The sequence below is a fragment of the Haemaphysalis longicornis genome, unplaced genomic scaffold (genome assembly GCF_048455015.1).
Source record: "Haemaphysalis longicornis isolate Haplotype H1 unplaced genomic scaffold, Haemaphysalis longicornis Haplotype H1 scaffold_2, whole genome shotgun sequence".
NCBI lineage: Eukaryota > Metazoa > Arthropoda > Arachnida > Ixodida > Ixodidae > Haemaphysalis > Haemaphysalis longicornis.
The window spans coordinates 131,368,154-131,512,332 of NW_027526295.1; the positions used below are offsets into that span (position 1 = coordinate 131,368,154).

At 50.2% G+C, this 144,179-nt stretch overlaps 2 protein-coding genes across 4 annotated transcripts; one reads left to right on the plus strand and one right to left on the minus strand.

The window, feature by feature from the left end:
• The first annotated feature begins 1,322 nt into the window (after window positions 1–1,322).
• On the plus strand, window positions 1,323–20,516 carry Yl-1 (Vacuolar protein sorting-associated protein YL-1). 3 transcript variants are annotated; one of them, XM_077698285.1, is made up of 5 exons: window positions 1,323–1,477; window positions 2,270–2,410; window positions 5,306–5,509; window positions 11,787–12,025; window positions 19,472–20,516. In XM_077698285.1, the coding sequence occupies exons 2-5, from the start codon at window positions 2,300–2,302 to the stop codon at window positions 20,022–20,024; spliced, it is 1,107 nt and encodes a 368-aa protein (XP_077554411.1). In that variant the 5' UTR covers window positions 1,323–1,477; window positions 2,270–2,299; the 3' UTR covers window positions 20,025–20,516. The 3 variants fall into 3 exon arrangements, with proteins under 3 accessions (XP_077554411.1, XP_077554413.1, XP_077554412.1); XM_077698287.1 differs by having other exon boundaries at window positions 11,790–12,025; XM_077698286.1 differs by having other exon boundaries at window positions 1,345–1,576.
• An 8,969-nt stretch (window positions 20,517–29,485) lies between these two features.
• Khc (kinesin heavy chain) lies at window positions 29,486–113,452 on the minus strand. The gene is made up of 18 exons (XM_077698288.1): window positions 112,958–113,452; window positions 70,723–70,810; window positions 53,884–53,957; window positions 49,623–49,727; window positions 47,630–47,678; window positions 47,415–47,470; window positions 45,658–45,745; window positions 44,091–44,215; window positions 42,739–42,843; window positions 41,737–41,885; window positions 41,473–41,621; window positions 40,106–40,755; window positions 39,706–39,801; window positions 38,891–39,634; window positions 34,102–34,238; window positions 33,936–34,015; window positions 33,575–33,678; window positions 29,486–32,889 (listed from the first exon to the last, which is right to left on the minus strand). Exons 1-17 carry the CDS (start codon window positions 113,111–113,113, stop codon window positions 33,575–33,577), a joined length of 2,955 nt encoding a protein of 984 aa, XP_077554414.1. The 5' UTR covers window positions 113,114–113,452; the 3' UTR covers window positions 29,486–32,889.
• Between the last annotated feature and the right edge of the window lie 30,727 nt (window positions 113,453–144,179).

Consider the following 144,179-nt stretch of genomic DNA (forward strand, 5'->3'; position numbering starts at 1 on the left):
AAAAAATTATTGTATTGTGAGAGTTCAATCTAAGACGCCTAAGATTCAAGCCATTTCAAGCGTAAGCGAACAGTTCTGGGCAACAAACGTTTGTGTCATTTGCTTTGCGACAAATTCGCCAGATGTCGCTACTCGGCAGAGCCGGTAAGTCGGAATGCAGAAACCGCAGAGTGCAATCCTTTCGTTTTAGCGGCAAACGGCTACTCTTGCTTCATTTAACACGGTAAACGGTAAAGTGCGCTAAGGACACTAGGCAACAGGTTCATTCAGAACGCCGGTGCAGCAAACCACACTTTCCTGCGATCATGACTTGATGGGAAGCAATGAAATGAAACTCTTTGGCAGTTGTCGTTACGGGATGAGCATGCTCTTGCCGTTGTCGCGACCGCCGCAGAGAATTAGCTGCGACAGCGTTTGGGCTTGAACTGATTTATTCAGCCCGCGTGAGCGCACTTGAGCGTGCGCCTCGTGATCACGAGCAGTGCCCGGCGTCGTCCAAGCGCTGCGTGCGGAGCTCCTCCTTCGTCGTCGGCGCGGCGCTCCCTTGGCGCGCCGTTCGTTACCACCTCTGAAACAACGTCGAGGCTACGCTCGAAACACAGATGGTGCAAAGAATCCTTTCGGGTACAGCGTCCAAGACAGTAAATGCAAAGAAAACTGATGATACTCTAACACCAGACACGGAGCGCTGAGCGATCACGCTGGCTGCAAGCGTCGTTGCTCCTGCGCTCACTGTATCCTTCCGCCGAAAACGGAGGAGCGTCAAGCCCGGTTTGGCCCGGTGTGTAAGTGCTTTACACTCCGGTATAAAACAACTATGTGTGACTGTGTAAAAGCACCCACACACAAAAGATGTTTTTTGTAGCTTTCTGATGTTTTTACGCTCGTAAAAAATCGATTAAATCAAGAGCGCACAAACACGTCACGATTAGTTCAAGAAATAGCCGTTGCGCTCCGATACCATCGACCCCCCAAAAACCCCCCAAAAACCCCCCAAAAAACCCCAATGGCTTTGCGAGAAAATAAATGTAGATGAATTGATGGATCTTCAATTAATTGTATTATTTGCAGTTGGGCGCAGCGCGTGTTCCGTTCTGTTATTTTGATTGCGCAAGTTCGCCCAGCGGCATAACCTAAATTGTTACTCAGTGTTACTTTGAAACTTCCACAATTCTTTTTGTACTTCTCTTTGTAGTTTTAGCCGAAAATGAAACTGATAATGAGGCGGAGAAACCCTTATTGGCTTTGTTAGAAAAAGAAGCTACAACTTTGGCGGTGAACTACCTGCATTCTAGCCACATGCTAGCCACGCTGGGCAAAAAACAGCCAAAGAGCCAAAGCTAGCCGTCCGCTAAGCCGTTGCTAGCTGGCTGCGCCAAATTAGCGCAAAGAGCGTAAAGTACATGTTTCTCGATCACGTTCTATTTTGAAAAGTTGCTTGTTCCTGTGATTGTTCTGCTGACGGACTGTACACCAGGTAATAGTTGACACATCTCACGTAGCACGGGAATGTGCCAAGTAATCTAATTTATTAATTACCCGTCGTCATTTGTGGAAACCGCACAGAACTGTTGTGGTGAGTGTCAGCTTGTTGGTGCTCAGGTTGCGCACAAGGTTCTCGTAGTGTTCTCGTATTTTGCTTAGTTCGCGAAACAGGAATACGCATCATAATAATTTGATAAACAAGTAGAAAATTCTGCCGACTCCAACGGCGGTGCGCACGCGCTTCGCGGGGTTATGTAGCCCTTCTGTGATGTGTGAGCACATAATGGAAGTGCCTTATAACGCGCACCCGGTAGTGTAGCGCGTATACGGCTCAATAGGGAGTTTTAGTATAGCGTTTTAGCTGTAGCGTTAACGTTTTGCGGGCCGCAATCGCGAACGGATAGCGCCTCGTTATGTTACGGTTAGCGTGCCCGCTAACGCTATGGGCGCGCTAAAGTGGTGCTTTCCGTTATACTAAAACTCTCTAATGAGCCCCAGAGTTCTTTGACGGAAGCGGTCTCATTTTGAGGGCGGAGTAACAAGGTACCACATTCACATGTACTAATGGAAAAACGGTACCATTGGTTCGTTTTACACGCTGCCTGTGAGTTTGAAGAAGTTGGCGCTATAAAGGAAATACGTGTCTTCACGTCGAGCAAATTGCTTTCTGATATGCCGCATACCGCAAGGAAATCGACAAAAATCATTCCATACGTCGCAAGCCTCTTTATTTACAGGATGCCTTCTTTTCCTGGTGATTTTTTTTTTTTTCCTGCTGTTTCAGCCATCTGAACGAGCCCCTTGCGCTTGCAGCATGGCGGCCTCTAGGGAGCGTCGTGCTAATGCGGGCAACAAGCTAGCCCAACTCCTTAATGAAGAGGACGACGCCGATGATTTCTACAAAACCACCTACGGAGGCTTCAATGTAAGAACAGAATAGCCGCTGCGATGTAACTGCATCGATATGGCAACATCAGTTGATCAAAGATAAGCTACTAGTGCTATCCATTGCTAGCATATGAGTAATTGCATGTTTATATTGAGAAAGCTCAACAGAGTACACGTTCACTTGTTAATTTTGTAGTAATAAGGTAGTGCTCGTTGTAAAAAGACAAAAGTGGAAGTCTGGTCTGGTTGGTTTATGATTACTTAATAAACAATAAACGATTACTTAATAAACAAACCAGTAAAAAAAAAAGGCTAACAACCCCTCCCCTAAAGAGAACAGGGGTGTGCACAAGGCTTGTCACCAGTCTGTATAAACCAAACCAAAACTCAGAACCCCAAACCAACCCTTACCCAAACCCATCCTCAGTCAACCACAACCCAACCCTTGACCCAACCAACCAAAACCTCGCCTAACTCACTGGCTGAGCTTGACCAGATCTAAAAAAAAACATGCCCCCCTCCCCCCCTTACACAGACACACACCAGATAAAGAATCACCTCATCATATACAGATTCATATACTGCGGAAGATGATAGGTGTGACATTAAAGGACAAGAAGAGGCAGAGTGGGTCAGGGAACAAACGCGTGTTAAGGACATCTTTGTAAAAATTAAAAAAGAAGAAATGGACGTGGGCGGGGCATGTAATGCGAAGGCAAGATAACCGTTGGTCATTGAGGGTAACAGACTGGATCCCTAGAGAAGGCAAGCATGGCAGGGGGCGGCAGAAAGTTAGATGGGCAGATGAAATCAAGAAGTTTGCGGGGATAAATTGGTCGCGGTTAGCACAGGACCGGGGTAATTGGAGATTAATGGGAGAGGCCTTTGCCCTGCAGTGGGCGTAGATAGGCTGGTGATGATGATGATGATACAGATTCACTTCCGCTGGCGGATCTGCTGTCACACTATAGTTCTCGGCAACTTTCAAACCATCTGGTCATTTCGCAGCGTGCAGCATGGCCTAGCCCACGGCAACAATGCAGTGCAAGGATCACCTCCAATGCGTTGCATATGAATACCACGTCCAAATGGCACAGATGTTGGCTTTGTAATGTGAGGGACCCAGGTTCAATTTTGACTGCAGAAAGAGTTTTTTTCTTGAGGCGCGTAATTTTTAAAACACCATCACGAGCTTCCACGACCCTAGTCGGTCAATGCAAGCTTCACTTGGGAAACGCTGCACGAAGTTGGGAAACAAAGGCATAAAGACAGTCACTGCCCAGTGACTGTCTTCTTAGTGTAGCGTTTTTTCACTGGTTTGTTTATTAAGTGATTGCTGAATATTGTACTGCCTGTCGGCCCCACGCGGATTCACATGTGTAACAGTAGGTATCTGCAACCATTGCCATGAACTCAGTGTTGAAGCATGTGCCAGGAGCAGCCCTGTACCACTTAGGCTGCGTTCCAATCCGCGGACAGCTTGGTAGACAGCTTGTGAAGCAGTCTAACCAGATGTCTAAAGGGATAAAATTGGAACGGCGCCACGGTCCCAAACGCGACACCTATGCAAATGACAGCGTTATAGAAGACTTGTTGAGAAACGCAAGCCGCAAGTTTCGTAAATATTATCACCGTTATTATTACAAACATTACGTTATCTAAAAACTAAACAAAATTATCCTCACCACTAGTAAATTATACTGAATATTTTAATAAAAGAACAAGAGTGTTTGTTACAACATGAATACGCAAAAAGGTGGCGCTGGCATCACTTATCAGTTTAGACAGGAAGGTAGCCTGCATCGTTGCTGACTTTCATGCTGTCTCCTTGAAGCAGTCTTCGTTGACTGCTCCGTTCGAATGGACCTTTTTCTAGTAGCGATCTGCGCATGCGCGGGCTGCCGGTCCGCCATTTTTGGCAGGCACTTTGCGCAAAATAAACAAAAGGGCGCCCCTCAGTTTCCTGCTTAGGGAGCTTATTTAGTGACTCTAGGAGCGGCTATACTGTCTAGTGCAGCACGTTCTCTTTTTTTCTCTTTCAACACCTCGTGGTGGGTTCGTACGTGCACTTAAAAATGGCTTTCTGAGAAAAGGGACGAAGACGTTTGAGGCTGACCATTCTGCGAGTACATGGCTGCCAGTGAGGGGGTAACGAAAATTAAAAAAATAATAATAATAAAAAACAGAGAAAAGGGTCGCGTCGGAATGTGCACTGGTTACCATGACATTCGTGTGAAAGGTACGGGACCAGGATATTTTGTGCACTAGTTCTCCGAAAGCCAAATTTTCTTGGGGGCGTGCTTCAGTGCCATTTTTAGTTCGCCGTGGCGGCCGCTAGGAGGACCAGTACTGGAAAAAGGTTCATTGGAACAGGGCTTAACACGGCGGGCTGTCTGCGAAGACGGCGACAAAGCCGTCTAAAGAGTAAATTGGAATGCATCCTTAGAAGACATTTACAATTAATTAAACGGACAAGTTGTAACCTTGGTTTAAAGTTGATTTGCAAGCGAGTAGTTAGGCCAGTCAAGGTTGCTTGGTACCAGTCATATTGCAATGAAATATGGTTGCGTAGTCGCACATGTTGACGTGACGACCTGTCTTTCACCTGGTAATGTCAAGTGAACGCCAAGATGGTGCCTCAGTTAAAGGGGGTAAGCCCAAGTCCTGTTCTGAGCTCACGACTTGGGCACAAGTCATGCTGCTGTGCCCCGCGGACGCATACACAGAACTAAAACAGTTTCATTTTCTCACACTCTCTCCACTGAGAATCATTAAATGTGCTGGGTGTAATGATGGGAGACATGGGGATAGAGGTGTGATGGAACCTTCACTAACGCATCGCATTTAAGTCCATCCCAGCGTGGGTGTTGTCAGCCAGTCAGGTGCAGCTGAGCATCCCTGCGCTCGGCTTTACGTTCGCTGTGTTTCGCAGGAGGAGGAGGATGACAAGGAGTACGAGACGGAGAATGACGAGAGCGATGTTGTGGACTCGGACTTTGACATCGATGAGCGGGATGAACCCGTGTCTGACCCCGATGATGAAGAAGAGGGGGGCAAGCGCAAGCGGAGGGTGGTCACCAAGGCCTATGTGGAACCTCTGTCGGAGAAGAAGCGCAACAAGGCTGCCAAGAAGACGGTACGCTCGCTTGACTCGTTACTCTGCGTTCGAGGGAAAGAGAAAGGCAGCACAGTGTCGGTGGTTTTGTGCAAGAAGCTGGCTGCATTTCTAAATGGGGCATTGAAAAATTGGAAAACAAAGTTTTTTTTTTTTAATTGCTGGTACAGTGCTACAGTGCTACGTTTTAGGTTAGTTGTGTAATTCTTTACGTTTCATTGTTAGTTTGATATCCTTGCTCTCACCCTCTTGACATCTTTTTAGTGCTATGCAATATGTATACACGTCTGTGTTGTAGTTAGAATGTTTACCATGGCAATCGTTTCCTTTCTTTAAAGCATTTAAAAGCATAGCTCGCTTCATCTCACTCAAAGTCACTCAAGCCCAGCCCACCTGGCCCAGCTTCAGCCGGAAAAATTTGTGGCTGGGAGCATTCGTTGTGTTCAAGCGTAAAGGCTGTCACCCATGCCGGTGTGTGTCTGATGCTGTCTAGTTTCAGGGTAGTGCCTGTGTCTTCTGTTTAACAGTGACACTGCATCGATGTCTCACTCACAACCTGTGTTGTTATCCTCTATGTGAAGAAAAAAAAAAGAGAGAGAGAAAAAGGACAAGAGAATTGCCAGTTTAAATCTGTCACATATGGAAGTGGAGCTGACAACCCAAGTGTACAGAGAGACAGAGAGTAAATCTTTACTTTTCAAGCAGAGGCTAATCTCCTGTGAAAGGCATCCGTAGTCCAGGATACCTTGGCATCAACTACTGTCCTCGCTCGGGTCACCAACTTAAGCTGGGTATCCATGTCAGGGCTGGCCAGAGAAGACGCCATCCACTGCGTGAAGGTGGGTTTGGGAAGGGGGGACAAATCTGGAGCGTCTCTTGCTCCGTCCCCCAGCAACCCTGCTCCCCTCATACATTCCTGCGCACAGCAGTAGGTGGCACCAGTGGTTGGTGGCGCTGCACTGGCAATTGTTGCAGAATCATTTATTTCTGTCTAAAGGAAAAAATCATTTGTCCGTAAATGACAAAAAAAGAGAAGCTATGTAGACTGGATTTTTCAGTTCACACAGTTTTCCAACATAAAGTGCTTCTTTACTATCCGGACAGGTGTTTTTCAGTGGGGTACTGCTGAGCACAAGGGTGTGGGTTCGATTTTCGGCCGCGGCGGCCGCTGTTCTGGTGGAGGCGAAAAGCAAAAATGCCCATGTGTACAAGATTTCAGTGCACGGTAAAGATCCCCAGGCAGTCAGAATTAATCCGGAGCCCTCCACCACTACGACACGCCTCATTGCCTGCGTTGTGTCGGCACTTTAAGCCTCACAGTTAGTCAATGTTTTTCAGTAGGGAAGATAATCAGAACCGGCTGATGGTGTACACATTCAGTCATTCAGGTGCTACATTGGAACCCCGATGAGTGTCTCCGGTTTTATGACCCGCTTCTTACAACAAATCACCATGGTCCCGGCAAACTCCCCATAGAAACAATGCATTAAAAGCTCCGATTATACAACACCTGGGCGGTACATGTAGTCCACTTCGTACGATGAACACTGGCGAGGATAAACCAGCGTTTTTCCCGGCTTCTACACCGCTTCGCCGCCTCCCCCTCGCCTTCATTTCTTAAAGGTGTTGTGCCACCAAATTTGTTGCTTGTGCATTCTTTGTTGCAAACGTTTTATATTTCATTAGAAAGCATGATACATGCTCTCACATGCACATATTCTGAGTAAAAAATTTATTATCGCACGATTCATGTGAGCAGGATTCGGTTTCGGTTTCTGGGCGCCGATTCAAGCACTGACGTCACAGCGTTGCGCCATAGCCTCCTTTAGTAGGTTATATAGGAGGCTATGGTTGCGCGGACGCTCTGCCACGCGTGTCTACCATGCGGCGCTGCGGTACGTTGCGACTTTACTGCGGCGTCTGCTCCCCCACATACGTGTTTCACCACGGAAGTAAACACGCCGACTCGTCACGTCAAGCCGCGACAGCTCCGACACGGATTCTTTGTCTGCATCCTCGGATGCAGACAAATGAAAACCATGGACATGCAAACCATAAAAATGCTAAAAAGAACGCAAAAAAAAAAAAAAAAGTTACCCTCCCCGCGAATCGAACTCGCAACGTTCACCGGGCGGGCGCGACGCGCGAAACCACTGAGCCACCGAACAACCGGCTTGCCAATGCGATATAGCAGGTGTACTAGATGGAGGCCCATCATTGGAGTCGCACGTCGGTGTTTACTAGCTAGTTTACAGAATTCCTGACTTGTACACTCAAATTTCTTAAATAGCGCTTGCGCAGCAAGGTTTTGCGAAGCCCCCGCAACAGCTTATCGCCATCAACTCTGCTATTTTGCGAAAGCGCTCGCAAAAATAAGTGTGCCCGGCTGCGACTGCGATTTTGCACTAAAGGGATAGTGCTTGCCGTACTTTGGTTTTACGTTTTACGTTAAAAACCTTTGCCGATACTGATCTCTTATTACCCAAATTACCCTACGTAACTCTTCTTCTGCACGAAACTATTTTCTGCAGGCGAGCCGATCGCACACGCATTCCGGGGTAGCGGCGTCGCCGAAGAGCACGGCCGAAGCGTCGAACGCCAAAATACGGATCGCATTAGCGCTAGTGTTGAGTTGTATGGGCTTCATGGAACTTACTGAGTTTATTACCCTCCAGAAACTAACAAAATAGAGCCGCGTTCATTGCGGCACGAATGTTGTCGGGGCGCAGTTTTCGCTTCTCGGTCGATTGACGACGCGTCGTGCGACCAGTCAGGCGACCGGTTTTGTTGGCGTCTTCGGTCGGCGAGTCAGTCACACTACGGCGACTTTCCATCGGCCTACGTGTTTGTGTCGCCGTCGGCGTGGTGTGACAACGCGGTCGACGCGGTCTGGCAATTCGGCAGTTGGCCGATGTTTTAACGACTCGTCGGCTCATCGGCGTCGTGTCGTCGTCGCCGTCGTATCGGTATAGTGTGTCGATACGACCAAGCGACCAAACAAACTGTGGTAACTGGAGTTCACGTTCACGTCGCTCGAGTCGCTAGCGTTGTATGACGTCACAAACTTTGCTGCGCTGGCAATTCACTGACGTCATGGTTAGTGGCGCTAGCGATGGGTCCCGATTTCCAGAAGAGCATTTAGGTAATTTTTAGAAGCGAATTAAAATATATATTAAGCGCTTGCTGTACCCAGCACTTCGTGTTGAGGGTCGTTGCATGCAGAGGAAGCCTACAGCAGGCTTTTTACAGACTTAAAATTTGGTGGCACAACACCTTTAACGCCTGTTTGACGCTGATTGACAGGCAAAGTTCCGCAGGCGGGCCCAACCACTTGCTGAACAGGTTCAAGCTAGCGGGTGGGTACTGGCTTAAAGGGACACTGAAGTGAATTTGTCAAGCTCCCGTTCTTGCTTGCAGTGCGTAGACTGGCTCAAATTAGCACACTTTTCATCGTTTATTCGATTGACAAATCGGTAATTATTTTACAAAGCGCGAAAGAAGAAAAACTACCATGCGCGGTTTGCGGCGGCCGCACCAACTAAGGCTGTGACGTTAGGAGGAGGGGGCACCATGATTGGACGATACCCAAGGTTAGCAATCAAACAAGTTTCGGTTTTGGTTCTGTAAAACACAACCGATGGCACTGTTGGATGGGCATTCTCAATATTTCAATAATCATCGTACCGCGCTTCTGCCATGTTGTCGGCTGTAAACTGCTTGGACGGCTTGGAATCGTAACATTCACTAGCCGAGGCCTACGCAGTGCATGAACACCCTCCACGTCCCCGCAGACGCTCAAATGCCATGCGCTTTTCCCCCATATTTGGAGCTTGCCTCACTCATGCCTGTATCGTAAAAAGCGTGTTCGCACCAGGCCAAGGGTCTGTTGATTCTGGCCTGTGCCCACTGCCCGCAAGCAGTCGGTGCGTATGGCAACAGCACGCCAACGAGAACTCGCTAGCGCGCCAGTGCCAGCCAGCGCGTGTTCTGTGAACTAGTTCGTGGAGCAATGAACGTTGCGGCCCAAAAAAAAGGTGAACTCAATATAGAAAACATCGGCGGGAAACGAAAAAGTTGACTTATAAAAAAAAAAGTCACGTACCCGCGGGGATTCGAACTTGTGACTTGCAAAACACTTGCGATGACATACCTACCGCTCCAAACGACTCGGCCACGGGCGAGCGCTGTCGATGTTGGAAATATAAGGTATATAATGTATAACCAGTTTACACTTTTATTTAGTTTTAGCATTCCAAGCAGCTTAGGTGACTATTTGTTGTTTTGCGCTCGTGCAGTAAGCATCCCCCAAGTTTCCACAAAATCTCACGTTTAGCAATTGCATTTCTTAGACGGAAAAGCGTTCGCAGATGCGTAGTCGTGCTGCTGGCTGCTGTGCATGTTCGCCCAGCGCAAAAAAGTGCTTCCCGCACCCTAGTTTTACGCTGTACGGTAAAAATATCAGTTGATTTTATTTCCTTAGTACCTATATTGACTTCGCTGACTCTTCTCCCGCCTTCAAGAGGCCTTATATTTTCCTACTGGCGTACCAGTCAGCGAAGTGTCGCATGTGTGCTTGTGCAGCGCTTGTGTGAAGCGACCTTGACTTGGAGCTAGATACAGTGTACAAACTAACCAAGTAAGGAAAGGCACACTCTTCCATTCACAAACGTGTCCTGGCTTCGTTTCAACTGAGCGAACGAATTGCGACGACCCGTCGGCGGCCGGCGGACGAAACGCTGAGCCGACTGACTCTGTCTGAAGGCCGGGGAGCTGTGCAGTAGCGCAGCCAATTGCGAGCTCGGCTCCTCCCGACGTGACACGAAAACGCCACAGAAAATGGGCGAGCGTAAAGAGAGGAGGACAGCATTTTCGAATTAATTTTTCTACTAAATAAAATCGCGTAAACGCGCCCAGAGTGGTCGAAACATGGCCTGGGGACTCCGGACTACAATTTGCGCTAGTAATCCCGCAATGTTTACATATCACTTCAGTGTCCCTTTAATATTCGGGAGTTTTAGCATGGCTGGCGTGTGCTATGCTATGGTCGGTCGGTACCAGGGACAACCGGCCTGCCTCACCGAGCCCGCTCATTCCTTCTGGCCAGGGGTGGCCCTCCCGGCCGGGCCCGCACGCGCATGTACAGTCGGGTAGCGTAGTGTATCGTATGCTAGCTAAAACTCTTTATTTTGACGGTCCCACGTGGCAGCAGAACGCCAACGCACCAACGGCGAGAAGTGAAGTCCAGATGGCTGGCGGACTGCCAGTTCGAAGCTCCCACCGAGCTGACTAACGTGAAAACACATGCGCAGTACCCTGCGGTGATAACTGAACACCCGCTTTCGTTGCCTGCTGGATCCAAGTTTTTTCCTTTAACGACGCGCTCTCTCCCTGTGTTTGTTGTTTCAGCGTCCGCATGTCGTCACCGTGTCCTGGCCTCTACCACTCTTTCCACCTGTTCTCTGCTTATCAGGGCCTTTCAGTGCAGCACTGTCGCTTCGTTCCTCGCTTTCCTGCCTTTTTCCCATCGCCGCCTCATACCGTCGTTTTTTTTTTCACTTGGCCGTGGCATTTTCACACTCTCAATTTTTCCTCGCTCAATTCGCTCGGCAGCATCAAACTTCCCAGCTCATGTTGCATGCACGAGGTGCAGGGCTAGCGGGCTAGCACAGACAGCATGGAAAAAAGAGGAGCACAAAATAGTTTTCTTTTTTTTTTTTTAACTTGGGATTTTAGTTAGCAATTTACTGATTTCACAAGATGCTCTTAGCCCACCTGTTGGGTGAGACTATCTACTAGGGCGGCATTTACCCGTACCGCGATCATACGACACCCTGGTCATATGGTGCTGTTGCGTGGTCCCTTGAGAGTCGTATTATTGGGGTTCCACCGTATTTCGTTTTGACCTGTTCGTAGAGGTCATCGCTGTCTGTGGGTCCACAACACCAAGTCACAGAAAATGTTTCACTTGTTTAAAAGGTATAGCTGCAGCTCGGCACCACCGATCTAAAGGTCCGCTCTGTGCCTTTCCTGTGATTGATAATGACAACCTTTTCTTTAGATCTGCCGTGAAAAGCGCTCATTATAGCTAGTCATTTTTGGTACTGTCTACAGCACCTCATAAGTCATGTTGTGATTAAGGATTGCTTCAAGCAAATTGTGTATTTTTCTTTTTCAACTCCGTATTATTTTTATGTTGTGTGTGTCTGAAAGGGTACGGTGTTGTACGAGGTGCAAGAACTTGCCAGTTTTAGGGAAACCTGACTCCCCCTTGCTTTTCCTCATTGCTTGCCAATCGCAGCAGCAGAAGAAGGAAAAGCCCGCCAAGAAGAAGCGGCGGCGCAGCAGGAGCCCCACGGCCGCGGAAGAGGAGGAGGAGAAGAAGGAGCGGCGGGGAGGCTCTTCCCCTGCTGGGCCGGGCAGCGTGGCCCCGTACGTGGAGCGCAAGTCAGTCCGCCGGTCGACCCAGGCCAAGAGCCAGGAGACCGAGCGCAGGCGCCAGGAGCACGAAGAGCAGCGGCGCCAGCGACACCCGCGCAGGTGAGCCTGGTGCCCGACCAGAGTTGCTTAATCTAGACCCATTGTGAAAGTCCCCATTTGATGCATCAAAATCGCCATATGCATCAAATCCACATATGCATCAAAAACTGGTCCACGGTTGGCACCCCTGCATAAGACAAGTGTGGAGCAAGTTGTCTAGCCTGCCATCTGTTGAAAACATACTGAAGTAGTGCCCAAGTTCTCCCATCTGTTGGCTTAAGTCTTAAAAGAAATTGGGGCGGCTTCAGACTAGTGAGACAAAGCATTAACAAACAGTGAAGCTGGCTGCCCCACATAGCTTATTCTTGGTTCAGCTAAGTTTATGCGTGGTTATGCTTGGAGATTTGGTCAAGTTTTCTACGTGGTGTCATCGTTAGCCCCCCCCCCAAAGAGCAATGAACACTCGGTCATTAAAGTTTATACAGTCAAACCCCGCGATAACAAAATCCCACGAGTACAAATTCTCGCAGCGATGAAATGTTTTCGGATCCATCCGTACGTCCATAGCAAACGTTCATAGACTGCCATGTATTTCGTATTTTGCAGCAACGTAATGTTTTTGGGAAGTAATTCCGCTTTAACAAAATTGCTATAAGTCCGGCTGGCATTTTACCTACCCATGTGAGGCTAGCAGTTTCCAAAAAGTGCTCAAATGCATTTTTTTTTTTCAGATTCAAAGTGCGTAAACTTTTGCCACAGCATGCTTGCATGGGCGCCGTCATATTTGTTTACAGAAAATACCGTGCAGCAGGCGGCCGTGGAGGCAGCCTCGCAGCAACACCACCAGGGGGTGACACATCGTGACTCACGGCGCGGCTTTGGCTACACTAGCCTGCTACCGCTGAACTGCAGTGCACTAGTTCACTGTAGCTGAAAAGTGCACATGCGTTTGTTGTGTGTGCAGCGATCGGCACATTTGATCCGTGTAAGATGCCTCCGCCAGCCCAAAAGTGTAGTTTTTATCGCTACAAGATAAGGCAGCCATCATTGCCCAAGTCAGTGGCCCAAGCGGAGGAAGAAAGGGTAGTGCTGACGTGTTTGGAACTGCCTTGAGCCCTCTGTACCATTTTGAAAAGCAGAGACTCCACTCTTTATTGGCGCACGTGCGCAAAACAAAACAGTAACGGCTGTGGCCTTTCTGGACGTCAACAGAGCGGTGCTCACTGAGTTTTGTGAGCATCATTGGAACAATGAGGTGCCAGTGTCTGGTAAAGTTCGTCAACAGAAGAAGATGGACTTCACTTGCACGCTCGGACATACTCGGTGCCGAGGGCCAAGGAGAAAAATGTGCAGAGAAGGCGAACTCATGTCGTGAGGAGTTTTGGATGCGTTTTACACAATCTTAGGCAATTCATAGGCACACACACAACGACTCGCAATGAGCCACTTCTTGTAGTGTGAGAGTTGAGGTGTGAAGTTGCTGCAAGGTAAGGCTCGCAAAGTAATATATAACCAACTTCTAGAAGTAAATCTCGGTGTGTGGCCAATTTTTCGGTCATTTATATTTCATTCTCGTGGCAGCAATGTTCCCACAAAGGTGAATTTTTCGACTTTCTCCGGTGGTTTACTTATTCCAGGGTTTGACTGTACAATGTACACGGCCCCATTGGCTTTGTGGTGAAGCTCCAAGAGTAGTGGAGGGTGCAGCGTGACGAGCGTTTGCTCAAAATGTTTGAACTCGTTGGGTGGCCGTTGTTCAACCCGTGTGGTCTGGCATGTGGGACGCTAATTAAGAAGTTGAGCAACGTTGTCGCTTCCCGGTCTTCTGGCTTCTTTCATTTCGGCATTAATTCTTCTCTTTGCACCGTCAAAACTGCACTACTCGCTGCAACAAGCGATCAAGCGAGCCTCCCCACAATGCGTTTCCGAAGCCGCGCTTGTACCAGATGTATCGCGCCTCCCTGCGACGTGTTTCCAGAGCCGTGCTTGTAGCAGCTGTATCATGCCTCCAACAGGTAGCGATACGAGTCCCGCCCGAGCACAGCAGGACTCCTTCTTGCGTGCCATTGCTCGGCGAGGTTTTCCAGCACACGTTCACCAGCCCAACCACCAGCTTAAACAGTATAGCTGTTAAAGGAAACTAATTTGTAAAGAAAGCTTTATTTTACTAGGTTGTGCTGTTAAGTAAATGTGCAGTGAAGTTCAGTTTCTGTCCCCTAATCGCCGCGCCATTACACTTGCCCCTAGCTTCAACGAAGCAGGGGTGCTCGCACCTCCTATATTCTGAAGTGGAGTTCTGCAGCTGGTGTGTATTGAACAACTGTGGTGCCCGACGTGTGGTTAATACCTGTCACGGCGGCTCGGTGGCTAAGGCAAGGCACTGCGCTGCAGAGCCTAATGGCATGGGTTCGATTCTGGCCGTGGAGGCCGCTTTTCAGATAGAGGCAAAAAGCAGGAACCCAGATTTCGGCGCGCGTTCAAGATCCCCAGGGGATCAGAGTGAATCCAGAGTCCTCCACTACGGCCTGCCTTTTAGCCCAGGTGCAGCTCAGTGTGCTAAACCTCGCACTCAATCAATCAATTGAATGTGGAGGCCAGTCTTGAATAGAGTAGTGTCTGCGCACAGCTGGCTGTCACAAGTTTTTGCGCATACTGCAAAGCCAGAGTTGTGCCTCCCCAGTTCGTATCTTTGTTCATTCTTTGGTTGTTGGTGGGAGAGCAGCATCTGGTCTATCTGTAGCAGCGGCAGTGAAACCTTGAGGATAAATCTTGCGGGTCTGCGAAAGGTATTCGTATCATCCAAAAGTCGTATGAATCAACACAGACAAAAAAATTGAGCATTAAGAAAATTTTGTTTATTTATTTTCTTACTTTGCATGAAGAAATCCGCGATGTTTTTCTGCTTTTTCTCAACAGTCATATGAATCAACACAGACAAAAAAATTGAGCATTAAGAAAATTTTGTTTATTTATTTTCTTACTTTGCATGAAGAAATCCGCGATGTTTTTCTGCTTTTTCTCAACCTCCATGTGGCCGAGCAGTCCTTGTAGATCTTCACACTCGTCTCCTCACTCATGGCGCCCAAGCTCACGGCACACCGCAACACGTCAAGGGCACGCAGGGTTTTGCTCGTGGACGGTGCTTGTTCACCTCCGCCACAGTCCTCGCTGTCACTGTCAGACTGCTGCTCCAGCTCCTTCGTCTCGTCGGCGATGTCCTCGATTGTCCGGACACCGCAAGTGGCGGGATCGCCGTCGACGGGGATGAAATCGTGCGCCAACCATTGCATGTGGACCTGGTCCCACTCTTCAACAGCCAGTGGCTGTCCAGGCTCTGGACACGCCATCATAGTGGTGCTGAAAAACCCACACTTGCGGAAGCAGTTGGAGATTGCGTCGGCAGTAACCCGGTCCCACAACATGGCAAGAAAGTGTGCAGTGCGGACCAGTTGATCTGGAAGTCCTCATTCTTGTGACTGATTTTTACTGGAAACCGTCGCACCAGCATGCCTTTGAAGTGATGCTGTATGCTTCATGTTTTGGGTAAATCCAGCATCAAGTGGTTGCAAGTGGCTGGTGGTGTTGAGTGGTAAAAATACCACTCGCCAATCAGACAGAACAACTTTTTTCGGGTGAGCAGAGCACTGGTCGGTGAAGGGCAAAGTCTTTTTATTTTCACTCATCATCTTACTACCCAGCTGCATAAGAAATTCCCTGAAGATTTCGGCAGTCATCCACGCCTTTTTGTTTGACTTGTACAGGGAAGGCAAACTGTCTGCGTTTTTAAAGCAGCTTGGCTTTTGCGACCTCCCGACTTCTCCAACCTGCAGGCGTTACAGCAAAAGAGCACAGTTACTCTTTGCTTACTGTTTTGTCCACCTTGCCAAGCTTCACATCTGAAGCACATGCTTTTGCTTGGTTGCAAATTAAAAAAATCCCCGCCTCATTCGCATTAAATACGTCCCGTACTTCATACACCGATAGAAGCACCGGCAGCGTGTCGGCCGTCCAGTCGCTCACCATTGAGTTGTCCACCTTCTCTTCATTACGCACAGTTTCGTAAACAAGACCATGCTGCTGCTTGAAACGGTGAACCCACCTGCCGGAGGTCTAAAAGTTCTCAATTTCAAGTGAAAGGGTGACGTCGTGGGCATTTTCCCAGAGCACTTTTCCGTCGCCATTCACTCCAGCCGCAGTCACTTCCTTGAACCACGTCAGGAGGATGTCTTCAAGATTGACATGCTGGGCTGTCTTGGCCTGCTCAACATTCACACCAAAGCACTGCACGTTTTGCAAAATCACATCGCGTTGCCCAACAATGGTGCTCAACATCGGTGGCGGCAGGCGGCCAAGCTCTTTTTCCAAGTCGCTGCGCTTCCTCTTTGGTTCGCTGACGACTTTACTCGGGATCTCCAGCTTCTCCTTGAAGGAAAGGGCTTTTCTTTTACGTGACATAGCTGACAGCAGCCTGATTGATTTGGTTGGGAGAAGCCGGTTCACAGCAAAAACCTCACACACGCGTCTCACTCAGCAACCAAACATCGACCTTGCGCAGACGGCGGCAGCAGTGAGGAGCGGGTTGAAAGTCCCCACATACCCAAGGTGGGGATGTTAGACCGGTTAGACACCAGCAATTGAGTGACATCAAGTCGATAGCCAACTGCATCAAAAGTGCCTGCCTGCCCAAGGCCATCAAGGCGTTCTTCTCTCCGGAGCAACGTTGCCCAGAGCTCGGCAGCACGGCCGCTGTTAGGGTGCCTTGATGCCAGCGCCACGCATCGAGGCACCCTAGCCGCGGTAGACTTGGCGAGCCACGCGCGCTCGCACGACGACCTGGCTCTTCTCAAAGAAAGAGTGACGAAGCGGAGAAAGAGCCTGTACATCCATTCTCGGAGAAACGGTGTCAAAGAGGAGAGAGAGCCCGTATGTCACCATTGCTTGCTCGTTCGGCGGTCAGGGCAGCTCTAACGCATCAGGGACCTTGCCAGCTCGTTTGTATCATCCGCCAAGCCGCGGAGATCCGTTTGTAACAGCCAAAATTCAGCCCATCGCAAGCAATGCAATTTCGCCAGGACTTCTCAGAAATTCATATCATCCAGAATTGTATCCTCGAGATTCCATCGTTTTGAGGAATTCTTTCAAAATTTCAGTCACTTGAGAGTTCTCAGAGCACATGGCCGGTTCTCCAGGTTGAAGGGTTGAAAACTGGCATCTATTGTCACTTTGAGCAGACAATGAGAATTATACTGCCTTGCACAATAGTGTGGTGTTGCAGACAGAAAGAGCAGAAATCGGGGAATGATCTGAGTGGGTCAGTGAGCTTAAAGAAAGGGGGAAGGAGAAGGGTGAGAACATGGGGATACACACTGTTTGCACGTTTCCAAGCCCCGCCAGTAACTTTCAATCGATGCAGTTGTTTATTGCTACTCCAGTGTGCACCTGTGCTGGCTCAGCTCATGGCTAAGCTCCCTTTGAGCAACGCAACACAGACAGTCGCCTAATTATGTGAAATGGTGTAAAACTCCGTTAGGTGCTACGCCTTGAAGCCGAAGTTGCAGAGTTGTGTCACTCATGATTTTCATTTGATAGACCGACCTTGTAAGTGCATGCATGTTGTACTCTTGTGCTGTCATGTTTTTGATTGCACTACACGTATAGCGGTTCGTTTAAAAATCTTCGTCATTTTATCAAATATTTGCCACATACCATGTTCACTCGTGCCGCCTGCTATTGTACTTTTGCGGCAAACTGTAATGTGAGCAATGAGCATGTGTTCTTTCATAACTGCCGTGGGCAGTTTGGAAAGGAATAATTTTAAGTCGACTGCATTGAGCTGAAATCATGCACACAGCAATTTCTGCCTAGTAAGGCAGACAAGAAGCAAAGAGTGGGGTTTTGGGGGTGCGTGCACACTGGCCCCGCCACATTACCCTATACGTTTAATCATATCACTCTGCTGCAGTTGTGTCTGACTGGGCGTGAAAGTTTTCAGAGGGCAGCGCTAGGCTGTACAGTGGCGCTGTTTGCATTGCTGCTCGCAGCCATCAGTGGCTACCGAATCTGCCGCTGTTGGGTTCCAGGAAGGAAGTTATGAGCTTGAAAAATGTGCCTTGTTGCGCACTTTAAGGGAAACCATCGATGTCTTGCTCATGGGTGGCACAGTATAGGTGCTATTCGTTGAAAAGTTTAGCGGTCAATTTCTTCGCCCGGCAACACTGGAAACGGCCACAGACATAGCCGATGCGCCAAAGACACGGCGCGGCTTGGGCCACTGCGCCCGCACGCCGAAGAAAAAAAAACACCGGCAAGCGTCATCTGCTCCGTTCCAATCCGATTCTAAATGGTGGCGTCAACAGAGATGTTATCAATCGCACTCACATTGAACTCGAGGAAATACTGTGCGTTCGGTGAGGTAGAGTTTGCAACGTGAAACAGTCATGTGTTTCACAGTCATGCTTAGCATGGACAAGTACCATCATCCCGCAGAGCCCGATGTAACGATTGACGGCACACCACGGCCGGGCTAGAGCGGCGGCGCGCGCTGTGTTGATACAGCCTTCGCAGCATCTGAGGCGGCGGCGGCGGCGGCGAGAACAATGCAGCCCCGTCTCGACGTAAAGTTCCGCCACCAACACGCGCGTGCCGCTGCTCTAGCCCGCCCGTGGGCGCACTCACACGGTTGCATGGAGGAGAAAAGGGGTGCCTGATCTGCGGGCCGTGCGCACAACATCGCCTATCCGCGCCACTGAATACCGGCTATTGCCGGTCTATCACGTGACATTTTCTCGGGAACGTGTGCTTTGTGTTTAGCTTTGTCAGAACAGTCCTGAGCTAAGTGATGGCCATTACTTGGAACCAATCAAGGTAAATCCCAAATAAAAGAGCTGTCCCAGAAGCGGGGTTCCTTTTTAAAATAACTAAATTTCCCGGAGATTTATTCTCAGAATCTGCTGGCTGTAATCTGCAGGAACATTTTGTTGTCGGTTTATTTGTATTGTATCACGAAGGAAGCCATATATACAGGTAGTAGTGCGCTGCCAGCAAGCAGGATATTGATAATTATTCCTGATAGCATGCAACAAGGCATGTTTTTAAGTATGTAGCTCCCTCAAACTCAGCACCAGAAGATTCTATCGCCAGTGCATTGCCTAGCACTTCCCTTTGAAAACGGTCCCGCCCAGTTGCACAAGGCCAAAGAGTGATGACGAAACGTGTCAGATAGGGCAAAATGGCTCATTGCTTCCTGCGGGTGTCCGTAGGCAGTGCCATGATGCAATTTGGCCACCGCTGCGGCGCTCCGTTTACTTCTGCATGTACCCGTGCATCAGTTTCATCTGTGTGAACATCGTACATCACAAATGCAGCATCCTCTGACATAATCTGGGCACCTGCTCACGTGCTGTAGATTAGCACTGTGCCACTGACTCGGGCGTATGAATGTGTGTCTTTAAAAGGCCAGGGTAGCCGGTAAACAAGTTCTTAAGCCCCCTCCCCCCTTTTGTCCAGGTCTGGTGCGGAGTACTCGTGGCATCCGACGCAGGAGGAGCTCCTGGAGGAGGCCAAGCTGACGGAGCAGGAGAACCTGCGCTCGCTCGAGTCCTACCAGCGGCTGGAGCTGGAGAAGAAGAAGGCCAAGATCGTCAAGAGCACCCAGCGGGGGCCCTTCATCCGCTACCACTCCATCTCCATGCCCCTCATCGAGGAGGTCACGGACGGCGCTGCCCAGGCCCCCTCCCCGTCGGCCCGCTGCTCGCGCAACTTCATCACCTTCCCGGACGAGGCCACCGTGCGCGAGTACTTCCCGGGCGGCCGCCCCAAGCCGGCCAACCGCAGCGTGTGCCCCATCACACGGCTGCCCGCCCGCTACTTCGACCCCGTCACGCTCATCCCCTACGCCAACCTGCAGGCCTTCCGCGTGCTGCGCGAGGCCTACTACGCACAGCTCGAGCAGAAGGGCGACGTCCGGCAGCCCGAGGTGGCCGCCTGGGTCGAGTGGAGACGCCGCAACCGCGCACAGAGGGCCGCCCTGGCCAACAAGGCGGCCGCCGCGTCTTCGTGAACGACGCCCGAGCCCTGTCGTGATTCGCTCCATTGATTTCCAACAGCGGGGCTCTTGTGATTTTTTTCTCAGTTGTTGGTGGAACAGACATCCACAAACGTGCATTAGACAGAAGATTCCACACAAAAGAACAACCCACGCCCTGTTCGCTTCATTGATTTCTGACAGCGGGGCTCTTGCTGCTGCGTTTTGTTGGGTTGGTGTAATGGGATACTGTAGACATGCGTTGGACAGAAACTTCTACAGAGAACAACAAATTGTTCCTGCATTTGTGTGGAATGAAGTAGTGAGGTGGTTTTAAAAGCAGTGCTTGCCTTTGAGGACAGACGTAGACCATCAGGACCTGTTTTGAGGATGAGCTGTTGGCAGCATCATGTCTTGTACAGTGCTTCAGTGAACGTCATTTGTCATCGTCATGCTTGACACACCTGACTTTTGTTGTAATCTGAGTGAAAAAGGTTACATTAAACTTCTTCATCGCTGTGTCTTTTATCATGGTGCCTGAAAAGCTATAGCTTATATACACCTTCATTTACTTATAAATGCCTTTCCGTGCTTGCATTCAAGATGTTTCATGAGGCCAAACCTTAAAAAGGCAGTAAACTAGATTTGTTGACTTGTTACTTGCAGAAGCCCTTGTAATTCTTTGTATCGCTATGTGGTGCAACTTGACAGCCTTAGTTTTTTTATAAGGTCTTAACAATGAAATTAATATAGAACACCAAATAAATTGGAATTTTCCCACAGCAAACCACATGATAACCTGTTATTTATATACCCACTTAATTACTGTCTGCATTTTTTTACCAGTTTATATAAAATGTTAAATTTATTAGAGGTTTTTTTTTTTTTTTCAATACAACGTTTTAGAGCATTCTCAAGAACACCCTGTGTAGCAGTTTCTGCAGGACTCCACTTAATCAGAACAACTTTGTGCACTTTAGATAAAACAGGCCCAAGTTCAACAAACCGTACAGTTGAATGCACAATCCCAGAATAGTGTGTGCGAGTCCCCCGTCAGATTCGGATGCCACAGTGGCATGTAACATCAATGCAGCATTAGCTGTTGTAGAAGTGCACACTTCACGACCCAGTGGTGCGCTCCTCCGATGTTTTATAGTTTGTTTCAGTGTGGTGAAGTCTCCCTGCTGAAGGAATCCTTAAAGAATCGTAACCATTTTGTGTGCATGTTTTAATCACGGAAGCAATAAACACCCCAATGCGCGAAATTGTAGCATCAGCGTGACTAGGTGATAGTTCCTAAGATGGCCTACAGAACAGTGGGAGTAACAGCAAAGAAAGTGAACTGGGCGAGTTTGGGTCTGGAATTTCAAGCCGGTGCATATGGAATGCAAATGCAACACGTATCCTCTGCACCACAGCAGATCCTTGGTGCTAGGTACCTGAATGTGGACCTAGTGAGTCTGTTGCAGCTTCTGAATTGGAGAAATTTGTTACAGACATGTACTGAGCCCTGCAAAAAGTAATTTGCCTGTTGCAGAAGTGGCATGGTAATACTAGCATAATGTGGAGCTAGCAAAGGCAAGAAAGAAAATGACACAAGGGGAAAAAGCTCATGAGTATGGTAATGAGAAGACACAAGCTCGCCACTGGAGGCCTGGAGGAGAATTTTGAGAATGCTAGTTACAAAAGCAGTGAAGCACGTTTACATTGATAGCATACATGTGGGGCCAGCAAGGGCAATTGGCCAAGCCTCTCAGTTACAGTGAGAGGGGGAACAAAGTGACTGGATTGGAAAGGATAACAACGGTGGTAATGAAAGGACACAATCGCACCACTGGACACTTTTATGCTGTCCATGTTGTTTTCTAATTGTCCATGTTGCCTACTATTCTTCACTACAAACCTGCGCACGCATAAACCGGCAACCAGTCGTGTGCGTGCTTAGAAGTGACAGACGCCATCGAAAATATCTCCTGAAAGCCCTCTGAAGAAGTGATGGCGTTCCAAGTGGGCAATTGGCTGTTCATCTGGGAGGGATTCGCCTCTACTCCACGAACTGAGCTTGAGGCGGTAACGGCGGTGCCAGCAGCTTTCCGTTTTGCACCCATTCGCACTTGTGTTCGGGCCAACGCTTCGATCCGTGCTCTTCCTCCAAATGAACGGCATGCATGCGTCCCATAACGATTTAAAACCTGGAAGCCCTTGAGTTCTATTCTCACGTACAAACATGTGGCTGTCCGTTTTCCTTCCCCTTCGTATGCATCTTACTGTGTGTGTAAGATGTCTGTGTAACACAACAACCCACACCCGAACCACTCGATTGAGGAGCACAGCCAACTAACCGCATTGAGCCATGTAATTTCGACATCTAAATACCAGCACAGCCGGCATTTCATCGGTAGCAGCATGACGCCTAGCTGTGCGTGCACACCCCGTTTTTCTACCGCAAACCATGCACGCTGTTGCGACCGGGCGGGGGCACCCGATCCGAGCTCCGTAGCCTCCGACATACGAGTGGTAGCGTGTATGATGCGAGTGGCCAGCCGCTGTTGCAGCCGTGAAGAAGTCCAGAAGCCGTAGGCTAACGTAACTGTTTTTTTTCATAGCGAGAGGTGAGCCGAAGCCAAAGAACAATGCCCCGACGGGCGAGGTTACAAAACAGGACTCGAGCAGAGCGACAACATCGATTCGCTGCTCTAACAGGAATGAGTTACAACGCTTGGGCAGCTCTATTTATACCCAAAAGCGGTAACGGTCAAAACGCCAACAAGTGGGAACACGCACAAACGTCACAGACACACGCAACGCTCTTTCCAGTGTTCGTTAGTTGTCGGTAGTCTCCGCGCACGTTGAGTCCGAGAGAGGGGAGAGAGGAGGACTCCGTTGCGATCGACGGGGTCTCTGTGTCCTTGAAGAGCGTGGAGACGAGCCTCGCAGGGAGCCGCCGAAGTTTTGAAATGCGCTGAAAGCGAAGCGTCTGACGCGGCTTGTCGCAACTTGCCACCGACATGGTTGCGCCTGTTTTCGAAGGAGCACGCAGGGGCTCCGCCGCACAGCCGAGGAGTGATGCGGGACAGTACGGCGGCGCTGGCCGATTCGTAACAACGCATAAATCGGAGACCGGTGATGGCGTATACTTAGGCGTGAAAGACACTGGCGAAAATGTTACTCGGACGGCCTTCCAAGCTGAAAAAGGAATACGATCTCAAGCTGGCGTTCCAACTGGGAAAGTTTCTCTTCTACCGGGAGGGATTTGCAGCTACTTGGCGAAGTGAATTTGAGTGAAAACGGCGACGGCGGGTTTCAGTCGTTTTAGGGTGCAGCCGTTACCTGAACTTCGGGGGAGCGGCATCTGTTTATGTCCGCGTAACCGAGTGAGCAAACGCAGCAGCGACGAAGAGGAGCGGCTAGCGAAGGGTGGAATACGACACGTGCAGCTACGGCGTCATCTCTCTCACTGCCTTTCCCTCACACGTTTCATGTGTTGCCACCATGGAGGAAAGCCATGGTCGCAACCAAGGAGCACCCTCCCCCTGACACTGTTCCATTCTTGGCTAATCAAAACCACGTGACGTTTGCGCGGGAGGTTCAAACACTATATGCAACAACATGCTCGCTGATCCCTTGTGCGGGGCTAATCCAAACCACGTGACGTTTGCGCGGGACGTTCAAACACGATATGCAACAACATGCTCGTTGATCCCTTGTGTGGGGTTAATCCGAACCACGTGACATTTGCTCGGGAGGTACAAACACGATTTGCAACATGCTGGCCGGCGCCGTCGGCGCACTGCGAGGTAGCAGCAGAGTAGCGCACGCCGCCGTATGTTCGCTGATCACGCGGACACTTCCCGAAATGCAGCAGAAATGCGCCGTGACCGAGAAGACTGCAGATCGCACTGCGCACAAATTTCATATTGGGGAGTAGTAATCGTCAGTGCATTTTTTACGCCCATCCGTGCTTCTGTTTATTTTCAGCAATCATCTGATAACCGCATACTGCCGTTAGAGGGAGTAAACGTGTTTCTTGCGAAAAGCTTCAATGGGGAGGAGTCCTCAGTCCAAGACCCCTTGAGGTTTCCGAGCCTCAACAGCCCTCAACACCAGCAGGCGCAGGTCATTGAGGTCGGAGCTGGTCAGTGCTCTCTCCCAAAGCTCGTGAGAAGAAATGGATGGATTTTGCGAATGTAGTGGGGCGTCTGCGCAGCCCCTAGCTACCAGCTACCATATGAAAGAGCGTCCCGGGGGCTTTGCAGAAACGGCATAGCGGGGAATATACGGTGGGGTGCAATATATGGCATTTAGTGGGATGGGGAAAAGTATTCGTCTGGAGTGCACGGAGCTGCCGTTCCTCCTCTTTCGTTAGGTATGCGGTGCTGGGTAGGTGATACGTCCCAACTTATAGTGCTGTGTTATCTCGTGATACGTGATCAGCGGGGTTGGCCTCTCCTGCTCGCTTCCCGGGGCCCGGCGGGATAACTCTCGGGCCAACAGGTGGGCGGTTTTGTTACCCGGGACGGCAGAGTGGGCGGGTGCCCATATGATCATGATGGATATGTCTGGTGGACGCTGACAGAGGATTTGGTGGGTTGTCCGGTGAATTCGCCCGCGCGAGAAGTTACGGCATATGGTTGTTGCGAATCTGTGATGATTACGCTCGCTGTAGTTTGCGTTGTGGCGAGGGCGATGGCTGCTTCTTCCGCTTGTAAGGGGTCGTATCCGGGTAGGGTTAGGCTGCTGACGTGCTTATTGTGCTGGACAACCACCACGGCTGTCATACCGCCGTTAGCTGCCGACTGCGCAACTTGCCAAAGGGTCATCGGGGAGGCGAGGGGGAAAAAAGTTGTGAACGAGGTGTCAGTGGTGGTGAGGAGGAGCCCCAGAGCGGCACCGAGTAAATCGACACCGGAATTAGTTTGGAACGCCGACGTGGGGCAATATCACTTGTTCAGCTTAAAGGGCTTTCAGAGAGACATGTTCGATAGTGTCTTTCACTTCTGAGCACCCTCTCATGACCGCGGTTGCCGGTATGCGTTCATGGGTAGGGAGTGGAGGGAGGGGGGGGGGGGGGTGCACGCGCGCAGATAAAGGTTTCATGCATTTTCTGATGACGGGTCCGTTGTGTTGGCATGAGGTTTAAACTAGGCTGTCAAACAGCCCAATGCCACGGCCGCTCCATCTACCCCCTGGCCTGCCGAGTCGTCTTGAGAACAAAATATTAACTCCTGTGAAAGGAGAAGTTGACTCACTGCCACGGCGGGAGGTGGGGGCCGCCGCTGCTCGCACCGCCTCGTGCGAAGGTGGAATATTCTTTCTATGCTCTCGGCCACTTTTACCATGCTGTCGTCCGGTGAACATGCGTCCTCGATTTTTAAATGCAGAGCATTTCTTAGCCTCGCCTGTTCCTGCGTCGGACGGTGTCAACAGTTCCGCGTCCGCAGCAGGTGCGCCTCTCCTTCCCTCCTCTCTCTCAACAACAGCTGGCGCGCGCATGCGTCGTAGTCAGCCCGTTCGCTCCGTCGCGGTCTCGGCGTAACAGGTGCGTGATAGCAGCGCGGTGGAGCGTGGATGGGCGCGCGCTGCTTGCGCATGCGCGCTCTCCCCCCCCGTACTGCTCTCCCTCTACTGCGCGCGCTGCAAATATAGCGGCTAGCGGTCGCTCGTGTTTCAGTCACTGCGTTGCTCCTTCCTTCCTTGGTTGACGCTCGTGCCCACGTTTACTCGTGTCTGCTACTCCAGCATCACGGAAGAAGCGATGGAAGCAACACTGCCTTCAATCAGTACTGAGGCCCCAATGCTCTGCATTTACTCGTGTTCCCCTCGCGGGAAGGCGCGGGAATTTTTTAATGGGTAGCATTCTTCGCCAATCGAGTGCCCCCCCCCCCAGCCAGGACCGTGTAATGCCCTGCATTTCCACAATAATGCAGCTATTTCGGGAGTTCCACCTGTAATCGTTATATTAACGTAAATGGAGGTAGCTGGTCGCACAAAATTTTGAACAAACAAATTACGAAAAATAGCGAAAATGGTGTGAATGGAGACAATTGGTCGAACGAAATTTTGAAAAACTAAAAAACAGGAGCAATACAATTACGGAAACTGGCAAAACGTGTAAAGCCCTGCATTTCCACAATATTGCAGATTTCGGGAAAGTTCTAGTCATTGTAATAACGTAAATTGAGATAATTTTTTGGGCGAAATTTTGAAAAATAAAAAAATAAAAAGAACGAATAAAAATTTTGGAAAACAGCAAAACGTATAACGCATAACCTTTCCACAATAATGCAGATTTCGCTCCACTTCTAATCGTTATAATAGCGTAAACGGAGATAATTGGTCGTACAGGATTTAGAAAAACCAAAACATTTGACTGTAAAAACTCACACTTAAGACAAGCGGCGTAAGAATGTAGATAAATCTCTGAATTTTTGCAGAATTTTTTTTTGTGACTGCTGTTAGGTGTACCAGTCGGTGGATGAAGTACACTGCACGCAATGCCTAAAAATTGTTGCGTGCCGCTTTGTAAATCGAATGCCTTTTAACCCGGAACTGTGCTGTCATGAGCTGCCGTCGAAAGAAAACCTCCGGAATGCCTGGCGTGCGAACTGCTGCTCCGGAAAGCGTGCAAACTGCAGCTGAAAGGAAAAGCTTCGCGGAAAGGAGCGTACCAGATTGCGTTCATTCAGCCTTGACCAAGGCAGGCTGAGCTATCCCCGGCCTGAAATTGTCGGGTTGTGTAAACATTCGTTGAGGAAGCCCTCCAGTCTGCAGATCCGCCACTGTGGACAAAATATGCAAGCTACTTTCAAGTGCTGTACTTCCGCACCTCGCAAACTGTCCCCTGATGTGGTATTCCGCTTCCAGTGACGCGTACCACTGTGAAAAGTTGCGCGAGTTCTTCATCAAGAAGCTGCTGAGGCCACCGTTGGTCAACTGGGCTGGAGACCTCAACAGCTCGCGGAAAACGTACTACGAATGCCCCGGATTTCCCTTTCCCACAAAGTCCTCCGCTTGTGAACTTGGGGCGATGTAAATTTAAGCAACAACTAATGCGCACATGGAACTATCTACGTAGTATCGTTTCTGCCAATTGTCCGATTCATATTGTCCGTGGCAACCTGCAAGTCGCGAAAATAAAGTCGCAGCGACCCGAAAATTCAGGTATAAATAAGCTCAATCGAGGCTATCAAAAATTTTAACGATCATTACGCACTACAGAAAAATCTTGACGTAATTGGCAAATGGTGTGAAACGTGGCAAATGGTTCTAAATGCATTGAAATGTGAAACCATCTTGTTTAGTCGTAAGCATGACCCCTCCATTTTTCCATACCGTATAAATAACGAACTGCTCTCGCATGTTTCTACATACAAATATTTGGGCGTACACTTCACACAAAATCTTTCATGGTCCTCCCACATCACTAATATCTGCGCAGCAAATGCCTCGAGATCACTGGGACACCTACGCCGTAACCTACATTCCTCCCCTGCTAACGTTCGAAAACTAGCTTATGAAACTTTTGTTCGCCCTCAACTCGAATTTACCTCATCAATCTGGTACTGCCCCCAAAATTACTCAACCAACGTACCCCCACTAAAAATTACTTAACCAACATGATCGAGGCGGTTCAAAATAGGGCTTACTCACTTCAATTATTATCCACTCGCCACAATACTCCTCTTTTATGCCTCTGTCACAAATAAGTCAATAGCCCTAAAATGACCAGACTTCCAACTGAACGACCCTCCTACTTATTAACTAGACTACACAACCGGTTTCGTTTCTCACGCATGTACGGTAAAGCAAACTTTTTTTTTAACGCATCCGCATTGCCTCGAGCCATCACGTTGAGCAATGATCTTCCCCGATAACTTAGTAACGGACACTGACCCAGTTTCCTTCCGCAACAAATTACTCTTGCACTTCAGTTGATAATTTTAGGTTCACTGCTTCGTTCTTGTATGTATATGGCATTTATAGTGCTCTGCAAAAATTCTTTTGTAAACCCAATTTCCCACCTATTTGTGCTTTATTTTTGTTTGTTTAGACCTATCTGAATGAACTGTTCACACTTCCTGTAAGCGCTGTCATGACTTTCCATTTATTATAGTACCGCAATCTGTGCCAATGCAAGTTACACATGTTGTACACTTTCTTAACTGCTGTGTGCCATGAACTACATCTTTTGTGTTGTTCGGCGATGATGTATAATGCCAATTTATACATAGTTCTTGTTTCTATGTTACTCATGTTTCGCACTTACTTTTTGGCACCTTTCGCCCATTTACTTGTACATGTCTTTGTTAGCCCCCCTTACTCAATGCCCTAACCAAGGGCCTGTAAGGTACTTGTAAATAAATAAATAAGAGTCGTGCGTGGATGACACGCTCCACGAGTTTGCCCAGACATGATGTCGAGGAGATAGGGCGGAGGTGGTCCAATTCTAGGGGTTTATTAGGCTTCGGAATTGGGATTGTTTTGTCATGCTTCCACGATTTCGGTATAGTGCCCGTTCGCCAGCATTCGTTAATATATTGCGCGAGTGATGCGATTGACTTATCGTTTAGGTTGCGTAATGCTTTACATATTAGTTATTTGGTCTGGGCCAGGGGCTGAGTTGGATCTGAGTTTGGCTAATGCTGCTCTGACTTCAGCTCCTGTAATATCTCGGTCCAGCTCCAGATTGGCTAGTCCCGAGTAGGGTGGTAGTTGCGATTTCGGGGTGGGGGGGATGGTAGATGTCGCGTAGTGCATCTAGGAGTTCCGAATCCGATCCTTGGTACTTCTGTATTATATGTGTTAGGCGACAACTTTTTTCCAGCTTACTGGTACTGGGGTCAATTAAGTGCCTAAGCAGTTGCCACGTCTTCTTAAGGCATAGGTTGCCCGGCAGCTGGTTACATATCTGGTCCTACTGGCTTTGAGCAGGTTCCGCTGCGTGTTTTTTCGATTTCAATTAGCCATAGTTTGAGCTTACAGTTGAATTTATTCGTTCTCCAGCGTCTTTGGATGCTTTGGAAAGCTTCCCAGAGATGGGTAAGCCTGGAGTCCACTGCTAGACCTTTCGGTCACCAATCAAAATGTCAGCAACAAATAACGTGTGAAAATGCAAAGCTGAGCATGCAAGCTATAAAGTTTGAGCTCACAGAAGCAAAATGACGTCCCTCCACTACACGTACTATTCCTGTAACGAGCCGTTCAACAGTCTCAAACAAAACCTTTCAAAAGTTCTGCGTTCACGTTTAAGCTTTTTCACTTGCCTTTGTTATGGCCCCCACATTGAGAGAAGACGTGTCACTCGTGATAAGAAGGCTCATTGTACGACGAAATTCTTTCATCGCTGTGACTCACGACACTAATGAACACCTTCAGCAAGAATGACATTGTGGCAAAGAATGTGGAATGTGAAGGGATACCGCTTTGTGCAGCCAGACAGACACTGCAGAGTCACCAGCCGAGTAAACGTAGAAGCCAACACACAACACACACAAATCTACCACCAGGAAACAAAACTTTTATTAAGCCACATATAGTACGGTACATAATCCTTTTTCATAAATTATTTAAATGTTCGACCTCCCACGGACACATTGCATAAAAGAACTCTTTAAAAAAAAAAAAGAGGAAGGGTAAAAGGTGGTTTAGGTGCGGCCACAGTCCCACCTGCAAGAAAAATTACAAGCAACGCCCCCGCCCTTCCCAGATGCCTGCAAAAGCCCAGTAGTGTGTGTGTGTGTAGCATGCACTAATTGCACTAAACCCACAACGCAGCCGCGCAAACTGCCGATAAGTCTACACTGTTCTCCCGCAATGCGGTTCGTCGGGGTAAGGGAGGCTTGGGTAGACCTTCCTTTCTGCTGTCCTGCAAAACCGACTTTCCATGCGAGAACTCAAAATTCACACCGAGAAACAAAAACAAAAACTAAAAGTGAGTGTCCACCTTAGGACAGGTGCCCGCGAAGCAACCGAAGGGGCTTTTCAGGCAGCAGTTTTCAACCTCCATGACCAAGAACCAAAGCCTGCATATACACAGTCGTTTCGAGTCGCAATGCATTCGCTTGGAACAATAAAAAATAGTGCGGCTGTGCAACTATATCATAGCAGCCGCCTCAACACATTTGTATATAAATAACTGCTACGGGATACCAAAAATATGAAGGGGAGGTAAAACAAAAGCCAGGAGCGGACGTCACCACTATTGCAGTCGGTCATCTACAGCCATTTTTTCCATTCTCCAAGCTCCCCAGCGCTAAGCTCACCGAACGGCCAGCAATAAACAGCTAAGACGACCGAAGGGAAGGCAGACACCTCTTATCGACCAGAAAACAGCCGCGCGCGACACCGGAGAACCTAAAGCAATGTAATTCCTACATGTCGGGGGCCCTTGGGATGCAACCACCGCTACTTTTTGGTCCTGACAGCAACATAAAGCATGCGCTCAACAAAAAAGCACCGCAAAACAAACGAAAAAAAAGAAAAGAAGGTACGTGCTAGGAAACCTGAAAAGGGGCGTAGTTATCACACTGACGCTCTCATTCCCAGACACGGCATTCACACACACCCCAGATACGAGTTTTCACACACCAGAGTCAGCCTGTGTAAGTGTGCATGTGTGTGCGTGTGCACGCGTCCCCCACTCCACGTGCTGCGGGTCATTATGAAGGCACAACAAACCTCAAGGACGTCACCTGCAGCGCTGCTCCAAAAATATACGCGGCTCTCCCGTCTGGCTCCTCACCGCTCCCGCGAGGAGTGCAGAAAACGTGCCACTCGACGAATACCTGATGCTTGCGACTGAAGGAAGGACAAGAAGCAACACAGTCACAATACCAAGAGGGACTCGCAACAGCCTGGTGGAGGGATTTCTCGTAAAACACTAGTCGCACACGCCCAAGAGAAGCGCCTACGGAATTTTCAGCGAGGACGGGCAAACGCATCGAAGATGTCTAACGTGGGCAGGCCTATGTACGCAATTTGAGTTTCAATCAAACCGGCGCTTTACACCCCCGGAGCTAGTCCGTATTGGAGGGCTATGGATCAATTTAGACTACCAAAGGGTATCTGACGCTGAGGTTTCCATCGCAGACACAAGTCTTGCGATACTGGGCCAGCCCGGCTCAGTATGTGCAAAGGCGACATGTTGGAAAACAGGCAAGAACTGTGTTGATGTGGTATCTGCTGCTCTGAAGGACTGTATTGTATGTACACCTTCACAGGAAGAGGGAAAACCACAAAATGAGAAAAAGTTAGAGAGGCTACTCCATATGGAGCAGGCGGTTTGATCTCTTTTTAACGAGAGTGACGCACGCACTTGTTCGGTAGCATCTGCGAGCCGCAGATGACTGCCATTGTACCGCAACAGTGGGTGCGCCTCCCCCGAACAAAATCAAAACCTAGTAGGGTAAGAACAACTGCAAAGGAAGGAAAACGAACCAGAAAGTGTCGAAGAATGCGGGACAGGTAAAAGGCAATGGCTTTCCCCCACCCTTCCCCCAAGGCAAAGAGGGAGGCAGAGAGTGTGCTTCGAAGCAGACCAGATGCCACACTGACACAATTTGTGTAGTCACTTTGATGACCCTTTAAAAAGCAGCAGGAAATGCAGACCCCCTTGTCACACACCACAAGTACGTGCGGACCATTGTTGATTTGATTACACACCTGTATCACTCGCTACCAAGGGCTTCCCTGTGCAAGTGTAAAAACAAGGTAATTATATAAACCACTCAGGCGGGGGGAAAAAAAGAAAAAGAGAGGGGAGAGATCCCGCCCTTGGTGCACTCCTTCACAGTGCCCAACTCATGTGCACCCATGTGTATTCCACTTAGCACCTTCACCCACATGGCCCATGGCTCACGCCCACAGACGTACAAGGGATGAGCATGTTCAAACCAAACACTGAGCTTGTCGCCTGCACATGCTTGCACTGCAACCAGTAGGCCTACCGGTAGGCCACCACTGCCGCTGTGGTCACCCGGTACAGAAAAGTGATTTCTGAATATAAGTACAGCCAACCAAGTACAAGAGATGACGGCAGCAAAGAAAACAGGGCATAGCAATATACAAAGCGCCACAAGATTCATCTGGGCCATGCAAAGTGTGCACTAAACAAAAACGAACTTCATTCTTTTTTTTTTTTTGCCCAACTTCCTAATCTCGCTCCACCCACCTCTTTTTGTTTTTCTGTCCTTTTCTTTCTCTTTTAATTGCAAACTGTGAATTGCACAACACAAATTCACTGGACAGAGAGTACCGGCTTAGAAGAATGAGACCTCTAGCGAATGGTTCCCAAAGTGAATGGCTCCCTAACATGACACTCAAAAAACAGCACATCCAAACGCATTGAGAAGAAGCAGCCAGCAAACTAGGAACATGCAACTGAGCAAGTCAAAGTGGTGCAGCAAGGGGGCATGTCAACTATCACCAGCCCCACACAGTGAGTGCTTGGCAGCGGAGCAGAGAGAGAGAGAGTCTGGGGGAAGGGAGAGCAGGCCAGGAGTCAGCCTGGCTGCCCAATAGCGTGCCTCCTCACGCTGCCATCTTTGGAAAGAAACTGCACCCTGCTGCTGCGTAGTTCAAGGAAGATCACCCCCCCAGTGGACTGATACCCAAGGGCAAGTTGGGGCATGAAAGCGAGGAGGGGAGGGGGCAAAAATATGCAAACAATAAGGAGGGCAAGTGGCCAAGCCGTTGCGAAAGAGCACGCAGCGAGTTCTTTTTCCCGACGCACACCACAACGGAGGATAAGCAAGGCCCGGTGCTGGTCGTTGTTCACATCTTCCTCCTCTCAGCATCCTCCTCCTCCTCTCCTCTTCCGCCTCCTTGAGAGTGGTGGTGCTGGCAGCTGCAGTTGCGTGCACATTGCGCAGTGGTGTGTGTGTGTCGTGTGTGGTTTCGTGACCTGCAATAAAAGGACCCCCGGAGAATAAAGAAAGGGGAGGAAGGCAGAGATTGATTAGCACAATGCGAGAGAAAACTGTGCACACATGGTCACAGAAAGCAGCATTCATTATGGAATGCACAGGAACCAAAGGAGTAGGGAAAGTGGATGTTGAAGGGCAGTCAGCTTTAATGAGGAACACCAGCCCTGGCTTCGAGGCCAAAAAGATGCTGCAGTAGGTACTGCCATCATATGCCAGTGTCTCAGAGCTAAGATATGGCCGCCATTCATGGAAATATGCATGACGTACTCTATACACCACTCTGGCTACTTGGCATGCGGCTGCTATATTGAACCATGCGTAGCATCTGTCATCATGCGCCCGCAAAGGTGAAAGCGCCTTGTTTCAGCTGCACCCACTGCCAATGTTGGCACCACTGTACATCCAAAGAAATGCACATTAATTAAGAGCAGATGTACAGTTGTACACTTCCAAGAACCAGGACAGAAACAAGAGCAGAAATAATAGACGCTTTTCACGTTATCTGATGAAGAATGGAGATCGAGAGCCATCGCCCTTAATAAAAAGGCATTAAAAAGCCATTGGTACAGTTGAGACACGCTTCACTAAGACACAAACCCCACTTGCGTCTAACAAGTAACTCTCCCGTTCGGGATACATCGAGTTTTGCGCGTGCACACCCACCTAAGCCTTTTCCACAGCTGCATTTGGTGGTTGGTAGACCATGCCGCCTCCTCGGATGGCAGCTCCCACAGGGGCGTGGGGCTGGCCGGCTCGGATTGGCTTGGCTGCACACAAAGTGTCACAGGCGAGCTCAGTCAAGACACGGTGCCCCCCAGAAGAAACAGCGAGAGGGGCAAACTGATGGGGGCTCAAATTGCAACTGGGGGGTAGCAAAGGTGCAAATGTAAATTAAAATGTGATGCGTGTTTGACGACCTCCTCCCAGACAAGCGGATGAGGGATCAAGAGATGCTGAGCATCAATCGTGCAGTGCAGTGTTTACAGCCACTGTGCGTGGCACCAAACAGACGGGGCTAGCTCACCGATCTGGGCCATGTGGGTCCTCCTGGCAAGGTTCTTCTGCCTGACAGCCTCCTTGATGCGATCCACCTCATACTGGTAGCTGCAAGGACACGCGACAGAGGCTGTGAGAAACGGCAGGGACGACACGCACGCACAGAGGGGAGGAGAGGAGGGAGCGAGACTGACCGCTTTCTGTCGCGCATGGCACTCTCCTTCGCTTCTTTCAGAGCACTCTCCAGAGCCTTGACTCGCTCCATGGTTGCTCGCAAGCGCTTCTCCAGCTTAGGCAGTTCGCAGCGCAAGTCGGCATTGTCGCGGACCAGCTGTGCAGGGCACAGAGAAGGGAAAAAGGGAAAGGTCAGCATCAACTGCACAAGACACTGAGCTTTGGCTGCTGTCACTCTAGCAGTTACCGCAATGAAAGAACTGGTGCACTTTCATCGGCCGCAGGCAACACAAACCAATGACAAAGGCTTGTAAAACGTTTCTAAATTGAAGAGTGCGTAATGGGTGCCCAGCTGGGCATGCTTAGTGCGACCCCCTTTTAAGCTGTCCAGGCTCATTTGCAAACTTTTTTCCACAGAGTGCAGCAGCAGTGGCCAATGCTAAAGCAGCATCCCCAAGCTGCGCAGCAGAGTGTCTAAAATACTACCCTACAGCAGCAAAGTGTGGTTCTTCTGCTGGTGCTTTTAGGCTTAGTCAGACACACACACCAAACCTCACCTGAAATGCTAACCTGCCATTTTCAACACTGCATTCTCCTAGAAAAAAACATTGGCATACCGGTCAGTTATAATAGTGAATTGTGGCCACATTCCTCTGCAAGACTACTCTTGACACCAATGAAACACAATTTCCTAAAATTGTGTCCTTAATATACATCGGCGTTCTCACTCACAAGTACACTGATTTGTACTCAATCAAGGCATCTGAGAAGGGGGGGACTGTTTTGCTGCAAAAAATTTGCCCCCTTTGAGGCCCTAGACGTGTGCCTGAGGCCGAAAGGGAGAGAAGCTGTTACTCTGGTTCGACCAACTGAAAGAGCCACTGATAATTTCTCGGGAATTCATGATTACTTTGATGCTGTGCTCCACATTAAAGCCCAGGCTCAGCCTCCAGGAATGTTCCAGTGTTCTCGTAGCTGCGTGAATACACCAAATGTGCTTAGGAGAAGTTGTAGGGTGCTGCTGTATTTTTTCACAGACAATAGTTTGTGTGCCTTTTTTTTTTTTTTTTTTTTTGCGGTGTACGTAATGCTTGCGGTGTGCTGTAATTCTCTGCACAGCTCGTTGTTGCCCTCGACTGAAAATATGTGATATGGCTGCTTCCTTGCGGATACGGCTTGAAGTACTGGATGCTAAGTTTGTTCAGGCCCGCAGGCTCGAGAGATTTCTTTGAATCCTTTTTAGTCGCTAATCAAGGCGTTTGTTAATAAAGGTGTTTCTTAATTGATTTCCCTTTTTTTTTTTTGATGCGCGGACAAAATACAAACTTGATTTTGTGGGGTCTTTTGCTGCTCCTCTGAAAAGAATATATTAACAACATTTGAAACTCCGTGATGGCATGGGATTTACAGTCGAACACGGATATATCAAACACGGGTATATCGAATTATTGCCTATATCGAACTCATAAATTATCCCCTTGAAAATTCTCTGTAAAAGTATAGGAATTCGTACGTTTATATCGAACCGTATTTTTCCCGACATTGGGTATACCGAACGCCGCGCGAGCTGGAAGGTGCTCTTCGGCGGTTGCTGCGCCCCCGATTGAGGTTGAGGAGGATGTGGAGGAATGCGCGGGCATGGCGAAGACTGGATCGCGTAACTAATCCCCCTTACCGGAACGAATTTGTGCTTGCCCAGTCGGGCCCCGCTACCGGCCGCCGTAGCGTTAGCGGACGGAGCCCGGTATGCTAAATCTCTCAAGGAACACAAGCCCGAACACTCGGAAAATGTTACAGTGTGAGGCAGGGATGCCCCAACTGCGCACGTCTTTTTTTTTTTTTTTTTTTTTTTTTCGGTTGCGTACGTTCCTCGGCTTGCCGAAAAAGAGTTTTTTTTTTCTCTCTCTCTCTCTCTGGGTCTGTCTTCCCCCGATGTCGTCTCGGGAAAGGGAAGAGGGAACGAAGGCGCTGGCGGAACCCTCCTTCTTTTGCATTTTGCTGCTGTTGCTGCTGTTTGGCGAGTTGTCCCGCACCTTTCGGAGATCACTGTTTCTCTCGGAGATGACCATCGCGAGCGCTTTGTTGGAGTCCGTTCAGAGAGCCTTGGAATTGTTACCTTCAAAGTTATTGTGGTACGTGCGCGTTGTTCTTCTTTTCCTTGCGTGTTGTGCATGGTGTGCGAAGGCGCAGCGTACTGCTGGAATTTTCTAGTTGTGCAGCCTCGAGAAGATCGAGACCAGCGTCTTTAATTTCATTTCCTGGGCGAAGGAGCAGGCCAAGATCAGTGATTTTTTTTTTCACGGAAATAAAGCGTCCTGTTGCGTCGTGAGTGCGGAATTAGTTGTCATTCTTGAATGCGATGATCGGTAAATGCTCGTCCGCCATAGGTGAGGTCTCAGAGCCCAAATTTTTTATATCGAATTTTTCATATATCGAACTAATTCGCGATTCCCTTGGAGTTCGATATATCCGTGTTCGACTGTATTCACAGTTGTAGCCAACCCTGCTTGTATATGAGTGTGTATCGGCTGGTCCGAGGCCCCATTGCCCTTCAAAAAATTTTGCGGTGTGGAGGCGGCGTAGAGGCAAATTTTACTTACGATACTTACTAGTTCAACTTATGATATCTAAAATAATGCTTGATGTGCTTTTTACTCTAACAGTGCACATTTACAACTACAGTGTAGACCATTTATAACGTAACCGCTTATAGTGCGGGACCGGATATAACGCGGGTTTTCGTGACCACCGGTTTGCCTCCCATAGAACTCAATGCATAAGCATACCGCTTAAGATGCGGTTGGCCGAAGCAAAATACCGTTTATAGTGCGGTTTTTCGGCGGGTCTGCTCATCGACCGGCGCAGCTGGGGCATCGTTTTAGGGTAGCAAAAGAAAAAAAGATATGATGAAATCGGCCATCTGACGCATGCGTACCCCTTGCTCTCCTCTAACTTCGACACAGAAGCAAAAAATAGGCACCCTTTAGTTCGCGCTTACGTGATAACCCCAGCTGCCCTTGCTTGATGCACCTCGGAAGATAGCGACCGGCTCCCCGTCCGCGCGTGGCAAGTTGTTTCTATTAATCGTGAACCGCATGGCCCGTTTTCGCACACGAATTGTGCACGTCGGCGTTGCGCGTGCGTTTTTTTCATGCATCTACGATTCCGCGCTCGCGGTGGCTTCTTCGCGTGGCAGTGGGAGGAGCCTGACTACTTGCACCAATGGAAAGACGCGCACCTAATGGCGGGAGATTCGAGGCGCTCCGAGCCGGCTAGCCGCACCAGAGGTGTTTAGGCTAAAGTCCCTCGATCAGATGAAGAGACTTTAGTTTAGGCTTACCGCCGCGGTATTTTTCGATGGGCGCTTTCACAAGCAGCATGGATGGCAGTTTATATTCCACTTTGCGGTCACATTATCAGCTCTTTTCTTGCATGAGCATCTTCGCGGCCAGTGCCGACGCCATGTTGCCGCCTCTTACCGCGCCGCACACATTACGTCAGTTGTATCCGCGCCGGCGTCGCCGCGCCTGCGGCGTGCGCTGCACGTTTTCGCGAGAAATCGCTCCATGCGGTTCACGCTTTAGAACGTTGTGCAGATAAGCCACCGCTCTCCCCAAACAAGCGAGCCGCGCGAAGATTTCCACCACCAGTACGTTGCGCTGATAAGCAGCCGCCTTCGGCATCGTGAACGCAAGGTGGGGTAAAAAAAAAGTCCCGCTGGCCTTTCTTATCATGTCCTGCGGCATCTTCATAGACGCAAAAAACGCAGCCATGGTCTTTCAAAACACAAACACAACGGAAGTTAAAGCCGCACTCGCCGTTTGTAAGACCGCGCTTTTGCAATGTGTGAGACCCGGCAGCAGCGGCTGATGTTAAAAATAATACGAAATAAAGACCCTTCCTTCGTTTTTAGGCGCTGTGCGTTTGGGTGATAAAAAATTTAGGATGACTTGAGAGGTACGTGGCGATTTGGTTGAATTCGCGCACGTTTTGGTTATAGTGCGGTACCGCTTATAGTGCGGATTTTCGCGGCTCCCGCGACATACGTTATAAGCGGTCTACACTGTACATTAAAAATGCACTGCAATCACTCCAACCTTCCTTAGTAGCCCACAGTTGAGCGTAGTAAACGCACAAGCTGCAGTGCACTAGCGAGAACTTGCACTCACGTCTGTACTCCCTCATTGTACTCACTCGCGAGTTCGAGCACAAATATGTGTAGTGAGTACGCTGACCTATGCCTAGTTCAGCACGTGAATGCAAGTGGTTGATTGCGAGAACAATTAGTAGAAACACCTTTGAATATAAGTAAATGTGAGTACAGATTGAGTACGAGTACACGTGAGTACAGATGAGTACAGGTACAAGTACAAGCACACACGAAGGAGTACGAATCAGTATAGATTGGGTGCGAATACTCGTGAGGACTAATGAGTTTGCGTGCAGGTGAGTACAATTACAAACGAGTACGTGATTAGCGAGTACAACGTGAAGGAAAAAAATTGTGGCTGAGTTTGAGCGAGATCTTTTTGTTTTTCCAACCTATGGTTTAATTGTGGCCATGATTCCTTCATTGCTGAACTCAGCCTACATGCTCACAGAAGCAACTGTGACTTCACCAATGATGGTGAGGCACCTTGCAATGCCACCTCCCTCAATAATTTGAGATGCACAGATACTCTTACTCACATCTGAGAAGCCCATAAGACCTGAGACTGCATCTCGAGTGCGCGCACATGGCGCAAGCTGCTCCTACCTCATCGTCGAGACGGCGCGACGAAAGAGCAGCGAAAAGGCGAGGGCACCCACCTGCTTGTGGACCTTGGTGAGCTGGTCGAGGTTGTTCTCGAGGAAGGCGATCTTCTGCTTCTGGGCCAGGGAGCCGCCCCCGCCCCCATTGGGGTCCTCGGAGTCCTCGCCCTGGGAGGCCTTCTTGACACGGCTCTGGAGGTCCTGGACGAAGAGCTTGCGCAGATTGTGCAGCGTCTGCAGCTCCTTGGAGACGGTCTCCTCGAGGCCCTTGAGGTCCTGGCGGGCCTGCTCCCGGCGGGCGCTGAGGAACTGCAGCTCCTGCAGCCGCTGGCTCTTGTCCTGCTCCTCCTGCTTGAGCCTCTCGTACTCCTGCTGCAGCCGCTCCTGGGCCAGCGACAGCTTCTGGTTGGCGTCCCGCAGGGCGTCGATGTGCCCCTGCTTGTCGGCAATCTCGTCGCGCAGCGAGCTCAGCTGCTTCTGGTGCGCCTCGCGGTGCTTCTCGATCTGCTGCTCCAGGGCCTCCTTCATCTTCTCAGCCGAGTCTTTCTCCTTCTCCTTCTCGCGCGAGGCCATGATGTGCATCTCCTCGGCCGCCTTGAGCTTGGAGCACTCCTCGTTGAGCTCGTCCAGGGACTCCTCGAGCGAGCGCTTCTTGTTCTCGATGTCCCGCATGGACTCCTGCAGCGACTTCATCTTGGCCTCATACTGGCTGATGAGCAGCCGGCACTCGGCCAGGTCCTTCTCGTTGGACTCGATCTTCTTGTTGCAGTCCGACTGGAACGACTCCAGCTGGTGGCAGCGCTGTTGCAAAGAGGAGGAGACGACACCCGTTGGTAAACAACGACAGAAACTCTCGAGAAGGCAGCACTCACCTGAGCTAGCGCCTTGACCTCGGACTTCATCTTGCTGATGTATAACCGGGCCACCGTGAACTCCTCTTCGATCTTGCCGTTCACGTCGGTGCCCGGCTGCGAGGGCGGGTGGGAGAAAAAAGTTCATGCATAGCTTCCACACGGCGGAAGGTCAACGCGCCATCAAGATGACGGACGCTGTGTACCAATGCATGACAGCTGCAATGTTGGCACCAATACGCAGCAACACTAATCTTCAAAGTTTACTTGTTTACAGCAACTATTAGAGGACTACCAAGTAGCTAAAACAAATTTAGCACAGAAGCGATGAAAACAGTTTAAACGATAGCGAACCCCAGTGCTCCTGGTCAGGTGACAGCCGGAAAAAAGAAGGGCCGAAACGAAGGGGGCGAGAGCATACCTTGGCGTCGCCAGCGCCTCCGCCCAGCACGACGCCGATCTCGGCGAGGTCCTTGAGCAGCGAGGTGAGCATCTCGGTGGTGCGCTTCTTCTGGTGCACCGAGTGGTCCTTCATCTGCTGCAGCTCGTTGTGGGCCGAGTTGAGCTGGCAGGCCTTCTGGTTGAGCTCCTCGCTGAGGGCCTCGCACTCGCGGTTCTTGGCCTCCACTTCCTGCGACTTCTGGTCGTAGTTGACGGCCAGCTCCTCCAGGGCCTGTAGCACCTCCTTGACCTCCTCCTTGGCCGACTCGTTCTCCTGCTGGATGCGCAGCATCTCCTGCTGCTGCGCTGAGAAGTCCCGCCGCGTGGTGGCGATCAGCTCCTCCTGCTCCATCATCTGCTCCTTGAGCCGCTCCATCAGCTGGCTCTGCCGGTCGATCTCGTCGTCCTTCTCATCCAGCTGCGCGTACAGCCGCGTCCGCTCCTCGCCGGCCAGGGGGTCGCCCTTAGCCGCCGCCGCGTTGGCCGCTGCCTGCGTCGCCGCCGTGGGCGTGCTGCCGCCCACCGACAGCGTGCTGGCCGACAGGTTGCCTGCCGAGGCCGCGTCCGACAGGCTCATAGTGCTGCTCTCCAGCAGGTCCTTGAGCTGCTCCTCCGTTGGAACATTCTCCCCTGCAGCGGTGGTCAAGAGAGGTGTATAGGCGCTGCTTCAAGCAACTGGAACGAGTATTGCCACACCCACAAGACTGGCTCGTGGGCAAGGCAATACTGTCGTAGATTTGTTTTGACAGGGGGCAAAAATTATGGCCCCAGTGAGCCAATACCTAAGCATGCAACAAGTTCTCACAAGAAGATTTGATTTGGGTTTCCACACCCCTGTCTTTTGAACAACTCGTAATCGGTAGGGTGCAAAAGTGTCATTACACCAAACTACTGCACCTCAGCTGCTGATCACAACATATTCTTTACAGCCTTCTGAAACTACTTCACAAGATATTTTGCCATTCAGTGCCCCAAGTACTTTGTGATTCAACTACAAGGCATCAACACTGGCTCCATAACTATTTCCGATCGTCATTTTAGTTGTTCAATTGACTTTAGCTGCAATTTTATTCAAAACAACTGAGAAAATGAACAAAAATTTCCGAAAAGGTGCGCATTGTAACCCTCATGCATGTTACAGGCTGAGGGGGCTACAATGTCCACAAAATTTTGGGAGGAGCCGTAGCCCCTCCAAAGCCTGTTCTAAACTGCGTTCATAATGTTCGTGCATCCTTCACCTAATCCCCACACCCAAATTTAAGCTAGTTTAATGTACGCAACCAGGAGCCTTGGTGGACAGTGGTGCAACAAAGGTAACTGCCGCAACAACAGTGGCAGCGCACTTACCGTTGCGCCATCGGCTGAGCTCGAACTCTGCCCGGCTGAGCTGCCCCTTGAGCTTGGTCACCTTCTCCCGCTCCTTGTCGTAGCGCCGCTTCCACTCCTCCGCTGTCAGCTCCTCGTTCACTATCACCGTGTTCTTGATCGTCTTGGCCCTGCATTGTCGAGCACCACCTTCAATTACAACGGAAGCCTGTCACAGCTACAGTGAAAGCCCACAACAAAAGACACCCTCGGAAGCCTGCCTGCACAACGACAGATTGCACCCACCTCTTGCCAAACTCGAGGGTGGACTTGGTCTCGCACTCATTGAAAGATGCTGGCGAGCAGCAGATGATGATGGTTGTCCGAGAATTTCCTCCAAGACTCTCTTGCAGGATTCTCGTCAGCTTGCTGTCTCGGTACGGGATGTGCGACTTCTGCAGAGGGGGGGAGAGAAGTCAAAAGAATGCAACAGGGCCGGCCATTCTAGGCAGCATAACAGAAGTGACTCGGGCGCTTAGGAAGCCCATGTAATCTCAAATTACATAAATATGTGACGAACACCACTGTGGTCAGCGCTATAGCAAATGTGCTGCTGCATCACAATGGTGTGTTTTATGATGCCCTTGATAGATACTGCTAACAACTTGAAGAGACGGCTGTTCACGTTAAAAAAATTCTCAATACAGCTGGCAGGATATAAATGCGACCTATGCAAGACAGGAGCACCTAACTAGAAGCAAGAATTTCCACCATTTCCCGCACAGTTTCAAATTTCACATACTGAAATATCTGGGCGAGAAAGATGCTGACTGCTCGAAGTAGTTGGTGCGCAACAAAAGCTTCACTGGCAGCTTACAACGGTAGGCTCGTCAGCAATGTGCTCCTCGCTGGCAGTCTTAGCATTCCTTTCAAATGGCATAAAAATGCTTTGCACATATCAAACACTTCTTCCCCTAAATCAATCTAGCCCTTATCAAGTTTCCATGTGAACAAGTTTTCAAAAATTAGTTCTACTGACTGTAGGCAAGCATTGTGCCGTGCCTCTTTACTGTATGCCAGCGTACGTCAATTTCTCCGAAGCCCCACACATGCAGAGGAATTAATGCCTAACTGCAAAACATATAATTATGTCAATTCAACTGCCCTCCCCCATTGTGAAGTCCTGAAATTTCCCCCAATATATAAGTTTGGTCCGTAAGTTTTACACTACTTTTCTTTACATGAGAGAGCGAGAGAGAGAGAGAGCCTGCTTTTAATTTTTTTTCTGTCATTTCCCCACACACTTACGTTTCCATCTGCAAGCGCAGCGATCACATTGCCCAGTGCAGACAGGGACTTGTTAATATTCTTGGCTTCGTCCAGAACCATGCCCTCGGCACCAGTTTTGCTGACCTGCACGGAAGGGAGAAAGAGGCATCCAAACCTCAGCAAGGCACTCTAGTTTGCTGCAGGAAGCGGCTGGGGCACCAGCCCCTGCAATCCACGCTGCTAGTTACACAGGGCTGTTCATGGCCGCAGCCACACAGGCCCGGCTACAAACAACTGTGCATTTCAGAACTCGCACTTTAATGGGAATCCCGGAATGCTGTTGGAGAAGCTCCTGTAGTGAGACTTGCGAGAACTACTTTTATATTCACTTTCAGATTTTGCCGGCATAATATATGCTCAGGAACCCATGCAAGGAGGAGTTCATGCATCCCAGTTCTTGAAAAAGTGCCTTCATAACATTCGTCACAAAGTGCAGCACGCAAATGTTCTTTCACGTGCCAGCAACAAGACAGAGCACCACTGTATCAGCACGCCTCAGCGGGCACAACATACGGACCCTTTTGACGACCGCCCCACAGGTGGAAAGTTCCATTCCATGAACTGTTATAACACCTCATTCCACACAAATCAGCCCATCTGCACCTGCATGCGACTCAACTGCTGGGTCTCAATGCCAACCACATAACACTCTCTGCCAGGTCACTCGCTTTACAATAGGAGCAGTACAATCGCCCGAGGCATGCCACACTGTGGATAAGCGGCCAAAATAGGCGCCCCACTGGTGCTTAAACCGCGCTAAAATCCCACTGGTGCTAAACCTTGCGAAGGTTGGGCAAACCCTGTAAAACATTTTGTATAGTTTCTGTGAAGCGGCGCTGCCTGCCAGACACTACCCAGGCTGAGAGCACGCAGAAAGGCTAGCGAAAGGGGAAGGGCAGCAGAGCAATGAAAAGGTGGCTATATAGCCATTATTGGCTGACGCGACAGGTTATGTAACACAGGTGGTGTCAACTCCGCTGATTCAGGGCCAAGCAACGGACCTGCACTGAAGGATAAGGCCTCAGCAGTGGATGCAAAAGCACTAGCAGATACCTCGAATTCACAGCCCCAGATCTAGGTCTGGCCCTTTAAAACAGGTAGGGCGAAGTGGAGCCTCACGGAGAAGTTAACACAGAAGAGCCCAATTTGAATGCGAAGCTGTGCAGTCCAGTAACCACATTGGACAGATGTGTGCCCATGGTATTGCCGCAAAACAACACAGCGGCACTTGTTATCTGACCAGGAAACACAAAAAGGAATGAAACTGCACTGAACGTATTAAAGGGATCGGATGTCCGGACAAAGCGAACCGAATAGGGAGCCCTGCGTACCTTTTCACTGCCAGCCAGATCGACCAGGTAGAGCTTGCCGCTGAGCTTCTTCTGGTCGTCCAGGTTCTCCTGCTTGACGTTGATCAGGAACACACTGTGGCTCCTCGAACTGTGCTCGTTCATGTCTGCCAGGGAACAGCACCCCCACAACGGGGTAAGCAGGGGTTGTTTTCAGTGTTCCATGGCATCACCTTGCCAGCAGGTAAACACTGACACTTACGTCTAGTAAAAGGATGTGCAAGTGGTCAATGTAACTACCCCTGCATGGCAACGATAAAGTGAAAGAGTAAAAACAGCAATGCACCTTCCAATAACGCACTGATTTCTACCCTATGTGCGTTTTTGGTTAAGGGGATGCACCAGCAACTGGTGAATTTGTAGAAAATCTATCCGGAACCACAGTGGAGTGTACAACTTGAGAACTATGCACATTGCAGTTGACCATAGTGAAGGTACCTCTAGAATTGGTCCTTATTAGGAGTTTATTTTATTGAAAGTTTCACTTACTCAGGGGTCCTATTCTCAGCATTGAACAATTTAAAAGGCTATCACCTAGTTGTAGCCACATCTCAATTTCAGTAGTTTTTAACGGCACTGTACAGGCCACAGGTTGAATTAAACAGCCTCTGGAGCGGGGTATTCCTCCGTCTCTCCCCTATAAAAATACCAGGATGTCAAAGAACCGAATGGCACCGTTACACAGTTGAGCGGTTCAGTGACAGTTGTACTTATTCTGGACTCATATTTCAGGCTTTTCAATGTTTGCGCAAGCACATTTCCTCTGTTTACAGCATCACTGGATCTTCTGCTACGCACTGGATGCACTCTATTTTTAATTTTTATTTTTTAAAATGCATCTGTCATCTTGCACAACACTGCAGTCTAGCCCCTTCAAATCTGACCAGTTTCTTTTTTACTTCATTGCCAAAAGAATGCAATTTTCCATAGTAACAAGGCATATGCATCTGGCCCTCCTGAAACCACAATGCTTAACAAAAAAAAAAAAAAAAAAGAAACGTCAAGGTGTTTTTTGCAGAAACTTACTCCACCTTGGGGATTTCCCCTAAATCTGGTTGATTAACAGCTGTCTTTCACTTCGAGTTGCTGATAAATTCGCTCTCGCGCTACAAACGACTAGCCTCCTGGTTAGCTCAGTTGGTAGAGCGACTGCTCCGGTTAAACAGCGGTCCCGGGTTCGAATCCTGGACCAGGACGAATTTTTTTTCAACTGCGAAGTTTCTGAGAAAGCTGTATAGCTTCCCTTTGTAGCCATACGGCAGCATTCAGGTAGATGTCAAACTTTCCTTTTCAAAAAAAGCATCAACACACATTACAGCATATTACAACAAGGAACATTAACTCATGTTAGCTTGTTGCGTACGATGGGGGTTGCATGTAAACAGTACACAATGATTTAACAGGGGCAGACAAATATGATGCAAAGATGATTCTCCTGGCTATGCCTATTCCCACATTCGATGTTAAGTGCAGGCTGAAACAAAATAATGGACAATTTTCTACGACAGAGGCTGAGAGGATTTGCGATGTCAGGACATGTCGCACTCACTTGTAACGGCAATGTGTCGGTTTGCTTTGCCCTCGTCGATGACTTCCATCACCTCTTCGGGGCTGGTGACGAACCTCTCCGTGGCACCCTGGGAAGAGAGAGAGGGAACAACAAAAGTTTTTACAATTTCTTTAAAAACTTTGAAACAGGAGTGCCATCCAAGAGAACCAGTGGCACTCTGTCCAGGCATCAACAAGAAGGCTGGTTACTACGTGCTAGCAACAGCTGCGGAGGAGGCATTAGTTTCCGCCTGAATCTGGATCATTTCTCAACATAAAATACAGAAGCACACGGAAAAAAACTAGGTGCCTGTAAACCACACCCACCAACCTGAGCGAAACTGGCCACATTTAATGAAAGCAAATGTTGCAGTCTTCTGAACTGTGAGGGGTAAATTTCGAGGGTAGGCTCTAGACTTTTCCCAATGTAAACAAAAAAAATTTGGGAACAACTCTGAAGGTTCAATGAATCTTGCAAGTGACGACAGCAATGAAAACATTCACACTAGACATTTGGTACTAAGGGTAGTCACACGTTGAACCTAGCCTTACATTTATGACTTGTTGTGCAGGTGTTTGCAGTTATGTTAAAAGATTTGACGCAGAAAACAGCTTACGACATTTGTGTTCACTTCAGACGCCTTAGCAAATGCAATTTACAATAATTTTGCGACTTTTGCAGACCAATGAAGCACTGAAAGCACAAACACCTGTGTCTTTCAAATTTTTCCGTGTTTATCACTTCAGTTTATACAAATAAACTGAGGGCACCAAACTCGAAGTTTTGCTCTTTCTGTTCATAAGGCCAAAACATGTATGCAACAAGTTCTGTGTCACCAAGTGGTTGCACTTTTCTGTCTCAAGTTTTTACTGGCGGCAACACAGCTTTGTCTCATGGTTTTAGTGGTGCCAACAAAGCAAATGACAGGCTATACGTGCTGTTTGAAAAACACGAACACCCTGCCTAACTGCTCTTCAACTGCGCTAGAAAATTGCCACAAAAATTAATCGCAATTATGTCATCACATCATCACAAAAATCACATCATCACATGTCATCACAAAAATTAATTGCAATTATGTCCATTAATCTATTAACAATGCATAGGTCATGTTGCGAGTCTTTTTGGCCGGTGTTGTGCAAATTTCTTAACAGAGAAGTATGCACTCAAAAATGCCACATTTCTTGCACTATCCCCCTCATTGCTTTGCTGACATCAGCTGTGATGACACTATGAAAGCCCACGGGGGCTAAATTTAGCAGATGCGAGCAAACAAAAACGTGACATTAACCATGACATCTGCAAACACAAAATGCTTTGTTTGGGCTTGACAAAGCGTGAAAACTGCTAGCACAGCTGTGTGACATCATAAAGGCATCGCTGCTGAGGCCCCAAATGGCGCATGGTGTTTCCTCTTCTGTTGCCCATCAGCAATAAACAAAGGCTCCCAATTTTAGCTGAGCATTCAAATAATGAATTACAGACTGTGAAGATTACAGCCACAAGTAAGACTTCGTCTAATTCACTTCACAGTGACTTTATTTAGCTCAATAACTGCAATACCTGCTGACAACACTTTTATCCATTACGCAATACAAAATTTTTACGTGTGTAACAGATCACATATCCCCACCAATGTCCTTTCCTCCCTCGTACAAGCAGAATACACAGAATCCTGGCATCGAAGCCCTTGCACAGGTTCATGCAAACTGTAGATATCTCTACAGTCAAGGGAGATGAGTAGAAACAGAACCCACCTTGACGAAAGGAACTCTGTTCTTGTCCTCGTGTACAGACAAGTTTGTCTTTGTTACTGAAAAGGCGAGGAAAAGAAAAAAATAATTTGACCATGGTTTCAAGTGCTGCTTTCCTTGTGAACTACAATGTACTACTACAATGATCTCTGCAGCCGAGAATTAAAAAAAAAACAGTAAAAATGACGTAGAAATACGGCATATCTATGACTGCTCACCATCCAGGAGATCACGAATCTTGTCAAGGTAAATTTCAAAGTAAGACACCTGCAAAAGACGCACACAACGGCACGTTGTAAGGGTATGTTACTCAAAAGGCCAAAGTGAACCCCCTGAGGCGAGAATTCACCGGCTGCGGCATAAGCTGGCTATTCACTCCACAATCTCTCTTACCACACAAGAACTGCAAGCTGCAGGATCAAACAAAACAGAGCTGTAATCCTCAGCCGTTATGCCGAGCTTTTACCTTGGCAGGTCTTTGCAATGCAGGCACATGTGAAAATATACATCTAGACTATCTTGCAAGCGGGAATTAGAATTTACGTCTTGTTTTCAATAATAGTGCAAGGCTCTTCGGAGGATACAAACGCAGTGCATGCACGCGTCTACAAACTGGACTTTAACATCCATGTCACGTGGCAGCATAATGCCATCCAAGTCAAATGAGCATAAGCTCTGTACAGTTATCAAAGCAAAGCACAGTAACTACGGAGCTGTGTTTTCACTTCAATGAAGGCTTGTTTATTCCAGTATACTTACACTTGTGCCACACGTACCCGAAAAATGGCAGAAGTGTTTAAGTTCTTAAGACACCGAATGACATTATTTGGAAGGACCATGCTACATGTGAAAACACAAAGGCATTAAATGTCTTAGGCATGATGGTGATGATGACCAAAAAGTGAAATGCACTCCTATTTTAGAAGTTTTTCACATAGAGCAAAATGTCTTACAAGGGTTAAAAATGTTTTTCATGAAAAAAAAACGTTATGAGAAATAGTGTTTTCTAAAGAAATGGTGTGAGCTATTTCTAAATGCGGCTTCAGCAGCTGCCGCCACCTGCCAGCAGTACCCAAATCCTGAAAATTCAAAACAATGAGTAACACGATGTTTTGCCTTTTGCCGGCATTTTAGTGAACTTCATCTTCTTCAGAACTTCGCCACCAAAAGTGCACAAAAAAATCACCTCATTTCGAAGTTCAGCTACATTTCCGCATCACCACCCTGGTGCTGAGAGTTTTGTTGGCTTCATTTGGTGCTCATCATGTTCGACAGTAGACAGATTTAAAGCGTTCATGAAGGCAAATGAGTTGCGCGGAACTCCTCTACCAAAAATGACGTTAAAGTGAATGGCATTAGATTTTTGCGAGTAGCAGCAAATTAATGGCATTAAAGCTTAAGGCATTAAGCACTCAATGTCATTTTTCGTGTACGTGCGGAATGGGAACTAACGTTCAAAGGAAGCTCCTCTACGCAAAATAGCATTTAGCTAGGGCCTGGTGACCGAGCTATAAGTGCTGCTCTTTAAAAGATTGAATGCCCAATATAAAAGGGAAACAAAACACTAAGCAACTCGCCACCCTGACTTCCGAGCCCAGAATGAAAACAAAAAGCACGCGCAAAATTCCAGATCCATGGTAGATCACGTTTACACAGCTGAATTTGGATTGATGAAGCTTTGCAATGTCAGAGTTTTGCTACAGAGAATGATTTGTCATTAACTTGTCTTGAGGGAGAAGTTCACATAGATTGCCAATAAAATTCCATTCCAAGCAATCACCCCACAAAAGTAACAGAGGGAGATGCAATACTGGTTAACCAACCCTGTAGCACCGCAAGTAGAGACAAACATTTAAAAGTGTAAAAAAAAAAAAAAGAAAGAAAACGGAGAAGGACTTCTGGATGACTCGGATAAATTGCAGCACACCACACCTCTGTTAGTGCATTCCAACTAAGGTCGAGACAAATGCCCAATTTTTCACAAGGCATGCTGGTGCTATACTCAACACTGGCTGCAGTTGTGACTAGCACACAGTGTGCTAAATCACTTGGCAGTGACAGCCTACTACAGAAGCGTGAAGATTTTTTCAGCTTCAAACAATTTTGTGGTCAACACAGCTTGCATGTTGAAACAGAGTTGCAACCTGTCATTGCAGCTTAATGAGTGCTACGAGAGGAAGGAGAGAAAAAGGTTTGGGTAGCAGCACGCACCTTTATGTGGAACTCAATATTTTCATCCATTGAATAAATGTGATTAAAAATATCGTTAATGATCCGGGGTATGATGCCTTGACTGTAAGGGTCTCCCAGAACGCCCTGAAACATGACAAACAGACACCATGGTCACATCGGCTGTTCTAAAAACAAATCCCACCCAAAAAAGCATTCAGAGGGAAAAACAGGGGGATGAGTGAACAACAGTAAGCACCAAATGTGGAACACAGCATGCCCTCATAAATCATCTATGCGATGACACCACAAAAGCCTGGCTGTCTTCACGTTTTTGCATCTTTCAAGGATGGCTCAACATCAAAGAGTGAATTATAGGTCAAAGGAGGCTGCAATTTGTGCATGAAATCATTCGTAGGCACCGTCAACTGCGTTTCTAGTCGTTCATTAAACTGCATATTTCTGTTCAACTGTCACAGACATTTCCACTTACGTCATGACCTTGAATGGTATGCCTGGAATGACAGCACAACAAAGACCGAACATTTTTCTATACTCTAAAGTGAAGACATGTACATCTTACAGCTTTGCCTTATTTAAATGTACGTGCAAGTGTTGCCAAACACCAAAATATGCAGATCTATCAAATGTGTAAGAACAGATTCTGGATATCAAGCTTTTGTCAGCCCAGACAGGTAATGCACCCCAATAATAAATATCCTCATGAAGCCCCGAATCGAGCCTCTAAATTTTGAGTGCCACCAAGCCTCGACACCCAGATACAACAACCAAGGTAAAAAAAATCAGAAAAGTGGTGACGGCGGCCCCTTTTCCGAAGGAGGCGGAAAGCAAAAACACCTACGTGTTCAAGATTTCAGCGCACGTTAAGATCTCCAGGTGGCCAAAATTAAACCGGAGCCCTCCACTACGGCGCGCCCCATCGCCTGTGAAGCGTCGGCGCATTAAACCTCATAATCAGTCAATAAAAATTTACTTCCACGTTGCCGCACTGCCATGGTATCATCTCATCATGAGGGGAGATAACGGCTCAAAGTGGCAATCTCGATCAAGTTAAATTGAATACCACAGAACACAGACACATTAACTAATGAGTAAAAAAATGAAAAAAACAACCGATTCTGCACAGGAGTCATTCGCAGCCACCGTTCCCAACGACACTAACTAGCAAGGAAGTCAAACCCCTATTTGTGCTGGCCCAAAAGCCCCTATATGAGAATGTGTGACATCACACTGGTGCCAACGCACACGAACTGCTCTGTTCAGTGAATGCATGGCATGCCATGTGGCAGGGAGTGCTGCGGCAACTAGGCCGACGTGAGAGGGGAATGCATCCCTTTCACAAATCCGCATTCAATTTTCTAGCTATTTCCTCACTCTCACCATGGTTATAACGCTTCTACTGCCTGCTTTTGCATTCCAAGCTCTGTAGGTGCAAAGGCAAGATAACGCAAGTGTAACCTATTGAGTTTGTAGTTGACACAATGTCTATGTTACATTTAGCATTGGCCGTTTTGGCTCTACATTCTTGAAATTTTAGCATCTGTATGCGTGCGTGATTCTTTAGTTCATTGTGTTAACAATGGCCTTAATGCAGGCTTGATGGGCACCTAATGTTTTTTGTGTTGCTTTCAGGGATCCAAGGTTAGACAAAAAATGCCCTTTCCTAACAGATGGAGCCCTTGAGGAGGAGGAGGAGGAGGAGTGAAACTTTATTTTTGATAGGAATAGAAGAGAGTTAGATTATAAACTATGTTTTTTAGTGTTACAGGATTGTGAGAAATGCTAATGCAATATATAAATTTCAGAAAAATTTCAGTCACAATCTGTTCTTTGTCTACACCCACACTGATTCAAGTTAAAATGTTTTCATTTTAATTTTATACTGCAATCAGGAAATTTTCCTGTACTTTCACACGCGTCAAGGGCACACACAGCACGCATCTTGAGTCCGACACAGGATGTACAATCTCAGTAATCTGATCCGCATGCATGCCTCGTAAGCACGTGTGGCTGCCGGAAACGCTGCTGAGTAAAGATAACAGATAACGCCACTGAGTCACAGTGGGACATCAGCAATGGCCACCATTCTTCTCGTTGAATGTGCGGTGAAGGCTACGGTTGCAGCACAAATTGCCGGAGGAAGAAGGGAAAAGGGAAACTGACTCTGCCTACCGTCAAATAATTGGCCTCTTAATTGGCTGCCCAGGGCAGCTTTGAGCAGCTCCTGGACACTCAAAAACTGCTCTCACAATAGATATTCCATAGGCAAATAAAATGCTGAGCTGCTTCGGAGCAGTTCTGAGGTGTTTAAAATGGCAAATAAAAGGGGGCCTATTGTCTGCCAGTAATCATTCTTCCCTCTCAATCAGTGCACCAAGCTTACGCAGCCTTTACATCTGCCCTCATCATGACGATCAGGCATTTTGCAACGTCCCTCAAGAAAAAAGAAAAACAAAATTGGGGAGCTTCAAAAGCTTAAGGCACCCTGAATTTTTTTATGTTCAGTTTTTTAGATGTGAAGCATCTCATGCTCGGGGCTGTGTCCCTCCCTCCCTCGTTACCGTTGTCCGCCGTCTGCACTCTACTGTGCATGCGCGTCTTTTCAGCCCCGTCAGCGTTTGGGCTGACGTCAGCGCAGTCCACTATAAAAAGAAATAGTTAGGCGGCGCCCGGTTTCGATCCCACCACTCTCTGGCCGCACAACAGGAGCTACGTGGCGCTCTTCCCACTGCGCTACAAACCGAGACGGGAGCATGTGCTACGAACGCGCCTTATGTCCTTCACTCATTCAAACTATGTCAAGAAGCTACTGATACAACGAAGGCACGCGAAGCTGAGCGTCAACGGAAACGACGAACTGAAAACTAATGGGAACTTCAGTCGACCCCATGGCTGCTTCGCATACTACTCAGGGTTCCCCTACGGGAAGATGGTGTGATTTTTATTTTATTTCTTTGTGCTCTCCATACACTTTCTTTCTATCTGGGAGGAGGAATGATCTTCACTTATTTATGCACCTACCACAAGAACTCCTTGCAGCCATTTTGAATAAGCTAGAGGAATATTAAAGGAAGACCCGTTGCAGATCTGTTTTGGATGCGTAAACACGGATATGGCCCTCGGCCCAACGCACTGACACAAGGGCTAACACCTGCCACACAAGTCACGCAGTGTTGTCCTTTTTGCCCACGGAAAGCTTGCGCTGGCGCTCGGCCGCTGATGTCACTCGCCCCCACTACACAGGCGCAGCACCCCGCCTCGGGATGCTTTGCAGCCATGGGCTACAAAGGCAGCCAGGTTGAAACCTCCCATGCTTACACGCAAAAGAAAAAGAGGACTAATCGTCGTACACAATCCATATATCTTGGGGATTTGATATAACAAGCTCTCCACATTACTCACGAGTCATGTCCCCGACACTTTGGCCATGCGTACACACTCGCAATGCTAACGAGGAAACACCTCCCTACAGCCACGCGGTGTCAAATCAAAACTTCCCAGAGAAAGATGGCGTAATTAGCATTAACGGTGACGGCAAAGCTCGCGCAAGTGTACCCAGTCTGTATACAAGTGCGAAGCTGGGCCCCTTTCTAAACAACTCATGACTACGCAATGCTGGAAGCCTCACACGAAACTTCGGTAGTAGGGAAGGAGTGACGCTTCGATTTGTTCCTCACTGACGCTGACGAAAGTGGTACTGGCGCCCAGCGATAGCATTTCATCCTGCACCCCCTTCCCTCCCTCCCTCTTCACGCCTCACAAACGAGCTCTGCCCGCACCTTGTTTTAAAAGCGGATCAACGAGAAGTGACTGGTGTTCACGTCCACTCCGCGTGAAGGTCAGACGCGCGACACCACGCTCTTTCCGACAGAGGCAAACACACATGCGGAGAGCGACGCGCTTCTTCCGCACGCGTCTTCCCTCTCCCCGGAAACCGGCTCGGCAGTCATCACGAACCCGCAGGAGGGGCTGCGGGACCGGTTTCGGAAAGGGAAAAATGCGTACGGAAACGCGTCGTTCGCCGCACGCATGTCTCACCCCCCTGACGCGAACAGAGGAGCGCGATCCCGTTACCGTTTTTTTAAAAAGCACAAAGACGCCTACCCTCAAATTCTTCGACCACCCTGTGGCACGGAAGCGTTGTACTTAATATGCAGTTTTATATATTGAGGCAGTCAAAGGTCGTTGCTAACTTCTCCCTCAGCCCCTACCTCTGCGGTCATCACTGTCGCGCAGTGAAGACCCTCTTGAAGGAAGAGAGAGGCACTAACCAAGGACTCACCTCCATTGTGTGCGTCTTCCCGCTGGAAGTCTGGCCGTAGGCGAATATGGTTCCATTGTAGCCCATGAGCACATCTGAAACACACAGGCAAAAAGAAAACGAGGAGAACTGGTCAGGTCCCGGGTCAAAACTGTTACACCGACGGCCCACACGTGGATGATGATGGCACAAAGGCGCGGTAGGGGGCGAAAAACCGCGCGGGTGGCCGCCGATGCCCATAACGGCCCGGGCGCGGTCGACGCCACCGAAACAAAGGGCACCTTAAGCAGTCAAAGACGGCACGAATAGGCGTATGGGCCAGGAAGAAAACGCAAGACACAGAGAAATACTTAGTGTTCTTTATGTCCGGCGTTATACCGTTAAAAGTTGGCACACTGCGCCGGGTCGCGAACGCGTCCAACGACGCTTCTCTGGTCTGACAAGAAGCAGCTTGACTCAAGGTATGAACACCTGAGAGCAGTCTGAGGTCGAACGGAAAGCCCGATGGACCATAATAGGCAGTTTTAGCATATCGTTACCGTGTTTGCGTTACCGTTTACCGTGTCCGAAGCCGCTGGCGACGGTGAAGCCTGTGCCGGTAAGTTACCGTTCGCGGTAACTCTCGCGCTGCGCAGTCGACTCCCGCAAACACGGTAAACGGTAACGTAAACACGGTAACGTTATGCTAAAACTCTCTAATCCCTCAGTTAAGAGGGGGGGGGGGGATGTTGCGGTATAGGGTTCGAATTAGCTACCGCGCAGCCGCTTTATTAACTGAATTGATCATTATGCGTACTGTAGAAATGTTCACGGCTCGCCAGCGCGCCCGACAGCGTATACGAACGCCCACAACAAATATCACTGCAAGGGAAATGAATCGACGAGCTCTGTGTGCCAACGGTGAACAACTTTCAATGAAGTCATACAAAAAAAGAGGGCCGCATCTCACGTTTTGCTTATTACTCTGCAGTTCAAGAACCAGCAGCAACAACAGCGAAAGTTAATCAGGGCGTACACGTGGGGTCGGCGCCCGCAAGATGAACGGCCGACGAGGGACGGCTGGGCCGTTAACCATTTTTCTCGCAGAGCCGTATCACAAACGTCCCTTTCAACGAAGCGTGGGGGCCATTCGCAATCTCCTGGAATCTGCAGTAGGGGCCGAGGGTATCAAGGCAAGGCGCGCTTTTAAAGAAAAACGCGCTAACCGGCGCGATTAGGCGAGCGCCGCGTACTCGTTGCAGCAGGCGCGCGAGCGGCCCCCACGATGTGGGCATAGATGACCGGCGCCAATCAGAGCGTGGAGAAATGCCTCGTGCACGGCGCGGCCTAAGCGAGCAGCGGCCACTTCGGCACGATCTGTTTTCCTTACCTACCGCCATGAATTACCGTCATCACCCCGGCCGCGCGCGGTGGAGGCGCGGCTCGAATCAGATTTGCAGGACAACGCGTACGGCGTGAGAAGCGGCACCAACATGCACCGTGCAGGCGCTTTCGGGGCTCAGGGAATAAGTCAGAAGAAGCGAGGAACTGTGGACAAGAGAGTGTTTTCCTTACTCGCTCCAGCTAGCGCATGTCTGAAGCGCAGCTTTGCTGAGGTTTGTAAAGAACACCAGCGAACTCCGTCTTCCCACTACTTCAACACCATACCGCACTCCATGAAATGAAACGTTCCGCACTGCGAAACTGGCGCCGGATCCGAGTTTCACCCTTTTTTTTTTTTTTTTTTCACAAAAACAAAACATTCAAAGCCCGCACTGACCGCATGCGCTCATTGTGCCGGTAATGCGAGATCTCATTCCGACGCCGAAGGCCGCCAACGAAAACGCGAGACGTTCGCGTACCGAACGCTTGGCACGTAAAACTGAAGTATTCACTGCATACCTTATACAAAAAATGTGACGCCCCACGTGTCATCGCGGTCGCGAAGCAGGGCACATGACGCGCGACACAGAAAGTCCATTTTCTATCGCGTGCGTCGTTAGTTCCACGCGAACTTGCTTCAGATGAACCCCACTGTGTGTAAGAAGTCTCGGCTTTTTGTCCGGATTGCGCTATGCCGTGTTCTCAAAGCCCGAACAGTGATGACCTTACACACGTCCTCGCTTCCACGTCGTCTGAATAAGAATGAACTGCACCCAACTTGAAATGTGAACTTCAAATTGCGAGACAGGGCACGTTGGAGGGAGTTCCCAGTTACTCGCGGCGAGCACGCGCCAACGAAGCAAACTCCACAATAAAACCACTGAGCCTCCGGAGCATATTTTATGCCCCTGCTCGGACAGCTTGCCCATCCCGCTGCGAGAAACGAGACACGTTCGAAACGTTTCTAGGACAGCAGGCGGATGCGTTAGCCACCACACTGCGGCAATGAAGTAAACAGCAACAGAACTCCTTTCCAAGGTTACTGATGAGTGCACAAGTGTGACTTCTCGAGCACTTCGCTTCATCTGCATGGCAGTCAGATTCCCAGATCCCGTCTCTGCACACTACTTGCCTCCTCGCGTCCCCCGGAGTGCGCTTTTGTTTTCGTAGTGCAGTTTCTGACAAAGCGACCGACCAGCCGGTGCTTCGTACGTGCGCGCGATAAAAACGGCAACAGCAAACTAAGGAGGCCGCTTCACGAGGCGCTGACGCGCGCAGGCCGGTTCGGAACACCGTTACGACATTTGTCTCCCCTCAAAATCACCAGAAATACAAGGCGGGCTTTCAAAAGAGCGCGCACGCACTCTGCGTGCACACAGCGCGGACAAGCTGAGCTAGGCGAACGGTTCCCGTCGTAAACGCTCGTCACGCGTAGAGTTGCGTAACCGGGTTGCACCTCTCGGGAAGCTCGCTGGGTGGAACGAGTCTTGTACAGCGCTCACGCAGTTCGCTCCGAGCTCAGTTTATGCTCCTGGTCTTTATTATAAAAGATCGGGCAGAGTCTCCTCTTCAGAGGCTCATTACGAGCCCTTCCGCAAAGACATTACACGTGCGAGGTTCCTGTTAGTGTCCCCTACTAAACGCGTACTGTACGTATTAGGAAAAGCAGGAATGGAGTGCGGAGGTGAGCGGCCCCAAAATATATTACATCCGAAGCGCAATTATGAAGACATTATGCCGCTTGGTCGCTCATCCGTTGACACATCGGAAGTTGCAACTAAAATTGGTTCGCGAGGAAAAAAAAAAAAGAAAAACGCCACTACGAAGGAAAAATTAAACCGTTCCATCCAACGTGAAAGCTGTCGGAAGTGCAGAGCAGTGATTCGCCGCCATAACGGGCTGTACCGCCGTTATCCGCTTACTGCTACCACCCCATGCAATTCAAATTTCCCGCCTTCGCAGTGCTCGCGCGCCCCCGGCCTGAAACTGCGCCAGCAGGAGTTCTGTTCTTGCCGTGCCTTTCTCCCCGCACGTGCCGGCGTTGCACTACCACATTTTGCGTTAAAAACCAACCCAACGGATGCCCTTAACTACGGGAACGCGGGCGCTGCCGGTTAATTACGTATATTTTCCCTCAAATGTACCTATAGATTTCTTTGCGCTAAACAACGGGAAGATGTATGACAAGCGCCAGCGTTTCAAGAGTTTTGAACGCTTCTGACTATATAAACCGCTTGGCTTTCGAAGCCTCTGGGGTACGCCGCGAACAACAGCGTTACCCTGGGACGCCGCCTTGATGATATATATGCTTGGGTAGAGCGAGCGAGCTAGGACGACAAGGCGAGCGCCTAAAGTGCTCTGCACTTAAAACTGCTGACGCCGACCGGTAGGAGGCCACCGAACAGAAAGACATTTCTGGCACACGTACCCCTCCAGTCAGCGTGTGGTCGCTTCACGTGCGTTGCTGCGTTCCGAGGGACGTCATTAAATTGCTGGCTTATGTTTCAGTGACGAGAGGGTGCAGACACACCATATTTAACACGGTGGTGGACATTATGATGATCAGTGAACGCGCGCCGCAAATGCAGTTTTGTGATAATTAGCAACTATATACGTTAGAGGAAATTGAGAAGCGCAAAGCGGGTATACTTGGTCTGCAATTAGTAGACGTCTCACACCAGTACAAAATGACCAGTGGCGCACTTGGTCGTTACGCAATTAACAGAATTGTCTACGCAGCGGTAAAAATGGCTACAGCGCTGAAATGACAAACGCGTATTTCCGCCCATGCGCATGCAGTCGTGCATTCCGCAGCACACGTCACTGCGTGCGCTTGCATCAACCCTTAATGCTCGGCGAGTCAAATAAATGCACTCGTACCTCGTGGAATATGCGTTAGCGTATCAAGTCCTACATAACAACCTATAAAGAAGAAACGTATATGAAGCGGTATGTGAAAAAAAAAAAAAACGCAAATTTGTATGGTGCCCTTATGATCCAACCCTTTTAACTCTGTTTAGTTAAATGAGTGCCATGGGTTGCAAAAAGATCGCGCTTGGCTATTGATACATTGCCGCAGGAGCACAGCCCATAAGACTTCACTCGTCAGCGGTCGCCTATACGGTTCTAGAGGCGATAGCGTCCCCGCTCCTTCGCACGTGCAATGATAATCGGCGCTGTCAAGAAAGGATTGCAAGATCACAGTTCCCGTAGGCGCTCGGTTCGTTCAGAACCCTTCATCGGCGAAAGGCGATCACGCCACTACGCCCCGCCACGCAGACATTCGTCGAGTTTTACCCAAATGTCCTGTTTCTCCCGATGCACCACAAACAAAAAGCGGACGTAGACTGTTCTTTTTTTTTTTTTTTTTTTTGCGTTCTAACAATGCCCGCTCAGAGCGATACTCATGTAGCAGACAGTGCATTCTTGCAAAATTCACAGCGCGTACAGAACGGGGACGTAGCAAGAAAGGGACACCCAGAAGCGCTATCCAGCTGGTTTTATTCGAAAAGCGTCTCGTACGTCCTTGTCTGTACGCGCCACGAATAATTTGTCGACACTGGAGCACCAACTCGTTGCCGCATAGGTTTTCTTGTCACTCGGTACAGGCACACAATTCAAGGTCTCGGGGTTACAGCTAAGTTCGGGCACCTCAATTAATGAAGACCGCCTGGCATCGTAGCGTTTAGTTTGCTTCGCTTTTACGTCTATTTGTTTCTATGCCGGCCGGGCTGACAGTGTATACAAGGTGCGTGCGTGCGTGCGTGCGTGTGTGTGTATGTGTGTGTGTGTTTTGTTTTGTTTAACGAGGGTACAGTTACGGTATTAAAGCACGCGAGGCGCGCGTGCGTTCTGGTCGGTAGAGTTACGGGGACTGCGAGGTGTGCACGAAAGGGTACAGCCGCGAAGAAAAAAAACCGCGGTGCCTGGAGAGATGGCACTAGCCAAAGCTACGGGGTGTGCGTGAATTCGTTCCTCGTCCGAGTGTGTCGCCTCGATTGCGGCGAGGCGACAAATTGAACGGGGCGATCGTGCTAGGGGGCGTTCCCGATATTCGGCGAGCGCTAACAACGAAGGGCAATTACCGGCGTTCCTTTCACGCACGGAACACCCGAGGTGTGATCGTTGGGCGCTGCGAGTTTCTCAGCCCAGTTCCGCTTTCTCGCCTGTGCGCTAACGTGTCTCGATGAACACGTCAGAGTTTCCGCACGAGTCAAAGAGTAGGGTCACGTGATTATTTGTGCACACACCTATCAGTGGCGTAGCCAGAAATATTTTTCTAATGTGTTATACCCCGCCAGTAAAAAAAAAAAAGACAGAGAAAACATATTCCGCAGCCAAACAATACCTTATTTTCGTTTTCACGTTTAAATTTATGGACGAATTGTGCAAAGAGCATGGGCAAAAAAAAAAAAAAGGTAAAAAAGAAGCGGGGGATGCGCCACTTACAAAATTTAGGGTGGTGTTCTGACACCGAAACACCTCCCCTGGCTACGGCCTTGACACCCATGATTAGTTGTTATAGTAGCCGATCAGCGGCCTAGTGTTGGTTAATTGGTAGGCCCTCCTCCTTCCCTATTGTGGCGTCTCTTTGGGAGCCGGGACTTTCGAAATAAAACAGATGTTTGGAGCATTGAGGGGAGGCCCTCTGGATGCGGGCACTGCCCGATCCTAACATGTGCCTTGAGCTGAAAACACGCCGTGTAAGTAAACTGTACATTTTTGGGGTAGACCATCATTTGCTACGAGCCGTCAACCGCGAGACGGTCCCATTAGCCATCCATCATTATCGACTACGATCGAATTACTGCTGGTACCATTACCCCCGCTCCCTGCCACGGGGAGAAATGGATGAAGATGGAGGAGAGCGGCGTAGATTGTGTGTTGCGTCACACAATCTACAACTGTCACTGTCCACTCGCTGATCCTCTCGACAGCACAGCGATGCCTTCATCGGCACTCGCACTAAAGTGCGCAGCGCAAAAACCAGGGACAGGCGTCAAGAGGGGCCAAAAGACAGGCGCTAATCCTGCGCCTGTTTTAACCCGGAGGGCTCGAAAGAGACGGCGGGGAGATAGCTCGAGGAGGCGACAACGCCCCAAAGGAGCACTGTCACCTACCTCTCCGCCGAACTGCGAGTTTTCGGTCGAAAGGCGATATGAAACTTGCTACCGTCGATTACCACACGTCGGCGCTGATAAAAACTAGAAAACGCGTGATCAGAAGACCAATAAAGCGTGTTCGCGCGTAGCAGGGAGAGCAAATCATCACCGCTTTCAACGAAGCACCGCTTTTAACGACGCACGTAGCTCGAACTGAGCCGCGCACTGCACTGAAAAACGTCAACGCTGCAGCAATTAGGCGTGTTCGCAGTAACGCCGATCATTATCGCGCGATGGGCCGGCGCCACACCTGCCTTCTTCCCCTCGAGACGCGTGCCGCGCGTACCCGAGCGGGATCCGCGAGCGTCCGGGACGCAGACGGGAGCCGGAGCAAGCAAAAAAGCGGCGGTGGCGCCGGCGCGTCCAAGGGCGCAACCCGTCTCGGCCTGCTCCACAAGACATCGATCGCGGCGGCGCGGCCGGCCACGCGCTTCCCGCCACGGCACGGCCGTACGTACGCTGGGCGCGGTTCGAACCCGCCGCCGCCGCCGCCGCCAGCTCGGCGCCGGTCGATGCACCGCGAAACGCCCGCCACGGCAGCAGTGTTCGGGCCACTGCGTCCACTGCAGCGAAAGCCCCAGACGTCCCGCGAAGGAACCTAGACCCAACGAACGCCCAGGATCTAGACCAGAAGGGCCGCGGTGAGAAGTACGCCGGCCGGCAGCAAGTTCGTTACCGGTCTTCCGATCAGCGGGCTGCCCTGAGAAAGTTTTATCGGACTAATAATCATGGAGATTAATCACTTCGTGAGCTGCTTTTTACCAAGGCTGCAGCGACAGCCATCGGAGGCACCTCATACGGCTGGGCGCGCGATGAGGACACGCACCATCACACCGCGCTTTGTTCTCCAGTACAGGTAACGCGAGAGTAGACAAAACGAAACGCAGTCGGATGACGTGCGGCGAGTGAAGGGGAGGGAAGGCACGTCACCCCCAGCGGCATACCTCTACCCCCATTCGTTGTTCGATTTTCCGATCACGACACGACGCCAACGCACGGACGTCGTCAGCCCGCGTCGCCGCCAGTCAGCTGAGTCGGCGGCGCGCAAGCGTTCGCTGCCGCACAGGGCAATCCAGTGAATGCAAAAGGAACGGCCGACGGGCCAGGAACCGTATTCGGGCCGCACGCACGCACGCACGCACGCACCGGCCGAGGTCCGAGCGACGAGTAGTGTGTCCGCAATGGCCAAATGGTCTGCCGAAAGGTAGAAAAAAAGCAAAACGCGAACCGCCACCATCGAGTCGAGCGAGGCTGCAGCTAACGGTCCCACGCCGACCGGCGGATCCAGTGGAAACGGTTCTTTCTCTCCTGAATAGACCCGGCTGCACGTATCTTCGACGAGCGTGCGGCTACGATTATACCTGCAGACAGCGATCACAGCCGGCCGCAGTATAGATGTAGGTAGACGCGTAGTATAGGGCTGACAAAGTGCACGCTCATCGAATAAGCGGCAGCCAGTCATTGTTTGCGACTGGGTCGATTCTTCTCGGGTCAACTGTAACCGACGCGCTCGAGGTACGCGCTGTGCAGGGTATATGCTGCATGAATACTATTACTCCTTCAAACTTCACCCTCCGGCTGATTTTGCAATTCGAAAAAGCGCCACCATTCGAATTTCGCTCTCGTAAGAACAGCCGTTGGATGAAAAAGGACGGAAACAAACGAAAAATCGCAGCCGCATTAGTGGCACTTCTTCGGGACTGCTCGCGCAGACATATGCTGCAATGTAAAGTCGCGGTATGGCGGCATTCTTATGCGCTGGCTAGCACGCGTAACCCTGGTTTGCTAACGCATACGTGAAACATTATGTCAGTTTTACAAATAGGCTCTCAAATGACGACTGCCTCGTATTGTGCAGTATTAACGTGAATTCCGAAAGCTTGTCAGGGGCGCCAGAAAAAGAGAAAATTTTCCAATCAAAGCAAATGCAAACTAAGAAGAACAAGCTTCGAATATCGAATTGCACACAAAAATAGTAGTTCTCGCTACACTTATTGAATTTTTTACAACTTGTAGCGTGCCGTTTAGATGAGTAGCGCGAACGAGTAAAAAAAAAGCGAACAATACTGGCCACCCGTCTGGTCTTCCGCCTTGTCCTATATGCAACACTGGTACGATTTCATTACCAGACGCCGCGTTTCAGGTCTACGTCAAGTTTAGCGGTCGATGCAAGCCCAACTGTGTAGCATACACACACGCCCGAGTATTCAAAAGCTCGAATATCGAATTCTCGGATCGAATGCAAATGGAATAACAAGAGCTATTCGAATCGTAGTCGAAATTTATAACATTCGGACATCCCTACTTACAAAGTTAAGTACCTGCAGTAGTATTATATATGCTGCAGACGCTTAGCAACAGAAACTAAGAATATCCAAAAGCTTTGGCCAACCTCAATACGGCATCGGTTTTTACGCACTTTGCCGTATCCTCGTGCGCTTTAAGCGACAATTCACTACTGTTTCTGTTGCTTGTGCGTTCATTGTTTAACTAGGAAGCAGCAAACATACCACCCCGAAAGCAACAAACATGCGGTTCCGTTCCGCGAAAAAACTGAAAAATCATACTGATAGAACAGCGCGAATAGGTCGCAGACTCTCGGTGAAGAAGGCGAAAACACGAGCGATGACTAACAACCAAAGTTTAAACAAATTTTCCGAATATTTACCAACTTCGGCCCAGTTCCCGCGATTCCATTAAAGCCACAGAAAACCGCACTATAATTAAGGCAACATGGTGGTGGGAGCTGCGATTATGATAAGCAAGGCGCCTCCCTAACCACTGGTACGGGAAAGTCTTATCTTCCGCGCAATCTTGACGCTCAAATTACGAAGGCGGTAGTGCCTAGACGCAGCGATGCCGGCGATACGCGGACGCCGGCAGACGCGCGCTCTATTTCAACGCGATACCGCCGCGATTGAGAGGAACGGGTACCGGGTCTCTAGAGCGCGGGCCGTTGCAGCGGCGCTAAAGGATCATAGACGGCGATGCAGAAACGCGGCGCGGGTCCGTCTAGAGTAGGCACCACGGAGGGCCATCATCGTCGCAGGCACGCATCAAGACGGCGGCGGCAGGGATGTTCCTGGAAGGGAGCATGCGGGCGGCACGTCGCATATGTGCGCCAAATGACCCGACACCACTCCGGGTACGCATTGTCAATGTCGTCCATATGGAAGCGCGGCGCACCAACCCTTTCCGCCATGCCCTCATCGCACTGTCCGAAGGCGTCCCGACGGGTTGGGAAGCCATTTTTGCCCACCAATCGTTAAAAAAAAAAAAAAAAACCCCGCGCATTGGGCCCCAAACGAAACTTATTTGTTCCTGAATAAGCCACGGAGGGCTCTACACACGCGCGTCCCTACACTGAATGAACAGTACAAGCACTCGCTAAACGACCTTAACCTGGCGCCAAAAACTGCGCAATCATTGTTTAGTTAAATTATTAATAAGCAAGTTAGCGAGCACTCGGTTTTCGCTCTGTCGCTCGGTTTTCAACGAGCGGCGTTGATCGCATGCAATATCACACGATGACACTGAGTGATGTCTTCTTCCTCAATACATTATTATAACCAAATAAAATAATGACCAATCAAGAGCAAGGATAACGGGTCGGTGCGCACAAATCATCCACACGACGCCTTTTACGTCATTCAGTTTTATTTAGATCTGTTTCTTCAGCTTCTCACACACGGCTAAAAATAGCTAAAATGTCCAGTTAAACAAGGATGATACAATGTCTTTTTCTTTTTTGAGTAAAGGTGTGGCTTTCGCCGTTTACGCCAAATGTTCACTAAAATAACAAATCGGTGGATTTTCATGGATATGAACTTTTCCTTCCTCGCAAGTTTCCTGGGTGCAAAGCCGAAGCAAGCGCGACTGACCGCTGCCACGGATCATTCGTTACTCATTTACGCGTACACACAGCAGCGCTCGTGAATGAGCAATACGGCGCGGCGTAATACGGAAGCGGTCACACGGCAGATTACTCCGTACACAGTACACGGGCAGCGTCGGGTCTTCAGCGTGCACACACGTCCCCGCCTTACCAATCTTCCGGATGAAGAGCACCAGCGAAGGCCGTCGCAAGAGTTCGCAACCGGGTCAAGGTCGAAACGGTGCCGTGGTCACGGGCCACGCCCACAAACAAGGCCCCGCCCACACGCGCTGACATGCGCGACGTCACTCGCTCCGCTATCCACAAGCTACACGGCCTCGAGCTAAAGTTTGCGGAACAAGATAGTGTCGATCTCACGCGTGATTTCACTCGTGTGCGTGTGGGCGGCTGTTGAAACCTCAAATTATTCTAAAATCACGAACCTCAACATTTTTCCGCAAATTGCCGCTCCCTTGGTTGGTAGCATGGTTGTATACAGCGGCGAGCAATGAGTGGCAGCGGCTACCGCAGTGATCTCTCCGTTTCACTTTCCCCGGTCGCGACTGCTACGCGACCGAAGCTTTCCTCGCAATATTCACTCGAACTAAGATACACGGCAAGTTTCTTGATTATTGATTATTTGATTGGTTTAAGGCGGCGACGCAACGCAGGCGATGAGGCGCGCCGCATTGGAGGGCTCCGGATTAATTTTGACCACCTGGGGATCTTTAACGTGCGCCGAAATCTCGTACACACGGGCGTTCTTGCTTTTCGCCTCCAGCAGAAAAGCGGCCGCCGCGGCCTGAAATCGAACCCGCGACCTCGTGCTCAGCAGCGCAACGCCTTAGCCACTGAGCCACAGCGGCGGGTCACACGGCAAGTTTCTTTGTGCAGCCCACAAGGCCACGTACGTTTTTGGACAAATTGCCCCAGACAGGAACGGTCCAAAACGCCAGACAGTGGCGCCCGGGGTCCTGTATTCGTAGGTGCCATGTAGGGGCTGGTACTCTGTTTATACACCGCAAGCGTGAGCAGCTATACGAGATTGCAGGCGTAACAAAAAAAATGTTTTTTACACGCTCGCAGCTTTATCGATGGTGTTCAGATCACTGAATTCCCACGCAAGGACTGCAAGGATTGCAATGCATTGCAAGGACTGCAATGCATTCACACGCAAGGATTGTAAACATACCGGATAGACCACCGCACGGCGAAGACAAGGTACGCAGGGCGAACGGTTTATACGTGCGATTAGAATTTCGTGTGCCTCATTATCGTACTCGTTTTTTCCGCGCTGTATATATAGACGACCATGGATTACACGTGCCCAATCCTACACAAGCGATCGTGCACCGCACGCTCGAGGCGGCACACAAAATTCCTTTCTCCCAGCACTCACTGCAGGTATAGAACTAATCCGGGATCACCGAAAACAAACGGCGAATTTCTCCGCTTCAAAGCTTTCCCTACATACCTCCCCCCCTCCCCCAATTTTGTTTCCTTGCTACACACGACGGCATTTGAGCTCGCTTTTTTCTTCTTTTCGAAGGCGCTGTTCGGCGCGCGAAATTTGCAAGCCGTCATGGTTCGGTACGCGCCCTCATTCTGCTTCACTGGCTACGAAGATTTCACCCGCTATACTACGCGACCCCAGAATACTCGAAACTTTTGGCTGGTTGGTACATATATCTTGGGAATGAAAACAACAGCGCGTCGGAACGAGACAGTGAAGGACAGAGACAGGCCACTCGCGCCGAGTTTGCAACGCAACAGCGCAAATGCTTCGGTTTCCGTCCTTCGCTGTCTCGTCCGAAGCGCTGTTGTTTACATTTCCAATATTTCATTGGACGCCAACTCTCCCTCCATCTTTTTCTCTCTCGTTTTTTTTTTTTTGTTTTTCTCTCTCTCTCGTTTATACATTTCTGTTTGTCTTCATTCACAGCCGCCACCTACACAAAATATTAAATCTGCTTACTGACCCGGGACGCCACGGCGCACTACAGCTCTGTTCGTTCGCCGCACCGTTCGTACGCCCGTACCTTCGATTACGAGTGCAAACTACAGCAAAAAAAAAAAAAAAGAACCATCTCAGCAAAACGGGTCGCCTTCTTGATCTGCCTAAAGCGCTCATTTTGTAAACGTGTTCTGCCCATTGGTGTAAAATCCTTGCGCCATACAAGCGAACGCAACATTAATTCCGCTTTCCAGCCTAGCATCGAAGTTCCCTGATGCGATTTTAATCAAGATTTCGCGAGAACCTCGATAAACAAATTTAGCGCCACTCAGTTGGTGACAAATAAAGTAACGGGAAGGGGCTGCGGGAAGCTTAGAACAGCAGGGGAAAAATAAACATCCCCATGTTTCTCGCTTTCAGAAAAGAAAGAAAATAGCGACGAGTACTTCGCTGCTTCGGCGCCACGTACGCGAAGAGAACAGCTTGCTTCCAGCGCACAACTGGGCGGCTCATTGTTGGGAACGGACAGCCGCTGAAATGTTTCTCAAGAACAAACAGGAAAAAAACAAAGGGGTTTTCATGTTACACTTGTGCGAACGCCAACTCCGAGACAGGTGAGAGCCGAGCCGTTCTGCCGCCACAGTTTGATCGCCCTTCCAGGCCGCGCAACGAACAAGGAACGCTTTGAAGGCGGGAGAGGGGCGGATGACAAGCCGTAAACAACTGCTTTATTCGGCGTGAGACCGACAGGAAAGGCCTTATCGAGTCGTGTAAAACCGCGGCCGCCGAGTACGCGTCGCTAGGCTGCAGCAAACCAGCCGGGGGCCGGCCCATTTCCGCCACTACAACTCACCGGGACGACGCTTGCCGGTGGCTAAGGCAAGCGATGAAGAATGCGATAAGGCGGGTATCCCCGTCACACCGCGAAACTTCATTGCAACCCAAGCTGGCCATCGAGAGGCGCCGTATTAAAGGCGGCACGCAACGCGAGACACGAGATACCTGGATGCGGGGCGGCGCTTCCGCGTCGGCGGCCGTCCGTTCGCGGTTAATCACAGGCCGCTGTGCTTACATTAGAAGCCCGAGCGAGGCTTCCCGACCGCTTTAAGCTTCCCGCGGCAGCCCCTGTTGGCGGCGGAACGACGACCCGCTGTAAGACCGCCATCATCTGGCAACATTGAGCGCCTCGACGTCGGGGTACGGACATCTAACCACGCGAAGTTTTAAATGCAGAGCATTTCAGTAACTCACGATGTCACCCGCGTTGACGTCCGTAGTCGTAGTCCGCACCCCTCCCCCTACACTATATAAAAAAAATACTATCCGGCGCCTGGTTTCGATCTCTCGACCCTGCGGGCGGAACGCAATGTACATGGTGCTCTACCCACTGCGCCACAAAGCCGACACAGAATGGGAGGCTACGAACGCGCCTTATATCCTTGACTCATTCAAACTACGTCAAGAAGCTGCTGATAGAACGCATTCACTACCACCAACTCCCCAAACACTAAACGTTAACGCAATACACCCACCCCCTACGCGACGCATTTACTCGAGTCCCCCTCGCGGGGAGATGGGCCCAATTTTTTCCAGTAAATAATGTTCACTGCGGCTAACCCGCGCCCTGAAACAAAAGAAGAAAAGAACAAACGTCGAAAAAATTGGCGCAGCTTTGCACCAGTGGTGTAAAGCTGGAGAAACAGCAGAGCTGGCGGCCCCTCTCCCTTCGTCGGAGCCCCGGCTGTTGCCCTTTACACGGATTTCCGAAACTCGCCGCTGAAAGTTCTCCACGACTGGCAGGCACGGATAGTTTTGGCCGCAGGCTTGCACATCTCTCCCGAAGTAGACCGCGTTAACACGCGCTAGAACCCGCGGCAACCGGGTTCGCGAAATCGGCGTCTGTAGGGCGAACTCGGTGTCTGCGCTCCCCACTTCAGGCGCGAACGCACGTGAACTGGCGAGAAGAAGAGAACGCGAGAGATCACGCCACGAACGCTGGGCAGAGTGTTCTCGAAGGCCGAGCTGGCCGACGCCGGGCGCTACTCACGAGGCACACGCTCACGTGCGCTCGGTCTTTTTTCTTGGCATTTTTTTTTCTAATAACGCTATATACGGCGGAACTAAAAGCTCAAAGAGCTCTGCTGTTAAAAGCGGCCAACAAAGTGACGTGTGCAGTTGAGCGTCAGCGAATCGAAGGCGGAAGGGAATTGTTTATTGAAATTTGGCATCGAAGAGAACCATTGAACCCAGCATTTCTCAGTAGTAAAATTACAAACTACAGGGCTACACGCACACTCTTAACAAAAAAGCTCGTAAAAGGGTAGTAACGGCTGTATTTACTAACTCCTTACGGAGTTTACTACCCTCCAGAACGGTAGGTAGGTCCTACCACTAAGTGTGGAACCGAGACCGTGCACTTAGTAACTGCTGCTGGTTTGATACTAACATTCACTGAAGTAACAAATTCTATGAATTATTGAACATAATAACTACAGCACTTTTTCCACACCAAATCACAATTAAAAAGGTTCTGCAAATCCACATGCTGTATTGTACATTCTCACATTAAAATACATAATTCTAAAATTATCGCCGAAATATTTGATTTTGACGACAAGCCCACCGACTCTCTCAGGGACTTTCCGCTGCTGGCTATAAAAGCAAGAAGAGCACATGTATTTCTAAGGTAACTAAGTAATACTCACTCTCCTCGTGCACCCCGTTGGCTTTCTTGCTCAATTCAGCTGTTGATTGTCCACGTGTGATATGTGCGTGATGAACGCGTCTATGTCGCGCTGCGCACTCAGCAGATCCACATTGTTGCGCGTATCTTTTTACTAGGTCACGCATGACCAGTTAGTAAAAGCAACTAGGTACCTAGTCAATACTGGGACAAGTAACTGGTTAGTGTTCTGTTAGTAAGTGCGCCGACCTTTTTTTTTAAGAGTGCAAATTACAAACTACAGGGCTACACGCGCCGAAACGTAACGACGCAAAGAGAAACACTCATCTAGCAACATGAGCCCGTGGGCTTTGGAGTGGAAATCGTTCAACAGGGCCGTAACAAATTTGCCGGAGAATTTCTCTTCGCCATTCGTGACAATCAGAATTAAGAAAGAAAGACCCCACCGCTGCCTCCTTCCAAATGCACTTTTGTTCTCCGTCCATTAATGTGGGACATTCGAAATGCGCCTCGAGGCGCCCGAGCAAGGCAGGCCCCGGGAAAACGGACAATTTCCCGCCCCGTCCATCGACGAAGCGGCGGCGGCGAATATTTTCTGATGCCCGGAAATTGGCAGGCTGCTCCGAACGGGGGGCCTGTCAGGAATCAGTGCCGGGATTAGACAGGCGCCCACGCGAACGCAAAAGCGGAAAGAATGAAGGAAAGGCCCTTCAACGGGACAGGGCGCTAAGGGCGAGGAAAAGGAACTCAAAACAACCGTGCCACAATCGACGGCAGTTGTTCAGACACGCGGCCACAGCACGGCGTGCCAGCAATTCAAGCATATCGCCATGCTTGAATTACAGCTCGCAGTTTTTTTGTTTAAATCGAAAGCTTTAGGCACCCCATTGTGCGCAAAACTAGTCTGGTATAAAAAACGACGACCTCTTCAACAAGTAAAGACATTTAAGTTCATGCGGGAACTGAACCATGCTCTCCAGAGTTGGTGCCGAGCGCTTTGCCGCCACCTTACATCACGTTGCTAGCGGCAGAACAGTAGCCCACAGTACGTGGGGCACTGACGTCATATCGCGATACTGGTGGGCTTGACGGCGCCTGTGTAGAATAGGCGCACTGCAGCCACGGAGCACTCTGGTTCTGGGAAAGCTGTGACGTGAATCCCGCGTCGCCAGTCTGCCTGCCAGTAATGCAGACAAACACGATGTCGCAGTGGTGTCTCTGAGAAGTGCCGCCATCAAAGCACGTAGGCGGACACCGCCATCAAAGCAGGACACTGAAATGTCGCCGCTCTGGCATGCAGCTTTCTTCTCCACCATCACCGTGGACCTTATTTGCCCGATGGACCTTATTTGCGCTATTCCCTCTGGCCATCCTGGCCTCTTTCGGTGGCCGCTCGTCCCTGCCAAGTGTAATGTAGATCAGCTCAATGATCATTTAAGTGCAATACTGCACGTGACAACGAAACCACGCAATGAAAAGTAAATAAAGTGAACGAAACAGTGCAAATACGTGAACTGGGTGCATGCCGGTTCTCCTCTTCCAGTGTCCCACTTTTTCGCGCTGCTTCGTTAGACCACTGAAGCTGTCCGTGTAACGACGCTACACAAAGGGCTATTAATTTTTTGCTCAGCCGTTTAACCGCCGGTAACAGAATGAAGCAATAGTCACGGCTGCTGCTGAGGCGGGCCCATTAACTTCTTGAAAGATTAAAAGAGTAAAAAAAAATGAGAGAGACAACGTCCACGAAAACACACGGACCACAAAATGCAGGAAGAGTAGTGACAGAGAAGAATAAAAAAAGAAAGGACGGAAAAGGGGGGCGTACCTTTGACGATGGCCTTGGCTGCCTCGCTGTAGACCTTTTCTTGCGTGGCATTCGGCTTGAACACCTTGTCGTACACGTACACCTTGCCCTGGAAAAAGCAGACGGCGGGGAATGAGGGCCACGAGTCACTCGCTGCTTCCGCGGACGACGGACACAATGCAGGCGAACACTACGCGGCGACGCTAAGATTACGCAAGCTTGCGCACCCCGCATACCGGACGGAAACGGCACTCGTGGAGCGCGTCCACCGCTGCGGACTACAACCGCACGAAGCTCGACCTTGCGCCAACAGGCCCCAAAAACATTTCGGAAGCCCGGGAAGCACACACTCAAGAGAACTTCCGTAGGTGTCCCACAAGGCTGCTCCTTGGAACCATTTCTTTTTTCGACGTTGTTGTGACGGCATTACGCAAACAGATAACTATTTAAAACGCTTAACGATTCCGCTGGTGCTGCGTTCACAACGACAGACATCGCTGATTCCGTGATTTAGGATCAGTTTTTTCGTCCGTCGTGGAATTCTGCCCAGACAGCCGGCGACCGCGCGGTGCGAGCCGCCTGGATTTCGGAATGTCGGCGTTACAACATAGTTGGCAGGTTCTCCACGACAACCGACAATACCCACCGGTCCCACTGCAGGAAGCCCGCAAGGCTGCACGCTCTCTACCGCTGCTTGGTTAGCAGCGGTTACAAGCGAAACAACGAAAACATTTCATGTTGGTTCCTGCGATATTCTCTGAACGCCGAGCTGGTGGCGCGAAATGTTTAGCGATCGGAAACCGACGGCGTCTCGACGAATCAAAGCCACGCGACAAACAGAAAGGTGACGCAATCAAACCCACCCCGGCAAGTGATCACGCAAGCGCGAAGCAAACAGTGAGACGGTGGCGACACGACAGGAAACGCGTCACGGCCTGAGTGCTGGGCCGTCGATCTTTCTCTCTGGCGTTCTTCCCAGTCGCGAGGAGTAAAAAGCATCACGTCTTGGCCAATGGGCCCGACTGGAAACACGGGAACGCGTGTGTGCGTGCGTGTGTGCAAAGTCATCGTCACCCCACAATGAAGACCGAAAGCGTCCTCTAAACATGCTGCGAGAATAACAAGCAATTAATTATTGCTACTGTATCATGTATCGCACGCCTGGCACCGAAAGCCGCGAACCCTTACAGCAACTATACTCAGGTACAACTTAAGAACGGCAACGGAGGTCGCCGCTGTGGCTCATCACCGCAGCCGGATGTTGCCCCGCGCGGAGCAAGTATATAGTGCGTCGCTGGGAATATTTTGAACACGGCACGAGCAGTTTCCGTGATTTTTTGGACTTAATATGCTTGCTAACCACTGCAGCGACGACAAACACGCTACGTGAGGAAAGGGAGACGGCATTACGCATTCATAGAAATCTCCTTTCAAAACGCGCGCGCCCGTTGACGTCCAGGTCCGAAGCTTAGGCGGAGTGGTATCGTACATGAACTATTTACCGTTCTTAACTTATTCCCGAGTATAGCTCGTACCACACGTTAAGGGCACAGTCGCAACCAGCATTACGTACAGCAGGCCATCGCCACGTACACTGAAATGTCGCCGCTCTGGCATGTATACTATAGCTTTCTTCTTCACGATCACCGTGGCGCCGAGCATTACTTGTAAATCGGCGGGGGTCGTTTATGTATTGCGTTTGGCTTTTGACATATATACTAGCTATTGCACACGGCGTTGTTTAGCTAAATCAAGCTCTGGTTACCACAAGGGTAAAAAAAAAAAGCGTAATAGGGCCAGAACACACGCAATCCCGCAGTCAACACATGACCGGCCTGAAGTTTATGGTCCTCAGTTTCGCTGCAAATTTACTTCAACGATTGCGTCCGATATATAGAAACGCAAACGCAACAGCGTGATTTGTACGTGCCCGGAGAATATGTGTCCGTTGCACTCCACATGGACGCCGTTCAGTTTCGCTGACATCAAGCTATACGGTGCTGTATTAAATTCACTTTCGATACGACGTTAAATTCAACTTAATTGGAGACATCGCTAAGCATCTGGACATTGTAAGGACATTCAGGGTACGGAAATCCACCGTTATTCTAATTAAACCCTCAGAAATTTATGCTCCCTGAACAATACATTAACACGCTGGTCAACTGCACAGGTACTGCACTCTCGAAGAGTAAAGGCGCGACAGATGGGAGCAGATACCGCATTTACGCGGTTATACCTCCCACCCCTCGGAATGTTGTTTTAAAGGACAGGTATTAACAAGGTGATCTTGATTAGAATGAGATAGTGTTTCTTTGCGTGTGTGCGTGCGTGCCCGTCTCTACAGTCTACAAAGCACTACGAGTCAACAGAATCGCCACGTGCTTTGCAGTCGCCACGCATACAATAGCGCGCGGTAGTTTATTTTCCCTCGCCTGCAAGCGCGTCGGCCAAAGTTTTTTACACAGTTGACCAGCTGAGCCGTAGATCAAGCCGACCGACGTAATGCATAGCATATAGGCCAGGGACGCTTCAGCACAATATATATATTTTTTCCCCTCTTCCCGGCAGCAGCCCTCCTGAGGGCCGCGTCCAGCTAACGCGTTGGGCAGCACATCTGGGACAATGGTCATCCGCAGCGCCACGCGAGTGTTACACGGGCTCTCACGACAGCGGCGCCAGACTGTCTGCGTTTTACCGGCGCAGTGTTGCCGCAAAGAGAAGCAGCAAAGCCACGACGAGCCTCCCGGGACTTTGTCGGCGGCGGCGGCGGGCGAGTTTCCTGTTGCGGAGACAGCAAGAAGAGAAGAGCGAGAGACAGAGCGTTGTGCCGCGAAACGGGCTTCCTGGCTCACTCAACGCAACCCGCAGTCGTCGTCGTCTAGGTGCCCCTGTGCAACACCAAGAAGAGATAACCCGACCGCGTTTGTTTCGCGGCTTATGGCTGAGAATCGGGTGACTGTCAGGGGCATGGGGCCGTACGCAGGATAAAGGAACGCTGGCACGGAACTCGCCCTGACCTGTGGGCAAGTCCTGGTGCGCCGAAGAAGCCTCCGCCTTTAAGGCCCCAGTACGGAACCCGCTTTGGAGGCGAAAACCATGCTCCTTCTCGCTCTTTCCTTAAAACCATATGGTTCAACTCCGGCACAGGTGTATTCGATGCACCGCCTGAAAGATGTTCCGGTGAATTGCCCCGTAGCAACATATACGAGCCACGACAGGAGGCCTCGCCGGGGAAGATGGTACGGAAGCGTAAAAACGACGCTTCAAACTGACAGTTCGGGAATAACGGCTTACGCGCGCATTCAGAAAAGGCATACGGCTGGCTCGCACTGCTCAGCGAAGGCCTCCCCACAGCAGCAGAGGTGTCATCTCAACCATTACCACCGTCATTTATGGTGAACAATAGACTGCGGATGCAATGTCAGCAGCCGTAAATTACACCTTGACCGACAAGGTCACGGGTTCGATTCCCGGCCGCGGCGGCCGCTTTTCTGGTGGAGGCGAAAAGCAAAAACGCCCGTGTGTGCGAAATTTCGGCGCACGTTAAAGATCCCCAGGTGGTCAAAATTAATCCGGAGCCCTCCACTATACGGCGCGCCTCATCGCCTGCGTTGCGTCGGCGCGTTAAACCCTACAATCAATCAATCAATCAATTGACCGACTCTCCACGACCCGCCAGCCCTCCGCGACACGTGCCACTGCAAAGCGCCGGGAACATCCCGGATTTGAAACCTAGCCAACTATCGGCGACACGTGCCCCCCATTTTCATGCGAGCGCGAAACACCCTTTCCCGCGCCATGCCTCTGGCATTCGGAAAACGTTCCGTCTGCTGTCTGTCCACCGGTGGCCCACAACACTGACAGCGGCGCGTACCTTCCTCGCACGAGCACGCCCCCTAAACAAAGCAAACGCAAACGGATTACGCCCTTAAACAAACGCGCGCACGCTCGAAGAAGCGAAGAACGTGCCCCGCCTCATATTTCTAACCAGCCGAGTATTTACTCAGCTTGCGCACACTCCTCGTCTGGCGTGAAGAGGATGACGGAGCCAGATGACGCGCGCTGCCTGCCGTAAAGAAGAGGGGGGGCTGCGGTTTAGAACGCCATTCTCCCCCCTTCATCTTCTTCGGTCGCCTCCGCAAACTCTAGCAGACGACGGCAACAACGGAGCCTCGCGGCCGTCGTCTCCTCTCATCCCGGAGGGGGCCGCTCTCGGTTCGTTTTTTTCCCGGCCCCTGCACGACGTCTCGGCAGACCCCTTTTTCGCGCGCCCTGCCGGCCCACCGCAGATTGAGGGACGATGCCATTCGGCGCAACGGCAGACAAGGAAAGAAAAAACGATGACGAGCCCTTAAATGCGAGCTAAAATAAGCCTCGAGGACGTGGCTGGAATAGCTAGCTCTCTGGGGATTCTCTGCAAGTACATGTTCCTGTGGCAGCACGGCAGCACCACCAATGACGACACACCTCCTGAGAGATTCACCATCACTTTTTAATGAAAGACATCGCAACTCCATCTTCTTCGGGCAGATAACGCTCCTCAGGCGTAATATCGCTGTAGGCATGTTCACCAGTTTGTGCGACAGCCTTGGCGGAAAGGGTTCCTCCGAGGAAAACTTATTATTTCATCGGTTCTTCGGTAATGCAATCTCTGACAAAGCCTCGTGCATAATCAAAAGTGTTGTAGCTGAATTATACGCCGTTTACGAAAGCAAAATCTCAGAACGATATGGCTCAAGCACGACTTCTCTCCGAATCACCGCTTGCAAAATAACCCTCGATTTTAAAGCAAAGCTTTCTACTTCTATAGCTGTTTCGTCGCGTGCGCCACAACAAGAAACTCCCAACAAGACTAAATAAAACTAATGGCAGCGCCAGGGATCGAACTTTGACCCGCAGAGAAGCGGGGCGAAGTCCGTCGTCTTAGCGACTAAGTTACGCCCACACGTGGAGACGGGGAGACAGACGCTGGTTTTGATTCAGCGGCTGGGCAGGGGGAGGGCGCTTTGGAGGCGACACATGAAACAAGGGTGAGGGGGGAAGTGTAGTCGCGTGTGCCGCCCTCCTCCTCACCCTCCGCGAGACGCTCCTCTCCGTTTGCTTTCTTCCGACGCACGGCCGGGCTACAGCGGCGGCGTCCGCCGCTCAAGCCCGGCCTTGGCCGACGCTGCGCTGCGTTCGGGACGCCGCCCCCGCGAATCCCAGGTAACAGTTAAAGCAGAACACCTCTAGCGACGCCTTCAGTTCATCACAGGCTGCCATGGGGAGACCACGCAAAGTGAAAACTGCAGAAGAAGAGCGGGAATACAAAGCTCGACGAAAAGAACAATACCGTGTCTCTTGAGAGTGCCGTAAGGAGGATCCCACACATGCTGCCAGAGCCACGTGTGTGAATTCAAGTGACGTCGCATGGCCAATTGCTGTGGGTGTCACTGACAGCTTTGCTTTCCAACCATCTTCACAGCGTGTGGATTGGAGCCATTTTTTACCCGCCAATTAAAAAATATATAATACGCTAATACTGCGGAAGCGAACGTGCATGGCCTGATAAAAGAACAAAAATGCGGGAGACCAAAAGAGGACTGCAGCGAAATTGGAAGAGAAAGGCAGCCACCCACGCCAACTTTGTCCCTGAGCTTCCTTAGCTCGCATTTTTCGCGAAAGTTGCGCTTCAGATTTATTACAGCGACCATGTCTCCCTCGATACGCAAAACAACAGCAGCAGCAGCAGCCACGCTCCCATTGTATTCCACAAATCACAGACAAAATGGGTCAGCTCCGTCGAGACACGTTCGGTGATGGCCAAGAGAAAGTGGCCAAGCACCAAGCCGAGAAGCTGCAAGAGACGGGAAGAGGGAAGGGTGGGCTTGCCAAGGAATCCAGGTCAACTTAACAGCGAGAGCGCGATCGACGCCGACAGCATCTCGGCGCCCGGTCGCGTCCTTAATTTGCGCTATTGCGCAGCAGGCTATACATTGCCTCTACGCGCGCACGCGGGACACGCACGTACATTGTACCACTTTTCCGGCCCCGGGGGACAGACACACAACTCACTCCGGCTCGTCACACCCCGCCACGCAGGAGACACGTGGAAAAAAAAAAAAAAAAAAAAAAAAAAAAAAAAAACGGCCGAGACAGCAGCGCGCAACTAATTGCGCAAACCGTCGCGTCCGCAGCGCATCTGCAGCCGAAATCTGCGTGCCCATTGTGCGAGCGTACAGCAGCAGCCACGTTTATAGGAGAAAGAAAGCGAGCGCGCACTGGCCCTCCGCTATTACCTAGAGGGAAGGACTTCTGTAACGATTACGCTCACTATAGAGATGCCAGGAGGCGCACGAGGAGGGTAATAGCGGTAATCACCGCACCGGGCTGGCGCGACGTCAGTGATGCCCCTGAGTGCAGGGAGACAGCGCGATGCACACTGCTCAAGTAACCCGAAGAAAATCTGATGTTCCAATCATTTGTACCTGCACGAATGCAATAAAACAGTTGAAATAGGGGAAAAAACAGTGAGGGCGATTTCTTAACGGTCTTAGGTATTTCGATTAGTACCCGGCGGACACAAGACGACCCGCGGCCAAGCGAGCCAGCGACCGAGAACGACCAACACTTCCTTCAACACGCTCTCTCTTCCTGAGGCACGCAAGCTCAAAATAATGGCCCAAGTCGCCTTAGTGTAAGCCTACTTTCCCAATCTCGGCCTGGCGCCGTCACGTCACGCGAGTGTACGCGTGCGCGAAACAGCTCGGAGCTGAAACCACCGAGAAGTGCACTCTGCCGTTCAGGTGACGCAACAGCGACACAAACAGATAATAGTACAGCGAAATCATTTCATTCCAACTGTTTCATTACTTTTAATGCAATTCGCAAAAAAAAAAAAAAACAAATCATACCCGTTTTGAACGACGTATGCTTGCAACGAAGCCAGTACCCTGTCCCCAAGGCTTTGTTACAACCAGTGTTTGCCGTACAAAACGCGCGCGAAAACGTCTCGCTCCTCGACGAGTCTGCGCCCGCGCCCTGAAAGTCCGTTTTCGCGAGAACGAATCGTGCGGAGACGAAAACCCGCTCCTTTCTTGGAAGTTTCCCGCAGCTGCGAGACGAAGCGGAGGAGGACAGGAAAGCTGCTCGCGTGACGAGGAGACACCCTTCCGAAACATAACAGCACTTCCTGAAATAGAAGCCGCTCCTCCGCCAGCAATCGCACAAACGGGGCATCCAAACGCACCCGGCGAAGACGTAAACACAACACACGCGCGCTTTCTAAAGAAGATTAGCGCAGTCCGCGAGTAACTCGCGAGTGTGCAGAAGGGCCTGGGCCGCTCTCTCAAAGCAAACGGGTAAGAAGGCGCGTGGTTGGGGCGCCGAGATTGCATAGCCTCGATGCACACGCACGAGAGTTAAAACACACGCACAGAGGGAGAGAGAAGAGGCAAAAAAAAAAAACCCTGACGCAAAGCTCGGCAGCTCAACGTGGAAGGTCACGTACGCAGGCAAACACACGGCGAGATTTTCGGTGCAGCCGCGAGGTGCGCCCTCTACAGCTAAAAGGAGAAGCAAGTTCAAGAAAAGGAGGAGGAGGAGGGGGAAAGAAACAAAAAGAGCGCCGTGAAGGGTAAGGGCGGTGCCGCCGGCCACGGGGCTCGGGAGTAGGGAGGGGGACAGGAACCTTTTAAAGGAGCCCGGACCCGGAGTTGATGGCCTTCTTAGCGGAAGGCACGGACCTAGCTCGGTCGCCTCGAGCTCGGAAATAGAACAACCGCTCCATTCTACCCTGCGGAAAAGAAAGAGCGCGCGCACGGTAGCCGCGGTTACTGTACGCCGCCGGCGCGAGCCTGCGGAATCACACGCAACCCAACCCAAGTGAGAAAGAGAGAGAGAGAGACGTGGTTGTACGTTGTACACGGCAGTAGGCAGCAAGCAGCTAAGCTAAGCTAATAGGCTTTGAGGGGAAGGAGGGAAAAGGGAAAATGGCCCGAAACTGTGGCGTGGGGTGCAGCACAATGCGGAAAGAGGCGCACAGTCGAAAGAAAAAAAAACTCTCCGTCTGTCGCAAGAAGTCGCTGCTGCTTACGTAATGTACACGCCAAGTTGAAAGAGAAGCAGTCTGGGCTTCCAAGGCTCAAACTACGACAGCGCAGTAGCCGCCTTCCACCACGAGACAAAGGAGTTAGTTGCAGCGCACTTAACTTCCCAGGAAAGCAAGGACTTGTGTAACGTAATTGAAGGATGCACGCACCGATTTGCCTCGCCCTACAACTCCACCTACAGATGGGTCCCGCGGCGGCTATATGGCAATTAATAACGGGGGAGGGGGGAGGGAAAGTGGGGTGCAAGAACTAGAAATGTTGCCTCATCATAAAGTGCTACCCTTGGTTACCCCCCCCCCCCCCCCACACTGCCCCGATGGGGGCAATCATGCGGCAACGTGAACATGGAGAAGTGGCGCCCCTGTCCGCTCCCCTTCTGTCTCGACGCTGTGCCGCCCACCACATGTGCAACCACCAAAAAGGACATTTAAAGGGCTCAATGATAATTTTCTTAAGAAGAAAAAAAAAAGAGGAAGACGTAATTTCACCTCTTTCTCAACGGTTTGGACGCGCGGGACCACAAATAGGGTTCGACAGCACCCAGCAAACTTTAGATATCTCGACCTATAGGTTTTCTCTCCGGACGGGTCAACTGTATAAAGGAGAAGCGTTCCAACAGTTGAATCCGGGGACGCGCGACGCCTCGCAATCTGCGGCGAGTATTTTAGGCATCTCGAGTTCGAAAGTGCATGAGGTACACAAGGTTCATTCAACCGACTAGGCAAAAAACGAAACGAACCAAAGGCCTGGCAGCCATCCACACCCGCACCATCCATCATAGTTGAGCTGATTGAGACCACTAATGAACCGGCTCGCCTATGCGCCAACAACGGGCACGCCGTTCATTGAGGCATTGCTCTTTGCGACCGGGCTCATCACAACGGCTAATTGCTCTCTCTCTCTCTCTCTCTCTCTCTCTCTCTCTCTCTCTCTCTCTCTCTCTCTCTCTCTCTCTCTCTCTCTCTCTATCGACGTGTATACCGTGCTTTCTAAGCGAAAGCGTTTGATGGGTTCCTATTTCCTATGGTTTAATTTCCGGAATGTGCCTTAGTTGGACGGAGGCCTTCGGCCGGTTGAGCTCCTTTCCAGTTATCGAAAATGTTTTCGCTCCATTTCCGTGGACGAATAGATTCGAGAAAAGCGGCAAACATTTTCAGTTGCACGTCAACCGCGCGTATAACTCAAAACATTACTCCACCCTATCCTCGTTTATTCCGTCCTAAATTAGAAAAACGTCCAACCTGCTACCATTTCATTCGGTTGTCGCGACGCAATATTTCTATATTTAGGATCGCCAGTAAAGGAACAGAGTTTCTATTAAAAAAAACACGTTGTCGATCTAGTTTTTAATACCATAATGTCTGTGTATGAAAATCGATTTTGTAGAATTCAAATTTGGCGCCCTTCGAAGACCGAGTCATATTCTCTACAATGGCAGAAAGAGGGCGCCAGGAGTCCGCTAGAAGTAGGAGTTCCTGTATAAACATCCCCCTCGCGAGGGGCACGATCAAATGCAGAGCATTTCCGGGGGCGCACGACGTTAAGTAGTTTGCGTTACGTTAATGTAGTTGCACTTGTGGCAACTGCTGACGAGAGAGCGCTCGTCAGCAGTAATTTGAATGAGTCAACGATATAAGGCGCGTTCATAGCGTCCCGTTCTGTGTCGGCTTTGTGGCGCAGTCGGTAGAGCACCATGCACATTGCGTTCCGCCCGCAGGGTCGAGGGATCGAAACCTGGCGCCGGATAGTATTATCTTTTATATAATGTAGGGGGAGGGGTGCGGACAACGACGGTGCGGACTATGACGGGATAACGCGGGTGACATCATGAGTTACTGAAATGCTCTGCATTTAAAACATCCCCCTCGCGAGGGGCACGGTCAAATGCAGAGCATTTTCGGGGGGCGCACATACCCGATTTCATCTGGTTCGAAAGAAATTGACGCCGAGAGCGAACGATGAGAAGCGCCCCATTACGTCACGATCACGCCACAACTGTTGTTGCTCCCGCGCCAAACTACGACGCATGCGCGCCCCACCTGTTGCTGAACGCGATCCGAGCACGCAGAGAACACGCGAGGAGCAGCGGAGAGCAGGCGAGGAGGAGTGGGGGAGAGGGCGCACCTGGAACGGCTGTTGCGGACGCCGAGGCACGCCAACGCCGGGTGACATCGTGAGTTAAAGAAATGCTCTGCATTTAAAAAAAAAGATTAAGAAGTTCTTCAGAAGGCCGAGAAAAATGCGGGGAGGAGCCTTTCGCATTGATTCCACAACGCTGCCCCACGTTTTCCTTGCAGTGATTTACGATGGGAAGTTCCCAAGGATTATTTTTCGAGTTTCGTCTGGCCACGGACATTGGACGATCGGTTCGCTGGGCCTGCTCTTTTAGACCTGCCCATAAATAATAATAATCAAAAACCATCGCCCCAACTCAAGCAAAACAAAGCGAATTCGCGACTCCTTTCCCCTCTCCGAGGCAATCTTTCTCCAGTAATACGATTTCAAAACAGAGCGGGCCCCCAAAACAATGACGCCTTCGAAGCGGTCACCGAGCTGCTCCGCTTCACGGCAACGTGTTCTGTACAACCGGTTATCGCGGCCTCGTCCAAACTGACGAACAACCTGTTTGCTTAAAAAAAAAAAAACAGCAAAGAGCCGAAGTGAAAGTAAGCGCCATGACAGTTCGCAGAGTCCTGGAAGAATTAAGCTTGCATCGTATACAACGAAGTGGGTATCGATTCCGGCAACCGCTTCGAACGGTTCCGCATCGCTACTCCGCGGAGCCAAGCAGCAGTAGTCTTTCAAGTGCACCCTCCCGGCCCCTGCTTTAGACGTGCATGTCGAGCACGAAATGCACGAAACGCACGCACGCACAGACAGACAGACACTGACAGAAGGTCTTTTCTGGTGGTCTCTCCTCTGTCCTCGTTCCACCACTTTCAAGCTTAATTCGACACCATGTCTCCACGCGACGCTGAGAGGGCAGACATCGGTCACAGCTCCTCCGAGCTCTTCAGGCTCATTCCAAGGTATCCTAGCGGAACTATTGTGATGTACGTACAATCCATGCCGTTTCTCACGTTCCCGCGCCCCAGGCTAGGCAAATCTAAGCGCGTCTGGCAGAATTCGAATTGAAGAAACCCCGGGAACAAGACAGATGGTTCTCAAACCACCAACAGACGCTCCACCGTCCACACGAGCTCTTCCCGGCAGGCGGGTAAATGAAACGCAGCAACTTCGGGAGGCCACCCAAACTCTTACTTGAACGCAGCGGCCAAACAAACCGAAGTAAAAAAAAAAAACTTCTGCAGAAATTTATAGAATTATCTACTAATGCGTAGCATTCGCCGCTTGTCTTGCAAGTGTGAGTTTTCACAGTCAAAGTTTCTGGTTTTTCTATATCCTGCCCGACCAATTATCTCCATTTACGCTATTATAACGATTCGAAGTAGAACATTCGCGAAATCTGCATTATTGTGGAAATGCAGGGCGTTATACGGATTGCCATTTCCTGTATTTTTTTTCTTATTTTTTCAGTTTTTCAAAATTTCGTGCGACCGCTTATTTCTATTTACGCTATCATATAAAGGTGTAACTTCTGCGATATCTGCATTTTTGTGGAAATGCAGGGCGTTAAACTGCCCTGGCTGTGGGGGTACTCGGCAAAGAACTTTACGCAGTAAAAGAAAATGAAAAAGGAAGTAGAAGCTCAGCGAGCGACCCTAGTACTGTGATCAGACCTTATCGGATGCTGGGCGTTCTTGGCGCCGAGCGTACGGACAAAAGGGACCACCTCTTACGCGTCCATCTCAATCAGCCGCTAATCCGCTCACAAAGGAGGCCAATCTGCGACGACAAAAGGGCTTCCATCGAACTCCCCGCCTCACCGAATCCCTCATCATCCATCCCCGCCCGTTGAACGGCTCTGCTGGGAAGAGCACGTCAGAGGACATGTTCACCCGAGAGCGCTTCCAATTAAGACAGTTGACGTACAGAAGCGAGAGAGAGCGAATAAATATTTATCGATGGTCGTTAGTGCTGAGTTCAGGGCACCCGCCCGCCCGATGGAGGGCATCCCTATTCCGGGACATCCAGGCTGCGGCTTGGCGCATGGGCCCGCATCAAATCTTGCTGGGATTAAAATTTCGAATCGGAAGCAGCCGCCCATACACACTGGATCGGTGCACGTCAAGCCCTGGAGCGGTAAATGATCACTGCGTGAGCAATAGATGGCGCCCATGTCGGCAGAAGATTTGCGCCGTCGATCCGTGGACAGAAAGCGACTGAAGAACAGAGGAGAGGGCGCGTGCGGTGAGGGGCGACGTTAGGACGAACACACAGCGGTGGCGCTACCTTCACGCAGCAGTTAAGGGGTGGGGCAAATAAGCAGAACAACACAGGCAGGTCGGTTGGTGACGACCGACGTCCCGATACAAAGGGAGGGACTCGAACAATCATCATCATCATCATCAGTGGGCGTTGCTCCTGAAACGGCAACTTCTCTCCACCTGACGCTCCCATTGCCCCGTGTAAAACGGAGTGCGTTGCGAGTGGAGGGTCGAGTAGGCGTCAAAAGAGGACAGCATAGTCTGGCGACGAAATGGCGATACTGGTGGGCCACAAGCGAGCAAACGTGACCACTGAGACTGCTAAAACGCGAAGAGTGGTTGGCATAGTGTGCGAGGCTTGTATACGGGCAACTCCGTGCTCAGGGCTCCAAAGCCGGACCGCAGGCATGAGCACTGGGCCGAACCTCAAAATTGCAAAGGATAGGGATGAAATGCTCACGCAATTCCAAAGAGATCACTCAAAAGACATTATATTTTTCCGCATTATGCATATTTTTTCGTAACTTACGCTTTCCATTTGCACTAACCGACCAATTTTTCGGACCTGGAGGGGAACGAAAAAATAGCCCGAATAAAAGAGCAGACCGAAAAATCCGCTAGTCGCAAAAACGAACTTTATTTCATTTCAAAAGGACTGAAGAAGTCGCGACTCGTTCCGTGCCTTAAATTTCTCCATGTTAGAACGCTTGCTTGGATCTCTGCAAGGGTCCCGTTTTATTCGTAAACATTGGTCAACATTGCGTGGGTGGACCGTTGCGGGCAGTCGGGAGTGTCTTCGTCGGAGTCAGAGTCGCTTTCCGGCAGCGCGGTCACTTGACGCACCATCTCGTCGTCCGTTAGCTCCTCGTGACGGCATAGGACAAACCTGATATGATTTTGCAGGGTTTAACGCGCCGACGCAAGACAGGCGATGAGGCGCGTCGTAGTGGAGGGCTCCGGATTAATTTTGACTGCCCGGGGATCTTAAACGTGCGCCGAAATCTCCCAACCCACGGGCGTTTTTGCTTTTCATCACCACCAGAAAAGCGGTCGCCGCGGCCTGAAATCGAACCCGCGTCCTCGAGCACAAACCTGATGACGACGTTGCTTATAGTCAGCGTCATCTGGTGCTGAAAAAAGTGTCACGGTCGGCCACTGCACCGGTTTCATTAAAAACGATATCTACCAAGCAACTTCGGCTGAAGAATTCGGTGCCTGCCCGTATGCTCTGCCTTCCAAACAAATTGGGGCTAACTTCAAACGCATACTCCCATTCGTTTAAAGACACGATATGGAAAGAAAGACGCACTTCAACCTTCTGGGCCAGGCGCTACTCTACCGCGCTTCAACCCAAAGCTTGCCCAAGTGGGCAACAACAGGGTCGAATCGTCGGACGCTTGGTGACACGCCGTGTCGTCGGGCTCCGGAAGAGTCCGGAGCGTAGCGCGCACGCAATTAAATAAACGCATCGCACGTGCCACGCTAGAGGGGAGGGAGAGCGACTGCTCACGCAATCGAGACAGCCAGACAGAGGAGCCCAAAGGCGAGCGGACGACGCGCAGTGCGATCGAACGTGCAACCGTGCCGGCGTGGCGCACTGTGGCCGCCCTCGGCCACGGCCAGAGTTCAACGACACCGGGCACTCCAGGCGCAGGCAGTAGCGACGGCGATTACACCACGCTCCGACATGAGCACAGAAGGCAGCGGAGGAGGATGAGGAAAACGTCTGGGCGCAAGAAGAGCGCAGCTGACCGGAACTCCGTGCCGCCGCCTCCGCCCCGTGACGAGCGCTGTGCTCGGAAAGACAAAGGCGCCGCCACCCACCCAGCGCGGATGCCGACGGACCGGGGAGACGAGGAAAAGAACGCGAAGCCGCCAACGACGACGACGACGACGACGCAGCTGCCGACTACTGCTCCGCACACACACGCGAAGGACTCGCCAACAACGCTCGCGACTACCCTCTTCCGTGCCTCCGGAAATGGCCACTGGCTGGCTGCTTGCGTGTCCAGCGTCAGCAGCGCCGTAGATTCGGATGCACCTTGCGCCGACGTGTGGTCGTCGGACGCCTGAACGGCGAAAACCTTCGGTGGGACAGATGCGCGCTCTGTACATGTCGAGACGTCACGAAGAAGCGAGCACGATACGGATTGCGCACTTTCACACGGGCTTCACTGCTGCAGGTTTTGTGATGCACCCGATGAGGCGCGGCGAATTGAATTTCCCGGAAGATTCTCAAAGACTTCGCTCACTCACAAAAGGAACATCTCCACAATGGAGAATGCACGAGGGGGGTGGTATGCGAAGCCGCTAGTTGTTTTATTAAGTAACTAGTTCCGATAGTGATGTTTCTGTCGCAAGCTGTAGAGATAGGAGAGAGCGAACAGAACATTTATTGCCCACTCGCCGACCTAAGTCCAGGTCAAGTGTAGAGAAACCTTGAAGACCAATATCTGATCTCACAGCGATGACCATAATGCCAATAAAGAAAGAAAGGCCCTAAAATAACGTAAGACCTATTCGAGAACGCACATGGCATTCCAAAGCTTTTTACTCCTAATTCTGAACTGGTTCTTTGGTTAGCTAGGTTTTTGTTTCTTCCCTTCTTTCACGTGTTTTTTTTTTCCTCTCCCAGTTTTGAAAAGCACGTAACATTTGTACTTCAAAATCACGGCAGAAATTTCAGGCGCCCACGGTGACGAATGCACACCAGCATTGCTCGTATCGCTAAGCGCACGCGTTTTTAAAAAGCGAGAATGCCTACACACTATAGGTACGAAGAACCACATTAGGACAAGAGCGAACTATAACCTGCCTTCCCTTGTCCGCTGACCTTGACTTCTACGCATTTTGGGAAGTTTCTATTCCTAAGCTTCATTTCCCGTTATCCCGGGCATAGGCGTCAATTTCTGTCATCAGACCGAACAAGGAACTGGGCTTTCGGGGTGAATTTCATTTAAGTCGCTTTCCCAAGTGTGTCAATGTTCTCAACGCGAAAATAGATTTGATTACGCCCTTCCGAATGCAGTAATTGCCTTCGGCATCATCCTTCTAGCCGCTGCTGTTGAAACAGTTCGCGAACTGACACATTCGAAAAACAAAACAAGAAACGACAGCTAGTTAGATTTCATCAAACAAGTACGCACACGAAGACACACTGCGTTAGAACCACGGTTTGGGCTAGTTGGTCCATACTAACTGAATTCAGAAACCTATAAGACGGGACGGTTGCTCGCCCCTCAGCGCTGTTTTTGAATTCAGTTCGTTGGTACACATACACACGCGCGCAAATACACTCACACAATACAAAGGACAATACACTCTTAGGCAAAAAGGACTAAAAGTTCGTCCTTTCGGGGACTAACGGCCTCTGCCACAATCATTAGTCCCTTTGGGGACTAACTGCGAGGGGACGAACGGTTAGTCCCCTACCCGGATGGTCCGTTCCGATACTCCCCAAGGACGAACTGCGTAGAGTGCAGAAAAAAGAAAAAAAAACGCCAGCACCGGCAGGGATCGAACCCCTGACGCCCGGAATTATACGCAAGGAACCCGACGCGCTATCCGCTAGACCACGCCGCCGGGTGGATCCTGCGGCAGATAATATTCATGTGTACAGCGTGTAGTCCTGTGCATAACGAAACAGATTCATTGCAACTGGTGCCCGAATTTCTATCTGTGCAAGCGAACGTGACCGCGTTTTGCGCCTTGCGCTTAGCGCTTTGCTAGGTTTAGGGACTATTGCTCAGTTCGATTCGAAGTAGCGCCTCACAACCATAGTTTTTTCGTAAATAACGATCAACTCGTCGTCGCCTAGTTGAGATAGGTAGCTGGGCGATCGGACGACTCATTTGTTTCCGCACAAACTAGCGCAAGCTAAGTGCTTTCTTAGTGTTCGATACATATGTTAAGTGCTCTATGTAACGTATGTGAAAGGTGTCGTCTGTGTGAGTGTCAGAATAAGGAAACATGCCATATTTTCCTGCATCGGCGAAAGCGAATTTGGTGTTGTTAGCCTAAATTCTTCAAATTCGCGTCGCTAGACGATTGTGACTTCGAAATGCAAGCGGGTTTTACAGCAGTTGCAGCATTGTCATAGCTTTGGTGCCCAAGGCAATTATGTACCGAGTGTAAAAGATAACTTCGAGACGCTTACCTGTAGCGAGCATTTTTGTTTTGCAGTTGTCATCAGCAACATGCGTTTTTTCTGGTCTGTTAAACATATACATATTCATTACGCTCAGGAATCCACTTTTGCTATTGTCACTAATTTTTGAGTTACTGTTAAGGCGCTTGAAAGCTTTCATTGGCCGTTATTATCTCGCACGAATCGAATGCAACACAGCGTATCAACATAACCTCGCCGAGAAGCGTATGACGATCGCGCTTCGCCGCTCCTTCCCATTACCCGCCGCTCTACTAACCCTAGGCGATTTTCTTATAACTAACGTCAATATTTTCTCCCGTGGCACCATCTAAAGCACCCAGTGACTGCAATGCCTTGTGTTTTGGAAATATAAAACCGTTCGCAGACATACGCGCAAAGGGCAACGACGACGCCATTAGGGGATTAACGACGCAGCAAAGAGACTAACTGCATGCGTTTCGTCTTCCCGTTACTCCTTATAGATCGGCGGGGACGAACAGTTAGTCCGAATTTATGCACACGGCACGTACTCTGCCGCAGATACTCCCTTTGAAGATGAACGGTCGCCCGCGAAGACTAACGGCTGTATTTTAGTCCCTATTTTAGTCCTTTTTGCCTAAGAGTGTAGGCATGGTGAAATGAATGCTAACGTTCTCCACAAAAAAAGACAAAGAAACGAATACGGGCATGCTAGTCGCAATTTAACTAACAAACAAAAATGTTTCTAAGCGGACAGGCTCTCATTCGCAGATGTACAGCGGGGTTCTCACTGTTACAGTAGCCGGAGACACCGCCGAAACATAAAACAACCGCAGCGCGCGCACCCGCCACAGCGAACACGGATGCGCGCTATCGATGAGAGGCTCGTAAATTCACATAAACCGGCGCGTGCTGACGGCACACAGGTCGACACCTCCGCGAAGGACCAATAAATCCGGCCCACACGCCGTTATGACGGCGCGCGCGCACACACAAAACAAGGCGGCTGCGGCGGACGCGCTCTGCGGGCATTGCGTGTGCCACAGCCGTGCTCGCTCGAGCGGCGCCTCGAATTAAACAAGTCCCTCTTCCGACAATGGAAAGAAACGCGCCAACAAGCTGCGGCGCAAACATTCTCGCACGCACCTTCACGGTGGAGCGGTATAGACTATGCGCCGAGGAGCGCCGATTAAGGTGGTGCGGCGAGAGGGTCCGAATTACGGCGCCAAGAGAGAGAGAGAGAGAGAGAGAGAGAGAGAGAGAGAGAGAGAGAGAGAGAGAGAGAGGTAAAACCGAAGACGAGAAAATGGGTTTCGATGCCACAGAAGGCGCGCATCGCGAGTATACGGCTGCATCCAAGCGGGGGTAACAACAACAGAGGGCCCGCAATTACGAGTACTCAGGTGCCCTGAAATGCCCCAGTACACGATGCCTGCATGGAGGCCGGCAGAAAAAGCTGCCTCAAAGGACAGCTTGACAGAGCTTCGGGCACTCGTGCGGCACCAGCACAACACAACGTACATGATTGATTGATTGTAGGGTTTAACGCGCCGACGCAACGCAGGCGATGAGGCGCGCCGTAGTGGAGGGCTCCGGATTAATTTTGACCACCTGGGGATCTTTAACGTGCGCCGAAATCTCGTACACACGGGCGTTTTTGCTTTTCGCCGAACACAACGTACAGCATCCAGTGTTCCGCAAAACGTAAGCAGAAAGAACAAAAAGAAACGAAGAAACAATCGCATAGAAACGACATTTGCATGGCGTTTCCGATGCCAAAATAATGGGTATAAAACAAAGGTGATCGCTGCCGATCAGGGCGGTGGCCGCGATGCCGCGATCTCGTTCTTTTAAATGCGAATGCATTTCTTAGTCGAGCCATGTCAGGCGCCGTGCGGCGTCCACACGCCCGCAGGTGTTATCTCTCCGCTCTCACCCTCTTTCCCATAGCAACAGCTGCGAGCGCGCGCGCTCCTCCTCTCCCCTAGCAACCGGAGCAGGTGGTGCGGGCGGATCAGCGGCGAGTGAGTGGAGGGGAGGAGCGCGCTCGGGCGTGTGAGGGCGCTCGCATCGCGGGAGCTCGCCGGAGCTCCCGCGTGTGTGGGAGAGTGTAGTAGAGGTAGTACACTGTAGTAGAGGGTAGGCGCGGTGCTTCGGTGCTTCTCCTCTCGACGCTCGCCCCACCCACTCTCCCACGCCCGCATGCTTCTCAAAGACCCTTTGACTGTGCACTTTACCGACCACAAGGCAGTGATCGTGGCCGTCAAGTACAACGACAACACAAACAGGTGTTAAATAAATGGTTACGCTACAAATCACCGTCTCCTCATTAATTATAAATTCCGCGCACTCTCGCGCAAAAGAAATGCATTCGCATTTCCTCACGATTCCCTTCGGGGAGGTGGGGTGAATTTTTTACACGCAGGCGGGGCACGTACACCATCGACGAGACAGCATTAAATGGGCCATTTTGCTAAAAGCCGAAAAACGGCTCTTGAACCCCGTGTCCGGACAGCGTCGCACAGCGCGAGCTTGAACCCGGAAGTATACCGATAGGTGCACGCCACCGCAGCGGAGACGGTCTGGGAAGGAGAATGAACGCAGCCACCAAGGGAGCGGGAAGACATGCAGCGAAATCTGCCCATCGTCGTCAACGATCCCATTTACACGCCGGCGGAAACGAACAGCAGTGCAACGCGTCGGAGAGAGATCGAAGCCTTTCGAAAGCGTTGAGGCGGATCGTAAGGCAAAGCGTCTGAAACGGCACGATTGCGAAGCCATTCGACAACGCGGGGCGGAAGCAAGGCGCCTCAGGCCTTCGAATGGACATTCACGCTCTCGCATTTGCAACCCACAAGAAGTGTGCAGGTGTACTCGAAGTTCCTTCGCTCATCTTGGCCGCAACTAGAGAGCCACGCTACCTCGACGCGTACCTTCTTCGTGGGCCCCGGTCGCAAAGCCACGTTTCTAGGGATCACGTGGTACATTCCCTTGATTGTGTAACAGCGGAGGCCGGTGAACGGCTTCTTCACCCACTTTATTCATCAAGCAGCACTCAGCACTTGTACCGCTTCTTAGGCGCAGCTCGTTCAGCCGACACGAACAGAGCTAGCCGTGTACAACAAGAGCTGGCGTGGCACACTGGCACACTACACCTCCGATGCACACAGAGATCTGGGGCGGTCCCTTTTGCGCCCCTTCCTCGTGACGTACTTCCGGTTAAGCAGTGAGCGTTGGCAGTAGGTTTGCCGCACTTGCGTTACGTCACTTCCAGTTGTTTGCTTTTAGGCAATCAGGGCTTGCCAAAAGGGAGACTTTTAAAAGGGACAAAACTCGAGAATACCGCTCCTGGGCAAAAAACAAAATGCCGTTTCCGAGCATATCTCGAAGTGCAGTGATCTTCGACAGCCACGCGTCGATGGATCGAGCGACGTGCAAGCATTGTCCTCACATGCAACAACAGTCACGGCGAGACCGTGTTGCGCGTTGGGGGCGTTCTTACCGCGGTGGGAGATGAACATGCACAGACTATAGCGCAGGATTGGGAGGCTACCCTCCCCATTATATAGTGCGAACCAAGCTCGGCTGCGTACAGTCGTGCGCACATAAAACGAAAACGCGGAAGTACGAACCGAAACACACAGAATATTCGGTTCGTGGATGCGTATTTAAGTGGTTTTTGTGTAATGAATGAAGCCCTGCAATAATTGTACTCGCGTTGAAAAAAGTCGCGAAATTTCCGCGTTCTAGTTCATACCTTTACCTATTGACTCATTGACTATGAGATTTAACGCGCCAGAACTACACAGGTTATGAGGCGCGTCGTAGTGGAGGGCTCCGGATTAATTTCGACCACCTGGGGATCTTTAACGCGCGCCGAAATCTCGTACAGACGGGCGTTTTTGCTTTCCGCCTCCATCAGAAAAGCGTCGTCACGGCCGGGAATCGAACCCGCGACCTCGTGCTCAGCAGCGCCGTCCCGGAAGAGGCTGCACGACCCGCTCCTTTGTGCACGCCACTTCCGGCCGAATGTGGTGCTGTTGCTGCCGCACGTGCGTACGCGAGTAGCACGCGCAGTTGTTCGTCAGCCAAAAGAAGAAAAAAAGAAACCTGTTTCGGCAGAAACGGGCAGCAGACGATCGTGCAAGCCGACTATAAGGCGCAGACAATGGCGACGACGGCCGTGGACCCGCATTTTTTGTCTTCCCGAAGCGAGGTTCCGCGACGAGTCCGCGGGCGGATTTTCATGACGGCGATTTGGGCGAGCAGCGGTGTCGGTGGAGACGTGGTTGAGGGAGTTCAAAGAACTGCGCGTCGTACCGAAACGAGAGGGGGGCCAGCGAGCAGAATACGCGTGCACAGCTTGTGTGGCTGCAACAACTGCACGCCGACATTCCGTATATTACACGTTTTCCATCGCCCCGCTATCTGAAGTCCAGCGCAAACGAACATGCCGCCGATTGACTCACCGTCGGCATGGCTGCTGCAGGGCGGCACAAACAGGAAGTTTTAAAGAAAAAAATAGAAGATGACAATGACGAAGATGATTAGAAAGGAAGATTAGGAAGCGGGAGCAAGCTCGACAGAGTAGGCGAAGTTTACCACGTTGCATCGGTACTCTGCCTGCGACTAGAATGCAGTCGCTTGACAGCCTAGCCAAACGTACAGTATAGCCGTTACAGTCCAGTCCAATCTCGCCTGTAGGCGCGCCGTATGATACGCGGCCTTTATAACTGCCGCCGCACTGGCGCCACTAGTCGGAGGCAGTTCACTGAAGCGCATGCATGGGACTTAAAATCCGAAGCCAAAAAAAAATAAAAATAAAAATACAACGTAGGGGAGGGAACGAGAAAAAAACGCAGTTACGACGCCAAAGGAGAAAGGAAAACGACAGTCGATGGGGCTCTAGCGAGGCAGCGTCGCGACTACCGTGCCAATGCAATGCAATGCAATGCAGTAGCGGCAGGCGCAGCGGTTGCCAGGGGAACGGCAGTGGCGGCCTCAATCCGCCTGCAAGTTTCCCGCGTCGGTGTGGAGCCGGCGTCCAACTGGGACGTGAGTCAGTTACGCGAGCAATCTTTCTCGCCGTGACGGGCACCATCCACTCCGGGAAGTCGATCCGCTGCTCGCGGGGGTCTCTTCGGCAGGCGAAGCTCCCCGTGGTCACTTATACACACCGGGCGCTATCAAATGCGCCAAATCCTCGTTACAACGACATTGCTCTACCCGAATGTCCTCTTTCTTCAAAGTTTTCCACGATCCTAACTGAAGTGCAGGGGCAGAAAATCATGCCCTCTTCCAACGAAGTCGTTTTCCTGTTCCGGCTACGTCCGCTGCAACGAGAGTTCGGGCTTCTCACGTCAGAGATACTTGAAGCCAAGCTATTCGGCGCGGCTGAACCGCAGAGTCCTTCAAAAATAACACCACTTGCAGGGTTTTTAAAGCGCACTTATAAATGTCGCTGCTTACCAAACGTCCCCCCCCCCCCCCCACCCCCCCTCATACACCAAAGCAAAACAACACAGGGGTCGCGCAGCAGTCCCATTTCGCACACCTGCTGACACCGTACGTACCAGTTATCAGGGGAAAGTCTGCGTATCACCACCCCCCGTTATGCTCAAGCGTGCCACTTCAGGCATAGCCACGCGCTGAGGTGGAAACAAGGTCTCTGCTTTGCCATTTTGACAACCCAGAACTACGCAGCTTAGTACCTATCGTCATTATTATTATTATTATTTTTTTTTTTTTTGCTGTTTCTAGATAAGAGCAGTCTTGAACCACCCACGAACTACTCGGAACTCTCCTGGACAGCCAAATAAGACGGACCTCTGAACGGTCCTCCAATCGCGGCGAGTAATCTCGATGACCTCAACGTCTCGCTCACGAGCGGCACACGCACACGCGTTTGACCAACCGCCACAATTGGTCGAAACGCGCAAACTTTTGACACGAGACCCTCGCACATCGATGGCCACTGAGGAATGTTGTTTCCGAACCCTTGGCGATAGCGGAGCCATGGAAAGAGAGCGAGCAGTTGAAACGTTCCACGGCGCCGAGCAAACGGAGAGAGCACAGCCAGCAGCAGCGTGGCCGGCGCAGCGACGGAAAGGCGACGACACGCTCATCGTTTCCCGGACAAACGAGGAGGGGGGCGCGCGTGCTGGGCTCGCGGCGACCGCGGCCAGCTGTTGGGAGGCCGCCAAGGTCAGCGCGCGCGTGCCGCCGCTAGCAGCGCACAATGGGAGGACGTCGCGGCAGGTTTGCACCCCGTCATGCAGCCTGCCGCGTTGCACAGCGCGCCTCCACGGGGCTGCTGCTCTGCTGCTCCGCAGTGTCACACACAGGCAGGAGGAGGCCAGCAGTTTGCCTCTCAAATAGGTACAACTGGGCTAACATGCGGTGAAAAGACGAGGAGAGGGGTAGGCCGCGTGGAACAAATGGCAAAACCGCAATCTTGGTCGACGGCTTGCGAGGCTGCCACGTGCTCTCCTCGAAAGGACGGCCACGGAGGGGGAGCAGTCGCGCTACTTTACGTCGCCGCGGTATTCCGTGCGCCTAACAAAAAAAAAAAAAAATGGCTGCAGAGGGAAATCGCTTTAACTCGAAACTGTCAGCAGTCCCGTTCAGTCACTGTTATACCGCAATACTGTGTAGAAACAAACACCGACGACTTTGTTACGACGGGTGCTCACGATGCGTGCGTGTGCGGGTGAACGCGCGTTCAAACATACGCAAATATCCACTTCCACATAGTATGTATGAAAATATACAGGAATTTATGCGTTCACATTTTAGCGGTGAAGCGCTGCGGCTGTTGGCGTCTCCTCTCGCCGTCGTAATCGTCGTTCGTCTCATGCAGTCAGTGCTAAAACACCGGGAAACTTGTTTACGCCTCGCGCTAGAATGTACCGCTTACTAAAAAACACTGGAGCACTCGTTTACACCCCGCGCTAGAGGGCTTCGTGCTTCAAAGACGAGACTTTTACAGTAAAGCAAAGGTGTAACCTGCACCTCCAAACGGTATCATCAACACGAAGATGGCCCGGGATTTTTTTTTAGTGTGTGTGTATGTATGTGCGAATTTCACTTATTCGCGATTGCGGGGCACATTTACACGCACGTATGTACAGCCACGCATTGCCAGCACCGTGCGTGCTCTCTCGTGCACATGCGTTGCCGGAGAAAACGGGTTGACACATTACGCTTGCACGAAAAGCCCGTACGCGCGCACGAACAGGGCTTTTTCGGGCTCTTTCCAAGCACAGGCTGGAAATGTCCAAGGCGGAGGATGCTACGGTAGTGCGGTAGACGAGGTGGTGGCAGCGATAAGAGCGCCCAGAATAAGAGAGGGTCATTCGGCCCCACAGAGCGGCAGGGGGCCGACACAACGGCAAGACGGGCGCACGCGCCGCGTATCAGCACAGCGCCGTCAAAAGACGTCAAGACTGGCGGGCAAATATATGACGCCATCAAGCGCCCACGGCGGTGTAGAGATACCTGCGGGACACCACCCACTCCACCGTGCAACCAAGAGTCCAGAGAAAAGGCAAAAAAAAAATGAGGTGGGAGTGAACCGTTTCGGGGAATGAAAAAGAAGACGCGGCCGTCGGGCTACGATAGAAAGGGGCTCCCCGCGGATTTGCGCGTTGTCGCGCGCACAGCCGCTAAAGAAGACGGAGAGAGGCAACAATGGTGGCAGCGGGGTAATGGGACGGGATGGTGCTGCCGGGGCCTTTCTTCTGCGGCCGTACGCGCTCGGCCATGCCCGTGCTCCAGATACGCTCGCTGCCCGAATGTGGGTTACGACGACGGCCGCCGCATTTCACCCCTCTGCTCCCCCGGGTCGCCGCGCCTGCAGCAGGGCCGAGGAGAAAGAAGGCGGGGCGGGCTTTTTCGGCGCGGTTAGGATGGGTTATTTTCTGCTGAGCGGACGGGGTCGAACTAGTCCAACGCCGATCAGATTTGGAAGAACACGGGCGTGCTAGTATACATATGCACGTGAGGTCAGCTGCGGCTCAGCGGCGCCCGCCCCTTGCACGGCTTTCCAGTAGCGGATTTTGCCTTTTGCGTCTCTCTCCTATCCGCGTACTTTTCCCTCTATTCAAAACTCGCGGCGAAAAGGATCGCCGGGGCTTGGCAGCGCTTTTTATACCTCCAGTCCGATTTTCCCGCGTTCGGAATTTCTGTCGGCTTTCGTTCTCTGTCGGTGCGGTTTACTTTCACGGTAAGTCTGGGAAAGCCCGAGCAACGGGAAGCCCAGCTCCACCATGCGCTTCGTTCATTCCAACAAAAACTGGAGATAAAAAAATATACAGAAAAAGAAATGACGGCAGAACCCATCATTTACGTACGCCAATGCGGTCAGCACTGTAGTGGTTGGTGGCTTTGTAAAGGGTGAAGTTACGCCGAGACCACTGGAGGGAGGAGTACTGGATGACGTTATTCCCACTAGACCACTGGGGGCAGCCACACCACTCTAGGTCCGTTTCGCACTCATCTCAAACGTTTCGCACCCGTAAGACGACGGGTTCCATTCTTACCAGCATCTCTGCTAAAAATTCATTTTTTGCGTGTGTGTACGTGTGTGGCCGCTAAAATCGCCCCATTAAAAGAAAAGGACGCCAGAGAGGACTCGTGCGGGCGACGACCGTTACGGTACAGGATAAGGCGCCGTCCACGTAGACCGTTCGTCAAGTTATCGCCAAGTTCACTGGCACTGCGATACAACCCGCCGGAAACACGTACTCGACAGAAGAAGCGTACACGGAATCAAACGAAAGTAAACGCTGCAGGTGTCATCGGAGTTCTAGCTTATTCGCGGGCTCGACGCCGTCAATGGCGAGCAGTGAAACAAGCGAACACGACAGGAGGCTCTGAGTCCCCACGGGTGCGACAGTTCAGCTCGCAACAGCTTTTTCCTTACTTCGCATGGGCGCATGCTGGATACGGTGTCTGCGTAATGAACAGGGCGGCCTGTCGGCTATCACCGCTTCGACCTATCGGAAGGAAAGGCCCCCCAAGTCTACCTCGCTCTTAGAGAGTTGGGTGCAAAAAAAAAAAAAAAAGGACAGGACAGTGAAGACAAGACACAAGTGCGCTCTTCACCGTCCCTGTCCCTTTTCGCATTCAACTCTTCATTGATTGATTGATTGATTGATTGATTGATTGATTGATTGATTGATTGATTGATTGTAGGGTTTTACGCTCCAACGCAACTCAGGCGATGAGACGCGCCGTGGTGGAGGGCTCCGGACTATAAATTCTGACAGCCTCGGGATCTTTAACGTGCGCCGAAATCTCGCACACACGGGCGTTTTTTTGCTTTTCGCCTCCATCAGAAAAGCGGCCGCCGCGGTCGGGAATCGAACCCGCGACCTCGCTTCAACTCTTCAAATCATGGAACACCAACCAAGCCAATCGATCACGTTGCTACCTCGCACCGCCGGAGTGATCGTGCGACGCGCGCGCAGCCGCCGCAGACACGAGCCTGCAGTGCCTACGCAAATGCTAGGACAGATCCTTTCCCGGGAAGGACACCAGTGCACGTTGTCCTTCTTAACAGTTCAGCCCCCAGAGAATGCGACGCCTGGCGTTTGGTTAGCCGCAAATCCGCTGTAAGAGAGTGCCTTCGCAACCGTGCATAATATTACTTGCCCTGTCTTGGCCTACAAAATAACCTTCAGTCTAGCGGATTCTTCGGACCGTCTTTCTCGCACGCCCGTCTTCCCTTGCCGATTTTTTCAAAAGTGCTACAGTTTGGAAACGAACGCCGAACGTCGCACGCCCGCGTCCAGCTCGGGGCAAACGACGCGCCGAGAAAGCGGCAGATATGCAGGCCTCCGATTCGCGCTGACCTCAATGCGCGCGGCCATATGCACAGCGGAGGGGGAGGCAGCGGAACTGGAGAGGAAGTTGGACAGGAAGGACCCCCGTCGAGCAGGCACCGCAGCGGGCGGTCGTAGAGAGACAAAGGCGTCCTGGCCAGCCCCGCAGTCTCTTCCTCTCCGATGATGACGCCGGGGAGGTTCCCGAAATAGCGCCTCCACCCCTTTTCGTTCACCACGCCGCCAGCGCTTGCGTCACAGCAGCGCGAAAAAGAGAAAGAAACAAGGAGGCCGAGAGGAAGCGGCACTCGCTATCCGTCAAAAATAACGGGCTGGCACGCAGAGACGCCCTCTTGGGCACATCTCTACGATATCAACCGAGAGCTGGCTTGAATACGGAACCAACAGGCAGGCAAGCCGGGAAAACAAGAAGCGCATACCGCGCGCTCAGTTTACCGCCACTGTCGTGAACTGCTTTTCATTAAAAAGCATGATGCTCAAACTGTGCCCAAGACAATGTAGAGGCCAGTAACAGCACAACATGCGTCCGAGAACACCCCGTATACGACACGCTCTCCCTTCGAAACTCGTTAGTAAAGGTGTCCCGATAAAACTGATCGGGTTACGTGAATCAACGCGATCAAGTCCTAACCTTGATATAGGAAGGATCTCTCACCGCAACGCGAACGCGCTAGCGCAGAGGTGAACCAAAAAGGTAAAAAATCCCGTCCAAATACGACTGCTGCAAGTTGGAAACGCGCAGCGCCGCGACCATATTGCTGGGACAACACTCTCGCAAAAAAAAAAAAAAAAAAAAGCGCCCGACACAATGCTCCCTGGCTATGGTATGCAAACGCAAGCATTCCTCCACCCCCACATCGACGTGGAATTCGGTTTTACGACACCAAGGTATCTACGATCCCCCGCCCGCCTGTACGTAAGCTAGCGGCATGAGTCTGTTTCCAAAAGGCGGAATTTGCTGCTCTGGATTAATTCTGCTTCCACGCCTGGCCCTGCAGATGCATTATAACCTTGAGTATTGGTAAATCATTCTGGGAACATACCGAAAAAAAAAAAATGACGCGGACACGTAAGAACAACGCTGCGTCCCGTTTACGTCTTGTCCGCGTCTTCTTTTCTTTCTTTCTTTTTTTTTTTTTGCTGTTTTAAAAACTTCGGACCCAGTGCATTTTCCCCGACTATACTTACTCCAAACGAACGACACTTCGGGTAACCGAAACCCTGCGCAAACTTGTACAGGCGCAGGGGCAATGCGCAGGGCGAACGAGTGCGCATGCTCGCAATATCTGACCTGGAACAACCAATGAAAACCCGTGGGAAGCGTATTTTTCCCAGGAATTCTTCCAGCAAAAAATTACGCCCACCTCCCCTCGCGGGAACCCTGGTGTGATGGCACGCTGAGGGGTTCAAGCGCAAGCGGAGAGCAACCGTCGACCGAAAGGCCGCCGGAGAGCTGCACACCGGTTATAAGCGCAGTGCGCCCGAAGGAGAGGAGACCGCGGAGAGAGAGAGTACTGCACATGCGCAGCACCACGCGCAGCGCCGCCCACCGGCGGAGTGAGAGCGCGCTGGGCCGCACACCCGCAGATGTTAAGAGAGAGTGTTCGCTCTCACCTGGGCACGCGCCGGTACCAGTGCGCATGCCAGTGCGTCTGCCGCGGCTATGACGCAACACAATCCAATTGAATCCAATCCAATCCAATGCCCCTCGCGAGAGTGTTCGCTATCGGAGAGGAGAGGGGGTTGGCGGAGGAGAGTGCGGACGCCGACGACGGACGCACGCAGGAAGGACAGGGCCGCCGACAAGAGATGCTCTCAGCGTCGCATCTAAAATATCCCAGTTGTACAGTTTCTGCAATAAAAACACCTCCGCGAGCAACCCTCGGATACCTCAGAGCAGTGGCGTAGCTAGAAATATCTCTCGGGGGGTTTCGTATATGGCCGGTAAAAAGCAAAAAAAAAAAAAAAAAAAAAGCAAAAAAAGAAGACAGCCTGCGTCCGAACAATACCGAAGTAATCTTGCCTCCCCCATAGTCATTTATAACTTCGTTTTTACGTCTTGATATATCGATGTGGTGCGTAAACAGCATGGGCGAAAAAAATTCCGGAGGAGGGGAGGTATGGATGCAGCGCTCAGAAAATTCCTGGAGTGTTCTGACACCAATACCCCACCCCCCCTTCTCACCTCCCCCCCCCCTTCCAGCTACGCCCCTGCTTCAAGGGATATGAAAATAAACTTCCACGAATATGTCCATACAAAAAAAGGGGGGGGGGGGGGTGGTACAGAGAAAACAGAGAACGAGCCCATTTAAGTCCCCTCTGCGGATTAATAATAAGCAACAGGTTAGAATGAGAACAGGAAAAAAAAATCCTGTTCATCAACCACAGAAAACGCGGGTCGCAACAGAGGTCTCGGCGGCGATAGGAGGGCAAGGGCGACGTGGGCTCTCCCAGGACCAAAATTTTCCGCAAAGCTTATTCATCGTTGAGACAAAAGTGAACCTGTACAGCGAAAGAGGAACCACCCCCCCTCCCGCCCTTTCCCCTCAACTCACTTTTTTTCTGCAGACAGCGGCGGTGGAATGACCGAATGAATAAACTTCATTAACAAGAGGAGGTCAGCGTCTCCGCGGCGTGGCGAAGGTAAATAATCGGCAACGAAAAGCCATCTCCTATACAGAAAGAGAGACGCGTGGTAGTATACACGAGGCGATGAAGTGGCCCCCCGCTGCTGGGATAACGTCCAACCTAAGCACGACGGCAAGAAAAAATCAAAAAAAGAAACAAACATTAAACACGCGGCAGGTACGCACAGAGGGTGGATGGGAAAAATGCCGACGGGCAGCAGCAGCAGCTCGCGTGTGCTAATGAAGATGCCTGGGGGATCGTTACCCCCCGCCCTCATCATTACGCAACGCTAATTTGCCGTCCACGAGTGGCGCGCACATATAGGTGTGCGCGACTCCTGTGTATACAACGCTGCATGGGCCGTGTTCTTGCGCGCTCATAGCGGAAGGAATTGGATTTCCACTACTCTTCCGCTGTTCCCTCTCGGCATTTAAAAAACTCGGCCGCGTATACGTTCGATAATACGACCACTCGAAAAGTCCCGACGCTGTCGCTTTTCGCTCGCCTCGTTGGAGACCAAGTCTCGCCACGGCCGCTCACTTAGTGATCTGCGCTAAAGCGCATCCTACGTGTCCCATTCGTTTGTATGCTGTACATATTAGGCGCGAAGCCCTTAGGGGGGCTGAGGCAGTCGGCGTCTCCTGTCGTCGTCATCGTAATCTCATGTAGTCACGGTACTAAAACACCGGGAAACTCGTTCACACCTCGAGCTAGAACATAACTCCCACTAAAAAAACACCGGTACACTCGTTTACGCCTCGCGCTTCTCAACGCGCACTAAAAAACACCGGGACAGTCGTTTACGCCTCGCGCTAAGGGCTTCGTGCTTCAAAGACAAGAGACTTTACCGCAAGGCTGTATACCTCTACCTCCCAACGGTTTCATCTCCGTTGGCAAAAACTCCAAGAATACACTTATACACAGCATGCTTCGCCCCTCCCCAGGTTTCACTTTAGTGGAGATGGCCCGGTATTTTTTTTTATGTTGAGATTGTCGTTCTTTTTGCTATCTTTTAATTGTGACGGGGAAGGTGGCGGAAGAACGGGGACGATGTCTCCTAGTTTTTGTTCATAATAATAACCAGAGTAAATTACGTAGCAAATAAACCCGGCACAAGAAAATACAATGAACTTCAATACCTTCGGCCGCAAGTGGGTCCGTGGAGGTGATTTTGAAGCAAATTTGAGCTCTAACGTACCGCAGCTGTATATTTGGCTTCGGGGCGCTCCGTAGTGGAACTCTGCACGTCAAATGACCGTCTGAAATTAGTCGATGCGAATCGTCATCACGCACTGCACGGGCCCGGGCCGGCACAAAAGCCCTAGTCCGACCCGACCCGCGGGCCGGGCAGGGTCACCCGACGTCGATTATCGGCGGGCCCGGGCCGGGCTCGGACTCGACGCCATGGGCCCGGGCCGGTCTCTGGCTTGAATTCATAGGCACGGCCGTTAATAGGTCCGACGTGAAGTGTAGGAAAGAGCATTAAAATGAATATTCTTAGTTTATTTTTTATTTTTGCGCGCTTCGCGATGTTAGTTGTACGCATTGTTTTAAAAATGTGTTTTCATAGGTATGACGGTCACTGGTGCAATTTTAATGACATTTCATGTACTGCATCAAGATTTTATATTTTGGTGTATAACATACCAAAGATACGATTACAAGGAATGCCCAAGAGGGGAAGGAATTAATTCAGACATCCTGGAGCTGTGCGCCTATGTCTATGTACACGTGGGTTTTAGATGCCGCACCGATCGAAATGCGGCTGCCGTGGCGGGGAATCAAACTCGCGTGCTATAGAAACACCACCGCTTAACAGCCACTGCAGGTGAAATATTTTAACGCACGTACGTACTCGATGATTAAAATGCGGATCAAAATATTTCTGCAATACCAACTTGTGGCCGAGACAACCACGTGAAGTTGCCAAGAGTCTGGTCATCAACAGTGATGGTGTCTCTCGTGTAAGAATACAAGCTATTACGCCGATGTAGCGTGAACTGCAGGCGGTGGAAGCTAAAGTGAGTGTACTTTTAGACCCTTATTTTTTGCGTTTCAGTTCACGGCGTGCTTTTACAGACTAGATGATCCGTCTGATCGCCCGCTACGAATACACTGAACAAAATATGATAAACAAATTTTCCCCAGTGTCCCAAGACCGGGCCTGGTTGCACACGCGCGGGCCCTCCCTGGGCCAAAAAATAAATTACCGGGCCCGGGCCGGGCCAGGCTCACTTATGAATGCCCGGGCTAGGTGTTACGGGCCCGGGTCGGGCTCGGGCTTCACAAAGCGGGTCGGGCTGGGCTCGGGCCTTAAAATCAGGCCCGTGCAGTGCTCAAATCACGCACACAAACTTGGCCACTACTACGCCGCCGCCCCGAGCGATGTTTTGGAACGAAAGAAAAAGGTGGAAAAAAATAACAACAGCGACAACTTATTTAAAAGTGAGCTTTCGACGCAGCGCAATTCCCCCACAGAGTAGCTTTGCTCCAGATAATGTTGGAGGTTGTAGCGGCACACTGCATATCGTGCTTCTTACTGGTCAGGGAACGGGGGCGTAGGTCTCCATCTACCGGTTTAAAAAAAAAATGGCCACAGAAAGATAAACGTGAACACTGCAAAACTGAGATCGAGGAAACCCTCCTGACTGCTGCGACCTAATGTCCGGTAAAAAAAAAAAAAAGAAATCAGGAGAAAACAAGGCAAAGAACAGACGCGAAAAACAGCGGAAGCACGCAAATCCGCGCCCCTTTACGATTCCGGGAAAGTTGCGCGCCTGACTCAGCCGCGGATGCATATTTATAGACCAAACCGGGATGTGCCCCGTATAAAACGCTGCCCCCGCGTTTCGACAACGGCGGCAGCAAGGGAGCGGGAGATAAGAAGGCGAAGGGAGCGACCTCCGGAGTCGACGCCGTCATACCGCTGAGTGGCATCATCCTAAGTGGTGCAAAAACACTGGATGCTTAGCTTAGTGACCCTTGTCCAAAGAAAAAAAGAAAAATCCTAGGCCATTAACGTGAAACATGGGGAGGGCTGAAGCATGCAGTGTATATGCGTATTCTTGGCGCCTTGGTTCTTTTTCCAACGGAGATGAAACCGTTGGGGGGTAGAGGTATACAGCTTTGCTGTACAAGTCTCGCGTCTTTGAAGCACGAAGCTTTCTAGCGCGAGGCGTAAACGAGTGTCCCGGTGTTTTTTTTTTTAGTACCGGGACTACATGAGACAACGTTCACGACGATGACGACATGAGACGCCGACAGCCCCAGCCCCTAAAAGAAAAATAAACGAAAGCCGCGAAGAAAAGCATAAGAAACCACACATACAAAAAGAAAGACGAACAGTGACAGGTTTGTTCACTGGAGCGGTAAAAGTAGTACGTTCCGCCCGCATGACCAATCATTGCGCTTGGGCCGAACAGAAAGAAGACTGGACGACTTAAAGGAGAGGAACCTTTTTCTTTTTTCTTTCACAAGTTTCACAAGCAATAACTCCGGCCGTCGGCTTAAGTAAAGCCCTTAAGTTTTGCATTTCATTGCAGTCGGATGCAAGCCCAGATAAGTTTTGCAAGTTTGACATAAAACGAGCCCGGTAGGGGAATTTCACAGGATTGGCCTTCGGTATAAACGACGGGACGTAGAGGCGAACAAACTGACCAGTGCAGAAAAATGTCATCAGCCAGAAATAACAACCAGTCACGCCGAACAGTTTTCCCTCAGTAGCTCTTCTTGCGTGGAACCCAGACGTGCAGTTGTGTTCCGAAAGGCACATTTAGGTTCTACCGGCGGGAGATGGCAAGCACTAGAGTTCCTCTAGTGCACACGCGAGTTATATAGTCCACGAGGTTCTGGTATTGAGACGTGAGTGACAGGCGTGCGATTTCGGATGTTGCTCTAAGTTGTCACATTCGCAGAGCGATGAAAAGATACGAGTCGCCACCAGTGGCCTATTTTCGTTAACAGCTGGCCAAAGGCCTTTCAACACACTATGACCAACCGGGACTGCTTGTGTTACGGTCGGACCGTAGCTGTGTGATAGGTACGGACACGTGATCACGCAGGCAGAAGGACTTGCGGCAAGGCTGCAGAGAAAAGGGCAGTTGCCGCAGAAAGATAGCACCGGAAATGCGGTACCGAAATACCGAGACAGGAGCACGCAGCTTCAGTACGGGTTAAATGCCACCGCACTCTCAAACAATACGTACCACATCACCTTCCTCTCACACCAGCACATAATATATTCCCATGCAAGATGCATCCTATCTAGATGCACCGCGGGGATCAGATAAGTGTCTTGCGCACGCACTTATCGCCGCACCATGACCTGTTTCATTGACTCGGCAAACATGTTCGGCCGTCGAATGAATCGCGGCTACAGTTCAAGCCTGAAGCTCGCGCCACGAGGTATGCGGTTTCAGTCCGGATACGCGCCGGCCTAAATGCGTTATCGGTTGAAATTATCGTTTCGGTGTGACAGATATCGTTGGCTGACCGTAATTGTTCAATATTGCTTAATTAGCGGTTTACGCACGTGCCAGCCAATTAAACTTTTACGGAATGTGCTACCGTATGTATGCATGCATGCAAGTATATATTTAGTACGTATGTATGTATGTATGTATGTATGTATGTATGTATGTACACGCGTGCATGCATATCTGTATGCATGTTTGCATGAAAAGGTGTGCATGCAAGCGTATTTATAAAGCATGTGAATGCGCGTGCATGTATGTTCACATGAGTAGCTGTGCTCATGTGTATGTGCACGCAAGTATGTGTGCACATATGCATTGTATGTATGTGCACAAGTAGGCATGTTTTTGTGCAGGTATGTGCGTATGATGAATGTACGCGTAGTCATTCATGTGTGCAAATGTGCGTGTGAATGTGTACTCGTGCGTTATTCCTGCACGCGTGTATTTGCGTACGCATGTGCATGTATGCATTTTATTTCTGTATGTATGCATATGAACACATGCCTATGCACTTATGTTTTATACGTACACATGCATTGCATGTATGCGTGCCTGCATGTATACACGTATGTTACGAGTACGCATGCATGCATACATACGCTTGCATGTAAGCATGAATGTATGCACGCACTTCGTACATACGTATGTACAGCGTCGCTACTGGATGCAACTTGACGCATGCGATTGCCACACATCGCAAATACAGCAACAGAGAACTTGAAACGCGACAGGTGGCGAGATGCAGGAAAGCAGCACCGTTATACCGCGGCGCCACGTGAAAAGTTGGACCAACGAAACGAGCCTCGACCAAATGTGTCAGCTCTCCAAATCACCTCCCGCCCCGTTTCGCCGCACCACACTTCTCCCTGCTGTTCCGACTACAGGGGCGGCGGAGCGTGCAGAAGCGGCCACCCACTTTCGCAGCCGCTATGCCCCCCGCTTGACAATGGACTCCCCGCAGTTTCGCTACGTTTCGCTGAGACCGACGACGCCAGCGACAGTACCACGGCAGCCGAAGAGAGAAACAAGACCGGGCTGCAGCGAAAGCAAAACAAGCCAGGCGTAAAAAGGCGCCGACGACGACGGCGGCAGCAGCGACAGATTTCCCGAAATCGGTCCGCCGCACGGCGCATACTTCGTAATTAGGCGAACGCCCGGCTTAGCTGTCAAGTTTTCTCCGCAGAGCGCCGAGATTGCCGAGCGCGATCGGGTCTGAGGAATGGCTCCCCGGTGAGTCATCCGGGGCGGACGCACAGACACACAGACCGACGGACCAGCCTTGGAAACAGGCGAAGAGGAGGAGGAGGAGGAGTGCGACCAGGGTCCTTTCCCCCTTCTTTTTGCCGACAACAGGTGTGCCGGGGAGAGACAGAGCCAACGTGTCAAGGACGCGCGCCCGCTACCGGCCGCCACACAACTCGTTGTCTTCTGCCGCCGACCGGGATGACGCAACCGCAGACAACGTGGTGTGCTCCAGACGGGCGAGGCCTTCGACGAGGCTGCCGGGCACTCAACGTCCAGTTGGCGCTGCTGCTGACTCTAGGAGCTAGTCCCTTCGGATTGGCGAAGCGCGGTCTGTAAAACAAGCTGCCCCTCGGTGCAGCGAACACGGCCCGCCAAATGGTTGGGGCCCTCGACAATGCTGTAACGAGACGCTTGGTGAATATTGGAGCACAGTATCAGCAAGAGGACGGATTAGTTGTAGAATCTGGAATCAGCACAGGGAGCGAGGTAAATGAGTCATTTTCCAAAATTTCGAACGCACCCCCCCCCCTTTTCCCCCCGGGAATAAGGTTCGTAAGAAACTTCTGGTCGTCTGAAACGAGCAGTAGGTTGATTCATTAGAAAATAAAAAAATATGGCTGGTTGGTTTAATTAATGTTATTGACCACAAATTAGGTCTCATAAGAATAAAAAATTACAAGCCAGGAAAACAATCCCCACAATAGCTTACGACAATTCGATGCAAATGCATTTGTCGGGCGGAAGCTGCCCTGCACTTTTCCTCTACTTCATCGCGGCGCCTGCACATCATCTTCAGCCCTGCAGGCAGTGGAGGCGAAGACCTGAACTCGGGCAGCACTTGCGTGCCCCGTCGGTAAATCGAACACGAAGGTACACGCTGAGCCGAGCGAGCGAGTCTGATAAATCGAAGGAGCAGCCAGCGCAGCACTGCTTCCCTTTCCCTCCACCAGTTCAGGCAGTGCAGCCAAATCGAAGACATGCCATCGATGCACAAACCCGGAATATATCAAACGCTCCCAGGACACGAAAGTGGCGAAGTGGCTCGGTTCCTTACGCTCTACTTTTTTTTTTTTGTCGTTACTCCTCTCGCAAACCTTCATTTATCTCGGACGAACAGCTTTACGTGCTGCAATAAATCCGTTCAGCGGAACGCGCGCCTCTGAGTTTGAACTGGATAAATAGCATGCGACCGTGACTGGTCCGTTTCCTGAAAGGCAGCCGAAATGTATAGCCGACTCCTGGTCATATGGTCAGGATACTGAGTTTTCATTTTTCTTTTTCTTTTCCTTCTGGGGATACGGTTAAGATGAAATTCTCTTCAGCTGCTCAACCGGAAACTCGCTGGAGACGCATTGGCCGATTTGCCGCTTGGTAAGACCTTCCCCGGTGAGCTATTTTTATAGGAGCATTTATCATTTTCCCCCATTTTTGATGCGTGTCCAGCCCCACATACTACCTGAAGTCAAAGAACTCATAGCGGCTTGTCTATTTGAAACCTCGTTCACGACCAAACGTACTTCCTGCGTCGACCTCTAATGACAAGCGCGGGAGAGTAGCAAACGGACCACTGAAATTGCAGCGCAAAAAATAATGGGGAAGGGATCCTCAAGGTGGACGCCGCTATTAAACGGAACAGAAATCCATGCAAATGTGTGACCTTTCATTGAACGCCCAATTATACTGAATTTCTAGCAGTGGGTGGACAATCCCCTACCATTAACCGCCATCGAGTGTCATTTCCAACGACTTTTTTTTTTTTTGTCACCGTTGGCTCGCCTCCGCGTATTTGTTTAGCTGCTGGTCGCACTGTCGCTCGAGGCGGACCTGGCGGAGGAAGCACGCGTTTGATTTTTTTCCTGCAGGCAACACGTGCTACGAGGAATGGCAACACATGCATGCCATTTTGTTATTTGTTCCCAACCTGACAGCTATATAGGGCAACAACTACAAGCTGAACGAGAAAACAATGTTCTATAATGGTCTCGTGCAAAAAAAAAAAAAAGAAGAAAGGAAAGCGCTAAAACGAGGGACGTGGAACAAGTATACAAATCAGCTTGGTGTTGTTTTCTTTATACTACGGCTTTCTTCGTTTCCGCATTGTCAGCTTGGAGCACCTCCTTTTTGAGGCCACTACCCAGTGACCCCTATCGCTTTCCCCAATTGGAACTGTTATTGAAATAAGCACCCAGAATTTCAAAACACGTCGTGCCAAGTTTATTCCCCGCCTCCACGCCCCGTCCCACCCAAAAGCATGTCACACCGATGCTGGCTAACCTCTGAAGTAGTCGGCTACTAATAGTTAAATAAAAGGGCCGATAACTAAGCAAGGCGGGGAGACAAGATGTATGTACGTCAAAGGGACGCTGAAGTGAATTTGTCAAGCTCCCGATTTTGCTTTCACTGCGTAGACTGGCTCAAATGAACACACTTTTCATCGTTTGTCCGGTTGATCAGTCGGTACATATTTTAAGAAGCCCGAAAGAAGAAAAACTACCATGCGCGATCTGCGGCGGCTGCACCAACTAAAGGTTGTGACGTAGGGAGGAGCTGCACCTTGATTGGACGATGTCCAACATCAGCATTCAAACAAATCTCGGTTTCGGTTCTGTAAAACAACATGCTTGGCATCCGACTTTATCGTTGGATGGGCATTCTCGATATCTCAATAATCGCCATACCACGCTTCTGCCATGTTGTCGACTGTAAAATGCCTAACATCAGCCTCCCAGGACGGCTTGGAATCGTAGCAATCATTACTGAGGTCAACGCCCTCCGCGTCACCGCAGACGCTCTAATGACATGCGCTTTTTTCCCCCATATTTGGAGCTTGCCTCACTCATGCCTGTATTGTAAAAAGCGTGTTCGCACCAGGCCAAAGGTCTGCTGATTCTGTCCTGTGCCCACTGCCCGCAACAGCAAGCCAACGAGAACTCGCTAGCGCGTCAGTGCCACTCAGGTGCCGAATAAGCGATATACAGTAATACCTCGTTAACTCGAACTCGCATATCTCGAAAAATCGGCTAAATCGAAATTTTCCCCAGCACCGAACATTTTCCTATACGTCCCATGTATATTTTTCCCTAAATCTCGAAGTATTTTTGGGTCGGATTGCGGATAACTCGAAATCTTGACTGGGAGTGGAACGAAAATTCCGCCGCCGCACCATTTCACAAGATTCGCGCGATGCTGCCACGCCTGAAGTCCGTCGATTTTTTTTTCTTATTTAGCCGCATCTGCCATACGTCGATGCTTTCCGCGGCAGAGACAGATGACTTCACAGACTGTGAGGAACTTTGTCAAGAGGTCATCAAGCTTACAGGTAACGGTGCCGCCGAAAATGACGTGACTTTTCTGGAGTACGCACTGTGTGAGCAGGATGTGGCGGTGAAACGGCCACTAACGTAGGGGACGGTGGAGACGACGGCGATGACTAACCACCTCGAGAGGTGCCGACATCTTCTGAGACGAGAAATTTGCTGCGCTTGCTTCGAAATAAGGTCGAGTGCAGCGGCGGGGAAGATCGACTGATGCGATGCGTCAAGCAGCTGGAGGACGCCTTCCTAGGCCCGAGTACGACCGCAAAGCAGACCAGCATTAGGCAGTTTTTCTCTGCTAAATAAAATGGCAGTGCGGCAAAACCCTGCCGGTTAAAGTCTCTTGTATTTTATTTTGTTCTCTTTTAAACCTGCACGAGAAGAAAGATTAGAAACTGCCGCTGAAGAGCTGGTAAGTAGTAGTGATTTTTCTGAAGAGCGCTCATTTTTCCCGGCGATTAGCGCAACTTTGCTTATCTCGAAAATCCGTTTATCTCGAAATTTTCCCTGGTTTTTACGACTTCGAGTTAACGAGGTATTACTGTATTCCCAGTGGGTCACAAACCCACTAGCGCACTCACCCGTAACATTTTTGGCTGAATCGAGTGAAACGCAGAAATAAAGTTTTGCGTTAAATTATTTACAAACGAACAAGGTAGCACCATCTCTTTTGTAGTTACCGCAGTCAAGTTTTATTTGTCTGCTTCGTGAAAGGTTTCGTGAATTTTCATACCTTTTTTGTTCAATAAGGAGCTGCCCGTCAGTGCTAGAGCCAGAGTCTCCTCAATACAACACAAATATTTTTGTTTGCAAAGGGCCTTGACAACTTTTTTTAAACCACCCATCGTTGCCAGGTGTGAAGACAAATGTTGACCGTGCCCTCGCCAACACAGGCGAACCTGGGATCAGGGCGCCACCAGAGAGAACGGCGGAATTTCTGGCACTAATCAGGCACAAGGCGTTATACAGGAGGCTATGTTTCAACTGTGCGAACGAATTGCGACGACCCGTCGGCGGCCGGCGGACTAATCGCTGGGCCGACTGACTCTGTCGAAAGGTCGGCGAGCCGTGAAGAAGCGCAGTCAAGCCAAGTCATTTCCTCCTGACGTCACACGAAAGCGCCACAGAAAATGGGCGAGGATGCAGAGAGGAGGACAGCATTTTTCGAGTTGATTTTTCAACTAAATAAATTCGCGTAAACGCACCCAGAGTGGTCGAAACATGGCCTAGGGACTCCGGACTACGATTTGCGCTAGTAATCAATCCCGCAATGTTTACAATTCACTTCAGTGTCCCTTTAAGCAGCGCTAAAACAACCATTATCCTTTTCGCATTAGGGGACTGGACAACGCCAATCCTCCCGCCACCAATGAACTGTATTAGTCCGGCCTAACCGGATAAATGTGGACCTTATATCAACCCGCCCTTTCCCACCCTCACCAAATTAAGACTACTTTTTCCACAATCATAGAGTTTCATATGAAGCTATTTCCCCAATAACGTTTCAATCACTTACTATTAGGGGCGGTAAAGCACCCACAATAATTGCCCATGCGACGTCACTTGAATTCACACATGTGGCTCTACAAAGAGTGAAGCCAGAGATTCTACCAGCCGTCACCTGGGATTCGCGGGGGGCGGCGTTCCGAACGCAGTAGCGTCGGTCACGGCCGGGCTAGAGCGGCGGCGCCTTTGCGTGCGTCGGCAGAAAGAAAACGGAGAGGAGCGTCTTTCGAAGGGTGAGGAGGAGGGCGGCACGCGCGGCTACTGCGTCAGATATCTCACTGTATCCCCTTTCCCTTTTGTTGCATGCGTCACCTCCAACAAGCGCCCTCCCCCTCCCTAGCCGATGAATCAAAACCACCGTCTGCCTCCCCAGTCTCCACATGTGGTCGCAGCTTAGTCGCTAAGACGACTGGTTCTCGCTCCGCTTTCCTTCGGGCCCAGGTTCGAGCCCTGGCGGTGCCAGTAGTTTTACGGAAGTTTCTGGTGCCGGGAATCGAACCCACGTCCTTATGCTCAGCAGCACAACGCCATAGCCACTGCGGCGGGTCCGTGACTGGCCATCCAACAATGACTTGGATTGCGCAGGACGGAGTGCAAGATACGGCGTTTCGCGTTCGCCTAGAAACAAACCGCAGATAACTAACTGCACACCAAACGAGAAGCAACAGATTAAACTGATAACGGACAATAAAATAAACACCCATCTGAGTATTACGGCCCCGCTTACTCCAACCTTCTAGAGACCCAAACCACAAAGTAAGCGTCGCTTTAGGCCTTTACATACTTGAGAATTCTTATTAGCTCTCAGGGGTTGGGTGGAAAACACGGCACTTCGGCCTCGCTTCCCTAGTGTAAGAACGATTACACCAGTTCGATGGATATGTTGCGACGTAAAGGCGAGCTCGGTGCAAAGATGGACGTAGATAAGAAAGCAGACCGTTAACACTAAGAGCGAACTGCTCTGACAGCGTCTAAAGGCCAACATTTTCTCTTATGGACACCCAAGTCCATTTAGCATGAAGGAGCCACGAGGACAAACATAACTAAAAGAACTGGCTTTCGGCACCTTACTCAACTCTACGCCAACCCCAACCCGAAGACGTTCTCTAGCTGAAATAAAATTGGCACTGCAGTCTTTTTTTTTTCTTTTGAATAAACCAAGCTTGATGCTCTCATGGCCCCTTACATTAAAACTACCCCTCAAAAAAAAAAAAAAAAAAAACACTGCACGCAATTCTACGCTAAAAATAAGCTCCGCCCTAGCAAGGCTTATATTTTTATTTCCCCGGTCGTAGCCCTGGGTCTTTGAATCATAACACCTTGTGTTGAAAGCTCAGGGCGAAGGGCAAACAACGTCGACGAATTTTTCGACCCACAGTTCCAAGAAACCGTGGCGGGAGCAAAAAGGGAAAGAATATACTTAGCTTTGCCGAAAACTCGCATGTCTGGATAGAAGGGAGTTACGCAATCGCCAGGTTGCGCCATACGGTTTCGTACTATTATTACTGTATATTAAGCTCTACGCGTCATGCAACCTGACTATGAAGTAACCAGTTGTACAATGCCACGACACCCACTACAGAGCTCGCGTTACTAATAAAAAAAAAACTTGTGTTCCAGGAATAACTTTGATATGTATGCGAACGAAAAAAGCATGCCCCAGTCCTTTAAGCGATTTCCTCGGAGAACACTCCGCTGGTACATACGAGCTATCCCCATATAATCACCGGCATGTTGTCACAGCCAACACAGACGCGTCAGCTCCAACGTTCGGCTATCAGCTGGGGGCAGGTCATACGACGCGTTCGGGTATCTGCCGTCAAGAATGGAATGGAAAGTTCGGCGGTTCGAGCCCGGCTATCGCAGAGGAGTCGAGGCCAGCCTAGACAACAAAACGAGATTACTTTTTCGTTTGTTTCTTCGGCTGCACGAACAGCTGTCCGCTGCAACCCAGCCCACACACCGAAAAGTTTGAGCTTCGCTAGACTGGCGACATGTCCGTTTGAGTCATCCAGCGCACGGCTTACAACGGCTGGAAACTTCGCAGCACTTGCACGGACGGGACATCTACGTGTAGTCGGGGGAGCTGTCACGATGTTAATTTAGAAGCCAGCGCACCAAAGCGTTAACCAGACCGCACCGCGGTCCACGAGGCGTTTGCTGTTCTGAGGCATCCTGACGAGGCACATACGAAAGTGCGCAACACGGTTACAATCGGTTTATCACGCCTTCTTCCACACCGAAACCCTAGTCGCGATCGCTTTGAAGCCAGCATTACGGGGTTTTCAGCAAAACACTTCTACTCTCGTATACAACATAACGCGGTCCCTTTGCCTAGCGACAAGCTGTGGATCCCTCACAACCGAACGTCATCGTAAACGTGCCACAAGGCTTGCGTTTCGAGTGGCCCTCTAATGGCTTATAAAGAAATGAAGTTGAAAACGGTGTCAGCTGAGACGGGCCTGGTTTTTTTCCACACGTGTGGGATGCGGGCTGAAGGAAAAATTACAATAAAAAAGGAACAGACAGCGCCCCTCTGTCCCGTAGCGACCGTGCGGGAGGCAACGCCTAGGGGCCACGGGTAACCCGTCGGGAGAATCAATGAAAAAAAGTTTCGTCGCTCGCCCACGCCAGTTTCAACCGTGCGGAAGGCTTGCGCACGTGTCGCCCGATCGCAGCAGGGCCACGAAACTCACCGCTATCGAGGTACAATCCTCAGATCCCGAGGGGAACTTGACGATGAACTTGCTGCCGGCACGCTCCTCGGCATCGTTGAGCGGTCTGAACCTGCAGACAACTTTGATGTTGCACTCTGCCGGAGGTGCCTCCGGCACGTTGGGTGGTGCTTGCATGGCGTGCTCTGCGGATACGACACACAGCTGAGAGCTAGACGAAGAAGAGCATGACCGCACGATGCTCGCCGCGTATCGATCCCAGCAGGTTTAGGCCTACGCGACAGTCTCCATGATCGGCACGGACTCGCACGTCAGCTGAACATCTGGCCGGTCGCCCTGGGAGCCCGGAGCAGGCGTGCGGCGGTGGAGCACAATGGCCGAGCACGGTCGGGGCCTCTGTCTTGAGCACGGCATCCAAAGGGGGAAAGAACAAAGGGAATGACCACAGCACCGGGCAATTGCTAGAAACCTCCACCGGCCATGCTCAGCCAGCCGCCGCGAAGGGCACGACGGGAGTCGCTCGCGATGACGTCAGCGCCATCGGCCGCGAGCGCGCTCGCCGCGCGAGCGCAGAGCCACCTCGAAAGGTGTCGTCGAGTTGCAGCGCTTTGCGACGCTGACCGCGAATATTCAAATGCGCTTACGCGACGTGCGCTCGGGTGCACGATTGATACGCCGCGAAATATTCGCGAAGAGCGCACTGCACGCGTCAACGCAAGCAAGTGGAAGCAATGAATGATTACGTTTACGAAAGGGTAAACAAAGTTACAAACACTGTTCTATTTTACAGTGCTTTTTTATTACAGTGGCCATGGCCTCAAGCTAATGGTTTGAAGGAGGGCTGAGGACAATCGATGAGGATGATATGACGGTGGTAATGGTAAGGATGATGACAATTTGGAAAGCTTCTTTCTGCTACTAAACTTTCACGCCCGCCACAGTTTCGCCTTCTCTTTTTTGCAATTTGTGGGTTTATAGAAACCAGAGAGCATTTTCTCTCTGCGTCTGAACAGTTTTTTTACAGTGGTCGGATCTGGCTTTGCCAGATGAATCTTTATTCAAACACCATTTGCTTTAGATGACAACTTTTTTATATACCCCAAACATAAAAAAACCAATCAAAGGTTATAATTCATTTGGTTAAGGAACAGCAATCACATTTGCTCCACGTGGCAGTCGAAATGGGAGAGCCCTCACACGTGATAACATTGACATCTTAATTTTATGGGAAGAAATCATTTACTCTCCATTAGAAGAACAAGACTTTGTTAATAGTAAAGTGTCAGTATCAAACAATGAGAAAAAACAAACAAAAACAAGGTGAATGGGTAGTCAAATATGGTTAGCCTTGGTAGCTGGGACATGTGTTCCGGCAAAGTGACTCAGTCGAACTTAGCCTTCCCCCTTAAATTACTCCAAAATTCAAAGGCAAATTACTCCATTTATGCCAAAACCATGGGAGGCGGAGTCCCTTCTTTTTTAAAACAGGGGGAGGGGGGTGGGGTTAACAGCCCCTGCCTGGTTAAGCCACAAAAGCAACTACATGCTTTGCAAAAGCAAACGTCTGGCTGTTTGCCGCATGTTTGGCAAACCGTGGTCATGGTAACACAACCCTTAAGTGGTCATAAAAGAGCTACGCGACGTTCACGGTTAATTTATACAAAATGCTTGAGCATGGACTTCCCATGTCCATTGTGGAGGGACGCAGGGTTACGTAGGCAGTAAAGGTCAAAACTCCATAACTCATACAAACACCACGTACATCTCCATATATAGTCAGTGACAAGTTTCTCTGGTGATATTGATTTATTGTAGGGTTTAACACGCCGGTGCAATGCAGGCGATGAGGCGCGTCATAGTGGAGGGCTCCGGATTTTGACGACCTGGGGATCTTTAACTTGCGCCGAAATATTGTACACACGGGCGTTTTTGCTTTTCGCCTCCATCAGAAAAGTGGCCGCCGTGGCTGGGAATTGAACCCGCGTCCTCATGCTCAGCAGCGCAACACCTTAGCCACTGAGCCACCACGGCAGGTTTCCCTGGTGATAGCCATAGGTGACTTCATTATCGATATCTTTAAATCAGGCAAGAAGTGCTTCATTTTGTAGACCAATTCAGAGGGAGAGAACAATGCTACAAAGTGGGGGGTATATGTGGCCTGCAAAACAGCACGGGAACTTAATTTTCACCATAGTATCTTGAAGCACACCCAAATATACGACACATAGAAATTTGTGCGGAAGCACTCCACATGAGTGAAATACGATTAACGCACTCCGGTGATAGCCACCAGTCACTTCAACGTGGATGTTCCGAAGCAAGACCAAAAATGATTCACCCGGTTTATGCATGGAGCAGTCTGGCATTAGAGGAGGCCGACAATCCTAGCTTGGTGCATGAAGCATGGGTCAGGTGCCTGTTCTATAAAAAGTGGCCGGCATCCCTCAAATGATGCGTGGAGCCTCCATTAAGTCTTGGTCAATACCCCGCAAGTGCATGTTGCACAAGAGGTGGTGGGCATTCATTGAATGATGTGTGGAGCCTCCACCAACTTTTGGTCAATCCCGCCCCACAAGTGACGGTTGCATAAGAGGTGGTTCGTATTCCTAGAGTAGCGTGAAATTTCGAAGGGTTCTATTATTCCTTGTTTTTGGTTAAAAAACGTACTGGGTGTCTAAGGAAACTGAGTGAGTTACAAAAAGCTAGTTATTCAAATTAAACGAAGTTGTACTCTGCATTCATGATCCCATTAAAGTTACGTCAAGGTATCCATCACGTACAAAGCTGGATGCCCAATTGTTCTGCCATACGCAATCACGTAGCTCCGCTGCTTGCCATTTCAGAGTGGTAAAACCAGCTGCGTGATTCTCGTTCTCTGTGGATTGACACACCAAGCTTTGGAAACCGTCCCTACAGCCAACGTTACTAGAATAAACTCAGTTTGAAAGCTCCGCCGGAGAGGCGGGCCGCGTGGCGGGCGCGAGAACTAGTGGCGCTGTAGTCAAGTCTTGCGTAGAGTTCCTGTAGGGAGCATATACAGGAACTCTAGTCTTGCGCTACTCTCGGCGCGTCGTCTGCTACTGCGGCGGGCCGCCGCAGCAGCCGTCCGCGGCGGGCCGCCGCCCCGACATACCGCGGCGGCTTTCTAGTACTGCTATTGCTAAACTTAAACATATATAATCTTCCCGGTCGACAGGCTTAAACACCTTCATCCTTCCAGTCAACGTTACCGCATCCCATTTGGGCACTGTTTGAGTAGATATGCATACGATCGTCTGTATGCGCATTGACTTGCATGCGTTGCTCATTGGCTGGCTAAGAATCGACGGTGGGCCTATATTTGAGCTGTGTAGATTGCGTTTAACTTCCATATACGGGAGTTTCTTAGCGAGTGAGCATTTTCAGCGTAGCTTCGATAAGTACTGAGCTGTCTTATCTCGACGAAAAATGACCCAACACGTTTGTAAAAGCCGCGCCTTTATGCCTGTGCAGCAACACGACAGTTTTTGTGAATCTGGTCAGTGCGAGGTTCCGTTAACCAGCTTCCGATGTAGAGTTCTTATTCTCAACTTTTATATGCGCCGGGCTCGTCTCACCTCCTCCGGCCGCAGCGCTGTTTGTGGTGCATACGAGACATTAGATCACCGAAGATGAAAGTTCGCCTACAGTTCTGACGCTCAGTTCATCTCTCGCAGATGCACTCGACTTTTGCGAAATCACGTTAAAGCTTTAATCCACAATTTAAAGGTGCGGATTCTACGCTAAGTTCATAAGGATCTTTGACCACCTTTTTGATGTTTTGAACTCAAGAAATCCCTCCACCTGATCGTACAAGGCACCTCTGCGAAAGGCGAATGAGGATTCAATGAGGACTTTTTTAAAGGCTGAATTGTACATAACAGGACTCCAGGATGCACAAGGAAAATCGGCGATTGGGGGCCTCAAGAAAACCGTATTTTTAGGACTCCCCATACGTATGAACAGTGTCATGGCAACTTTTGACAGGCTTGTGGAAACAGGGAAGCTGCAGAATTTGCTCACGTTTGTCTCATTGTCTCATAACCATTGTCTCATAACCAGAATTGTCTCATAACCACCTGATAGCATTTTTTGGTTGCGTAAAAGGAAAGGGGTGTAAAAAAACAACAACCCTACTACCTTTGTTTGTTTAAGGCAGTTGTTTAAGCAATTCCATATTAGCCGTACGCGATTAAATATGATCGAATACGCATTCAGCCGTACGCGGGCGTAATGCGTATTCGCTTGAAACATTCCAAAAGTCAGGTACTCGGTGGAAGCAACAAAGGGGTGTATGATTTTTATTCACCCGGGAATAATTCGAAAGGCCGTACAAGGTGAGACCAGCCCGGCGCACATAAAAATTCAGCACAGGAAGTCTACACCGGAAGATGGTTAACGGGACCTGCCACTGATGAGGTTCACAAAAACTGTCGTACTGCCATGCGGGCCGGAACGACCACCCTCACGTGTTTTGCCTGAAGCCAGGCAAAACACGTGTTGTTTTGCCTGGCGAGCGTCGGCGTCAATAGCGGGCGCCTCCTTCACTCCAGAAGGTTTTCATTAAGATCATCGGTGCAAATGCGCGTGCTTTGCAGCGACCAACATTACTAGTAACGTTGGCAGCGAGTGTGTACGCTTTGCTCGTCGGTCATTTTTGGAACTGTTTTCGGCCATGCGAAGGAGCTTGCACGAAGACAAGTACGTCATGTACAAAGCGTAGGAGGAGCACGAGATTTATCCACGGTTCGGCATGCCGACTTGCTTTGCGACGGGGTGCAAGAGCGGCTACCGCAACGGCTACTCCACTTCACGCCACTTCTTCGGGCCACCAAAGGAACCTACGAAATTCAAAAGGTGGGAGCAAGCTTTACATCACAAAGATAAAAAGCTAACTGCGAAATGTAAAGTCTGTGACATTCATTTTGAAGATGACGACATTGTAAAGCACTACCGCATGTTGTTGCGGGACAAGAAATTTTGATAGCACGCGGAAAGTGGGAGCTCGCGCCCGGTGCCATTCCGCGTTTGTTCCCAGCACTTCCACCCCATATATCGAAGCCGAAACTTTCGGGATCAACGCGCAAATCACCCCAAAAACGCACGGTGTCCCGCAAAAGTCCAGTGCCTAGTTCTTTGGCGGAGGAGCCGCCGGAAGTAGAACAGCAAGACGAAAGGCAAGCGATTATTAGCAACGCTGTCGTGACTCAGAGTTGCCCTGGCTTCACACTGACAATTGATAAATTGTGAACTGTCACGCTGCCTTCAAAGCAGTGGATTTTCGAGAGTTTTTACGACGAGGCAACGAACAAAAGGTGTGGAATATTTTACACTCACCAGCTCGTGAATAAAATAAAATATAAAATATAATATAAAGTAAAAGAAATATAAAGTCACTATCTTACAAACGTGTTGGGTCGTTTTTGGTCGAGATAAGACAGCTCAGTAGTCATCGGAACTACGCTGAAAATGCTCACTCGCTAAGAAACTCCCGTATATGGAAGTTACACGCAATCTACACAGCTCAAATATAGGCCCGCCGTCGAATCAGCCAACCAATGAGCAACGCACGCAAGTCAATGCATACAGACGACCGTATGAATATCTACGTAAACAGTGCGCAAATGTGATGCGGGGTGTCAACTGGAATGGTGACTAATTTTGAAGTTTGTCGACTGCAAGGGTGATAAATGTTTAAGTTTGGACATAGCACGACTAGAAAGCCGCCGCGGGCAACTCCGCGGCGGCCCACCGCGGCACGCCGCCGCCGCCGCCGCAGTAGCAGACGACGCCCCGAGAGTAGCGCAAGACTTGACTGCAGCGCCGCTAGTTCTCGCGACCGCCGTTTGGCCCACCCTCCTCCGCTGGCGGAGATGCGGAGCTCCGAAACTGAGTTTATTCTAGTAACGTTGCCTACAGCTGTGGCTGTAGAAGAAGGCAGCCAACAATGTCAGAGGCGATACAAAGGCAACTTTAATAGTTGTACAAAACGGCTTCTAAAGACCTCCGTCAGGTACATTCCAGCTGTCACTGCGAAAGATTCCAGTGAACAACGACCAGGAAAATACAACGGAAACAAATTGTTCCCAAAAAAATAACCGGTTTCACCATGGGGCATAAGGCACCCCACCGAACGCACTACTGGGTAGTCGTTCAGGAATTACGGCAGGCCCCTTCCTGCGCACTGCGAACTCGCCTCAGGAAGCGCTCGGGGTCTTCATGGAACTCCCGGAACAGCTCTCGCTTCATCGCTCGCACTCTGTCTGGCTTGACGAGGCTGGACTGGTTCATGCACCATGTCTTCAGGCTACCCTGGCACGCTTCGTTCAGTTCAAGCTCCAGATCGTCGGCGAGCTCCTCAATTTCTTTTTGTTCGGCTTCTCGCTTGCCCACTGCTTCCGTGCTTGCAGCCGCGGCACGCAGACGCTCTTCGCAGAGCTCATCAAATGCGCTCTCCAGGTCTGTCGTAGTCGAATCCTCAGCGTGTGCTGCTGCTGTTCCTTGGTGAGCTTTCGCGTTCAAGGAGGGGGACGAAGTGGTAGTGAGAAGCGTTGAGTAACACTCCAGTCGCGCTGAGAGGCGGTCGTGTACAGCGGTCAAGCTGGAAGCGACGTCACCGAGGTGCGCGGCGTGCAGCTTCTCAGCTAACGCTACGAGACGCAGGCATTCGTTCTGGTCTAGCAGGTGACCCGCGATGGCAGAACAGGCCTGCAGCTTAGCTTCAAGCTTGGAGACTTCAATGAACCAACTGGCGTCCTCCGCGTCCAAGCGCATCGCGGTCGCCACTCGCTCCTCCAACGACCGGGCCAGTTGCTCGTCTTCTCCTTCAGCCGGTGACGACGACGAGGGCTGGCGGATGACAGTGGCATCTTTGCTGGCCTTCGAGCGCACTTTTTCCGCGATGAGGCGTGGAAGACGTTGGCGCGCGCAGTTGAACAAGGTTTGTTGGTCTTTGTCCATATGCGAGGTGCTGTCGGCAGATGAACCAACCCATGGTTTGGCCTCAAACAGCGGGTCACCGACCAGAGCGTCCACGAGGTCGACGCAGCATTCCTCGCTACTCTTGGCATAAAGCTCGCAGCTCCGTTCGGCTAGGATGGTGTGAACGAGTTTTCGGGTTTCGGCGTCGTCCCCCTTTGGGCCCATCCGTTTGTTCTGCTTCAACGCTTTTCCAGACAGATAGCGTTCGTCGGACAGATAAGACAGAAGCTTTTCGGTTTGGAAAAACGTACTGTCTTGGGAGCTGCCGCCGGCACTTCGGGGCAGTGCATCTGTCAATTTCATGGCAGCAGCGCAGGCTTCGTTCTGTTCCTTAAGGCCGCCCGAGGCGATGACATCACGAAGTTCACGTTCCACTCTTGTAAGGTCGGACATAGCATCCATAATGAGTAAACTTACTATAAATATGACGTCAATCAGCGACAAACACTCACGGAGTTGTGACAGTCCTTTTAAAGGTTGGTTGGTTGGTTGGTTGCCTCCCACCATGGCACATACCGACGCGGGGGATTGGCCAAGAAGTTTTGTGCCTAATGAGGATGTGACCTTTATTATTTTAGATCCTAAAATTTAGAAAAGGAAATACCCAACTTAATTTTTTAAATACGTATAATATGAAAGTAGATTCAGGAACAAAAATGAGCTATGCGTGAATGTTTAGAAAGGAGGCGTTGTTCGAACATACAGCATAGAGAAAGAAATACTGACTTTTCTTTTTCCGACGCAGCAACCCTAACGTTTGGCGGCTGTACGCTGTACTACATACAAGCGTAAATAATCGTCGCTACCTAATATTTAATACTTTTGTCATAGGGAAGCTCTAGATGAGCTTACCACGGAAATTATTTACTTATTTGTTTTAGTTCATAATTAAATATATAAGTTGCAGTTAGATTGAAAAAATCATGGAAAGCCGAGCGATTACCGAAGACTCCTACTCCTACTTTTGACGCAAATGACTAGAAAAAGCAAAACTTGCCGGGAGTCATGCAGCATCTCCCCGAGCGGAAATCTAGTAATGTTTATCTCTCCCAGAGCGAGAGCTATTGCTCCTCCGCGTGCATCCGTTATGCACACGTGCCGCCACGTGCACTTGTGACGGCTCGCGTATCAGAATGTATGCACGTATAAATCTATAAAGGGGTGGCCAGTGGCCTAAGAAAGGAGGGGGTTATTTGGAAGGGGGTGCAGGATCCTCTAGGCCCTCAATTCTTCGAACTACGCCTGGTTCTTTTGCGAACTCCCACAGGGAAACAAATCTCTCCTTCAGCCCACTGTGCGGCTCACAGATCAAGGAAAACCAATCGAACCGAAATTCAGCATCAAAATGCTTGCGCTTCATGCAGACGGAGGTGGACACAAAGCAGCCAACCATGCATACTCAAGCAAGGGGATCCCCAACCCTCCACATGATGAGAAGGGTCGCTAACGAAAACCGGGGCTTGAAGGAAGCATACCTTCTCAAACTACGGGATGCACTCATCACCAGTAGAATATGATTACAAAAACTCTTGAAAATAGACTTGATACGCTAATCAGGAAAGTCACGAAGTTAGCATTAGGCCTTCCCATCAACACTAAAAATGAAAGCCTGGATGCTACGGGAACAGCTTACAAGGTTGAAGAAGTCGTCAAAGTGCACAGATATAATCATGTTACGCCGACTCGAATGCCGCGCACCCAAGCAAGCCGCCTCATCATGACTGAATTGGGATATAACCCAAACCGGAGGAACCGATGCGATGCAACCCCTATTCCGCAAAACGTTCTGCAGCACCTACACGTAGCCCCAATCCCACGGCATATGGATGTAGCAAAAAACCCCACCCGCAGAAAAATTCGGGCCAGCTACTTCTGCAAAAAGATTGCAAGAGATCTGAATAATAATTATGTCTTCACCGACGCGGCCAAGAGAGGCAACGTGTGCGATTTCCTACGGCTACGTGACCACCAAAGGAGAAATGAACACTGATCTCCGCAGCTGCCACACAGCTGGAGGAGGCGGAAATTCTCACCACAGCCCTCGCAGCAGCTCACCAATCCGAACTTAGTAGAATCACGTTATTTACACCGATTCGAAAAAAGCATGCATTCTTTTGGGCCAAAACACTAGCCATCCAAATGTGTTACCCCTTTTTTCTGCCGTCAAGGGACCCACACACACACATCCCTGGACACACTGGTATGTCGTGGAATGAAGGAGCTGACCTGCTCGCCCGCGAAACTGTTCTCCGGGCGCCCGACATCAGTGACCAAGTCCAGAACCCTAGTCCTCCTACCCTCACACTAAAGACCTACCTACCCGATAAGAGACTTCTGCCGTCACCTCACCCGAGACTGACCTGGCAGGAACCGGTTACCCTTCGTCAAGCACAGACAAACACACTTCTCACACCAGCTGTGCTTCACCTGTACAGAAACCATACACACTCGCCCCTCCCAAACTGTGCACGCTGTAAGGTGCCTCAGGATCAAACCCACATCCTGTGGGTCTGCCCAAACACCAAGCCAATGAGGTCGCATCACACTTGAGAGTGGCTGACTACTGCAACCAAGTTGGAGGGGCAGAGGAGCCTGGCGGACTTCATCTTGAAGGCCACCAGAAGCTGCCTGGAACGAGGCGGCTCTTAGCCTCCCCGCCACTCCCGTTTCCCCTTCCCTTTTGAATGGAAAAAAAGTATTCTCTCTCTCCCTCTCCTTGGCATGATTGGGATTCGTGGGCGTCGTCCACTCTTCGTATGATGGCTCCAGATGGCACCTGTTGGACATGCCGGGCTAATTCTTTGTTCCGTTCTGGCAGGGTGCTGGGTCGGCGCACCTGGCTGCCGCTAGGCGATTTCAGTTCAGATCGGCAAAGTGTGGCTGGTCGACCTCTTCAATTTGCTTGAAATCTTTATACGTCAAGCTTTGATTCTTCCAATTTCCCTTCATCAACCAATATTTTCTCCGGAAAAAATTTTGTCTGGCTGCAAAAAAATTTGGAACGCGACGGACCCCCGCCGCTACCTGCCCGTGCGCCCTGGCCAAGTTTAGCGGTCTGTCTACGAAAATATGCGTGAGGAGCAATTCGTAAATTTTATGACCAATTGACGCCATCTGCACATTTCTCTAAAGAAGTTTTGTTGCTGAAAATACTGTTGCTGAAGTTGCCGAAATAAATCGTCAAATATGATGGCTCAGAGCCCAATTTTTTTGAACTTTGAGATTGAATATTACGAAAAGTAGGCAAATTACAAGCTTGAAATTTTACTCACGTGTGCTTCTTGCGTATATAAACAAATGTACTGAATAATATAATTGCGTAAAATACGGTTACGACGCAATCGGCCCACAAGTTTGAAGAAAAAGCTGAAAAACAGGCGCTAATATGTACATAAAAAAAAAAACACTTTTGATTTTTCTCGAATTCTCCCCAGATGTACGCATCGACAAGTCTTGCATTATCATCAAAAACATGTTGCATCATTTTGTTCCTGGAGCGCACACAGCGCGAGAAAGCAGCCCTATCCGCCCGGCTCTCTACGACGCACTGTAGTGATAGCGGCTTCTCTAAGATTTGTATAAATTATATTTGTTCTGTATTCAAGGAAAATGGTCCCTGCACGCATTCAATAACTGAGAATGGAAGAGAAAAAATGGCCTTTTATGTCCATGACGTTGGCACCAGTGTGTGCACCCAATTTAATGGGTTTAGTTTGGGGGAAAAACGACTAACTAAAATGATATGAGACGAGTTTTAAAGTGAATCACTGTCAAAAATTTAAAAGTACGTTTAACAGAGAACATGGGGTTATCTCCCATGCTGGATGCAGTGGAAAGGTGTATCGTATAACTCTGGAAAGTGATTACGTCGTGTTGTCTAGTGCTTTGCATTGTGTGAGGACGTGTGTTACGGATAGGCCCTCTCTGCACCTGCTACACAATGGTCTTGAGGAACCAGTGAGCAGGTGTGAGTGTTACATGTGTAACCTAGCCAAGACAACTTCAGTGTGTCTGTTGCGTGTGTCGGTGGCGTATGGTCCCAAGAGTGGCTTTATTACATGTTCATTCCAGTGTGCTTGCCAAGTTTTACAATGGTGTTGTCTCGCGAGCTGCCCCGGGATCTGGGCTGCAGACTACGAGCTTTCACCAAAGGCAGGTGCTCAACAACATACATTCAAGGACCCACCAGGCTTCTGCTCTCATTGAGGCTCTAGGGCGAGCTTTGCTGCAGCCACAGCTTTCATGCTAATATATACTAGTATGCATATTTAAAGCTAGCCTGATAATTGCAGATTTTTATGCTAATATACAGTAGTGTGAAACTCTATAGCTGCAGTAAGCAGGGGCATCGGGCTAGTGGAGGAACAGCGAGAAAGACCATCATGGCGGCAGACGTCCGCCCCCTGCAGGCGGGAAAGCGGAAGGTGGGTGGCCCAACAATGTTGGAGGACAAAATGTAGCATAGCAGACATCACCCAAAACGAAACTCTGCGGAGCAACACAATTAAGCAAAATGCAGCAAAATGTCTTCCACCTGAACATAAATGAAGGGTGCCTGGGGATAGTGGGAAGCGTTGTTCAATATCCTTGACAAAGGGCATGATGTGGTGGCCGGCTTTGTAGAAACACGTGAGCGGAAAGTGGAAACACCCTCATCACCTCAACTAAACAGCGAGGGGGTGAGAGAGGAGAGGGCAAGTGTCTCACAAAGGTGGGCTCACAGTGGGGGAGGTGTTCAAGCTCCCCCCGAGCATGCGTGGTTGACAAGGGCCACATTGACTAACGAAGCACTGCCTGGTATAACCTTTGCACTGGCAGGCAATTTTACCAACGTCATGTCCACACACTTCACTCGTTTCATTTTTCACCTTAGCATGTCAGGCCCTTTGCAGGACAAACCTCGCCAGTACCATCAAACTACATTCTATCTCTTTTTCTCCATACACTCGTGCGCATGGAAAAGGACGTGGTGACCTTAGATCTCCCAGTGATCATTTTCGGCGACTTCAGTATGCACCTAGGCGGTTTGGACAATTTCACAGCGGCAGCAAATTCCCGTTGGAACAATGGCGAAACCGGGACGGTGACAGTGATTGATTGATAGTAGGGTTTAACGCACCCACGCAACGCAGGCGATGAGGCGCGTCGTAGTGGAGGGCTCCGGATTAATTTTGACCACCTGGGGATCTTTAACGTGCACCGAAATCTCGTACACACGGGCGTGTTTGCTTTTCACCTCGATCAGAAAAGCGGCCACGGCGGCTGGGAATCGAACCCGCGTCCTCATGCTCAGCAGCGCAACGCCTTAGCCACTGAGCCAACACGGCGGGTTTCTCTGGTGATACGTAGCGGTGACTTCAATAGCGATATCTTTAAATCAGACAAGAAGTGCTTCATTTTGTAGACCAATTCAAAGGAAGAGAACAATGCTACAAAGTGTGGGGATATATGTGGCGTGCAAAAAAGCACGGTAACTTAATTTTCACCATAGTATCTTGAAGCACACCCAAATATATGACACATAGAACTCTGTGCGGAAGCACTCCAAGTGAGTGAAATATGGTTAACACACTCGGGTGATAGCCACCAGTCACTTCAACGTGGATGTTCCGAGGCAAGACCAAACATGACTCACCCGGTTTAAGTTGGAGCAGTCTGGCATTAGAGGAGGCCGGCAGTCCTAGCTTGGTGCATGAAGCATAGGTCAGTGCTTGTTCCATAAAAAGTGGCCGGCATCCCTCAAATGATGTGTGGAGCCTCCACCAACTTTTGGTCGATCCCCCCCACAAGTGCGGGTTGCATAAAGGGTAGTTCGTATTCCTAGAGTAGCGCAAAATTTTAAAAGGGTGTTATTATTCCTTGTTTTTGGTAAAAAAAAATACTGAGTGTCTGTAATGAAACTGAGTGAGTTACAAAGCGATAGTTATTGAAATTAAAAATTTCCCCGCATTTCCCCGAGGGGAAGAATGTGAAAGTGCGAATGCAGGAGTTGAATTTGCGCGGTTCGGTAATGTTCGCGAAAGAGAGATCACACACACACACATAACTACAAAGAAAGAAAGATGCATTTATTCACAGACACCTATTTGTGTTGCCGTTGTACTTGATTGCTAGAGCGGATCTCAACTTTGAAATTTCGTGTCAGTACTCCTTTAAGCGGGTGCATTAGCCCTTCTCACGCCCGATTCCTGGCCAATCCCCCACGTGGGTATGTGCCATGTCAGCGGCCAGGCAGCGCGCGCCCATCTCCCCCCGTTGCCAGGAAGACGAGGAGCGCGCGCACCCGCAGCTGTTGCTATGTGGACGGACGGCGGTCACCAGAATTCAGGGTCGCTTATAAAGTGCATTCGCACTTTAAAAAGTTGTACTCCGTATTCGTGATCCCTTTAAAGTTATGTCAAGGTATCCATCACATACAAAGCTGGATGCCCAATCGTTCAGCCATACGCAATCACGTAGCTCCGCTGCTTACCATTTCACAGTGGTAAAACCAGCTGCGCGATTCTCATTCTCTGTGGATTGACACACCGAGCTTTGGAAACCGTCCCTACAGCTGTGGCTGTAGAAGAAGCCAGTCAACAATGTCAGAGGCGATACAAAGGCAACTTTAATAGTTGTACAAAACGGCTTCTAAAGACCTCCCTTGGGTACATTCCAGCTGTCACTGTGAAAGATTCCAGTGAAGAACGACCAGGAAAATACAAAGGAAACTAATTGTTCCCAAAAAAATAACCGGTTTCACCAAGGGGTACAAGGCACCCCACCACACGCACTACTGGGTAGTCGTTCGGGAATCACGGCAGGCCCCTTCCTGCACACTGCGCACCCGCCTCAGGAAGCGCTCGGGGTCTTCATGGAACTCCCGGAACAGCTCTCGTTTCATCGCACGCACTCTGTCTGGCTTGACGAGGCTGGCCTGGTTCATGCACCATGTCTTCACGCTGCCCTGGCACGCTTCGCTCAGTTCAACCACCAGATCGTCGGCGAGCTCCTCAATTTCTTTTTGTTCGGCTTCTCGCTTGCCCACTGCTTCCGTGCTTGCAGCCGCGGCACGCAGCCTCTCTTCGCAGAGCTCATCAAATGCGCTCTCCAGGTCTGTCGTAGTCGAATCCTCAGCGGGTGCTGCTGCTGTTCCTTGGTGAGCTTTCGCGTTCAAGGCGGGGGACGAAGTGGTAGTGAGAAGCGTTGAGTAACACTCCTGTCGCGATGCGAGGCGGTCGTGTACAGCGGTCAAGCTGGAAGCGACGTCCTCGAGGTGCGCCGCGTGCAGTTTCTCGGCGGACGCTACGCGACGCAGGCGTTCGTTCTGCTCCAGCAGGTGACCCGCGATGGCAGAATAGGCCTGCAGCTTAGCTTCAAGCTTGGAGACTTCAATGAACCAACTGGCGTCCTCCGCGTCCAAGCGCATCGCGGTCGCCACTCGCTCATCCAACGACCGGGCCAGTTGCTCATATTCTCCCTCAGCCGGTGACGACGACGAGGGCTGGCGGATGACAGTGGCATCTTTGCTGGCCTTCGTGCGCACTTTTTCCGCGACCAGGCGTGGAAGACGTTGGATCACGCAGTTGAACAAGGTTTGTTCGACTTTGTCCATATGCGAGGTGCTGTCGGCAGATGAACGAACCCATGTCTTGGCCTCAAGCAGCGGGTCACCGACCAGAGCGCCCACGAGGTCGGCGCAGCATTCCTCGCTACTCGTGGCTTGAAGCTCGCCGCTCCGTTCGGCTAGGACGGAGTGAACAAGTTTTCGGGTTTCGGCGTCGTCCCCCTTTGGGCCCATCCGTTTGTTCTGCTTCAACGCTTTTCCAGACAGATAGCGTTCGTCGGACAGATAAGACAGAAGCTTTTCGGTTTGGAAAAACGTACTGTCTTTGGAGCTGCCGCCGGCACTTCGGGGCAGTGCATCTGTCAATTTGTAGGCAGCAGTGCAGGCTTCGTTCTGTTCCTTGAGGCCGTCCGAGGCGATGGCATCACGAAGTTCACGTTCCACTCTTGTAAGGTCGGACATAGCACCCATAATGAGTGAACTTACTATAAATATGACGTCAATCAGCAAGAAACACTTATTCACGGAGTTGTGACAGTCTTTCTAAAACCCGCTTCGAACCAAACTTCGAACACACAAGCTTTCTTTTTTTCCGACCGCAGCGACCCTAACGTTTGGCGGCTGTACGCTGTACTACATACAAGGGTAAAAAATCGTCGCTACCTAATATTTAATACTTTTGTCACAAGGAAGCTCTAGCTTACCACGGAAATTATTTACTTATTTGTTTTAGTTCATAATTAAATATATAAGTTGCAGTTAGATTGGAAAAATCATGGAAAGCCTAGCGATTACCGAAGACTCCTACTCCTACTTTTGACGCAAATGACTAGAAAAAGCAAAACTTGCCGTGAGTCATGCAGCATCTCCCCGAGCGGAAATCTAGTAATGTTTATCTCTCCCAGAGCGAGAGCTATTGCTCCTCCGCGTGCATCCGTTATGCACACTACGTGCCGCCACGTGCACGCACTTGTGACGGCTCGCGTATCATAATGTATGCACGTATAAATCTTTATTAGAGGAAAGGGGTGGCCAGTGGCCTAAGCAAGGAGGGGGTTATTTGGAAGGGGGTGCAGGATCCCTAGGCCCTCAATTCTTCGAACTACGCCTGATTCTTTTGCGAACTCCCACAGGGAGACAAATCTCTCCTTCAGCCCACTGTGCGGCTCACAGATCAAAGAAAACCAATCGAACCGCAATCCAGCATCAAAATCCTTGGGCTTCATGCAGACGGAGGTGGACACAAATCAGTCAACCATGCATACTCAAGCATGCATGCATGCAAGGCGATCCCCAACCCTCCACGTGATGAGAAGGGTCGCTAACAAAAACCGGGGCTTGAAGGAAGCATAGCTTCTCAAACTACGGGATGCACTCATCACCAGTAGAATATGATTACAAAAACTCTTGAAAATTGACTTGATACGCTAATCAGGAAAGTCACGAAGTTAGCATTAGGCCTTCCCATCAACACTAAAAATGAAAGCCTGGATGCTACGGGAACAGCTAGCTTACAAGGTTGAAGAAGATGTCACAGCGCACAGATATAATATCATGTTACGCCGACTCGAATCCCGTGCACCCAAGCAAGCCGCCTCATCATGACTGAATTGGGATATAACCCAAACCTGAGGAACCGATGCGATGCAACCCCTATTCCGCAAAACGTTCTGCAGCACCTACACGTAGCCCCAATCCCACGGCATATGGATGTAGCAAAAAACCCCACCCGCAGAAAAATTCGAGCCAGCTACTTCTGCAAAAAGATTGCAAGAGCGAATAATAATTATGTCTTCACCGACGCGGCCAAGAGAGGCAACGTGTGCGATTTCCTATGTGACCACCAAAGGAGAAATGAACACTGATCTCTGCAGCTGCCACACAGCTGGAGGAGGCGGAAATTCTCGCCACAGCCCTCGCAGCAGCTCACCAATCAGAACTTAGTAGAATCACCAATATTTACACCGATTCGAAAAAAAAGCATGCATTCTTTTGGGCCAAAACACTAGCCATCCAAATGTGTTACCCCTTTTTTCTGCCGTCAAGGGACCCACACACACACATCCCTGGACACACTGGTATGTCGTGGAATGAAGGAGCTGACCTGCTCGCCCGCAAAACTGTTCTCCGGGCGCCCGACATCAGTGACCAAGTCCAGAACCCTAGTCCTCCTACCCTCACACTAAAGACCTACCTACCCGATAAGAGACTTCTGCCGTCACCTCATCCAAGACTGACCCGGCAGGAACAGGTTACCCTTCGTCAAGCACAGACAAACACGCTTCTCACACCAGCTCTACTTCAAATGTACAGAAACCATACACACTCGCCCCTCCCAAACTGTGCACGCTGTAAGGTGCCGCAGGATCAAACCCATATCCTGTGGGTCTGCCCAAACACATCACACTAGAGAGTGGCTGACTACCGCAACCAAGTTGGAGGGGCAGAGGAGCCTGGCGGACTTCATCTTGAAGGCCACCAGAAGCTGCCTGGAACGAGGCGGCTCTTAGCCTCCCCGCCACTCCCGTTTCCCCTTCCCTTTTGAATGGAAATAAAGTATTCTCTCTCTCCCTCTCCTTGGCATGATTGGGATTCGTGGGCGTCGTCCACTCTTCGTATGATGGCTCCAGATGGCACCTGTTGGGCATGTTGGGCTAATTCTTTGTTCCATTCTGGCAGGGTGCTGGGTTGGCGCACCTGGCTGCCGCTAGGCGATTTCAGTTAAGATCGACAAAGTGTGGCTCCTCTTCAATTTGCTTGAAATCTTTATATGTCAAGCTTTGATTCTTCCAATTTCCCTATCGTCCACTATTTTCTCTGGAAATTTTGTCTGGCTGCAAAAAGATTTGGAATGTGACGGACCCCCGCCGCTACCTGCCCGTGCGCCCTGGCCAACTTTAGCTATGTCCATCTACGAAAATATGCATGAGGAGCAATTCGTAAATTTATGACCAATTGACGCCTTCTGTACATTTCTCTAAAGAAGTTTTGTTGCTGACAATATTATAAAGTTGCCGAAATAAATTGTCAAATATAGCTCAGAGCCCAATTTTTTCGAACTTTGAAAAGATTGAATATTTCGAAAAGTAGGCAAATTACAAGCTTGAAATTTTACTCGCTTAATTGAGCTTCTTGCGTATATAAACAAACGTACCGAATAATATAATTGCGTAAAGAACGGTTACTATGCAACGGGCCCACAAATTTGAAGAAAAAGCTGAAAAACAGGCGCTAATATGTACATATAAAAAAAACACTTCTGATTTTTCTCGAATTCTCCCCAGATGTAGGCGTTTACATGTATTTGCATTATCATCAAAAACATGTTGCATCATGTTGTTCGTGGAGTGCGCACAGCGCGAGAAAAGAGCCCTATCCACCCGGCGCTTCACGACGCACTGTAGTGATAGCGACTTCTCTAAGATTTGTATAAATTATATTTGTTCTGTATTAAAGGAAAATGGTCCCTGCACGGACTCAATAATTGAGAATGGAACAGAAAAAATGGCCTTTTATGTCCATGACGTTGGCACCAATGTGTGCACTCAATTTAATGGGTTTAGTTCGGGGGAAAAAATGACTAACATGATATGAGACGAGTTTTAAAAAGTCAATCTCTGTCAAAAATTTTAAGGTACGTTTAACAGAAAACGCTGGGTTATCTCCCATGCTGAATGCAGTGGAAAGGTGTATCGTAGAGCTCTGGAAAGTGTTTATGTCGTGTTGTGTCTAGTGCTTTGCATTGTGTAAGGATATGTGTTACGGATAGGCCCTCTCTGCACCTGCTACACAATGGTCTTGAGGAAGCGGTGAGCAGGTGCGAGCGTTACATGAGTGTGGCCTATCCGTTACCTAGCCAAGACAACTTCAGTGTGTCTGTTGCGTGTGTCGGTGGCGTATGGTCCCAAGAGTGTATACATGTTCATTCCAGTGTGCTTGCCAAGTTTTACAATGGTGTTGTCTCGCGAGCTGCCCCGGGATCTGGGCTGCAGACTACGAGCTTTCACCAAAGGCAGGTGCTCAACAACATACATTCAAGGACGCACCAGGCTTCTGCTCTCATTGAGGCTCTAGGGCGAGCTTTGCTGCAGCCACAGCTTTCATGCTAATATATACTAGTATGCATCTTTAAGGCTAGCATGAAAATTGCAGATTTTTATGCTAATATACAGTAGTGTGAAACTCTATAGCTGCAGCAAGCAGGGGCATCGGGTTAGTGGAGGAACAGCGCGAAAGAGCATAATGGCAGCAGACGGCCGCCCCCTGCAGGCGGGAAAGCGGAAGGTGGGTGGCCCAACAATGTTGGAGGACAAAATGTAGCACGGCAGACGTCGCCCAGAAGGAAACTCTGCGGAGCAACACAATTAAACAAAATGCAGCCAACCTTGTTCCACCCGACCATAAATGAAGGGCGCCTGGGGATAGTGGGAAGAGTTGTGCAATATCCTTGACAAAGGGCATGATGTGGTAGCAGGCTTCGTAGAAACACGTTAGCGGAAAGTGGAAACACCCTCATCACCCCAACTAAACAGCGAGGGGGTGAGAGAGGAGAGGGCAAGTGTCTCACAAAGGTGGGCTCACAACGGGGGAGGTGTTCAAGCTCCCCTTGAGCATGCGTGGATGACAAGGGCCACATTGACTAACGAAGCACTGCCTGGTGTAACCTTTGCACTGGCAGGCAATTTTACCTACGTCATGTCCACACACTTCACTCGTTTCATTTTTCACCTGACGTAGCATGTCACGCCCTTTGCGGGACAAACCTCGCCAGTACCATTTAAACTACATTCTCTCTCTCTCTCTCCAGACACTTGTGTGCATTGAAAAGGACGTGGTGACCTTAGATCTCCCAGTGATCATTTTCAGCGACTTCAGTATGCACATAGGCGGTTTGGACAATTTCACAGCGGCAGCAAATTCCCGGTGGAACAATGGCGAAACCGGGACGGTGACAGTGATTGATTGATAGTAGGGTTTAACGCACCGACGCAACGCAGGCGATGAGGCGCGTCGTAGTGGAGGGCTCCGGATTAATTTTGACCACCTGGGGATCTTTAACGTGCACCGAAATCTCGTACACACGGGCGTGTTTGCTTTTCACCTCGATCAGAAAAGCGGCCACGGCGGCTGGGAATCGAACCCGCGTCCTCATGCTCAGCAGCGCAACGCCTTAGCCACTGAGCCAACACGGCGGGTTTCTCTGGTGATACGTAGCGGTGACTTCAATATCGATATCTTTAAATCAGACAAGAAGTGCTTCATTTTGTAGACCAATTCAAAGGGAGAGAACAATGCTACAAAGTGTGGGGATATATGTGGCGTGCAAAAAAGCACGGTAACTTAATTTTCACCATAGTATCTTGAAGCACACCCAAATATATGACACATAGAACTCTGTGCGGAAGCACTCCAAGTGAGTGAAATATGGTTAACACACTCGGGTGATAGCCACCAGTCACTTCAACGTGGATGTTCCGAAGCAAGACCAAACATGACTCACCCGGTTTAAGTTGGAGCAGTCTGGCATTAGAGGAGGCCGGCAGTCCTAGCTTGGTGCATGAAGCATAGGTCAGTGCTTGTTCCATAAAAAGTGGCCGGCATCCCTCAAATGATGTGTGGAGCCTCCACCAACTTTTGGTCGATCCCCCCCACAAGTGCGGGTTGCAAAAAGGGTAGTTCGTATTCCTAGAGTAGCGCAAAATTTTAAAAGGGTGTTATTATTCATTGTTTTTGGTAAAAAAAAATACTGAGTGTCTGTAATGAAACTGAGTGAGTTACAAAGCGATAGTTATTCAAATTAAAAATTTCCCCGCATTTCCCCGAGGGGAAGAATGTGAAAGTGCGAATGCAGGAGTTGAATTTGCGCGGTTCGGTAATGTTCGCGAAAGAGAGATCACACACACACACATAACTACAAAGAAAGAAAGATGCATTTATTCACAGACACCTATTTGTGTTGTCGTTGTACTTGATTGCTAGAGCGGATCCCAGCTTTGAAATTTCGTGTCAGTACTCCTTTAAGCGGGTGCATTAGCCCTTCTCACGCCCGATTCCTGGCCAATCCCCCACGTGGGTATGTGCCATGCACAGACACCTATTTGTGTTGTCGTTGTACTTGATTGCTAGAGCGGATCTCAACTTTGAAATTTCGTGTCAGTACTCCTTTAAGCGGGTGCATTAGCCCTTCTCACGCCCGATTCCTGGCCAATCCCCCACGTGGGTATGTGCCTTGTCAGCGGCCAGGCAGCGCGCGCCCATCTCCCCCCGTTGCCAAGGAAAACGAGGAGATTCCTGGCCAATCTCCCACGTGGGTATGTGCCATGTCAGCGGTCAGGCAGCGCGCGCCCATCTCCCCCCGTTGCCAAGGAAGACGAGGAGCGCGCGCACCCGCAGCTGTTGCTATGTGGACGGACGGCGGTCACCAGAATTCAGGGTCGCTTATAAAGTGCATTCGCACTTTAAAAAGTTGTACTCCGTATTCGTGATCCCTTTAAAGTTATGTCAAGGTATCCATCACATACAAAGCTGGATGCCCAATCGTTCAGCCATACGCAATCACGTAGCTCCGCTGCTTACCATTTCACAGTGGTAAAACCAGCTGCGCGATTCTCATTCTCTGTGGATTGACACACCGAGCTTTGGAAACCGTCCCTACAGCTGTGGCTGTAGAAGAAGCCAGTCAACAATGTCAGAGGCGATACAAAGGCAACTTTAATAGTTGTACAAAACGGCTTCTAAAGACCTCCCTTGGGTACATTCCAGCTGTCACTGTGAAAGATTCCAGTGAAGAACGACCAGGAAAATACAAAGGAAACTAATTGTTCCCAAAAAAATAACCGGTTTCACCAAGGGGTACAAGGCACCCCACCGCACGCACTACTGGGTAGTCGTTCAGGAATCACGGCAGGCCCCTTCCTGCACACTGCGCACTCGCCTCAGGAAGCGCTCGGGGTCTTCATGGAACTCCCGGAACAGCTCTCGCTTCATCGCACGCACTCTGTCTGGCTTGACGAGGCTGGCCTGGTTCATGCACCATGTCTTCACGCTGCCCTGGCACGCTTCGTTCAGTTCAACCACCAGATCGTCGGCGAGCTCCTCAATTTCTTTTTGTTCGGCTTCTCGCTTGCCCACTGCTTCCGTGCTTGCAGCCGCGGCACGCAGCCTCTCTTCGCAGAGCTCATCAAATGCGCTCTCCAGTTCTGTCATAGCCGAATCCTCAGCGTGTGCTGCTGCTGTTCCTTGGTGAGCTTCCGCGTTCAAGGAGGGGGACGAAGCGGTAGTGAGAAGCGTTGAGTAACACTCCAGTCGCGCTGCGAGGCGGTCGTGTACAGCGGTCAAGCTGGAAGCGACGTGCTCGAGGTGCGCCGCGTGCAGCTTCTCAGCTAACGCTACGAGACGCAGGCATTCGTGCTGGTCCAGCAGGTGACCCGCGATGGCAGAACAGGCCTGCAGCTTAGCTTCAAGCTTGGAGACTTCAATGAACCAACTGGCGTCCTCCGCGTCCAAGCGCATCGCGGTCGCCACTCGCTCCTCCAACGACCGGGCCAGTTGCTCGTCTTCTCCTTCAGCCGGTGACGACGACGAGGGCTGGCGGATGACAGTGGCATCTTTGCTGGCCTTCGAGCGCACTTTTTCCGCGATGAGGCGTGGAAGACGTTGGCGCGCGCAGTTGAACAAGGTTTGTTGGTCTTTGTCCATATGCGAGGTGCTGTCGGCAGATGAACCAACCCATGGTTTGGCCTCAAACAGCGGGTCACCGACCAGAGCGTCCACGAGGTCGGCGCAGCATTCCTCGCTACTCGTGGCATAAAGCTCGCAGCTCCGTTCGGCTAGGATGGTGTGAACGAGTTTTCGGGTTTCGGCGTCGTCCCCCTTTGGGCCCATCCGTTTGTTCTGCTTCAACGCTTTTCCAGACAGATAGCGTTCGTCGGACAGATAAGACAGAAGCTTTTCGGTTTGGAAAAACGTACTGTCTTGGGAGCTGCCGCCGGCACTTCGGGGCAGTGCATCTGTCAATTTCATGGCAGCAGCGCAGGCTTCGTTCTGTTCCTTAAGGCCGCCCGAGGCGATGACATCACGAAGTTCACGTTTCACTCTTGTAAGGTCGGACATAGCATCCATAATGAGGGAACTTACTATAAATATGACGTCAATCAGCGACAAACACTCACGGAGTTGTGACAGTCCTTTTAAAGGTTGGTTGGTTGGTTGCCTCCCACTATGGCACATACCCACACGGGGGATTGGCCAAGAAGTTTTGCGCCTAATGAGGATGTGACCTTTATTATTTTAGATCCCAAAATAAAAGGAAATACCCAACTTAATTTTTTTAATACGTATAATATGAAAGTAGATTCCGGAAGAAAAAATTGGCCGCGTATCTGCTCCTTTCGTTGCAAATGTCGTCAAAAGACGATAGTCTTTGTAGACATTTGCCAAGGAAATGCCCCCCTTTTGGTATCCCGCTCACCTTTGATGCTGTTTCTGTACCGTCGCGCTCATCCCAAGGTAAACAAACTAAAGGTTTGCGCAAGGCGATTTGAATTTACCGCGTTCCACTGCTACAGGCCGGGTTCCTGGATGCCAGCGCTGCAGTACGGCGGAGACGCGCGTGAATGGAGGCGGCCGACTACAAGGTTTATAGAACCGCGTGGCCGTGCTCAACGTGCGTTCCAAGCAGAACGTGGAACCTAGCTAGTGGAACCTTTCGTTGCTGTTGCCGCGTGATTTTTCATATGCCGCCAGGAGGCGGCGGTTTTCTTCGGTCGATGTAGAATATCATTTTTTATCGGAAAACCAAGCATCCATGAATTGTTTATAAAGGAACACTGTAAATATCCCTTGTGTACTAATTTCCTGTCTTATATTTGCGTAATGTCTTGTTCTTGTTCAACAAAGTTGACAAGTATGAAGATATAAACCAGGCTTAGACGTTTACATTTGGCTGTGAGTATATAAGACTATTGCTCAGTAAGCAGTTTACTTTGGCCGGGTGGCTGAATCGAGTTACGGAAAGACATACAGACAGACCAAAATTTCTGGGTTTAAGTAGCCCAAGAAAGACTATCGTCTTTAAAATGAGCTATGTGTGAATGTTTAGAAAGGAGGCGTTGTTCGAACACACAGGCTTTCCTTTTTCCGACCACAGCGACCCTAACGTTTGGCGGCTGTACGCTGTACTACACACAAGCGTAAATAATTGTCGCTACATAATATTTAATACTTTTGTCATAAAGAAGCTCTAGATGAGCTTACCACGGAAATTATTTACTTATTTGTTTTAGTTCATAATTAAATATATAAGTTGCAGTTAGATTGGAAAAATCATGGAAAGCCTAGCGATTACCGAAGACTCCTACTCCTACTTTTGACGCAAATGACTAGAAAAAGAAAAACTTGCCGGGAGTCATGCAGCATCTCCCCGAGCGGAAATCTAGTGATGTTTATCTCTCCCAGAGCGAGAGCTATTGCTCCTCCGCGTGCATCCGTTATGCACACGTGCCGCCACGTGCACTTGTGACGGCTCGCGTATCAGAATGTATGCACGTATAAATCTATAAAGGGGTGGCCAGTGGCCTAAGAAAGGAGGGGGTTATTTGGAAGGGGGTGCAGGATCCTCTAGGCCCTCAATTCCTCGAACTACGCCTGATTCTTTGGCGAACTCCCACATGGAGACAAATCTCTCCTTCAGCCCACTGTGCGGCTCACAGATCAAGGAAAACCAATCGAACCGCAATCTAGCATCAAAATCCTTGGGCTTCATGCAGACGGAGGTGGACACAAAGCAGTCAACCATGCATACTCAAGCATGCAAGGGGATCCCCAACCCTCCACGTGATGAGAAGGGTCGCTAACAAAAACCGGGGCTTGAAGGAAGCATACCTTCTCAAACTACGGGATGCACTCATCACCAGTAGAATATGATTACAAAAACCCTTGAAAATAGACTTGATACGCTAATCAGGAAAGTCACGAAGTTAGCATTAGGCCTTCCCATCAACACAAAAAATGAAAGCCTGGATGCTACAGGAACAGCTTACAAGGTTGAAGAAGTCGTCACAGTGCACAGATATAATCATGTTACGCCGACTCGAATCCCATGCACCCAAGCAAGCTGCCTCAGCATGACTGAATTGGGCTATGACCCAAACCCGAGGAACCGATGCGATGCAACCCCTATTCCGCAAAACGTTCTTCAGCACCTACACGTAGCCCCAATCCCACGGCATATGGATGTAGCAAAAAAACCCACCCGCAGAAAAATTCGAGCCAGCTACTTCTGCAAGAAGATTGCAAGAGATCTGAATAATAATTATGTCTTCACCGACGCGGCCAAGAGAGGCAACGTGTGCGATTTCCTACGTGACCACCAAAGGAGAAATGAACACTGATCTCCGCAGCTGCCACACAGCTGGAGGCGGAAATTCTCGCCACATTCCTCGCAGCAGCTCACCAATCCGAACTTAGTAGAATCACCAATATTTACACCGATTCGAAAAAAGCATGCATTCTTTTGGGCCAAAACACTAGCCATCCAAATGTGTTACCCCTTTTTTCTGCCGTCAAGGGACCCACACACACACATCCCTGGACACATTGGTATGTCGTGGAATGAATGAGCTGACCTGCTCGCCCGCGAAACTTCTCCGGGCGCCCGACATCAGTGACCAAGTCCAGATCCCTAGTCCTCCTACCCTCAAACTAAAGACCTACCTACCCGATAAGAGACTTCTGCCGTCACCTCACCCCAGACTGACCTGGCAGGAACTGGTTACCCTTCGTCAAGCACAGACAAACACACTTCTCACACCAGCTCTGCTTCACCTGTATACAGAAACCATACACACTCGCCCCTCCCAAACTATGCACGTTGCAAGGTACCGCAGGATCAAACCCATATCGTGTGGGTCTGCCCAAACACCAATCCAATGAGGGCGCATCACACTTGAGAGTGGCTGACTACTGCAACCAAGTTGGAGGGGCAGAGGAGCCTGGCGGACTTAATCTTGAAGGCCACCAGAAGCTGCCTGGAACGTGGCGGCTCTTAGCCTCCCCACCACTCCCGTTTCCCCTTCCCTTTTGAATGCAAATAAAGCATTCTCTCTCTCCCTCTCCTTGGCATGATTGGGATTCGTGGGCGTCGTCCACTCTTCGTATGATGGCTCTAGATGGCACCTGTTGGACATGCCGGGCCAATTCTTTGTTCCGTTCTGGCAGGGTGCTGGGTTGGCGCACCTGGCTGCCGTTAGGCGATTTCAGTTAAGATCGGCAAAGTGTGGCTGGTCGACCTCTTCAATTTGCTTGAAATCTTTATACGTCAAGCTTTGATTCTTCCAATTTCCCTACATCAACCAATATTTTCTCCGGAAAAAATTTTGTCTGGCTGCAAAAAAATTTGGAACGCGACGGACCCCCGCCGCTACCTGCCCGTGCGCCCTGGCCAACTTTAGCGGTCTGTCTACGAAAATATGCGTGAGGAGCAATTCGTAAATTTTATGACCAATTGACGCCGTCTGCACATTTCTCTAAAGAAGTTTTGTTGCTGAAAATACTGTTGCTGAAGTTGCCGAAATAAATCGTCAAATATGATGGCTCAGAGCCCAATTTTTTTGAACTTTGAGATTGAATATTACGAAAAGTAGGCAAATCACAAGCTTGAAATTTTACTCACGTGTGCTTCTTGCGTATATAAACAAATGTACCGAATAATATAATTGCGTAAAATACGGTTACGATGCAACGGGCCCACAAGTTTGAAGAAAAAGCTGAAAAACAGGCGCTAATATGTACATATAAAAAAAAAACACTTCTGATTTTTCTCGAATTCTCCCCAGATGTAGGCATCGATATGTCTTGCATTATCATCAAAAACATGTTGCATTATTTTGTTCCTGGAGCGCGCACAGCGCGAGAAAGCAGCCCTATCCGCCCGGCTCTCCACGACGCACTGTAGTGATAGCGACTTCCCTAAGATTTATATAAATTATATTTGTTTTGTATTAAAGGAAAATGGTCCCTGCACGCATTCAATAACTGAGAATGGAAGAGAAAAAATGGCCTTTTATGTCCATGACGTTGGCACCAGTGTGTGCACCCAATTTAATGGGTTTAGTTTGGGGGAAAAACGACTAACTAACATGATATGAGACGAGTTTTAAAGTGAATCACTGTCAAAGATTTAAAAGTACGTGTAACAGAAAACATGGGGTTATCTCCCATGCTGGATGCAGTGGAAAGGTGTATCGTATAGCTCTGGAAAGTGATTACGTCGTATTGTCTAGTGCTTCGCATTGTGTGAGGACGTGTGTTACGGATAGGCCCTCTCTGCACCTGCTACACAATGGTCTTGAGGAACCAGTGAGCAGGTGTGAGTGTTACATGTGTAACCTAGCCAAGACAACTTCAGTGTGTCTGTTGCGTGTGTCGGTGGCGTATGGTCCCAAGAGTGGCTTTATTACATGTTCATTCCAGTGTGCTTGCCAAGTTTTGCAATGGTGTTGTCTGGCGAGCTGCCCCGGGATCTGGGCTGCAGACTACGAGCTTTCACCAAAGGCAGGTGCTCAACAACATATATTCAAGGACCCACCAGGCTTCTGCTCTCATTGAGGCTCTAGGGCGAGCTTTGCTGCAGCCACAGCTTTCATGCTAATATATACTAGTATGCATCTTTAAGGCTAGCATGAAAATTGCAGATTTTTATGCTAATATACAGTAGTGTGAAACTCTATAGCTGCAGTAAGCAGGGGCATCGGGCTAGTGGAGGAACAGCGAGAAAGAGCATAATGGCAGCAGACGGCCGCACCCTGCAGGCGGGAAAGCGGAAGGTGGGTGGCCCAACAATGTTGGAGGACAAAATGTAGCATAGCAGATGTCACCCAGAAAGAAACTCTGCGGAGCAACACAATTAAGCAAAATGCAGCAAAATGTCTTCCACCTGAACATAAATGAAGGGTGCCTGGGGATAGTGGGAAGCGTTGTTCAATATCCTTGACAAAGGGCATGTTGTGGTAGCAGGCTTTGTAGATACACTTTGGCGGAAAGTGGAAACACCCTCATCACCTCAACTAAACAGCGAGGCGGTGAGAGAGGAGAGGGCAAGTGTCTCACAAAGGTGGGCTCACAACGGGGGAGGTGTTCAAGCTCCCCTTGAGCATGCGTGGATGACAAGGGCCACATTGACTAACGAAGCACTGCCTGGTGTAACCTTTGCACTGGCAGGCAATTTTACCAACGTCATGTCCACACACTTCACTCCTTTCATTTTTCACCTGACGTAGCATGTCAGGCCCTTTGCGGGACAAACCTCGCCAGTACCATTTAAACTACATTCTCTCTCTCTCTCTCTCTCTCCAGACACTTGTGTGCATGGAAAAGGACGCGGTGACCTTAGATCTCCCAGTGATCATTTTCAGCGACTTCAGTATGCACATATATGCGGTTTGGACAATTTCACAGCGGCAGCAAATTCCCGGTGGAACAATGGCGAAACCGGGACGGTGACAGTGATTGATTGATTGTAGGGTTTAACGCACCGATGCAACGCAGGCGATGAGGCTCGTCGTAGTGGAGGGCTCCGGATTAATTTTGACCACCTGGGGATCTTTAACGTGCACCGAAATCTCGTACACACGGGCGTTTTTGCTTTTCGCCTCGATCAGAAAAGCGGCCACGGCGGCTGGGAATCGAACCCGCGTCCTCATGCTCAGCAGCGCAACGCCTTAGCCACTGAGCCAACACGGCGGGTTTCTCTGGTGATACGTATCGGTGACTTCAATATCGCTATCTTCAAAAAAGACAAGAAGTACTTCATTTTGTAGACCAATTCAAAGGGAGAGAACAATGCTACAAAGCGTGGGGATATATGTGGCGTGCAAAAAAGCACGTGAACTTAATTTTCACCATAGTATCTTGAAGCGCACCCAAATATACGTCACATAGAACTCTGTGCGGAAGCACTCCAAGTGAGTGAAATATGGTTAACGCACTCCGGTGATAGCCACCAGTCACTTCAACTTGGATGTTCTGAAGCAAGACCAAAAATGATTCACCCTGTTTATGTTGGAGCAGTCTGGAATTAGAGGGCGCCGGCAATCCTAGCTTGGTGCATGAAGCATGGGTCAAGTGCTTGTTCCATAAAAAGTGGCCGGCATTCCTAAATGATGCGTGGAGCCTCCATTAAGTATTGGTCAATACCCCGCAAGTGCATGTTGCACAAGCGGTGGTGGCCATTCATTGAATGATGTGTGGAACCCCCACCAACTTTTGGTCAATCCCTTCCCCCTCCCAAGTGTGGGTTGCGTAAGAGGTGGTTCGTATTCCTAGAGTAGCGCGAAATTTTGAAGGGTTCTATTATTCCTTGCTTTTGGTTAAAAAACGTACTGGGTGTCTAATGAAACTGAGCGAGTTACAAAAAGCTGGCTTTTCAAATTAAACGAAGTTGTACTCCTCATGATCCCATTAAAGTTACATCAAGGTATAAATCACGTACAACGCTGGATGCCCAATTGTTCTGCCATACGCAATCACGTAGCTCAGCTGCTTGCCATTTCAGAGTGGTAAAACCAGCTGCGCGATTCTCGTTCTCTGTGGATTGACACACCAAGCTCTGGAAACCGTCCCTACAGCTGTGGCTGTAGAAGAAGCCAGTCAACAATGTCAGAGGCGATACAAAGGCAACTTTAATAGTTGTACAAAACGGCTTCTAAAGACCCCCCTCAGGTACATGCCAGCTTTCACTGGGAAAGATTCAAGTGAACAACGACCAGGAAAATACAAAGGAAACTCATTGTTCCCAAAAAAATAACCGGTTTCACCATGGGGCATAAGGCACCCCACCGCACGCACTACTGGGTAGTCGTTCAGGAATCACGGCCGGCCCCTTCCTGAGCACTGCGAACTCGCCTCAGGAAGCGCTCGGGGTCTTCATGGAACTCCCGGAACAGCTCTCGCTTCATCGCTCGCACTCTGTCTGGCTTGACGAGGGTGGCCTGGTTCATGCACCATGTCTTCACGCTGCCCTGGCACGCTTCGTTCAGTTCAACCACCAGATCGTGGGCGAGCTCCTCAATTTCTTTTTGTTCGGCTTCTCGCTTGCCCACTGCTTCCGTGCTTGCAGCCGCGGCACGCAGCCTCTCTTCGCAGAGCTCATCAAATGCGCTCTCCAGGTCTGTCGTAGTCGAATCCCCAGCGTGTGCTGCTGCTGCTCCTTGGTGAGCTTTCGCGTTCAAGGCGGGGGAGGAAGTGGTAGTGAGAAGCGTTGAGTAACACCCCTGTCGCGATGCGAGGCGGTCGTGTACAGCGGTCAAGCTGGAAGCGACGTCCTCGAGGTGCGCCGCGTGCAATTTCTCGGCGGACGCTACGCGACGCAGGCGTTCGTTCTGGTCCAGCAGGTGACCCGCGATGGCAGAATAGGCCTGCAGCTTAGCTTCAAGCTTGGAGACTTCAATGAAGCAACTGGCGTCCTCCGCGTCCAAGCGCATCGCGGTCGCCACTCGCTCCTCCAACGACCGGGCCAGTTGCTCATATTCTCCCTCAGCCGGTGACGACGACGAGGGCTGGGGGATGACAGTGGCATCTTTGCTGGCCTTCGTGCGCACTTTTTCCGCGATAAGGCGTGGAAGACGTTGGCGCACGCAGTTGAACAAGGTTTGTTCGACTTTGTCCATATGCGACGTGCTGGCAGATGAACGAACCCATGTCTTGGCCTCAAGCAACGGGTCACCGACCAGAGCGCCCACGAGGTCGGCGCAGCATTCCTCGCTACTCGTGGCTTGAAGCTCGCCGCTCCGTTCGGCTAGGATGGAGTGAACAAGTTTTCGGGTTTCGGCGTCGTCCCCCTTTGGGCCCATCCGTTTGTTCTGCTTCAACGCTTTTCCAGACAGATAGCGTTCGTCGGACAGATAAGACAGAAGCTTTTCGGTTTGTAAACACGTACTGTCTTTGGAGCTGCCGCCGGCACTTCGGGGCAGTGCATCTGTCAATTTGTAGGCAGCAGCGCAGGCTTCGTTCTGTTCCTTGAGGCCGTACGAGGCGATGGCATCACGAAGTTCACGTTCCACTCTTGTAAGGTCGGACATAGCATCCATAATGAGTGAACTTACTATAAATATGACGTCAATCAGCAAGAAACACTTATTCACGGAGTTGTGACAGTCGTTCTAAAACCTCTAAAACCTGCTTCGAACCAAACTTCGCACATTTTACCGACCGCAGCGACCCTAACGTTTGGCGGCTGTACGCTGTACTACATACAAGCGTAAAAAATCGTCGCTACCTAATATTTATTACTTTTGTCATAACGAAGCTCTAGATGAGCTTACCACGGAAATTATTTACTTATTTGTTTTAGTTCATAATTAAATATATAAGTTGCAGTTAGATTGGAAAAATCATGGAAAGCCTAGCGATTACCGAAGACTCCTACTCCTACTTTTTACGCAAATGACTAGAAAAAGAAAAACTTGCCGGGAGTCATGCAGCATCTCCCCGGGCGGAAATCTAGTAATGTTTATCTCTCCCAAACTTGCCGGGAGTCATGCAGCATCTCCCCGAGCGGAAATCTAGTAATGTTTATCTCTCCCAGAGCGAGAGCTATTACTCCTCCGCGTGCATCCGTTATGCACACGTGCCGCCACGTGCACTTGTGACGGCTCGCGTATCAGAATGTATGCACGTATAAATCTTTATTAAAGGAAAGGG

Coding starts and splice junctions, on each gene's coding strand:
- Yl-1 (XM_077698285.1), top strand. CDS start 2,300: ATGGCGGCCTCTAGGGAGCGTCGTGCTAATGCGGGCAACAAGCTAGCC. Junction 2,411..5,305: donor CCACCTACGGAGGCTTCAAT/GTAAGAACAGAA, acceptor TGTGTTTCGCAG/GAGGAGGAGGATGACAAGGA. Junction 12,026..19,471: donor CGCCAGCGACACCCGCGCAG/GTGAGCCTGGTG, acceptor CCTTTTGTCCAG/GTCTGGTGCGGAGTACTCGT.
- Khc (XM_077698288.1), bottom strand. CDS start 113,113: ATGCAAGCACCACCCAACGTGCCGGAGGCACCTCCGGCAGAGTGCAAC. Junction 45,746..47,414: donor ACAGAGTTCCTTTCGTCAAG/GTGGGTTCTGTT, acceptor CTCTCTTCCCAG/GGTGCCACGGAGAGGTTCGT. Junction 41,622..41,736: donor ACCCTCGAGTTTGGCAAGAG/GTGGGTGCAATC, acceptor TCGACAATGCAG/GGCCAAGACGATCAAGAACA.